The following is a 134,222-nucleotide window of genomic DNA, read 5'->3' as shown; positions in this document are numbered from 1 at the left end:
GAGGGCTGAATTTGCCTACGCCTGCTGTGATCGAAGGGTGCAGTTGTCGCATCCCCGCACCGCCCTCCCCAAGCGGCCTTGCAAGGCTCAGATCTGGGGAGGGTGGTGCGAGAAGGGCACAACTGCCATTCAGCTTGGGGCTGGTGTCGCTCCAGTGGCAGCAAGGGCTGAGTATGAGTGATGGGCTCTGTTTGTTCTCTACCCTGCCCCTGGCATGTGTGCGCACGCGTGTGTGTGCACACACAGCTGGCATGCGTGTGCACACGTGTGGGCACACAGCTGCCCCAGGCACCATGGAAACACACTCCACCACTGGAACTAGTGGTTAGCAAAATCCACTTTTCCCCCAATACCCCAATGCCCTGGTCACTCACCATCCCCTGCTGTACACTGTCTATTCCAGCCACTTGCAATATTTTGGTGGAGCCAGTATTGGGAAACAGACCTAAAGGATGTGGGTAGAAAGCCATTGTCAGACTAGGACTGGGAGAACATGATTCAAATCTCCGCTCAGCCATGAAGGTCACTAACCTACTTCACAGGGTTGTGGTGGTGGTTAAATAAGGAAGGAGAGAGCCATGTTTGCCACCTTGAGCTCCTTACGAGAAAAAAGGTGGGATATAAATGCAATAAATAAAATAAATAAAAACTTTGAAATAATTATAGTCTAAACCAGGAGAACTTAGCTTGTGCAAATAGCACCAGCACCCGAAGCATTAAAATGAACAGGGGAAGAAAAGTGCTTTATTGTTGTGGAAGTGACAAAGAGTTTTGATATTAAAAGCCAGCAGTTCTCAAAAGTTATGTTCAGCATTTAAAATTCTACATGAATTGATTAGCTCCACACTGTACAGTACCTTATAATTTCAAACAAAAGCCTAGGTACTACTCATCCAATTAAAACCTACTCAACTGAAAATCCTATTTATCAGAAACAAATGTTTGTCCTATCTATACCGTCAACAAACTATTCACATGAGCGGCTAGCAATAAACAACAGAAAGCTGCACAATGAATGTCAATTAATGCAATTTGCTTTTCAAATAAACTTGCTCTCTATGTGCACAGCGTAAGTACTGTCCTGTGTAACCATTATATAAAGGTCAATTAACTTCAATTCTAGTTAACGTGCTTATACTAAAATAAACCCAGCAGAGAACCTTTTTTTTTCCATTCTGTGCCGCTTGGTACACAAAGAAGTTGAAAACACTTTTCTCCCAGAATACCCCATGTTTCATGTTATAGATCATTCTGAAACACACACAGTCTTTGGCATCTACTGGGTGCACTTTTCTGTAACTTTAACATAAGATTTCATTATCTGGCACATCATATAACCATGTCAGGAAAGCAGAGGTCCGCAGTCTGTTGGCATACAAAGACTTTAAGACATGCACATTAATCCAAGACAATGCCAACACCTCTCTTGAAGTTGAAATCTTTCCTAAAGATAGCCCCAATGCTTTCAAGATTGTAAATGGGTTTTATCTTTGGCCTCAGAATGTCAGCATTTATAGCAAAAGTCAATCAAGTGCTTCCTTTGCTTAATCAGGAGGAATATTTGCCATGTAATGGGCAGCTTTGGAAGCCCTTGTGTGGAATTATGCAAGCAGCACTAATTGAAAGGCCCATCAGTGGTTTAGAAATAATTGAAGCAAAAGCAATTGGTTGAAGTCAGGAGTATTGGTCTGGGAAGGTACAGAACCCTATCCTCGCCAAAAAAGAAAAGGGAAAAAGGGGAAAAAGGGAAACTGTAAAGGCAGGTAATTTGAAAGAGCATTTGGTCTGACTGCTGTGTCATCATTAGCTTTTCTGCTGAATCTTTGTTTCTTTAGATCAGTAGTTTCGAAATGTTTTTTCCCCTACAGTGAACCACAGAATTTTATTTTATATTGTTCAAGAAACACATGACTTCTTTCAGCATCTGGTGTGCCCTTGCCACGGCCAAAGTAATGGTGACCTGGCAACCCACTTCCAATCTTCCTTTGGTGGGTACAAAATTTATTATCTGGGATAGTATTAGAGCCAGTTCATACAGCCATTTTTTAATTCAGTGAAGTCAACCCAAGTCATCTTTTCCAATACTTGGCACGCTAGCCTACCCTTGAAAATGTAAGACCTCTTCGCTCATTTTCTGAATGAAGGGTCAATGTGGATACAAAGTGGGTCTGTGCGATGTACATTTACCTCCCCACCCCAGAAGTCACAAGGTTCCTCTGGCCCCTCCCAGGTGGAGGAAAAACTTCTGAAGTGAAGTGCCTTTTCTATCAATGTAGCCTCCCTGAACTGTTTGGTACAGTGCATATTTAAACTAAACTATGGAATTCACTGGACGCAGGTGGCGCTGTGGGTTAAACCACAGAGCCTAGGACTTGCCGATCAGAAGGTCGGAGGTTTGAATTCCCGTGACGGGGTGAGCTCCCGTTGCTCGGTCCCAGCTCCTGCCAACCTAGCCGTTCGAAAGCATGTCAAAGTGCAAGTAGATAAATAGGTACCGCTCCGGCGGGAAGGTAAACGGTGTTTCCGTGCGCTGCTCTGGTTCGCCAGAAGCGGCTTAGTCATGCTGGCCACATGACCCGGAAGCTGTACGCCGGCTCCCTTGGCCAGTAAAGCAATGATGAGCGCAGCAACCCCAGAGTCGGCCATGACGGGACCTAATGGTCAGGGGTCCCTTTACCTTTATGGAATTCACTATGACAAGATGCAGTGGCAGCTACCAACTTGGATGGCTCTAAAGGGGGACAGACAACTTGATCAAGAATGGGTCTATTGTTATTTGTGCCTCTGCTGCTACAGCCCCTGTTCCAAAAGTGTATCCTCTGTCAGGAGGAGGCGTAGGAATGTAGAAGAAGGCAGGCTCTGAAAAGCCTTTTGTTTTTTTTTACAAGGGACAATGTCAAAGTTGAAAAGCCTAAAATTAGTGCAGGCAGCTGCACTGGAAGCCACAGGTGCTTCTGTGTGGCTTTCCCTCTCTGCCCACTTCCTCCTCCCTCCTCTCTGCTCTTGGTAAGAAAGAAAGAGAAAAGCAACAATCATTCTGTCCCTCCAGGGTGTCCCTATCATCAGGAGCCTTCTTCATTTCAGTTGATTAAAATACTTAACTAAAAGTTAAAAAAAAAAATGGCTCTTTTACTCCCCCTCTTGCCAGCCAGATGCTTTGACCTTTTGGCTCTATATCTGATGAGAGGCCAAATGGTATTATTTTCTGTTAAACAATAAACCTTACTATTTACCAACTCTTAATTTAGCAGCTTTTATTACAGCTTAATTATATTCTGTAATATGTAGGGTCAGTGACCTCAGCCTTTTTATGACCGCAATAAACCAGAGGGGCCCTCTGCCCAAGAGCTTGCCAGCTGCCTGCTGGTTTCCTGCCTCGAAAGAAACATTTGTGAATTTAAGCTAATTTTTAAGATACAACCTTGATCAAAAAATATAACCCTTGATCAAGAATACAGGCTTTGATCAGATGCCTCATTCCCCCCTTTCAAGCTCAAGGACCTTCATCCCAAGTGTCCTTGATAGCTTGACCTTCGTCATATTCCTGAGGTAAAGCTCTGTATAGGGCCATGATATGAGGTAGAGTTTCATTTGAAATCATCTTGCTAATTGTACTTCTAAAACGTGAGATGATACATGGCACCATACATAAAACCATTACTATTACCGTCAAGAAAAACAAGCAAGACAATAGTATCCCTTTGAGTCCTGCAACATTAGGTAACCAGTTGATGAGCCATCCCATATCCCATCCTTCCCATATTTGTACTGGGACATGTGCTATACTCTCCATCTTTGTAGCCAACACACGGATTGCCTCACCATTATCAGGAATGTTAAAGCAACAGGCATTCCCTGTCAAGTTCAAGACTCCACATAGGCCTCCCTGCCTGGCAAGTACATAATCCATTCCCATTTTCAGCTGCAAAATGGCGGCTCTACTTTCATCCAATTGTTTTGCAATAAGTCTCAAACTCTGGGCTGTTGTATTGGTTACAAGTTCTACTACTGCTTGCAATCGAATTATTCTGTTTAGATTATAAATAGGATCCCGTGCCCCTTGTACGAGCTCATCAGGATTCCAGGAGGCAGGATCATAATAGGCTAAAAAAAAAAATGGGTCTATTGGTCATGATGGATATGTTCTACTTCCACTGTTGGAGAAAGTATTGCTGCAAATCACAAGTGAGAAGAGTGCTTCTGTGATCATGTCCCATTTACAGGTTTCTCATAGGCATCTGGTTGGCCCGTGTGAGAACAAGATGCTGGACTAGATGAGTCTTTGATCTTGCAGGGCTCTTTTTCTGTTATTAAAATGACTAGGGAGTTACATCTTTATATGTGTTAGAAGATCACCAAATGTTTATGGTTAAGTTTTTGTATCTTAAACTTACATAACACATCATGTACCCGAAAGAAGTCCCAAAGTGATTTACAAAACAATAAAATACAGAAATACAATTGAAAATCCATTAAAACTGTGCAATACAAAACTGGTTTACTACAGAGAAAGCCTCTGTAAAAGAATATCCAGATGGGTTGACTTAACTATGTAAAAATAAGCATGAGAGCAAGACTTCAAAATCAGCATGTTTTTACAAACACCTGCAGTGTCTTATATAAACCCTGACACAGAATCCTTTTCAAAGAAATCAGTGAAACTGATTCAGGTCAGTGCTTGGTTTCTTTTGTTTGTTTTAAAAGTATTTTAGTTGCTGATCTAATATTTCTGAAAACAAATATAATTCAATGTGGCAGTTGGCATCTTTTTTTTAATAAATCACATATTCCGGATTACAAGGAGTTAGGAATCCCAAAAGCCTCAATATAATTTTGAAGTACTTCCAAGTGGCCAGCAAAGGACAGATGAGGGCACAGACCTTATGAATTACTACAAATATGTAACTGGAGTTTTAAAAATATTGAGGGTTATTCCAAGACAAATCAGCAAGCTCTGAGGAACTCTGGAGTTAAGGAAAAGTTCAGCTAAATCAATGCACTGCAAGACCTATTCAGACAAATTGGACCAATATAATTTCAGAGTTCAAACCTCGCAGCCTGACATTGCTCTTCATTCTTCTTGACAGGGCAAAGCACTATAGCCCTTCATTTTTATTAATCACTGTGTATTTGTGTTTTAAATACTATTTGCTGTGCCTAACTATTTAAACCGAGGACTATCCCCCCAAAAGCAATGGCTGGGTTGACTGCATTATTTTTAACAATGTGGTCCTTGTTTTATCAAACCACCAATATTCAGACTTTTGTCAGTTTACCTCTCAAGAAATTCAACAGAGGAATGTAATCATAAGTCAGCTGGTCATCTCATCTACTGAAACCTCAAGTGATTTTTCAAAGTCTGTGGGTTTTAAACAATATTGTATCATGGACATTTTGTTTATTTTCTGTAAACCCACACACAGCTTTGTTGCGGTCCACAGACCCAAAATATACATACAACAATAATAAATATCAACAGTTATTAAGGTGTAAAATCGGCCATGCTAGCCAACAGAGGAGCTTTCGCCTGTACATACGAATTTCTGATTTTCACTGCCTCTGAGAGGAATTTTGCTACAGCCAGTGTAATAGTATCGAATTCTAGATTTATTTTTTGATTAAGTGATCTAAACAACTTGCTAAATAAATAAGCAAATAATATGGCTGAACAAGATAGGCAATTATTTTCTAAATTCATCTGTAGTAGAATCATGGAATCATAGAAGTGTAGAGTTGGCATGGAACATAAGGGTCATCTAGTCTACCTCTGGCAATGGAGGTATCTTTTCCCCCCAGCATGAGGTATCAACCCATGACCCTGAGATGAAGAGCCTCATGTTCTACTGACTGTGTCTCTGTCATTCTCCAAGTAAAACCACAATCCTCCAGCTAAATGCGTTTTAATCTAGTGTTGTGTATGTGAAAAGAGCCATACCTATATTAAAACAACCTTGCCTAGGGGTGGGGGAAAGGTTGTTCTCTTCTCGGATCAGCTTTTTCTTATTCAGAACTTTCCAAAACGGTCCATCCAAGATGGTCCTGTCTCAAACAGCAATTGTCTAACCTTAAGCTCTCAGAGCCTGGTCAGCAGGTTTGACAAAAACTTCAAATAGTCCTTTGGCTCCGTCAACCCTCTCCTGTCCCAACCTCATTAGTCTACAACAATATCAAATGTAGACCCAGATGTGTATTTGCATCAACTTCTGCACACAGAGGTGGTCTGCATGCACTGGTAAGCCAAACCATGACTTCGTGCATATGGACAAGCATGGCAGATTCTGGAGAGAAGATTGTGGCTGCTGGATTGGTTTCAGTCCTGCTGCTGTGAGCTAAGCTATGGTTCAGCTTAACATGTTGTCTGAACCCAAGCTCATGGTCTGTCTCCTCCAGACAAACCATGAGCTGTAGAGCCAAGGATGAACCTTGGTTAAAGCTCATGTCAGCTTAAGAGTAACTTTTGCTGAATCAGGGTAACAACGTAAAATGGTTGCAATGGGATTTGCTCAGAACCTTTTCTTGATTTCACAATTACTAGCACTGTATATTTGTATGTGATAGAGATCCTTATGTGTTAGCTATCTTTTCCTACAAAAAGCATTAAATAAGATTTCTTATTAACTGGCAAAAACAGCAGTGAGACAGCTCAGTGGACCACCTGAGAGCCTTTTCAGAGAAGAAAGTATGATTAATAACTCATGTCTTATATTTTGATAAGGCTTCAAGAAATATGCCATCTGAGGCAGCCAGTTTGGATTCAGGCAATACCTCCTACAAAGCATCTTGAACATCATCAGGGTCTTGTGGAACAACATTTTGATTAGCTAAGTGAAAATGAATCACAAGTGTTGGCATACAGTAATGCTACAGTTTTTATTCAAGGAATGATCAATTGGTTGCAGAGTTGATGAAACATTAAAGCAGGAAGATCAATGGAAGACATTATATCCTTATAAGACTCTGAGATCCTCTGCTCAAGGCCTTAAAGGTTCCACCATCCTCATCAGACACGGATCATAATTACAGAGATATGGTAATTGGGGACATTAAATCAAGCACACAAGCGAGATCTGCTGTCACAGCAGGAACTCCTTCACTGAGAGCTGGCAAATATTTTCTCTCTCTCCCACTATTGGCACAGCAGGATCATCAGCCAGCCACTGGCACAGTGGCTGGCCCCATTTTCAATCTGTTGTAGCTACACCCTGTTGAAGTAATTCAGTTAATTGCAGGCATCAATCTTCAGAGAAATCTTTTGCTCTGCTTGTTGTAAGAGATATAAGGAAGACAATGAAACAATGTAGCAGCACACACAAGACTCTGGAAATTGAGCCAGAAGTCCGCACTGGGGAGGAAAAATCTTCCATAATAGTTTAGGCGTTTTAAAAATGCCTTAGAGTTCAATCCTAGGCATGTTGATTGCTTACAAGGGCTTTACCACCAATGCAAAGTTTCTGTGCTGAGGATGAACCTATATAAGCAAGACATCAATTTATGAATATAACAAATGTTCTTTATTTACAGTGCTTTTACATAACATGCAATTCAGTTCCACAAATTCTCTATTATTCTCCCTGTCCCGCAGATTCGTTTAACTTCCTTCCTCATTGCACTTAAGAGCTGCAGCTCAGTGTGTGTCTTCCAAGCAACATAGAAGCAAACAAACAGAAAGCAAGAGCCCTCTGGTTCCAAGCCCTCCTCCAGTTTAAGATTTAAACTCTTAGTGATTAGGCAAAGTGATTAGATGTTCCCAAGTGATGAAAGCCAAGTCAGAGACTGGCTAACAGGAGATTGGCTCTGGGAATATCAATCTGGAACTAAGGTCTCAATTATGTATGCTAAATGAGATAGCAGTTGGAAGATGTTTAACATCTTGAACTGCTTTAGCATCTACATGGAACCACTAAGTGAGGTCAGCTAGAGGTTTGGACTGAGGTGTCACCAGTATGTGGATGACACACAACTCTATGTTCCATCTACTAATCTCAGGGAGGCAGCTGAAATCCTGAGCTAGTGTCTTGAGGCAGTTCTGGGATAAATGAGGGCAAATAGATTAGACTGGAAAAACCTGCTAATCTGGATTGGTTTCTTTCAAGTGGAATTTAAAGGCATTTAGGTATGTTTCTGTCCTTCTGCTCTTCTTTTTAGTGAGGAGAGTTGAGTTGGGTCTGCCCTTTTATATACATTTTATGGATGAGGATTGGCGGTTCTTCTTTTATTCATGCTTTTATTTGGGATTTTAGTCTTTATTTTTGCATTGTGCATTGCTCTGAGCCACTTCTGTGAATAAAGCAACTGGTGATGATAGCTGTTGTTCTTTTCTTTTTTTAAGATAATACAGGTTTGATATATTGTAGATCCTGCTATTTGGTTTTTAAGAATTGTTTTCAACTTAATTGTTTTTAATTGGTGTTCTGTATTATTATTATTATTATTATTATTATTATTAATATTATTTATACCCCGTCCATCTGGCTGAGTTTCCCCAGCCACTCTGGGTGACTGTATGTGTTTTAAGCCACATTGTGAAGGTTCTGTCAAGGTGAACTATAAATATATAAAATAAAATCACTACCACACAATCAGCCTGGTGACAAATAACCTCATATGCACAACCTCATAATACCTAGTAACCCACTGGACATTCCAAGAGCAGATAGAATCAATGGTTAGATGGTTACTTTTTTCTTAAAGTAAGTTGGAATGATCATATCCACTGATAAAGAGAAAGAATAGATAAAATGAATAAGGGCCAACAGTACAATATGACAGTGGTTTTCTTAAAGTAAGTTGGAATGATCATATCCACTGATAAAGAGAAAGAATAGATAAAATGAATAAGGGCCAACAGTACAATATGACAGTGGTTTGCCTTAATAGTAATATCACATGCTAAAAACAAACAAACAAGGGAGGTAATTATTCTGCTGTATTTGGCAATGAGCCTGTACAGCTTGGAATGGACTTTGGCTTTTTGTATTTGACTTGGCACCAGCAGGCCTCATTTGGAGAGCTGCATGCCATGTGGGGCACCACATTTTAGAGGAGAGAGAGAAAAGCTGAAGCGAGTTCAGATGAGAGCAACAGAAATGATGATGGAGTCAGTAAATAACAGCTCTGAAGGAAGCTTAAGGGACTAGAGCCTCATCATTCGAAGGGGAAAGAAGACAGAAGGGAGGCATTATCGTCTTCAAATATGCAAAGTGCTGCTACACCAAAGACATGGGCCAATTATTCTCATTAGTGCACAAGCACTAAGCAAGTTGTAATGGCCTTAAGATGCAACAAGGAAAATGTTTAATTTTATTAGGAGAAAAATTTGAGAACTGTCAGAAACAGGAAGTACTGAAGCCGTTCAGCACCCAACTCTCTTCTACTGGAGATACAGAATGAGAAGGCTGTACAGGTCACACCCAAATATGTAGCTTTGGAACAGAGGGTGACTGTTCAATAAAAATGCTAGAAGTTTGATTTCAACTTCAGTTTCCTTCCATGCTGTGATGGGCTCATCTCAGTTTGGAACAGGGTAGTCTTTCCCACTCTTTTTGGCACAAATCTTCAAAGAGAACCCAGAACTCACAATATCTTATCTGTGAGGCTGGGCCAGGACAATTAAGGACCCTCAAAGCATTATGCCTGACAGTTGCTTGACAGTCCTTTTGTTTCCCTCTTTCAAACCCAGGGTCTAATAAAGCCCTCCAGGCATCTCCATCCAACCCTCAGAATTTTCTACAGGCCACACCCCTCACCAACCCTGCTCTGTTCTTTCCTCAAGCCCTCAGCTGGTGGGGTGAAGTTGCAGCAATAACCTTCTAGCAGTGACATCACTGTCACTTTCTGGAATGGGCAAGGTAAGAGCTGTGCAGGCACACCAGTACAGCTAATACAGCACTCCCATTAGTGCACTGTTGAGTTTCTGTTAATTGGTTCTCATGGGAAACTTACAGATTCTGGCTTCACACAATTAACTCAAGGCAGTGTCAATTTACTCTTGGCAGAAAGCCAAGGTCAGCTTGACCTAGAAACTACTCTGATTGGTTAACGACCAGCACTCAACTCTGTTATCTAGGGATTGCTAGCACAGTTTGGTGTTAGGTGTGTTAGGAGTAGGAGTGCTGTGTATGGTCAAGAGAGAGAGAGAAAGAAAGGATTTATTTTGCTTTGTTTTGTATGCAGAAACTCTGCTGGTTTTATTTTTCCTTTTAATAAATCCTGTAAATAGTTATTCTGAGTCTAGCTGACTAGTCATTTCCACCTCAACTAGCTTCTTCGCTGTGCAGGAAAACTCTGCTACGTTTGGGCTAAAGCCATTAGAGCTATGCCCGACACTTCAAAGTTCCATGAGGTTATGGGTATTGTGCTGCCAGCCTGAGTTGTGGTGGTGTCAGCATCAACGGCGTTGGTTCCAGTAGTTCCAGAAGTTGTTGTTCCTGTTGGTGCAGCAGATGGACACTGGCTGGTTCCTGACTGTGGTGAGCTGGTGACGCAGCGGACACAAGGACAACAGCTGCAGCGTGTGAGTGCTGGGTGCTGTGGTTCCTGTTTTCTCTCTCGGTGGTCGTGAGTAGCTGGTTCCGGGTTCCAGGGACATCGCTCTCAAGATGGCCTCACAACCAGTTCAGATGGCTTTTGAGCGTCTGAATGACTCCAATTACTTGCTGTGGTCGGAACGCATGCAGGCAGTGCTGCAGAGGGATCGTCTCTGGCAAGTGGTGAGTAAGTTTCCTGCGAAGCCTGATGATGAAGATCTTGATAAAGACCAAAGAGCAAGGGCCACAATTGTCTTGGGGCTGGAAGATTCCCAGTTGCCGTATGTGAGGGGAATCAAGACAGCTAGAGGTGTGTGGCAAGCACTTAAAGAACTCCATGTGCGTGAGACAGCGGTTTCCAAGCTGTTCATTCGCAAGGCATTGTACAAGGCAATGTTACAGCCTGGGGTTACAATGCAGGAACACCTACACAGTTTACAGTTAAAGTTTGCTGCGCTACAGGAAAGAGACTGTGCGTTAGACCAGCAGGAGAAGGTGGCTATTATTTTGAGTTCTCTCCCGGAAAGCTGGGATAATTTAGTTTTGTCTCTAGAAGGCATACAGGAGCGTGATTTATCAATCAGTTACGTTACTGGGCGTTTGATTGAAGAATGGCAGAAGAGGCAAGAAAGGTCGTTTGCTGCAGAGGCTTCTACAGGCGGGCGGTTTGGAAGGAGTTCTCATGCCGTGCCAGGGGTGAAGCAAGAGCAGCGTGCCGGTGAGGAGTCTGCGTTTGCTGTTAGGCGTTGTTTTCGATGTGGGTCTTCAGCGCATCTAAAACGACAATGTCCTGAGTTGGTCAAGTCTCAGCTGCCGGTGCAGGAGCAGAGACGAGATCAGCAGCAGCAGCAGCAGCAGCGGAAAAAGAAATTCTTCAAACGAAAACAGTCGGCTCAACTGGTGACCGCCGAGGTCAAGATTGCTGATGAGAAACAAGCTGTCTGGGTGGTCGATTCAGGAGCGTCTCGGCACATCGTAAATTCAGATGAATTGTTTGTTTCCAAGAACTCAGCACAGCGCAGCCAGGTGGCTCTAGCAGACGGAAGTACTTCCGAAGTGATTTCGGGGGGTGCAGTTTTTGTTCCTTGTCTTCGTGAATGCCTGCAAAATGTACTTTGTGTGCCGTCATTAAGGAGCAATCTGATGTCTGTAGATTGTTTGCTAAAAGCTGGGTTTAAAGTGTATTTTGAAGGAGACAGTTGCATTATTAAGAAGGCTGGTGAGATTTTAGGCACTGCTAAGTCAGAGGGAGGCTTGTTTTGGCTTAAAGCAGGATCTCAAGTTGCAGCAGTAGTCAGTAAATCTCAGCCTGCAGTGAATAACAAAGCTATACATGACAACTGTGTGCACTTATTGCATAGGAAAATGGGGCATGCTTGCTGGAAAAGTGTACTAAAAATGTCTGAATTGGCTGATGGGGGTAATTTAAAGAGTTGTAACAAGTACCTTGATTGCAATGTTTGTAAAAAGGTTAAAACCCACAGAGTCTCTTACCCCAGAAGTGACAGAGTTAGTGAGTCACCGCTACAGCTGGTTCACATGGACGTAATTGGTCCATTTGCTGTAAGCAGGGGTGGATCGCGTTTTTCACTAACAATTGTGGATGACGCCACACGTTATTCTTGGGTTTTTCCCATGAAGAATAAGGGTGACGTGTTCACTAAGTTTAAAGGCTGGGTGGCATCTGTGGAAAGATTTCTGTCCATTAAACTCAAAAGGATTCAGACGGACAGAGGTGGCGAATTTATGTCAAATGCTTTTAGAGATTGGTTACAAAAGCGTGGCATTGGGCATAGAAAAACGAACGCTTTTTCCCCAGAGGAGAATGGCGTTGCAGAGCGAAAAAACAGATCTTTACAAGACATGATGTTTGCCATGCTTGATGATGCTGATTTGCCCATGTCTTATTGGGGGGAGAGCATGCTCACCGCGTGTTATCTCCAAAATAGGCTCTTTCATCAAACAATAGGTACAACTCCGTACTTTAAATTGTTTCAGAAAAAACCCAAAATTGACCATTTGCATGTGTTTGGATCAAAAGCCTGGGTGTTAATTCCAAAACAAATGAGAAAGAAGGGAGATCCTAAGACCAAACAGTTAGTGTTTGTGAGTTACCAGGAGCTGGGAAAAGGTTTCCGCTTTGCTGAAGGGACAAATGGCATTGTGATCTCCAGGAATGCCAGTTTTTGTGAACATAGTGGCTGGGAGAGACTACATGCCAATACTGAGGTTTGGTTTGAACCTTCCCAGGAGCTTCATGACTCTGAAGGTAAACATAGAGAATCAGAGTCTGAGGGGGAGGAAAGTTCAGATAAGAGTTCTCAAGAAAGTGGAGTTGCCCAAAGACCAGTTGTTAAGCAACAAAAGAGAGGTCATAGTTCTGAGGAGGAAAGTGGGTCAGAAGAAAAATTTTCTCCCAGAAGATCTAAAAGACAAAACAAAGGAGTGCCTCCAGTGCGTTTTTCTCCAGATACTGCAAATGTATTTAGTGTAATTGCAGAACCCAAGAGTTTTCAGGAGGTGTTAAAGTTACCAAAAGAGGAGGCAGAGCTCTGGAAAGAGGCAATGGAGGAAGAGATGTCCTCTCTGAATGAGCACAAGGTTTTTACACCAGTAGCAGCGCCTGAGGGGGCAAAGACTTAGGCCCGGTTAGGACATATCTAGGGTTGGAAGTGTGCTGGGCCCAAGATGGCAGCTGCCTAATTAGTCAGCAGAACAAAGTTAAACAACTACTGACTACATACAGGATGCAGGATTGCAAAGGGGCTGTGGTGCCTATGGATCCAGGTTTCATAAAAACACTTCATATAGATGAGAGTCCTGAATTTGAACATCCTGATGTATATCATTCTGTAATTGGAAGTTTATTGTATCTAGCACAGTGGTCCAGACCTGATATTAGCTATGCAGTAGGCATATTAAGTAGATTGGTCTCAAAACCCACACTAAATGCCTGGAAAGGGGTAAAACAAGTTCTGAGATACCTCAAACAGACAATTGGCTATATGTTACAATTAAATTCTTCAGAGGATGAAATGTTGAGTTGCTACTGTGATAGTGACTGGGGAAATTTGCCAGATAGAAAATCTGTCACAGGACTGGTCATAATGGTCGGTGGAGCTTTAATCAGCTGGCGGTCACGCAAGCAAGACGTTGTAAGTGTGTCATCAACGGAATCAGAGTACGCCCTCTCAGTTTGGAACAGGGTAGTCTTTCCCACTCTTTTTGGCACAAATCTTCAAAGAGAACCCAGAACTCACAATATCTTATCTGTGAGGCTGGGCCAGGACAATTAAGGACCCTCAAAGCATTATGCCTGACAGTTGCTTGACAGTCCTTTTGTTTCCCTCTTTCAAACCCAGGGTCTAATAAAGCCCTCCAGGCATCTCCATCCAACCCTCAGAATTTTCTACAGGCCACACCCCTCACCAACCCTGCTCTGTTCTTTCCTCAAGCCCTCAGCTGGTGGGGTGAAGTTGCAGCAATAACCTTCTAGCAGTGACATCACTGTCACTTTCTGGAATGGGCAAGGTAAGAGCTGTGCAGGCACACCAGTACAGCTAATACAGCACTCCCATTAGTGCACCCAGTATTCTTTGTGACCTTCCATGGAACCTGATTTACATGCAGCACTCATTTTGCAACCAACAGTTGCCTCAGGTGGTAAAATGTCTTCAGCCAGCCCTAAGCAGAGATGGGATACTTCCAGCATCTGTCACTGGGCCAACCCAACTTAGGACCTATTAAGTTGAAAACAGTCCCCCTATGCCTGACGATCCTTGGTTTTTGTTTCAGACTTTCAGTCAAATGCAGGATGTCAATCAAGCCCTTAGGACTGCTAGATTTATGTACTGTACTAGATTAGCACTGGAATTAATGTGACTTACTAGGTCTCAGCTTGTCTTCTGTATCAGGCCCAGCTGCCTGCTGATGGTGAGGAGTAAGCTGTGCACAGAGGTGGTCTAGGTTGCTAGACTGGGAAGGAGGGCTTGCCCTTGTCAAGCAGTGGCCTCCTAACATAGGGTGCTAAGCTTGCAAGGCAGGGGGAATGGCTCCATGTTGGGTATTGTTGCTGGCAGGATTATGTACCTGTGCCAGACTTTCTGCCTATAAGATTTTTTTTTTAAATGGAGGTCTTGAGAATTTATTCACAGGTGGAAATGCATACACACTGCATAGAGTAAGTGACTTGTCCACAAGGGCGCAAGCAACCTTTTACATATTGGAGTCAATGGTAAATATTCCTTGCTTTGCTGGAAGGTGATTACTCCAAAAAGATAACTGGCATTGACTCTTTCAAAGCACTTTTTACACGAGATGGTAGTAGTTCTAAGATCAACGCATGGGCTCACAAAAGAACCAAGATGCCAGAATTCCTACTTCTCTGAGGTGGGGAGTGTGGAGAGAGAGAGAGACCAGCTTCTCTTTGCAAGCACAAGATTATTAAAGCCAGCTTGGCAGAAAAAGCAAACCCCAAGGAAAGGTGCCAAAGTTGGAGAGAACTGTGACGTTCTTTCGTAGCTATAGCAATAATTTTGCAAACGACTAATAATACAGAGTCAATAATCAGAAAGATGTTCTCTGAAGTGAACACTACTAAATTACTTCAGGGAGGAAATCAATTATCTCCAAGGTAGCTGCAGCTCCCCAGCTCAATATCCAAATTTATGATAGCCACTGCAGCTACAGAATGCTGAAATTCAAAACCTTTCAGCAAGGAAGTCACCACGGTTTCTCGGGAAAACTGACAACTCCCCTGCATTACAGAAATATTTTTGACAACACTCTTTACTATAATATTTTTTTTGTAACCTGCAGCACTATCAACACAAAATTCACATCCAATGGCTAGACCAGCCATTCTCAACCTTTAATCCAGCATAGCCAATGTGGTTCCCCTCCAGCTGTGGTTGGACTGAAACTCCCATCAGCCCCAGCTAGCATACCTATTAGGTACGGATGATGGAAGCTGGTAGTCCCACAAATATCTGGATGACACCATACTAGCTACCCCTGCAGCATATTCACTGAATGCTCCCTCCTTAAAACCATCAGTTAAAAAATTGAGAACAAAGAGCACTCTAGACAAAACAACTCATATATTTGCTATATATTTGACTACACAGTGTATGTAGCAGTGAGAATGGCTACACACACACACACCACCTTTCTTCCATTATGGAGCCCAAGGCAGTGTACATCAGTGTACATGTGGTAGCCAGGCAGTCATTAACCAAGCTCAGACCTGCTTGGTAAGGTGGCAAGACCACAACCTGGGAGTCATCTACCATTTTTATAGAAATGATGCTTAAATAAAGTGACATATATTGGAGTTTATACTGGAAATGCATAAGTGCTTATATATATATATATATATATATATATATATATATATATATATATATAAAGAGTTGCCCATCTCTACTATATTTTATAGACTCTTTCATGTACTAATCTGCTGGATATTGCCTCTTGCTTTCAGGATTACTAAACTATTATTCCAATGAACATTTCACTCCCTGGCTGTCCTCTTTCTTTATAATTGCAGTTAATGTGGAGCGCTTATGTACTATATCAATTTAATATCTGATATGGCCTCTGTCAAGGTATTACATCCTGCACTTACTGGGTGATGGACTCTAGCCTAATAGGGCTTTTCTGTCTCTAACTACCCTGATTCAGTGTCCATTTTGCTATTCAAATGGAACAGTGTCTGCTGAGATGGAAAACTAGAAAGCAATACTTAGATGGAATAATTTAAATTTAACAGCAGTTTAAGAGCATTTGTTTTAAATTGCAATAATAACAGAGGGAAAACACATATGGAAAAGCTGATTCATTTGTGACGAATACATCATCCAGAAAGCCTAATCTTTTGCACAGACAGCATACAAATCAATTGCAATATCTTTGACCATCTTTATGTTGTGGGTGTTTAGACTGGAATGAACCTGCTAGGTATAGCTGTACATGTCACACTGAAAGAGGACTCCATGGCGGTCAAAGAACAGGAATAAACAGTGAGATCCAAAGTGGACTCATCTCAAAAAGAAATAGGGAAAGGAGTTAAGTACACACTGCATGCAAATACATGTGACTGAACCCCAACACCATTTTTAAGAATGAAAAGCCACTTCAGGAGAGTGGAGAAATGGAAGGGGGCAAAGGGGAAATCAACTTGTTCTCCATCTACAGATACTTTGTCCCAAACCACATCCTAAACCACAGCAGAGTGTGGACGGACAGACAGGTACCTGGGCTGTGTCTGCGTTTTCTCCTAATACCACATGAGCTAGTAGCAGTGGAAGGAGAGGGATAATTTTGAACAGGGAAATGTGAGGACAGGAAAGATTTCCATTCATCTACCAGCTACATAGCTCAATCTGATTTGGACTCACCACTTGGTGACTGCTTTTATCTTAAAGAAACAGTGTGTGCTAAATTTAAATGGTTTTTTTTATTAAGTATTTTATTTAAAAAGATAAAAATAATAATGATAGAATAAAATCCATGGATTATGTCAGCATCACGACCCGTTCTAGTGCATACATTGACATAAAAAGCCCAGTCAGCTTGGGTCCCAAATATCTGAAGGAGCACCTCTTCCCATATAGAAATGCCCAACTGCTGACATCTGCATGGGATGTCCTGTTGACAGTTCTGTTGTCCTCTGTTCATGGGGCAGCAGTGCATGAAAGGGCCTTACCTGTGGTGGCTCCTTGGTTGTGAAATGCCCTCTCCTCTGAGGTGCACCTGGCCATATAATTTTATTTTATACATTGCATTGCCAGATCAAGCGCGGGTGGCACTGTGGGTTAAACCACTGAGCCTCTTGGGCTTGCTGGTCAGAAGGTCTGCGGTTTGAATCCCTGTGATGGGGTGAGTGCCCGTTGCTCGGTCCCTGCTCCTGCCCACCTAGCAGTTCGAAAGCATGAAGTACAAATAGATAAATAGGTACCGCTCCAGTGGGAAGGTAAATGGCGTTTCCGTGCGCTGCTCTGGTTCGCCAGAAGCGGCTTAGTCATGCTGGCCACATGACCTGGAAGCTGTACGCCGGCTCCCTCGGCCAGTAAAGCGAGATGAGCGCCGTGACCCCAGTTGGTCACGACTGGACCTAACAGTCAGGGGTCCCTTTACCTTAGCAGTGGAAGATGAGATGAGACTATCCCTGCCATTTAATATTTATGTAGTACGTGGTTTAATTATATTGAGCTGTGTGTAACCCACAAGGCAAAGGGTGAGCTATAAATGAAGTTGACTGCAGTGGGAGAAAGTAGCTGTTGATGAGGGCAGAAAATGTCTGAGGGTGGGAACAGACCCACTGGGAAAATGCAAACGGAGTGTGGTGTCAAGAAACAGGACAAATGTGACTCATTTAGGGAAACTGTATGCTTTGCTGATAAGCTGTAGCTGTTGGATGGCAACAATCAAAATACAGTCATACCTCATGTTACGTCCGCTTCATGTTACGTTTTTTCAGGTTGCATCCCGCAGTGACCCAGAAGTACCAGAAAGGGTTACTTCCGGGTTTTGCCGCTTGCGCATGGACAGGAGCGCTAAATCACGCCACGCACACGCGCAGATATGGCACTTCAGGTTACAGGCTTTTCACGTTGCGAATAGGACTCTGGAACGGATCCTGTTCGCAACCGGAGGTACCACTGTATAGTAGAAATGATAGACTGGCCAAAATTTGGCCAATCACATGTTTGTCCTGGCATTTATTGGGAAGGCAGCTTGAAGAGTAAAAGTCCAGGTGTAAAAGAGCTTCAGAGACAGGAGGACTATAGGACAGGGCAGTAAGGGAGCTTTACATTATAGAACTAGGTTTCCTATCCATGCCTATAGTTAAAGCTTTAGTGTTCCCAATAGTGATGTATGGAAGTGAGAGCTGGACCATAAAGAACGCCGAAGAATTGATGCTTTTGAATTATGGTGCTGGAGGAGACTCTTGAGAGTCCCATGGACTGCAAGAAGATCAAACCGATCCATTCTGAAGGAAATCAGCCCTGAGTGCTCACTGGAAGGACAGATCCTGAAGCTGAGGCTCCAATACTTCGGCCACCTCATGAGAAGAGAAGACTCCCTGGAAAAGACCCTGATGTTGGGAAAGATTGAGGGCACAAGGAGAAGGGGACGACAGAGGACAAGATAGTTGGACAGTGTTCTCGAAGCTACCAGCATGAGTTTGACCAAGCTGTGGGAGGCAGTGGAAGACAGGAGTGTCTGGCGTGCTCTGGTCCATGGGGTCACGAAGAGTTGGACACGACTAAACGACTAAACAACAAATTAGGGAATTGGAATCTGCAGCTGATAAACGCTGTAAAAATTTCAGTAAGTGTAAGTTCCCTTAATGCATAATTATTCAGAGGCATAGCGGAGGATCTCTCTAACACACACAGACATACACTAAATGGCATATACAATAAACCAAGAATTGGTACAGAGAACATAGTAATGGCAAGTTACATAAAGAGCTAAGATGCAACCCAATGGGCCTATAAACTCCAGCCAGGCGGAACAAAGGTAGAGAGCCTTGCTGGATATTTTTATTGTTCTGCGGTTTGTGCAGTAAAGAGTTGCTTCTATTTTTACAGCTAGATCATGTTCAAGAGAGGTGCACAGCCTCTCTGCAAGGAATGCAGGTTTACAGTATCTGCTTTCAACAAACTTTTTCTCCAGGCAAAACAGACACTTGCTACTCACATGACAGCATACGGGGGAGTGATGCTGAGAAAATGAGACAAGTTGTGGGTAACATTTTTGCTTTTCTTGTAAGAATAATCTGACTAATGTCGGAATGATTCCATCAGTATTGTCAGAAATAGCTCTAAGAACCCTCCAGGTATGTTGAAAGTCTTAGCAGAGGCTACAGCTAAAGCAAACTGGATGCCAAATGACTAGAGATTTCTGGAAAGATATAAAGCAATAGCACTAAGGACCTTGACTTATGCTGATGAGTTGGAAGTTTTCACTTTACTAATTACAATGAGGTCTACTGGAGCTGGACTTTCTGCACCTTCACAAATTGTCTTACACAGTGTCTAATAGTTTCTACGTGACCATACCTAGAGAATGATAAAAAATTGATTGGGTTTTTAACAATTCCAACGGGGCATTATCCCTTATTAATCATTATCTCACTATGCATTGATTAACTATATCCTACTGTAAAATAATGATGGATGTTCACATACTAATGACACCTCTCACCTCTGCCTGAAAGTCACAGAGGTTGTGATTGTGAGCCACAGGCAAAGAACTTTTCTGTTGCTTAAACTCTGTACAGCGCCTAGAAGAAACATTAAGCAGCAAACAATAAATAAAATGAAGGCTGAACATAATGAAACATGTTGTCTCTAAACTATGCCAAAGGCACAGCTATTCCTGTATATTATGATGTTTGTTAAGAGTAGCTGCAACTTCTAATAGACAGGATAGTTTGCTGTTCAATAGTAGCTCTGTCCTAGCATTAAAAATAACCAAATTCTATTTCCACCAACATTAGGCACAATATTAACCACCTGAAAGCTTATGAACGCAATCCAGAGATGGTTTCACATGCCTAACTTCTCCCCCCCACCCGGTGTGGTGCTAGTTGCCTACTTTAGAGAACAATGACAATCCCACCCCATTAATGCTCACAGGATTTGAACATAAATATGGCTATTTGTAAGTAACCCACTACGTTTATGCCCATAGCCCTTCTGGCTTTGTACCTGTTTTTTGTTAAGTGGGAATACAGCTACAACAACTCTGGTTCCTTGCCTGGAACCTAGTACAATGGTACCTCGGGTTACATACGCTTCAGGTTACATACGCTTCAGGTTACAGACTCCGCTAACCCAGAAATAGTGCTTCAGGTTAAGAACTTTGCTTCAGGATGAGAACAGAAATCGTGCTCCGGCGGCGCAGCAGCAGCAGGAGGCCCCATTAGCTAAAGTGGTGCTTCAGGTTAAGAACAGTTTCAGGTTAAGTACAGACCTCCGGAACGAATTAAGTACTTAACCTGAGGTACCACTGTATCTGCCAAGAAGAAGATTCAGTATGAACCAACAAGGGAGGGACATTGACTTGTATAGTATTATATTATTATTATTATTATTATTATTATTATTATTATTATTATTATTATTATTATTATACCTCCCTTTATCCATAGATCTCAGGGCGATTCACAACCAGTTCACAGGGCAGTTATTTGGGAAATGAAGTGGTACGTAGTTGTCACATGTCACTAGTGGGTTGGGCAAGAGGTAAAAGTGTATAGAACAATGATCACAACTCTTAACTTTGTATAGCAGTCAAAGTTCCAACCATGCAAAAAGAAGTTTCTACACATCACCATCCACCTCCATCCTCTCAACCAAAGATGCAGTAACAGTTTTTAGGTAAAAGCAGCCAGGTAAAAGCAGTCACAGAGGGCATGGGCACATGGCCTGGGCAGAGTCCCAAGAGAGGGGCCTGGAGGACCATATTTAGTCCCTAGGCCTGAAGTTCCCCACTCAGTTTAAAGAGACATGTGTGCACATAGAGCTATTGCCATGACTGTCAAAAGACTTCTAAGTTGTTGTCTTTTAATGGTATCTTACACTTATATGAGAGAGAGATGCAGGTGGTGCTGTGGGTTAAACCACAGAGCCTAGAGCTTGCCAATCAGAAGGTTGTCGGTTCGAATCCCCACGACGGGGTGAGCTCCCGTTGTTCGGTCCCACCTCCTGCCCACCTAGCAGTTCGAAAGCACACCAGTGCAAGTAGATAAATAGGTACCACTCTGGCAGGAAGGTAAACGGCATTTCCGTGCGCTGCTCTGGTTCGCCAGAAGTGGCTTAGTCATGCTGGCCACATGACCTGGAAGCTGTACGCCGGCTCCCTCAGCCAATAAAGTGAGATGAGCGCCGTAACCCCAGAGTCATCCGTGACTGGACCTAATGGTCAGGGGTCCCTTTATCTTTTACTCTTATATAAGCTGCCTTATACCAGTCAGGCCATTGGTCTACCTAGCACTGGCTCATATGATTTTGCTGTTAAACTGGTAATTCTGTGCTTAAGATCTCTATGAAATTCACAGATAATGAATTTCATCACTAATAAATAGTCCTGCTTCTTATTACAATGGAAACATAAAAAGATTTCTTACACAAAAATCTTCTGATGCAGTAGGCAGGCTGTGGCTGTTGTCTGTGTATCTTCAGATGCTCAAGAAAGATTGCATTCCACTCTGGAAATATCCTAAAATATTCAGCATCTATTAAGTAGGTCAGAGCATCTATCATTTAGAGCTCATCATAAGACACCAATCAACTTCCCATCTCCTTTCTTTTAAGCTGTACATGCCAACACAGCTCAAGGTTAATATTAATACACTATAGAGAGAGCAGGGAAACTGGTCGCTACATATGAGCCTTGAAGCTGCCCACTTTACTTGGGGGGGGGGAGGTCGTTGATGATGGGAAGAGAAACTTAAAGGAAACTAGAGGTGAGCTCTGTAGCTGGTGCCTCTCTTCCTGGACATCATAACAGAAATTCACACCCAGGCAAAAGCACATTGAGGATGGACATCTCTCTACATCCAAAGTACCTACTGTGGGGAAGAGCAGGGAAGGAGGAGGAAGAGAGCAACTGCTGGGTTGCTGGAGGAATAGCTGACCACCACCACTTGTCTCTCCCTTGAGCAGGTTTGGGGAACCTATGGACCTCCAAATTGCTGGACTACAATTCCCATCATTCCTGACAATGATCACACTGGCTAGGAATGATGGGATTTGGGAGTCCACCAACATTTGGAGGACTACAGGTTGCCCATAACTGTCCTTGAAGAACCAGTTGTCACAGTGAAACAGTGCCTATTCCCTGCCTTTGTCTCTCTCATGAGATCTTGACTGCTCTCTGCTTGGGGCCTCTGGCATAACAAGCTGCCACAACCACCTTTCAAATCAGCCATCTGAACCCTGAAGATGCAATTTAGCCTCCCCCCAACTCTTTCTAAACAGTGAAGCAGGAAGAAAAATGAGTTTTGAAAGTGGGTAGGGGGGTCTTCCCTTTAAGTGAAAAGGAGAATATTTAACTCCGTCTCTTCCTTAAGAGCAACCCAACCCACGCCATATTCATGCAACATTCCTGCCAAGTTGAAATACTATTATAACTGTGGTTGCTGAATGCATCAGGATTGTTTAAAAAAAGAAACCTGAAAGCATCCACCATTGCATAAATTGAATTTAGACACAAGATTTGCAACATATGGTTTTGACTGCACTTGTGAAGGACCTACTGTCTTCATGGAATATTCACCCAGAAAATAACCACTGTGGCTAACATGACGTTAACGTCGTGACTGTAAATGTGAAAATGAAAGAATGGATTTCATTGTCAGCTTCCAGAATGATTTCATAGGAAGGTTCAGTGAATTTGTTAGACCTAGAGAATTAAATATAATAGGCAGAAAATGATGAGGCTTCTTTATGATTTATGCATCTGCAAAAATTTGGATAAAGATTACCAAAGGTTAATATGCTCTCTATGAATCTGAAACACTTCAAAACTGTCCTATCAAATCCGCATCTCCAGCAATATTCTGACACCTAGTGGGAAATGAGTATAACTGCTTATACAATACAGCTTTCCTGCCTTATTATACTTTTTTCTCTGTACTTAATGTATGCCCACCAATGTCACACATCCAAAGTGAATTTTAGTCCACAAAATATATGATACAATAAATATGTAAGTCTTTAAGGGGCCACAAAATTCTTTGTTGCTTCTGGTTCCTAAGACAGTCAGAATAATATGCCTTTGTCCATTGTTTGACAGCTGATTTCGTGAGTAAGAAGGGAGAAAAAAATTAATTGGGCTGGGATTACCCTCTCCAAAAAGGTGAGGAAAAAGTTGTGTGGCTGAAAATGCAAGAATGAAAATTACTCCCAGAGAGTAATTTTCATCACAATTTCTCCTATGGAAGGTCCCGGAGGGTGGTTTTGTATCTAAAAATATGTGCTTGTCAATCTGTTTTTGTCGACACAAAGCATTTCATTGACATGTAAAGACTGCTGTGATGTAAAACTCAATTTAATACTTATATTAATACTTATATTATATTAATACTTTAATATATTTCGTGGCAGCCTTAAAAACAGTGATTATTAGAACACCGGGCTAGAATTTGGGAGACCAGGTTGAATCCCCACTCAGTCATGAAACTCACGGCTAAAGAGTGGCACCTTTAGCAGCTTGGATATAAAGTTGGGATACAAATGCAATAAATAAACAAAAACACAGAGCTAGGCTTTTCAACGTGTCTGGGAATACTGGGGCGACCAGGGCTCCAAATCACATGGAAGAAGCTACCTACTCACAGGAACCGGCTGTAGCATTGAGCTGCTTCCAAGCACTTCCACTCTCGCCCTCTACTGGCTCTGCCCACAGCTCTGGAAATGGCATTCCCTGTAAATGCTTCTAAGCATCCTCTGGAAAATCCAAAATGCCTTTAGGCGGGAAGGGAGGGGGACCCCGTGGCATATGGTGGGCTTTGAGTCCTTAACTATTAAAAGGGGACCGGGGGAGTTTACCAAAAGCAAACTAAACAAAAACTTTAACGATAAGCATCAGGAAAACTACGCAGCAGCTAAGACAACAAACTACCATTCCCGACAGGCAAAGCGCAGGAAGGGCTGTCATAACAGACCCTTCTTCCTTCTTCCTTTGTACGTCACCGGAAAGTTCCTCCCACGTCCCATCAGCCCCTTCGCACGGATTGGGTGACGTGTCTTGAGGGGAGGGGTCAGCGCGGCACGTAAGAGTGCGCGCCGACGAGATGCTTGGCTGGCGGGTATTGTAGTTTCTCTGCCTACGGACTGCGCTGGGGCTTTATGATGGGAGGAACTACATTTCCCAGCATGCGCCGCGTCGCGCGAGGTTTTTTTTTCCAAGCTGCGAAGGTACAGTCATCACAGCGGTAAACGGCCCAGGAAGCCGGCGAGTGTCACGCATAACAACAGGCGAGGCGTTATAGGACCGGGCCAGGGCAGCGAGAAGTTTCGAAGATGGCCGGGGAGATGACGGTGCTGGGTGAGTGAGAGGGGCCGGCTGAAAGCGGGTCGGTGGTTGTGTCAGCCTCTGCTCGGCGCCTCGTTAAGATCCCCCCTAAATTCTTGCCTGCCTGTCTGCCTCCCGCTGCTTTTTTGGGGGGGGAACCTCGGCCTAGATCCGCCGCTGAAACCCAGGGCTCTACGCCGGAGTACTCGAAGCTAAAATGATAGCTTTTGAGTACACGCAGGGCATTCGAGGTGTCTGAAGGGAGCCTCCAGTTCCAGAGGCAGCCTACCTGTGCGTTTGAATGCCAGCCGCGAGGAGGGACGTCGCCTTCATGCGCTGCTTATAGGGTGGCTTGAGGCAAAAGAGGACAGAATTCCTCCCCCACTAATTCGCTGTGTAGGAAAGGGAATGGTGCACAACTACTAAAAGTGCAGGAGATCTATGTTCTTCTGTCTCTGGTTACCCGTGTCGGGTTGGACTAGATGACACTCGAGTCCCTCCCAACTCTACAATTCTATGAATCTTGGAGGCATCTGGTGGGACCCTTTGAGTTCAAGACGCTGGACCAGATGAATTTTTGGTCTGACCCAGTAGGACAGTTCTACTGATTTTTATGCTTTTGTATTGGGGTGTACTGGCCCGGACACTGAGGTCCAGTTCCGAGGGCCTTCTGGCGGTTCCCCCGCTGCAAGAAGTGAGGTTACAGGGAACCAGGCAGAGGGCCTTCTTGGTAGTGGCGCCTGCCCTGTGGAACGCCCTCCCACCAGATGTCAAGGCAATAAACAACTATTTTACTTTTAAAAGACAACTGAAGGCGGCCCTGTTTAGGGAAGTTTTTAATGTCTGACGCTGTATTGTTTTTAATATTCGGTTGGAAGGGTGGCTGGGGAAACCCAGCCAGATGGGCAGGGTAAAAATAATAAATTATGATGATGAGGAGGAGGAGGGGTGGAGCTGCTGCCAACCAGAAAAAAAGTGATCACCTCAGGCGTCTGATCTTTGGTATCATGAAAAATTACAAATGGTTTTGCATGTATATAGTATTTTCACTGCCCAGGAGGGAGAGAGGCACTTGTGGGATTTTCTGCTTCCGGTACCAAAATAATTTGACCAGCGTCACTGCTATTCATTTGCTGCTTTGCCTCAGGATGGTCCTGGACTTAGGGGATGAAAGTGTTAAAGCACTTACTTTGCAGACTTCAGTATCTGTAATTTTGCTTCTGGGAAACTGATCAGTGATTGGTAGAGTCACAGGAAGAGGGGTGTTTAGTGAAGCAGTTGAAGAAGGAGAGGATGAAAGTTATTGGTTTTCTCTAGGAGGGTGCCTTTCATTGTCTTTCTAGTTTGGAGTTTGTTACACAGGCAATGTGTTTGCCATCTGCCAATACTGGAAAAAGGCTTGATGGACCTGTTTCAAAGAACTGGCAGTGCCCATGACTCATCAGAAAGATTTTATTTGAGTGGATAGCACAGTGAAAATGCCAACAGTGTGAGGCAGCTGTGAAAAAGACACTATGTGCTAGGATTATTAGAAAAGGAATTAAAAATAAAACTGTCAGTATCAAAATGTTCTGATTCAAATCCATAATGCACCCCTTTTGGAATATTATGTACAGTTCAAAAATGATATAGAGCTAGAGTAGACGCAGCTAAAATGACCATGGAGTGTATTAAAATCTAAATGGTTTGGGATCTTTAGCTTTTTAAAGAAATATAATTTATGAGTGACACAATAGCTGTTCTAAAAATTGTACCTGCTGTGTATGATCTAGTTGAGATTCCTGCATTGCAGGGGGTTGGACTGGTTGACCCTTGGGTCCCTTTCAACTCTATAATTCTATGGAAAAAAATGGATAGTCTTGTTAACTTCTTCTGGGATTAATTTTTCTTTCTTTCCTTTCAGGTTCTGCTATTTTGACACTTTTATTAGCTGGATACCTGGCCCAACAGTATTTACCTATGCCCACACCAAAAGTAATAGGGGTTGACCTTGGCACCACATATTGTTCAGTTGGCGTTTTCCTTCCTGGCACAGGGCAGGTGAAAGTGATTCCTGATGAAAGTGGGCACAACAGCATTCCAAGCATAGTGTCATTCACGGAGGGAGATATTTATGTGGGATATGATGGACTAGAGCTGGCAGATTCAAACCCACAGAACACTGTGTATGACGCCAAGCGATTTATAGGGAAGCTCTTCACACCAAAAGAATTGATAAGCGAGAGCCGCAGATACCCATTTAAGGTGAGCTTAATGTTTTGTTTACCAGCTAACTGCCAATGAGTGTTTGATACCCACACTTCTCACTGCTGTGTAATAAGTTAGAAGACCTGAGATGATTCATTTGTTCTAGGAATAGGTGAAGCTGAGGCCTTGTGGTTAGAAGTGCTTCGTACAAATGAGGAGTATGTTTTTACATTTTGAAAATATATTTTGTGCTGCTGGGAACTGCTTAAATTTACACCACTCTTAAATATTAATTAAATCGTATGCATCATGTGATTTCAGGTAATGTCTAGTTCAGACAAATCCTTTTAAATGAAAAAGAAAGCCTCTATGATGAATTCTGTCATGTTTCTGTGGTTCCTATACATATGGAGTTTTAATTTTGTTTTAGAGTATACTTTATACTTTTTTGCTGTGTGAGCCACCCAAAGAACTGTCATGAGATGGCTATATAAATATAATGAATAAATAAGGAATTTTATTTCTTAACAGCACACTCCTATGTTCACTCAGAATTAAGTGAGTAATTCTGTGTACAGGCGGGTCCACTCACTCATATGTATGTGATAGCAGCTTAAAGATTCTGCTTTTCTCTTGTTTTTCAGATTATTAATAACAAGGGAGCTGCTGAATTTTCCATTGCAACCAATGAGACTTATAATGTAACACCAGAATATATTGGTTCTCAACTCCTTTTGAAATTGAAGAGGATGTCGGAGGACTACCTTGGAATGCCTGTTTCCAGAGCAGTTATTTCAGTGCCAGCAGAGTTTGATGAAAGACAACGAAACTACACTATTAAAGCAGCAAGACTTGCAGGTGATGCATATTTTCCCTTGTATTCTTGCTAAACTCAGTTTATTTTCATAATGCCATACTTGGAGCATATATAATAGTAGGCCAGCACTGACTTGTCTTTGGCTTTGACTTGTGCAGCGTTAGAAATTGTGAATGAAATTTCTCCAGAATGACAAGCAGAGTTAGAAACAAAATTAAGGAAACAAAATCACTTACAAATACACAACCATTTATTGTCTGAAGGAGAGTTAGACACAACTCTACAAGCTTTAATCATTTTATACTTAAATTTCCACTTAGTCATCATATTTGGTTTAGAATCATTATTTTACTAGATGGAATAGGAGGCAAAAATAAAAATATTGATAACATATTTTATCTTTTGAAGGACTGGAAATCTTGCGGGTAATTAATGAACCCACTGCAGCAGCCATGGCATATGGTCTCCACAAAGTTGATGTTTCTAATGTTCTGGTCGTAGACTTGGGTGGAGGAACGTTGGATGTTTCTCTGCTGAACAAGCAAGGAGGGATGTTTCTGACCCGAGCCATGGCAGGTAAAGAAGAATCTTTAATGCTAGGGTTTGAGTCACTAAAATAATTTTACTTGGCAGTTCTAATACGGCAAGCTGTAGGTTGGTTCTACATCTTTCCTCCCTGCTTGTATACCATTGGATACACTCATGCTTATCGCGGGCAGCTGAATATGTAAACTGACTTCATTAAAAAATGCTGTAGTTAAGATTACATTGAAAGATGTAGAAGTCCTGTCCGAGGTGCTACATTTGTGATGGCCTGCCCATGCAGGCAAATTAACACTTGATGTTGTAGTAAACGAGTCATGAATGAATGCCTTGAGTCCTGTACTGGAAGAAAGGTGGGATATAAAGAAAATAAATAAATCTGTAAGACTTCCCTATGAGGAGCTGAACATAGAGAGGTCAGAGAGGCGAGTTATTGGCCTTAATTTTTGTGTGTCCCATTTATTCCTAATATATTTTCTGGACAATGAGCACCAATGATTTTTTTTGTGGAACTTGCTTCCAAATGAACCTATACTTATGACTAGCTTAAGCCAGGTTATGATGCACCAAGCTCAGTACAGCCAACCAGCTGTCTGTGGCAGCCTCTCAAGGGCTCAGTGAAACCACCTGTTTTATGAGATAGCTCATTCAGTGGAGCAAGAGACTCTTAATTTTGGGGTCATGGGTTCATGCAGGGGGTTGGACTAGATGACCCTCATGGTCTCTTCCAACTCCTCAGTTCCATACTTCTAAGTTATACATATCATTGTCTTCAATTGCTGTGAGTTGTCTGTATGTCGGCTTTGTATTTTAGGTAACAACAAACTTGGAGGGCAGGACTTCAATCAGCGGCTGATGCAATACCTATATGATGAGATGCATCATACATATGACTCTCTGCCTTCTAAAAAGGAAGAGATACATAGACTCAGACAGGCTGTAGAAGCTGTCAAATTGAACTTGACAGTTCACAACTCTTCCACAGTCAGAATTTCTCTTACTATGCCACAGCGGAAGCACCAACATGAACCCTTGAAGGAAGAGAACAAGGTATACAGCAAACACGAAAATGTCCCTTCAGAAATCAAAACAGGGATGAATGAGGACCTGGAGGGCAGTCTTTCAGAAACACAGAACGTCCCTTGGAAAAAAGTTCTCTTTGAAACAGAAATTTCCCGGAAACTCTTTGAGACATTAAATGAAGACCTTTTTGAGAAGATTCTTGTCCCCATTAAGCAGGTATTGAAAGAAGGGCATCTACACAAGACTGAAGTAGATGAGATTGTATTAGTTGGAGGCTCCACCCGAATTCCAAGAATACGTAAAGTTATTACAGAATTCTTTGGGAAGGAACCCAACACTTCCGTTGACCCAGATCTAGCTGTGGTAATAGGGGTGGCCATTCAGGCTGGAATTGTGGGGGGATCTTGGCCCCTCCAAGTTAGTGCTGTGGAAATTCCAAACAGGCATTTACGAAAGATAAATTTCATCTAAGCTTCAGTGTTCTTATCCCATTTTATTTTCTTCAGTTCCATAACTAAGCAGGGCTCTATACGTCCTAACCTAAATCCATTAGCATGTTGGACTGTTCAGTGTACATTAGTTCCTTCCCTGTGTCCCTTGTAAGGGATTAGCTATATAAAGAAGAAAATATTGTTAATACTTGAGCTGCAGGAAAACATGAGCTCATTTGTTAAGGAAAGCCAATGATCAGAAACATTGTTTCTGAAGCATGATTTTATTTTATTTTATTAATTTAATAATCAACAGAACCTCAAGACTTCTTTGCTTGAAAATGGAATTAAACCATTCTGAAGTAATGAGGGAGATAGTGTTGGCATTGTTTCCTGGCATTTCCCAGGAATATGTATTGACTGTGAACTGGCCTGGCAGTAGCAGTATTAATGCAGATAGCACAGCTGAAGTTCATCTTAAATGGCATTTAAAAGCACTTTTCTTAATGTTGCATTGAACCTTGAATGTGCTTTAGATAGTAGCACTTTACCAAGAGCTGTTCTGCAGATCCTACCAAAAATTGAATGCATTCCTTAACATTAGCCATGGGGAATCATCACTATTGGATACCTCTTAGTATTTCTAGTATAAGGTAGTAAGAGGCAAACATTATGGTTTCTACTCATGTGCTGAAGGAAGTTTGCAATTGTATGTGTTATCACTGGAAACTCCATGATTGTATGGTATGTTGACTTTGTTCAAGCATAATTCTAAAACTATGGTTTAGTTTAGTGCTATGTGAATGAGGCTCTGGTTTGTGTGATCCCACTTTCCTTGTCCTCAGGCAGTTGTGAGTAGGTTAGAAACTTTCTTCCTTTTTTGGTTAATGCAGTTTAGCTTTACATCCAGAACCTAAACTGTGGCTAGTCTTAACTATGGTTTACTGAAAGAAGCCAGCTTCATAAGCCACTATTTTGAAGCTGGCTTGTTGCAAGAATCCAAAATTAAGACTAGCCTGTTCAAATTTTACTTGAGGGAGTGCTTGCACCTGAGACTTATTCATGTAACACTAAACTATAGTCTAATGTTATGCCCCAAGCGAGGCTAGTGTAAAACTTGTATTTTTCGGTTTTGATCAGTTATTACTACTGAAAAATTCCATAATGCAGATAACTCTACCTTTGCTTTAGTTGTTACAGTTTGTGCAATTCAGAGAACAGTCTTTTTAACCATTCCATAAAAAAAGTTGAAGTAGCAATTTCAGTCTATGCTTTTGTAGAAAGTATTGAAACTAAATATTCCAGGACTCTTGAAAACACTCCATTCTTGTTAATAAGAAAACTGGTATTTTCTGGCTGCTGATGTTAGTCAGCAGCATTGAAGTAAACATCTCATTGTTTACTTATTTTAGATTTAGATTTGCTTCTAAATTTGCAATTAATGACATAGGGATTAATGTGTAATCCTAATGTGTCAAAACGCTCACAGAGTGTTGCAATGTTAATGCAAACAATACTGAGTGTTTTTTGGGGTCTCACCCTCAAATATGTGCAAACCTGAGATACAATGGTCAGAAATTTTCCTAATTATGGTGGTTAAAAATGTGCCATTGTTGAGGAGGTAGTTAACAAACATTATATCTCATTGCCCAGGTTACTACTCTGTGTTTGTCTATATAGGCACTTTGTCAAAGATCGTCATAATCATGTGTGTAGAGCGAAATGTACTGTACAATGTGGCTCAAAGAACATGGCTGAAACCTAGTTCTGAGTGGTTGTTTTTTTTTGTGGTGGTGGAGAAAGGGCACGGAGAATGTTTTCAAGGAGCAGAACCAGTTGTGTAAAGAGCAGGATGCTGTGTGTGAACTGCCCTGTAGTCTTTGTGTAGATACTGAAGATTATATTGCTATTAGTAGGACCACCAACTACTTGATCAGGATTCAAAGAGCTGGACATCTAGTTCTAAGAACCTAAGGATCTTCTGACTCCTAACCCATCCTGCAAAGCAAACTGCTTTTAAAATCTGGATTTTGAAAGATTGTCATAAGTCATAGGTGTTCTGAATTCATGGTTATCAGCTGCTGAAAGAAGCAAATACAAAGAAATCCACTTGTGAGCCTCAGTAGCTCATGGGAACTCGGGCCCATTGTTTCTTACTTCGGATATAAAGAAGCAGACCAGTCTTTACTTTTAAAGAGACTTGAATTCTTTAGGTGTACAGCAACAAATAAATTGAACCAAATAAATTGAGAATGTGAATCAGAGATTGTTGATGGAATTGAAGAAAACGTCAAACTTATTCTCAGGCTGTCATTACAGTATCGGTAGAAAGAATATAGCATTTTATCAGCAGATGGCTGTGTGAGAAATGAACTTCCTCTTGCACAATGGGAATTCTCCTTCCCCCTCTCCCCATATGGCCCTGGCGTACTCCCTCAATCTCCTCTGGGGGGTTGGGGAGGGACAGACCCTTTGTAGCAGATTTTGGGGGAGAGGAAGGTGAAGTCCTGTTATGCGAGAGGAAATCTACTTGCACAATGTTGGAATGCAACCATAAATTGCATTTTTCTTGTAATGAGAGGAATGTACATCTCACATTTTTTTCTAAACTTTCCAACACAAGGCCAACTCCTGTTGCCTTTAAAAATTGGTTGTAGCCCTTCCATATATTAAAGGGGTTACCTTTCTTGCTTAGCTTAGCAAGAAGAGAAAGCTTTGCCTCACAGCTTTCTGTAATCCATTTTTATTGAAGTTTTACGTTGCCAAGTGATGATTTTACATGGCAAGGCAAAGTTACAAGCGAAAACCATACAAGTTTAGGTCAAATATTGGTAAAATTAAACTTCGTGGAAGTCAAACTGTTACAGACTTCCAGACGTTGATAGTTTGGGTATCTCATCGATCAGGATAGCTTCTAGAAGTTTCTAAAGAGCAGAAGGGCAGCCATCTCTGGGGGACCTAGCTCTAAAGAACTGTTTTAAAAGCAGCTTACTCAGGTGCTGTTAAGGCATGCCTCTGTTTATGGCAAATGAAGCAGACTTGATTTTCTTCCCCACCCATACTGATCTGATTATGCTGGAGCCGGCTTACTGGCATCCTTAACTGTGCCCCCTATGAGTTGCTGTGCTGGTGCAGTAGCTTGCAGAACCCAATTAGTTTTAAGGTTTACTTGAAGATTTAGAGTTCTTTTGCAAAGAAGTAAATGTATTTTGGACATTAACTTATTATGGCAAACTTGTAAACCATAACATGGCCCCTATTTTTAGACAAATAATTATAGTAAAATATTTTTCTTACTGAAGCCATTGGCTTTAAAACACACACACACACACTCAAATTGTTCTCACAGGTTTCTATAAAAAAATAGACATATGAGAAAAATAAGACTTGGACAGGCTTATTTCATCAGTTGGAATCCGGATGGGTTAGCTAAGTAACATTTGTATCAGCATCTCTTGCTGGAACTACAGTTCCTTTCGCACTGGCACATAAAACAATTAAGCTGGGTTGCAGGCTACTGTGAAGCGGATTTTCTGTGTGGAAAAAGGATAATTTTGTTTGGAGACTGCATTTACAAAATTGTCTTTTTGTATTATCAAAATAAAAGACCTTTTATACTGTCTGTTGTGCTTATTTTGAGACTGCCCTATTGAATGTAAATGAGGTCATGGCCATTAAACTAGGGTGTTTATAAGATGGAGGGGAATCTCGCTGCCACATAGCAGTTTAATAATGCTACTGCAGAAGTATGTCAAGGCTTGGAAGGATTTCCATAATCAACACATACACACAGTGTTCTGAAATATTAAGAGTATTTGCTCTGCAGCTTGAGGATTTTCTAGAGAGCATCCAGCCCACTTCAGACAATGCCAAACCATGGTTGTTCTGAGGCTGACAGTTTCTCTTCTCCTTGCATTCTCAGAGTGAGAGAAAGAGAGAAGTTTCTATTCACAGTTCAGAACAAATTGCAATTTCCCAGTTTCATTCCTACAGAATGGAAAACTGCAGCTTATTGCAAACGCTGGAACAGAAGCTTCGCATTTCTTAAGGCTAACTGTACCTTGTGGCAGTAACAAACCTTGGTTTATCGTTTAATTGAACTGGGCTATGGAAAATGAAGGGCTTGGTGTCACCGGCTAATGAATTTGCTGGATTTTATGGCGGGGAATGTCCAATTGTGCAGTTCTGTCCTACTTCACTTGCATTTTCTGGGACCTCACAGGTGATATTTTTGTTGGGAGTACTTTGAGTTTAGTAGTAGCGAGTTATCTGGTGATTAGGCAATACTGTCTACCCTGAACCATAATGACAAACTAGAAGGAAGGAAGTGAAACAGGGTATGTGTTTAGGAACTGAAATCAAAATACAGTGGTACCTCGGGTTACATACGCTTCAGGTTACATACGTTTCAGGTTACAGACTCCGCTAACCCAGAAATAGTACCTTGGGTTAAGAACTTTGCTTCAGGATGAGAACAGAAATCGTGCTCCAGCGGCGCAGCAGCAGCAGGAGGCCCCATTAGCTAAAGTGGTGCTTCAGGTTAAGAACAGTTTCAGGTTAAGTATGGACCTCTGGAACGAATTAAGTACTTAACCCGAGGTACCACTGTATTGCTTCATTTCAGATTTTTATGCCATGCTTTTTCAAAATTGTAACAAGCCCCCGCCCCCCCATACTTGGTGATGATCAGGACTGTGTTCGCAGGCCTGCCTTCCCTTTCCCCAGTCAGATGTCCAGACTGCAACTCATCGGTCCCAGCCAATAGCCAAGGTTGATGGGAGTTGCAGTCCGAAATTGACAAATAGCACCGGGTTAGCAAAGGCTGCTCCAGAGCCAGAGGGGCTAAACTGATTCTCATCATGCTCCTTGTAATTAATAAGCTGCTACAAGTTTGCTAACTTCGATAATGTATACAGACACATACACCTTGTATTAAAAACATTTAATATTGGCAACACAGTTCATTTTTAATTTTCTTTTTAAAAATTCCCTATAAAATGAAGTAATTTTTGCTATAATTCTTGTAGAAGAATTCAGGAAAATAATAATCACTGTTCATATTAAAGATTGGGTGTCTGCCTCCTGTGGTATTCCAGCTTCTGATACCATTTCATAAAATATGCCTTTCTGTTGTAGCAACCTGGCTGGAGTATCAAATTCAGCAATCCTTCCAGAGTTCAGAACAAGCACCCTGAAAGAGCAAAACAATGTAATGGGGAAACCTTTAATCTAGGAAGAGTTAGAGCTGATCAACTTGCAAAATAAAATTTACATTAAGCAGTTCATTTGTTAATTAAAGATTTCGGGGATGAAGGTTGACTAAGGCAGGAGAGGGGAACCTGCGGTTCTCCAGCTGTTGCCGGACAGGAGTTGGAGTCTCAACTTCTGGAAGGCAAAAGGTTCCTGACCTCCACAAGGAACAGCTCAGTATAAGAGCACAAGCTCTGCTTGTTGAAGATTGAAGGTTAAATTTCTATTTAAACAGAAGATAGCAAGTGATGTGAAAGACAAAAGAACCCTGAGTCAACCGTACTGAGGTAGATGAATAAATCTGACATGATATAAAGTAGCTTCCTATCTTCCTATTTAAGAACTTTCTTTAAAAAAAATGCTGACCAATTCCTGAATGTAATTACCTTTTCATCAAACAAATTTGATTCTACAAATCTGTGGCTCCAAACACACTTTGCCATTGAGCTTTGTGTGTATTACAGTGGGCAAATTCTACTGAATCCAGTAGTGCTACCTACCTAACATTCAATAGGTAGATGGCAGTTCTTTTTTATGAGGAGACAGTCCACGGAAACTGAGGCGGGATGGAGATTTTGTTTGCACCAGGCCCAAGCAGAAACAGTTTATCCCTTTACTTTCAGGAGCTGCTTAGAGGGGTGGGAAAACCACATGCCACTTATAGCAACATACCTATCAGAATCCAGTATGGAATGCAGCCTGTGGGCAATGGTTAGTACTGTGCAGTTGTGGAATTCTGACCGGATTGTGGATTGCACTTGATTGTCTGTTTCCATGTCAACAGAGGCTGTTGCTTCATCCAAGATTAATACTTTCGTCTTTCGTAGCAAAGCACGAGCCAGGCAAACAAGCTGTCTCTGCCCCATGCTGACAAAAACAGAAATAGTTTTAGTATGTGCTCTCGAATGGCGCTAGGCCTCAATTTCTGATTGGGCAGCTGGTGGCTGCTGCACCATCTTGTGAATAGGCATGCAGGTTTTATGTTTGTGTGTACACAAAAAAGGATGACTACAAAAGGATCGCAGATGTGAACAGTGCTAGGAATATGGATATCCCATTAGAAAACCACTGCTAGTCTGAGAAGCAAATATAGGGATATGTGGACAGACTCTGTCTAGGGCAAGAACAACTCCCCACCCTGCAAATCTCTGGATAGGTCTAAGGTGAACAGACATCCAAGTAGAGAATGGTAATGTTTCTTCATCCTTTGTCCCTTACTTTGGCCTGCCAAGTAACACTATCTGTGGGTAGCTTCATCAGTAGAAAACCACTTTGGAATACTAGTACTCCTCTGCTAGTGGAGATCATTATTCTTCAGGTTACTTAGCTCACCCCTTAACATAGTTTAAGACATACCTCAGGTTTTCACCACCCTCGGAGATCTCATGGAGAAGTTTCTTTGGGAGTGACTGTACAAAGTTCTTCAAGTCACACAATTCCAGTGCATCCCACAGTTCAAGATCAGAGTATCTTCCAAGTGGATCCAAGTTTGACCGCAGTGTCCCTGAGAATAAGACCGGGTCCTATGGAATAATGTCTAGACAGTATTTCCATGTAGTATAATATTAGCGAGTTTAGGTTTCAGATTGATATTACTTTGGGGTGGGGTCAGGAAGGGCTGCTGTTCCTCCGCCTCCCCTCCCCATCATCAAGCTATTAAATCCTGACTGGTTTTAGATATATTTGTAAAGAAGCAATAGATTGACATCAACCTCCTTGAGTGCAAACAGAATAAATGGCAAATTTATTTGTAAAGCTAGCTGAATCTGAAGACCAGGAGGGACAGACCATGGGCTGCTATTCCCTTGTGGCAAATGGACGGCACACTACCTTTCAGAGCACAATAAACTTGGCCAAAGCCAAAGGCTGTTGTCATGCCAGTTATCTTAGAGTAAGCTTTCATCAGAAGGGCAGTTGGAAAAAAGGCAAGAGATCAGTAGGCAATGAGAAGCCCATGCAATAGGAAGTGAGAAAGGGGTGGAAAGAACTTTGAAATATGCCACTAACTAGGCATAAATTCTTGAATCCCTGGGCAGGCATTCCTGATACATGTTTCATATGTTATCCCCTATTTTCCCCTCTCCTACAATAGTCAGTAAAGGACTGGTTTCTTCCAAGACAGCAGGTGGTTAACTGCAATGCAAAATCAACGAGTGGACCTAATGGATTACAGTATTTTTTGACAAGTTCATTAAAACTATTGCAAAAAGAATAATGGCAGAATTCAAAAGACTAAAGCTTATAAAAGAATTGTATGTGTGGATATTATACAGACACATACGAACACACGCACACAATGCTAACCTGTGGAATAATGTTCAGGTTGCCACGTAGGTCATGCAAACCAATAGTTGATATGTCAATGCCATCAATGATTATTTTGCCTCCAGCTCTTTCTATTATCCTAAACAAACTATTTGTGAGAGTCGATTTGCCAGCTCCTGTTCTTCCTATTATTCCAACCTGTAACAAAATATATGTGCATTTTAAAATGGTAGCAGTTTCACTATGTTACTTAACACATGCAAAGAAAACAGTATAGTTCCATATAAAAAAAAGCAAAACAGTCTTGAAAAATAAAAGCCTTCAACAAGAAATCTCTACTAGCAAAGGTTAGTGGCCAACATTAGTAGATAACTGATTGTTTTTTCTGGTTCACACATCAACCACAGTGCTTGTGCCATGCAGGAATATCCATAGAGCTCAACAGAGTGCACCCACCCACACAAATATAGATTGGGTCCTGAGATCACTAACAAAAACCTAAATGCCTTCTTTTTTACACAAACCTTTTCTGAATGATTTTTAAAATTGATTGTCCACTGATTACCTTCTGCTGCTACTGCTACTTTAATTGTCATTGGTTTTGGTACACATTTTATGCTTATTTTTTTGTTTTCTTCATACCACTCTGATATTTTATTATGCGAGCAGTTTATACATCTTTCAAAATAAAGTAATAAAGAACGGAGCATGTTTCCAACTGGTCAAGGACACTGGCTGACAATCCAGTCCAGAAGAAAGTTTGCTCCAAACCAAGGCCCTATGCATGTTCTGGTGTGTACTTGGGGCTGTGATGCCTGAAAAATGCTACATTTCCAAACTGAAGGGACAGCCTGATAGCACAATTGAATACAGACATGTTACAGCCCTCTATTGATGTTAGATGGGCAGCATTTTAAGAGGGAGAAGTGATCCAACTCACTTTTGTCCACAGGGGCACTCAGTTTCAAAAACAGCAGCCACAAATTACACAACAAACTTTGAAAACATATATTTAAATAGATATATTTTTAAAAGGGAAACAGGTGTGACAGAGTACTTAATTTTGGCACGTTACCTTCTCTTCTTTGCAGCTTAGAAAAGTTACATCCTGCAGAGCCAAGTCCAGATCTGGCCTGTACCGAGCTTGGAAATTTACAAACTGTATTATTCCTTCCTTGGGCCATCCCACAGGTGGACGATTGGATAATATCCAGGGGGCCTAAAATGGATAAACAAACTTTGAAGCCAATAAAACAAGCCACAAATTAGTGAGCATCAAAACGTGTACTTAAAAGTATTTCACAATACAGTCATACCTCGGGTTAAATATGCTTCAGGTTGAGCATTTTCAGGTTACGCTCCACGGCAACCCGAAAGTAACGGAACGCGTTACTTCCGGGTTTCGCCGCTCGTGCGTGCGCAGACACTCAAAATGACGTGGCGAGCGTGTGCAGACGCTCAAAATGACATGGCGAGCGTGCGCAGAAGCGGTGAATTGCGACCTGCGCAGACGTGCAGTCACGGGTTGCGTTTTACTCAGGATGCGAATAGGGCTCCAGAATGGATCCCGTTCACATCCAGAGGTACCGCTGTATATAAAATTAGCACCTCCACCACTGCAGATGATGATGTCACAAGCTGAAGCTGCCTGCCCAGGCTTCTATCCAAGAAAGCACTAAGCTACTTTTCCCATTAGCACAAGGATTTGTGCTTGCACAATGGAACTTTGCCCCATCTCCTCCCCTGTGCACCCCCTAAATCTGTTCTGTGTTCCCCCCCACCCCCAAGCAAATTTGGAGTGGGCAAGGGGAAAGGAGAGGGGAGAAAATTCTGTTGCACAAGCACAAATCCTCGTGCTGCAAAAGTTTAGAGAATCTCTGGCCCATGGCTACCTGCCCATCAGCTGAAATAACTGATACCATCAGATACATGGGAACTTCTTGGAAAACCCACTGCATGCTGATCCTTTCAACCTTTGAAAAGCACCATCATATTCCAGAATAAAGGGTCTTCTTGCTTTTGCTTTTCCCTAATTTTTGTCCCCTTCATCACTGTGTGGCAAAGCAGTCCCTGCCAGAGTTAATGTAACTGGCTCTCACAGAGACTGCTCCATTGAGCAGCAATGAGGTAAAAAGCAAAGGGTTCCCTGCTCAGTTCCTGCTCCTCTTTGCTTACACAGGAGAGCAGAGACTAACTGAAAGCAGGTCTCTTTGCAGCAGTTTATCCTACCCTTTTAAAGGATGTTCCAGCAGCAATTACAACCTAAACTTTGAAAGGTTTGAGCCTGCCAGTTCTCTGCCAACTAATTTTTTTTAAAAAATCTTCATTACTTAATTTCAAGCTGCATACTTATCGTCATTTCACAAAAGATGTTTACCTCTTTGTCTGTCTTTTCATATTCACAAACCCTTTCAATGGCGACTGCATTGGTTTCAATTTCACATGCTTTTCGGACCCAAAAATTCAAACTTTGAGTTATCTGAAATAAATAAATACTTGTTTATAGAACTTGTTGCAGTGGGTTTAACCTGTTAAAATCTGTGTGGTTCTAGACAGTCACTGCATAGAAAAAATATAAAGGAGAGGATAGCTTTATCCTGTTTTAAGAAATACTTAAAACCAATGTTATGCTGCTAGGCATACTGAATGGCTTAGATCTAAAGGCATCTTGTGTGAGCAGAAAGACACTTCTTAATTTTCCTGTCCCACTGCAGCCCCTCCATGCCGTTCCAGAGGGTCCCTTGAGATAGGAAAGGGGAATATAAACTGAATGAGCTAGGAGACCTGATTTGCAAATTGGAGAGCCACTTGCCCCTATCTGGAGCCAACCCAATGTGTTGGCAGCACTTTGAGACTTCTTAGAACTGCTGGATTACCGCAGAGTTTGGCTTACTGTAACATCAGTGATTCCACTTCTACCAAATTTGCAATCCATTTTCCAAGTACTGCAACTGCATTAAAAAAAATGCTTACTTACTTACATTCAGTGCATATGTTATTGATAATCCTACTGTGGCAGAGTCCACCTTGCTCCCAGCGAACACTGCAAGCAATGCAGCAAGGAAGACCATCAAGTTTCCCAGAAATTCAAGTCTGACAGCCAGCCACCTGTCATAAGTGCATGCCAAGATTAATTAGGATTCAATTACACAGTTATCAAATTGGTTAGAAATATCTGCATTTTCAGTCCTATCAATTAAAATAAGAATATAGCTTGGTGCTTTGGGGAAGGGCCGTGGCTCAGTGGTAGTGCACCTGCCTAGCATGTGCTCAAGGTCCCAGCTTCAATCCCTGGTCCTTGCCCCCCCTCCCCCCCGGTAGGGCTGGAAGAGACACCCCCCCCCCCGGTGCCTGAAATCCTGTCAGTGCAGCCAGTGCAGGTAACTTACAACTTACAGACATTTAACTTGTGTGCATTCAGCTTTGTGCGCTTGGAAAGTAAAAGGGGGCAAAAGTGGGGCGGGCGTCCAGGGAAAAAGCTACTTCTGGAAAAAGAACTTTGGCAGTCCCACCCGCTATTGAACCCAATGTGTTTTGACTATACTCAATTTTGGATTTACACACTATCCCCAGAACATAACCCCCACATAAGTTGAGAGTTGCTTTAAATGAACTAGATGGACTCTGTATAAGGAATCTTCCTATGTTCCTAATCTGTGTATAAATCCTTTCCCATGATATCCTAGGATCATTAATACAGTACCTGTTTGAGATCACGTTGTTGTAGAAGCAAACCATGTTCTCATTGACGACATCTTTGTTCTGATTAAGAAATCTTTCCTGATGTCCAAATGCTCTGATTGTGGATACACCTACAAGCGTTTCACTGAAGTGTGAAATTATTGGTGTTTGCGTAGCTCCAGATAACCGTCGGATTTGTCTGGAACTAGCAATATAGTATCGCTAATGAAAACAGACAAAGGGAGGGACAGGTAAGAAGTGTGTATAGGGCACCAGGGCATTGTTTTGATTTGATTCAATTGTATTGTTTTATATGGTATTGTAAGCCTCTCTGTGGCCTACTGGCAAAGGGCAGCATACAAAACTCTTAAATATATAAATTGCCTTAGACCAGAAAATGTCCTACGTACCCTACATCTTAGAATAAATATAGGCCTCGGATAGCAGAACAGCAACTTTCCCCTGAATTGTGCAATGCAAGTCAACTGCTCAAGAGGAATGCATTCCTCTTCCCTTTCAGTTAGATAATATAATTAAAATAAAATAAATGGGAGTAAAACAAGGATATGTTTTATTATTATTTTTCTGAATGCTCAGCCTGGCACTTATTCAACTTACTTGCACAGTGAAATATAAGTATCCAAGTGGAATAACCCCCAGTATGAACAGGGGTGATGTATACACAATCACAAGGATCGTTCCAACCACATCTAGTGTACAGTTCAACCAAGTCCGTAGATAATAATGGAAACGTATATCAACTATAAACATATCCTAGGATAATTGGAAAGAGGGGGGAAAGAACAGACATTTTTTTTTAAAAAAAATCCTTCTTATATATTTGAAAACACTTGATTGTTTCTCTACTACCATGTTCATAGAACTGCATTTGTAGGTGTTGCCCCTAGGCCTTTAAGAAACAGAAGCAGTAGTGAAGTCTACAGGGTCAAAGTGTTATGATATGAGTACTACGCAGCTGCACATAAGCTCAATGTTTACATCACATGATGGGTCTAAGCGTGGGACAGGAAGTTCCAACCTGTTCTTAGGGTTGTGTTCTCAGTGTAACATGAAACCTTCCTGTTGTTTGTGTCCAGGAGGAGTGAGTCAGTTGCTCGGAGGATTCTGAGAGAAAAGTCATGCTTTTGTACAGTGTACAGTTCGGGAATAAAAGTAGGATCAAATAGACTACTTTTCAGACTGTTTTCTTTCTCCTGCTGCTGTGCAAGGGGGAGAGGAGTGTGCAACTTTCAGGAGGGAGGTGTCGCTTATCAAAGACCTTCCTGGTCTGTCCGGATGCCAGCCAGGGTAGGTCACCGGCAACAGGCCCCAAGTGACTGGGAAGAGGAGCCAGCCTTTCCCGAGGGGGCCAGTTTCCAACACAAAGCCCAACATTTAAGTAAACCATGACAGTGCACTCATCCCTCACTTGCCTTCCAGGAATAGACTTTATTCACACAATTTTCCTAGAAGCAATTAACATGGAAATGAGCACAAAACTGCCATTAGATCCTGCTAGATTTCCAGAAGCAGCTTTTACATGAAACTGAAATATAATGCGGAAAATAACAGTGAAACGTCAGCAAAACAGACCAGCCATGTGAATGCAGCCTAGATCTCTTTTCAATCTGATTAAATACACCTAATCAGACTCTTTCTAACTTCCAAATAAATGCGCAAATTATTTTAGTGCTACACTGCTATACATAGTTGTGCTTTTGTTGCTATGTTCTTAATTTTTTATAATCAAATATATTCAAGGTCACACTGCAGTTGATACTTGCCCGGGTAGGTCTCATAAAAAATAAGAAATAGGAAATAGCTGTAAAAGCTGGAATAAGTTGACAGGGGTAGCACAGTGTGAGAGGTGTTGATTTTGTTGCATTGCCTGAACCTTGGCAAGAATTCTCTTGCACGTGAAGCCATTTTACTGTTTCATTTAAAGAAAAAGAGATATAGAAAGGTAATGACAGAGGTAATGATAGGCTGCTACGAGAATCTTTCAAACAGGTACTGATTTTAACTGATTGTTTTATTTAAATTGTTGTAAGCTGGCCTGAGCAATGCAAACTGATTAAAAGGGTGGGGCATATGTTTACTAAAGAAATGGGATATAAAAAACTTTCCAGAATGCCCTTCTTCTGAGTAAGGACTGACATTTCTAGATGAAAAAACTCAGATGATCTATCCCTGTGTATGCATCCTTCCAACTGGAAATTGTCATCACTGTCAACATGGACCAGTGGAAAATGGACCAGTGGCTTCTTGCAGTGATGACAGTATGAGATGCATTCACACGGGGGGGGGGGCAGGAAAGGGTGAGTAACCTTCCCATGACCCAAGGATGAGAGGCAGGTTCTGACCACCCTCCCAAAGGTGAAACACAAAACAGGCAGAGAGTATTTGCTCCTTACCTTTGTGAACCTGTTGATGATTTGACCTACGGGGTTAGTTTCAAAATACTGGAGTGGAAGGTGGAGCACACTGTCTAGCAACTGATGATGCAAAGACCGAGATGCAGAGAGAGATCCTCTAGTGAGCACATATGCACCACAGCAAACCAGAAGACCTTGGATGAACAGTATTAAAGGCAACATTAAGAATTTCATCTAACTTAGTTTCAAAGAGTTCACCACAGCAGCTTCTCCATTCAAGATAGCTTTGTGTGAACCTTAATCCATCCTCTCTGCTGGTCTCCCAAGTATGGAGAGAGATGATGAAGTAAAGAGTTTAACTCAGTGGGCCCTTCAAACTTCCAGGAAACCCCAAGCAGCGACTCAACGCTGCTGGGAAGCCTGAGGTACCAGAGCATGCAAAATCACAGTAAGCAGTTCCCTGCCCTTGCTCAGATTGTATTATGCATGCAACAAAGAGGTTCCCCTGAACTGTTTGTTTCCTACAAAGCATGCCTTTGGCATACCACCTCCACAGATCTCCCTAGCATGTGTTAAGTGGCATCACACTAAAGCAGTGTTTGTAATCTTGATGAACAATTAAATGCCTCCTTTGCCATCTGCAGATGAGCAGAAAGAAGGGGCCAACCTTGGAGAATGACTGCAAGAACTGACCCCGGATTACATGAATCTTAGTGTAGGAATGCCAAGGAAGCTAAACTTGGAAAAGCAAAGAAAATAGTCAGATGCCTCATATGTGTAGGCTTACCCTGTAGGAATCCCAAGAGCCCATAGATACTAAGTTTGTAGTTTCTTAATTGTTTCCATTCTGTGTAGTCTTTGATTTCTTTTGCTTCTGTTGTCCATGTGCTGAGCCACAGATTTTGCCCTATGGCTACAACATTTTGGCCTATGTAAGCTGCTACGGTTAGCCACACCCATGACCAGCCAAATGCTTGTAGGTACTTCAAAACAATTGACATTCTCATCTAAATATAAAAGATGTTCATGAGAGTTATTACAATATGCAGACAGGATAGTCTTGGTAAATTATGTAGGTAGAATAAGTGATTTATACTTCTTCAAAACCAATATAAAATTATAAAACTCAATTTCGCATAATGATTCTTCAAAAATACATTCTCCCCTTCAAGCAACTGATTTCACATTTGCGTCTACAATTTATTTTAACTGCTTGTTGCATTTTAGAAACATGTAAATAACATTAAAAAAAATACTTACAGAACCAGTGGCAACTTTTTCTTTCTTCATTAAGAATGCATTCCTTTGATCAAAAGAAGAATTGCAATAAAAGCTGTTTTACATTAAAATAAAAAACAAAACATAGAACCCATCTAAAAACAAGTTGTGAGTGTTAAAACCTTCAGGTCCTCTACAGAATAGGCAGAAACTGTGCCTTCTCTGATGGACAGGAGTACAGGTGTACCCCAGCCTCAGACCACTTACATCAAGGGAGGGTTGAAGAAGACAAACCCACAGTTGTGTGTAAGTGCACAATAAGGAATTGGAGCACAAACAAAGCAGATTGCCACTTGCATTTCCTTCACCAATTCCTCCTTCCTGTTCCATCTCCCCATATCACATTCCACACCATTAGGGGTGGGGGAGAGGTGGGTGGGTTCCATGAGAAAAGCTTTTCCATTGGCACAGTGTGCTCCAGTGGGAAATAGGCAAAGAGCCCAATTCCACTCACCGGCATTAGGATCTTGCCCTGTGTTTCTATAATATGCCCACAAGAGGGCTGCACCACAAATCTAAATGAAAAGCAAATGATCCAAGGGGATGGAGGACGCACTATTGCATTGTTTTTAGTACTTTGTTGTTTGCTGCCTTTGGAAGGAAGGGAAAGACAGAAATTTAGCAAACACTCACTCATGGCACTGCACTCTTTGGATGCCTCCACTCTAGGAGTGAAAGCTATTAAGAGTGGTTTTCATATAGTACTGAACTGAAAACTCCATTTTAGAACTCCCCCATCCCCAAGACTGGGGCTGCAGAAAAGGAGAAAGACATCTGGGTATTTGCAGGGCGGATGGTTAGTTACAGCTACACTATTCTGGTCTCTGCTTCAAAATGATTCTGTCAAGCCGGCTACCTACTCTGCAAGAATCCTCCAATTTCATAACTACCACATATCCCATTATCTTGGTTTGAGTAAGGCTAGAGTTTCTTTGTGTATGCCTTCAGCTCTGGGGTCACCAGCCACCACTGGATCCACAAGATCCAAATGACAGCCAATGTATATATAAGGGAGATCTGCTGGTCCCTCTCTGAATGCATTTGCAGCTCTACTTTTCTCCCTTTTGAGCTATCATGTATACTTTATTTCATAAAATTCATATACCACTTGCACTGTAAAAACAACAACTTCAAAGCAGCTTACAAAAGATAAAACAGTAAAATAAAGAAAAAATTACAACCCTACTTTAAACAAACAAAAGTTTAAAATTACCTCATGGAAAGTGGCTCTAGCAGCTATTTCTGAGTACTCACCTGTCTTTTTCCCCCAGCTGTCTTTTCTTTGGTACAATGTGGTCTCTTGTTTTGATTTTACCTTAAGAATAAGGTTAAACAGGATTTATAATAAATAATAATAATTACCTACTGAAATACCTACAATATATTGGGCTGAATCCAGAGACACCAGAAATTCTGGCAATGGTGCTGTGAGCTGAACAGCACCATGAGCTGTTGAGCAAGATCTAGCAGAAGGCACTTTGTGCAACATCAAACAACAGCTTATGCAATGACTTGTACAAACAGCAGCACATCTCTGGATTCTCCTCTCTGCTCATGCAAGGAGCTTATGCGAAGTCATAAAAAGAGCCCTTGTGTTTTTGTGCAAACACAACGTTTTTGGATTCAACACAATAAAGTGTAGTCAAATGAACATTCATCAGGATAGAAACAGATCATTTAACTGCTGATACAAAACATATACAGATGGTGTGAACTTAATTTCTATGTTCATTCATTAGTTGGTCACTGATCCCCACCCTCCCACTGCTCCAACAAAATGACTGCAGTCATCCATTCTATTGGGCACAAAAGAAGTATTTTCTGATACTGATATTCCAGCATCTAAAGTATTTCAGCATCTAAAGTATTCCAGCATCTAAAGTATTCCAGCATCTAAAGTATTTTCTAGCTGATATTCCAGCATCTAAAGCTAGCTGAATTTAAGCAAAAGGATTAATTTGACTGTTAGAAATTACTTGTTTATACAAGTGATTATCTGTTCACTTTTTTCTTTCCTTTTCCATCAAAAGGCCCATCAGAGCCAACAACCTCTGACAAGATCAGGGTTGGGCCCACCTCTCCTTCACCGCATGGGAGGGACTCACAAAGAATAGCTGGACTGTTATTTCTAGAGAGTGAATCCCACAGACAAATGCAGTCAGTTGTGAATGATCTAGGCTAGTCAGAAAGAAGTTCTGGCTAAAATAAACTGGATTATCTTGTTTTTCCATGCATCAGATTTTAGCAGATCTTGAAATCTTAAAGGTTCAAGAAGCCCAAAGTGGCAGAAGATGGAATTATTAAACACACACACACACACATGGGGCAGCAAGATCACACTTGAGTACCATCCCACTGCACTTTACATGCTATTTGCTGTAATATCTAAATGGTGAGTTTCATGACTGGGTATGGTGTCATGGGTAAAGTACTGGACTTAGAATGAAGAGATCTGGGTTCAAATTCCCACAACTCACTCATGAAGGAATCTGGTGTCCCTGGCCTAGGCACTCCCATTCAGTTTAACCTACTTTATATGTTTATAGCCAACCCACAGAGAGACACTATATTCTGCCTGATCTCCTTGGGAGGAGGAGGAGAGACAAATAGTAATTGATTCCTACATGCACATATATAGCAGATAAGGTGTCATCGCTACTGTTCAAAACTAGGGAAGTCCTACATGTCATGGTGGCAATAAGCCAAATCTATGGAAACCAGGGTTATAACAGGTTTGTCTGAAGGGAGGCGGGCACAATACACATGCATTGGCTTTTATCATTTTGAGCACAGGGTTCAAATGTCACAAAACAAAAGAACGCAAGTTGGCTTGTACAAATCTGTTTTGTTGCCTACTTGACACTGTGGGCACCTCTTCATCTTCCTTTCCTCCACCGAAGGTTTGAATAAGCTCAGCAAAGTTTGCTCTTCGAGAGAGTAGGTCTTTGTAACTTCCCATTTCAGTAATTCTACCATCTTTCATCATGACAACTATATCGGTCTGAGAGAGGATTGCAAGGTTGTGTGTCACTAAAATACGAGTCTTGGGAGAAAGAAAACACAACCATGTTTATATTTTACACTGTTAAATAGGAGAAACATGTTAAAAGTTTTAATTCCAAAGACTGAAAAGAAGCATCATTGCCTACCTTGTTTTTCAATAAGCCTGAGGGCCCAATCACCTTCTCAAAAAGATGCTTCCCAACATGGACATCTACTGCAGATAAGGGATCATCTAATAAATAGAGATCAGCACTGCTGTAGACAGCTCTAGCTAGGCTGACTCTCTGTTTCTGGCCCCCACTTATATTCACTCCCTAGGAAAAAATAAGGCCAATACTATTCAAAACTTTTTTAAAAAACAATAATGTACTTCCCGCCCCATAATCCTTAATATAACATTAATATTGATAATATTAAAAAAGAAATACTCTTATCAGTAGAGTACAAAAACAAGATTATAAAGTAGTTAGGAAATGACCTGTGCTTTGGCCAAGTTTCACTCTTTTACCTGCTGGTGTGTTTTATATTGGGTGGAGAACATGGGGCCCTCCAGATGCTGTTGAGCCACAACTTCCATTAACCCAGCCAGCATGGCCAATGGCGAGGGAAGATGAGTTGTAGTCCAACAGATCCCCTGCATAGTATTTACACTGCAGTCCCAAAGGATCTCTGTCAATAGAGGTGTTCTTGTAAACATATAGAACTCCTGCAGGAAGACCTTTTACAGAGTTCTGTAAACGTTAAGCGACAGTTCTTCATGTAAGAACTGCACAGAGACATGTCTGTCAATGTGAAACTTGAACATCTTGCTACATGCCAGTCACTCCACATGGAGTAATATTGTCACTAAGCCAGTGCAAAGTCTATTTTCTGTGTTATGTTATGTACACGGTATTACCCCAAACACTCTTAGTCTGCTTTTCCGATTTTATGAAGGGCGCAGTTTCATCTCAGCAATGAACTATCACCACAACCAAAAGAGTACAATTTGAAAACGGCTCAGACAGAGCCCTAATGAAACCCAACTGTCTTTCTTAGTACTTTTAAATTTAATCCCTACCCTGAATAAACTTTCCACGCACATGGGCATTTTCACTTACCCTTTCTCCAATTTCTGTTTGATCCCCAGCTGGTAATTGCTCCAAGTCTGGCAACAAAGCACAGGCTTCCAAAACCTTTTCATAGTAGAGCTTGTTCAGTTCCAGGCCAAAAAGAATATTTTCCCGTAAAGTGGTATTCTGAATCCAGGCTTGCTGGGACACATAAGCAACTGAACCCTGAAAGAAAGAAGAAAACACACTGAAGTGTGTAATGCTCTGAGAAGGGCTGAACTCTATGAATGAATATTCATCTTCATGCAGACACTACAATTCTGGCTCTCTTCAGGCCACACTACTAGAATAAGCCTACAATAGGACTGGCTCAAACCATTATCAGTGTAGAGAAACAATGAATTCTTGAGAGTTCAAGAAGAGCCACAGGATTTGTTTTCTTTTTTAAAAAACACCCTGTTAAAAGGTAATATGAAAAAAATACTGCAATTTTTCAAAGACTCAAATACACAGAAAAAAATACACTTTCAAACAATAAACATTTTCAAAATGAAAATAATCTGAAGCCAAAACAGTCTCATTTTACTTTTCTCTGAGCAGTTCCTCCTGTTTTTTCCATTTCTCCCAAAACTGCAGAAAGGAGAGATGATTTTCCAGCTCCTACTTGACCCACAACAGCCACCAGTGAACCTTCTGGGATCTCTAGATTCAATCTAGAAATATTTAAGGATAGAAGTAGAATTTATTTAATGGTTGTTCTGAAGAATAAGACTCCTCACTCAACAGCAAGCTATATCCTGCCCTCCTTGTACTTTTGGGTCACCTGGATTGCATAGCTTCCTGGAGGGTCCTAGTGCTGTCTCTGCTCCAGGGCATTCCACAGGCTTTATATACATCATAGCTAGAAGCCACCATCCATTTCTCTCAAATTACACTCTCAGCCATCAACATTTTACCATTCCCATCCTCATCTAGTTAAAGTTTGTTTCGTATGGGCCCTTTTATTAGCTCATGTGTGAAACGTGGGGCAGGGGGATATCCATGGAGAGCGGGTACCCACATCTTCAAATGCTTTTGGCACATCTACAGAGTGCACAAATTCATTTTGTAGCAGCAAGTCTCTAGTGAACCTGGCAAATGTTTTACTGTTTACCGGTGGACCCAAGTTAATGTTTTAACATGCCATCCATACAGATTGTGGCAGTTTATTTTGTTGTGGATGTACAACAGACACACACCTATTATATATACACACACATAGCTACTGTTGGTGATGTGGGAAAACTTAAGGGTGAGGGATCATGGCTGTACATCAATTATTAAAAGGGTTATCACATAGATGATGGAGTAAATTTGTTGGGACTCAAATGAATAGGTTTGAATTACAAGAAAAAGAATTTCAAGTAAATATTTAAGAACCTCCTGACAGTATGAGCTGTTTGATAGTGGAGCAGACTGCCTCAAATGGTGGTGAACTCTTCTCCTTCAATAGAGGTATTTAATCAGAGGTTAGTAGTGAGTTGTCTGAATCAACTGGGGTTTGGATTAGATGACCTTATATAGGAACTGAGCTTTCACCTTGTTTAATAACCAGCAGACTCCAAATTAAGGCACAGCTCTGGTGGCTGGATATCCTGTTTGTGCAACACATGATGATTTGCTTTAGGCAGAAGAGGATGCCAGGACCATTCTCATAGCTGCTGTCAGATGTAGTGCATATGAAAAATCCAGAGCTGCCTGTACTAATGTTGTCTGCAAATCTGATCTTCCAACTATTTGCCCTTTCAGAGATTCCTTCCCTTCCCAATAAGGTTTTTCCCCTCAGTTCCCCCTCACTATAGGATGTATGAGTTCTCCTTTTCATTTGATCACTCAACCCCAGAATTCAGGACATTGACCTTAGCACATGATTACAGATTTTTGCATTGGACTGTAAATATAGTTTGTTGCTTACTTATTTAAGGTTGGAGCTCCAATCTTCTCCCAGCGGAAAGAGGCGTTAACAAATCTAAATGCATGATCTTGAAGTTCAGAAACAAAACAACTCAAGTTAACAGACACAGACTCTTCAGCCCAAGTTCTCAAGCATCAGTCATATACTGGAAACAGATGAAAAGCTTACCCCCACTGTAATCTGTGTGGATGTTTTGAGGGTTGAGGTCTTCAGAAGACAGAAAATCATCTAAACGAACTATAGAAACCTTTGTCTGTAAAAACAGGTGCATGCTTAGTCAATTTAGATTTTACAAAATGATTTCGAGGATGTTACAAACCCATGCAGAGATTTTTTGCTATTTCCAAAAGCAAAGTAACGCGGAACTGCTTACAGTTAGCCTGAGGCTGAAAACACACTGTTTCTTTGCAAAAGTGTCCCATATGCTTTTCTTTAACCACGTGGGGAGCTAGTTCTCTTTAGGGTCTAGTAAACAAAATAGAGCACACTCTACTTCCTTACAATAAGACAGCAATCCTATAGTGCCTTCTGGGTGGACTAGATGGGGCTGAGAGGAGTTCTAGCCCAAAGCGCCTAGAGAACACCAAACTAAGGAAGGCTGCATTAAGTATTCATCTGTTTTCGCTCTGATTTTGATTTAGTAATTCATTGCTGAAGGTAGCTTGCAGCATTGCGGGCAATGAAAGGTAAAGCATCATGATCACAGAAGGTACCCCATTTGCAACATCCTTTATACATCACCTTTGGGCTCTCAAAGTGACTTACAACAGTTAAATGATAAAAAGAGCATTAAAACAAGGCAATAAAACAAATTCAGAAACAGGTAGGAATCAAAAGATGTCAAAACGTTAGAAAGCCTTTACTGCTCAGATAAAAAGCATTACTGAAGGGGGCCAGCGTAATTTGGGTTGCCATATTTTGAAGAGCAAAAAAGAGGACACATTTGCCAAATTCTATTTTTAAGTATGGATTGCAATGATGGCTCTACCCATGAAAAAGAGGGCATGTCCTGGAAAAGGAGTACATATGGCAACCCTATGAGTCAGGGTGTCACACTCGTTATCACCGGACTCTCATGCTTAAGCCCTAATAATAAATAAATAAATAAATAAATAAATAAATAAATAAATAAATAAATAAATAAAAATTTATTATTTATACCCCACCCATCTGGCTGGGTTTCCCCAGCCACTCTAGGCGGCTTCCAGCAAAACACTAAAATACAATAACCTATTAAACATTAATAGCTTCCATAAACAGGGCTGCCTTCAGATGTCTTCTAAAAGTTTGGTAGTTATTTTTCTCTTTGACATCTGGTGGGAGGGCGTTCCACAGGGCGGGTGCCACTACCGAGAAGGCCCTCTGCCTGGTTCCCTGTAACTTGGCTTCTCACAGCGAGGGAACTGCCAGAAGGCCCTCAGAGCTGGACCTCAGTGTCCGGGTTGAACGATGGGGGAGGAGACGCTCCTTCAGGTATACTGGACCGAGCCTTACAAGATAGTTGGCTGGTAATGGCGTTTTCAGGAAATTGAGATCTTAAAGCCAAAATTATTCTAATAGTGGAAGACATTTGTTTTAAACTCAAACCTACCCCAAACTATTTATAAAGTATGTTTGTACAATGTTTAGAGCAAAAAGAGCAACAAGCGGGGGAGGGGGCATTCTTGACCCTTCCGTTTGTGATTCAATTTTTAGGCAATCTGTACCTCTGCCCCGCCCTTGATGCTTATTTCCTATGGCAACTGAACTGAGGGCAGATGTATAGGGAGAATAGCAACAGGGAAGTAAGTGGTGGATGCCATATGAGTTTGGCTTTCCACACTCATACATCATATTTTCTCTAAAATCCAGGGTTGTTCCCTTCCTGCTCTATATGCAATTGTTAAAACAAACAGGTCTGGCCCCAACTTTCAAGATGTGCTAAGAGATTCATCAAACTCCCTCCCCCCCCCCACACAACTAGATAAACTTTGAAAAGGGAATAGTATGTGTTTTAAAGTATGCACATCACTTTAGCAAAGTCCCTTATAATTTTATCTAGCAGCATGAACCAATACATTTTAAATGTTAACTAAAAGAAGAAAAATGTGCACATTATTAAATGTTATTTAAGTACCACAAATATCCTTTCTAACATATGCTCAAACAGTATATTTACCTGAGCTATTCCAGAAATCGCTGTAGGCAAATCGAACAAAGGCAGTCGTAAAATATTAAACAAAGAGATAGAAGTAAACACTTTAGCAGCGGTTAAAACATTTTCTTCATCCAACAGAAAATAGACTCCAAATGTAGTCAAAGAGACCTTTAAGAGAAAGAAGTAATGGGGTTCCCCCCCCATAGGTTAAGAGCTCAATTTTCAGTAGTACTGACTGAACAGTGCTTTAGTTTATTGCTAATAAACAACTCAATTCAACATATGTTTCCTTGGCAGAAACCACTAAGTGCCGTTTCACTGAGTTTAGCTTACTTCCAACTAAAAGTTGAAGACCTTCATATTCATAGAGAAAGCAAGCATATAAGTAATGCACACTTTGGACTATTTGCTATGCAGATAGTATCGATTTGTCCTACAGCTAAAGCCAAAACAGCATTAGGCTGCAATGCTAAAATGGAACTTATACATTCAAAATGAACTGCAAAGTTATAGCAGCATAAATGCACTACAAGTCTTACCTAACAACTAGCATTATATTCCAAACTAAGCTTAACTAGACCCTTTGGGTTGGATCCTAAATTGTTCTTCCATTCATATATTTCCCAGACTTTCCTTAAAAAATTATTTTGCTTCCACCATGTTTTCTTCAGAATTTCCCCAAACTCTTTACTTTCTTGTTACATCAAATTAAAATCTGAGCACAAAAACAAAACCCTACTTTGTAATCAGGAAATTGATTTTAAAGAAATGGCTCCATTTGTTGCCCAATGCAGAAAGATTACTTCACACACTGGTGGTTTTTGAACCAGCATGTGATAAAACTTGGATATGTACCACACATTCTTAATGGTGGCAAAATGGTTCTTTATCAACAGGGTTGTCTTGCCCCCAACAAGATGTATGATATATGATTACCCAACTGTATAAATGAGTGCTATTTCATTAAAAACACACCAGGAAAGGGATACAAGTCAACGTCAACATGGAGAATGTTGTCAAGTAACCAGAGGATTTCAAAACATCGATTTCACGTTCCCGAATGTCCACAATCTTTTTCTGATATGATGGCTCCCATGCATATAGCTTGAGAATCTAAACAGAGATGTACATTTTGAAACAGTGGCACCAGTTAGTAATATTGTGAAATACAAATTTATGCTCAAACGTGTGTTATTATAGTACATTTAAAGTGCAAAACATGCACACACACCCCTCATATTGATGTGAAAAGTAGGCTGTGTAGCAGTTCCTCATAAAACCCATGCAGAGGCAACGTTTCCATTCTATATCGGAGGATGCCATCACAGTTTGACATTTACCTCAAACAGAGACTCTTTCCTAAGAGACACAAAGTGATCAGGTAGTCCATTCTTTTTCAGGCAGGGACATTCTACTGTATATGGTGAATGGAAGGACCTCTGCTTGATGCAATTAGTTTTTTCTCTAGTGCCATCAGTGTGCCATGACACTTTATGGCATACAAGAGGACAAGTTGCTGCCCTGAGGCACTTTCAATCTAAGATGTAACACAAGAGAAAAAGCAGAGGAAAGGAAGGGGAAGGGAGGCAGGTCTAAAGAGGGCTAAACAGGTAATATGTGGCTGTTTCAGTTGCATGCACTTAGGCTTAGTTTTATCAATTAGGGCATTGAAATTTCCTGGCTGTGATGCAGCACACTATATGGGAGAAGCTTGCCCAGTCCAGACTCTGAATAAATGATATGACAGTCATCTTGAAAGAAATATATTGCACTCTTCCTGAAAAATTTCACATTTTTGATAGTGAAAAAAGGAATGAATCATAATAACAATAATTGTTCAGAAATGGCAAAGTGCATAATCTATTATCAAATTTGCTCAAAATAATCTACATGTGGTTATGAATTGAGACATATATATTGTCCTCCATAATCAGAGTAAACAAGTATACAGATTCATTATCTGTCTTACCTTTATTCCATGCAATATTTCACTTAGGAGTTTAATTTGCTGATCCTTACTGTTCATTTGACTTTTCTGAAAAACAATAAAGTTTATTAAGAAAGGTTATAGGATTAAAGGTTCCTTTTTTTATTTTGCATAGCACATATATGTTTCATATCCCACAACTGATACAGCCATTGAGAATGCAAATCAGTAATGTTTCAGGCAGAATAACTGTGGTATTTACTTACACTGGTAGATGACTGACTTTTTTGTTTATTTTTTTTTAAAAAATAAGCATTATAAAGACAGAAGATTTGATAAATCTCATTTAGCAATTGGGACATTGGACCTGTGTGACAGACACCCTCACTTAAGATGGGTGCTGGGTAATGTGCTAGATGTGTCATTAGATAAATCTTTCCCTTTATTCCCATAGTAGAGGTCTTCAATTAAGTGTTTGTGGTAGGGTTTATGTTTAACAGCAGGAAGTTATTATAATTAGATGAAGGGGAACTCAGAGGATCCAAGTAAGGATAAGGCATCTTTGGAGCAAAACTAGAACTTTATGTGTTTGCACTCCAAGATAGCTTAGTTGCTGCTTTTGAAAGGCACTGTACTTTGTTTCAAACAGACACTCCTTACTGAGATATTTAAGATCTTTCTCAACTTCACACTTCAAAGCTGTCACTAGACAGATAAATTATTTCTAGGATGACTACTGTCTTACGCTACACATAAAACACCCCAACCTCTCTTAGAAACCCAACCTTTCCTCAGGTAGCTTCACACTTAGCTTCGACATGTAATGTGCCAGACCTGTTGCCTTTGGGAGACCTCCTGCTCACTGTCAAGTGCCATCATGCCCTGAAGTCAATGCTGCTCTTGGGTGGGCATGAGGGGGCAACAATGGGATCAAGGGCTGGGAAAGCCTGAGTGTTTCTACTTACTTACCTAACTCAGAATGCAACCCATTCAAATTAAAATGATCATCTCCCTATAATGCAACAACTTTCTACGGTACATCCAACTGAAATTTCTTACCTGCAGCTGCTTGACTTTGGCAGCAAAAAAAGCATTGGCTGGTAACACCAGAAGCAGCACACTAACACCCGCTAGCACCGAGGGGCCCAGTTCTTGCCAAAGGAAGGTAATGGCCAGGAGGATCTGAAAGGGGGCTGACCATAGGAGGTTGAGGTTGACTGCCAGTTCCGTGAGTTGCTGGATATCTGATGTCATCAAGTTGACAGTTTCCCCAGTTGTATACTTCTTTCTTGAAGAGCTAGATAAATTTAAAGCCTGCAGCCAAGGAAAGACAGATGGTATAATTAATATTCTGGAAACACATTTTGTAATAGTCCTACCATTGTGATACAAAACCATAAAAGATGGCCACTTTAAATTATCTGGATGGATTTATGGGAATGCTTTTAAAACTTAAGTATGCCTCCATCAATCCAGCCCAGCAGAACTTTGCATTCACTATTAAAATGAATGATGAAACTTACATACAAGGAAGTTCCATGTGCACATTGGAACAAGACTAGAACCTTTGAAATATTTGCTAGAATTTCTTGTTTCCACTAGCAGATCAGGGGTGACAAAACTTTTTTGACCAGGGGGCAGATCTTTATCTCCCCTCAGCTCCCATGGGCCAGCTCTGACAGGTGGATGGAACCACCCATTTCTCAATCACTTGACATCATAATGATGACAGATGATTGACATATGCATAGTCCCACCCACTTGCCAAAGCTGACCCATAGGAGCGAAGGGAGCTAGCGACAAAGCAGAACATCAGCTAATGTGTGGGAAGTTCAAGCTTACTTTCTACAGGGTATGGGTGTATCAGTCGCTTCCCTTTGGGAAGTGGCCAGCACACCCAAACCAACCTGGATGGAATTCCCCATGCATCAACGGATGGGTCAGCACTCAGTTTTGTTTTCTGCAGGGATCAACTTCATCTGGGGAAATAGTGTGTGCAGATGAACCAAACAGGACTGAACCCCCAACCAATGGTTAACATCACCTGATTGACAAGTGGACATGGTTTTAGAATAACAGCCTAGAAGGCCAAACTGGAAGCTCTGGCAGGTCAAGACTGCCCCATGTGCCAAAGGTTCCCCACCTCTGATTTATATTATCCACTTTGCAAGAATTTACTTTATGTCAGTATCTGAACTTTCAATAAATCAGTGGAACAGCTCAAAAAGCCTGTTCACCTTCCAGTCCTCATTGTCTCCTACCCACTCCCAAAAGCTGAAAATACCAGATTGAACACCTTTTGAAAATGTGTGGACTTGGGTTTTTAACCAGAGCATCTGCCACTCAGTTCTGAAAGAACTCATGGAGGAGACATAAGGAAAGGAAATTCCTCACCTTCTGTTCCCCGAGGCAGATCTAAGTGCCCCCTTGGAAAGGTCTGTCCTGAGGACCCTGGAACCTGAACGGAAGACCCCAAATGCAGGGCAGGGGGAATTGGGAAGGCAGCTTGAACAAGCTAGATTCACTTGTGCAGGCTGCCTCTATCCAATTTCCCCCTGATAACAGCCTACTACTACGGCCCCCTGTGAAATGTGGAAGGGGCAGTGGGGATTTCCCTTCTGCAGGCATCATTGCCCCCGCCCCCAATATGGACAGACAGGAGAGATTACCTTTTTGTATACAAGGCCAGTGACGGCAGTTCGAATTTTCCCAACAGTAAGCAAGTTAAGGCGCTGGTAGGCCTGTTGGATTAGTGTCTGCATAACAACCACAAGCAGAAGAGCCACTGCATACCCATAGCCATTCCAGAGTGGAGCAGAGGAATGCTCACACAACAGAATCATTTCCCTGCAATGCAAAACAGCGAAGTTTATTTTATTTTATTCTTAAAGCAAATTATGACCCTATTCCTATTCATATAACACAGTGAATAAGCTTCCAACTTTCATTAGATCCACCTAGTTGAAAAACCAGGAACACCTGGGTGATGTTTATCTTGTTCCTAGAATGTGGAGGACACTGAACAAAGATGCCAATTTTCACCCAGGTCCTGACCAGCTGGATGTCATGCCTAGGTGGGCTTCACTGTGCCAGGCCATCCCCTGTGACTGGGAGCAGATGAAGGCAATGGGTAAGCTGGCTGAAGGGTGGCCACCATCCTCTCAGCCAATATCCTCTCAGCTCCTGGGACACAATCCATATGATCTGCAGCATCCCACCCTGAACACAGAACCCCTTCAAAGGCTGCATCCTAAGTGTAGGAAATGCTATGTGCTCCAAGAATGCTTAGCATATACAGCGGATGAGTGTGGCCTTTGCATATGGAGGCAGAGGGAACCATCATGTTGAAAGCATAGAAATATGCCTCTCACTGCAACTATCTGGCAGCAGATTCCAGAAACTACTTGGCCTCTGATGCATTTGCACAGGTTGCCCAGTCTCCATATGTCACTGACAGGGGCAGGATAATTCCTAAACTGAGCAGCACTAATAGCAGAGTTAACTGTGATAAGAGGACTGCAAAGTTTAATTAACTGAAAGCCTTTAATTGATAAATAGGTGTCAACAATGAACTGGGCAGCATATTTTTTTTAATACATGTCCTTTTAAAAATTGAAAATGGCAGCCACCATCCTAAAAAAGGTATTCCTCCTTTAACTGCAGAAGGAAGCAGATTTTCTTAAGCTGATGGCAGTTGCACTACATGTAGTAATCTAAAAAATGAATTATTATTTATGTGCCAGAAATATTGTTATCCATATGCAAATTTAACCAAGTTCCATAATCAATGACAATTTTTTTAAAAATCAGGTTGCAACTGTAGTAGTAGTAGGGCATATGGCTCTTACCTGTACTTCTGCTTTCACAAGGAAAGACACCTGATGTCACCAACCCTCCCTATCTACTGATCTGCTCTTGATTACCGAAGGATGCTCTGGAACATTATCAGATATGATAGAGAAAGATGCAGTAGGCGAGGGAAATAAGTGAGAGCCAGGTGCTCCACCTTGCATAAACAGAAGAACCTCATTGCTAGCACAAACTAACCACTGGATACAGCCCACAGATAACCGTAAGCGGCTAACAATTAACCCACAAACGTTATCTGACAGACATATGCATGTGATGGCAGCGGTACCCAAAGTGATAACATCAGGTTAATCCAATGTCTTAAACGCAGACTACATATCTCTGACTTCAACAAACTATGCAAATTCTGCCTGCATTTCATTCAAGTTGAAAATTTATCAACATGCAAGAAGCACAATTGGTAAACCATCTCCTTCAAGCCAAATAATACTTGAGATTTTAAAAAGCATATTATTTAAAAGTAAACAAAGCGGTATGACAAATGTATGTAATTAAACAGCTGGAGGAGGTCAGATTTTACTGTCAATGGTCCAGATTTTCCAGGCTAATTACTAGGAAGAGTAGTCCTCCTTCAAGCTATTAGCTGGTTTCCAGCTAATTAATATTACATATAATTTGTATTAATTTATCTCTCAACATACAGATACATTTGTGAGATTTTTGCAAGAAAATTCAACCAAGCAACAGGAAGATCTGGAAAAGCCCAAGGCACCTGGATCTGCCAGCTTGATATTAAGGCATATTTGCAAACTTACTTCATAATCTGTGGGCTCAGGAAAGCTAAAAAATCAGTTGCAACTTTCAGAATAGCCACCTTGATCAATAAAAATTTAAATGTTTGCCATAGAGGTGAAAGGAGAGATGGCTTTTGGGAAATTGGCTTTTTTGTCACATCTTCATAAGCAGGAGCCTGTGGATTAAACAGATATGAGATCTGAAAATATGGAAATGCTGTTTGCCTACAACAAAAGAAAACCCTTCTAAAACAAATAAATGTACAGTAACATTTTAAAAGTGGCTCCACATACATGTTTGCTGCGACACAATTTGTATGTGTGGTGGCGAGCATCAAGCTTCCAAAGGAACATCAATGTTCACTCCTAGCAACACGCTTAAATTGGTTGTTACCAGATTTCCAGTAGTTGCCTAGAGCAACATGGATAAACTCTAAGAGGCATCATTCTGCTTCAGATGGTCAGTTCTCACTGTACATGGAGGGTATAAATTGTGTGATTCACCTAAGGGATTACTCATCTAAGGCATTAAATCATGTATCTATTGAGGAGATCAGGTGTTCATTCCAGGGAAACATTTTGAGCAAGCATCACAGAGGTATTGCAATCTAAAGAGACAGACTGGGTGGAGAAAACAGGTGAAAGGAGAAGCAACAGCAGCAGCTTATGCATGTGTCACACAGGAGTTCTTTAAGAGATGAAAAGTCATTCCAGTTCTTCAAGGCCAGGTTATAAATCTTGCCTCTGGAAGCCCATGGCTTCTTTCAGGGACATCTTTTTTATTGTCATCAGAATTACCTTTACATCCTTGGATTTTTTAAATACTTCTTTTCTCCAATGCTTTTCAAACTCTGGACACACAATGTAGGATGAAACACTTTCAATGAGCTCAGACAAGTCTTCCCTTTCCAATGGTTTCTTATAGCCTAAAGTTATAAATCTGTTAAAAGACAAGTTAATCACAAAACAGTTCAAAGATAAGTAACAACCAACAAGATAGTAAAACATAAAGGAGTGAAAAGAGAATTGAGAAACTGCTTATTTCTATAGTTAAAATCTAGTTCCCTGTTCCATGCAACATCTCCTATAAAACATTGTCAAATCAACAAAGTGACCGCAGGGGAAATGTTCCATGTGATTTGCTTCCATAATAATAAAAGGAAATAGTGTTGGTTACTCACTCCCCTGTGAGTCCTGTGAACACTTATGAAACCTCCATGGCATGCTTTAGAAGTATGCAGGAAAATAGGAACAGGGGTCAAATTTGCTCACACAATCCAAAAAAAGTCAGAGGTTCTACACTATGGGTAATTACAACTGCATTTTACATTTCAGCTTATGAAAATAAAGCCAAAGGAGCGTTCAAACGTGAGGGAAGCACAGCACGCAAGACAGAAGTTACTGTCTTATCATGGTTTACTATGAACCAACAGTGTGCTGCTTTACACAGCCCCAATTGCTCCCCCTTTGCTACTTTCCTGGCACAAGCAGAAGAAATAAGACCATAATTTGTTGCTGGCTGATGAATCCTGGCTTGTTTGGGAGCAACTAACCAGGATCCCTGGTTGGTTTATCACGAGGAGCCAACCTAGATTGCAGCTCCACGATTGGTTTCTCCCGCAGATGCCAAGGGAGAGGCAAAATGGGAGAGTTCAGGCTACATGTAGCAGCATGCTGCTCATTCACTGTAAACCACAATATTGTGACAAGAAAATGACCATTCTGACAACAGCAGGGAGACAGGTGACAAGATGGCTCCAGAACAGAACACATCAAGAAGCGCGGCCTGAGGAAAATTCCTCAGAGGCAACATCCTTAAAGAATATGTCAAAGGTTCAATACTGTAGACAACATTACTATGCGTCTCCCAACAGAGAAAATTGCCAGTATCAGGAAGAACAGGAAGTTTGAAAGAGGCAGAGCTGGGGGAAAGCAGCACTGCGGCCTATATAAAGAAGTATCTTAAACAGGAGTGACAGCCTGCTGATCATGAAATCATTGTCTGGTCAGCTGATGGCCATCCCAAGTCTTGTACAATGGCCTGCAGTCCTGTGCATGCATATACATGTACGAGACACAAGCACACGCAGCTACACAGAGAGTTGCAGCTTATATTAATATCTCATTTGCAGCCAATATCATTTATGTGCTTAACCGTTCTTTTCAATCTAGACTTTTTCAAAACAAGTCCATGATTTAAAAGATGTAAAGAGTGCAAAACCACCATGGGTAATTAACATAATACTTAATGATGACTGACTCATCTAGCAACATTAGATGTTTCAACTTCTCCAAGAGGAGTTCAAAAAAAACATTTAAAAAAAAATCTTAGTATGAGTTCTGTTGACTTTGGAAAGTGAGTATGCAAGAAGCCTGTGCACAACAGCACTCTGCACACCTGTTGTTCCTTGCAACTTAGGTATTCAGAGGCATAAGGCCTCTGTGAAAGGGTGATAAGTCAATGTGGGACATGTTTCTCCAGTTTATTATTACCAAAGCTCCAGACCTACATGGAAGCATGTATTTGTTCTGAGGTGTGTGTGGCTTCAAACAAATAAATGAACCTTTAATAATTTATAAGGCAAGGCTTTAAAAGCTTTCCTATCTTTCCAGTTTCTGGTTAAGCACAAGGATCTCTATGGTAAATTTAAAACAACATATATAACGTTTGTACCTGCTATACCAGGAATATGTTATCTTGCTTAAAAAGGAAGCACTTTCTTCAGGACTGCATTTCTGTAAAAAAGCAAACAAGAAAAAACTAGGCTAAAGCCTTCTCTCTGTGTCTAGCCTATATATAAAAAAGTGAAATTCAGAAGAAGTCTACAACTTTGCTATCAGATTTATATGAAATAAGAATTACACACACCATTCTAATCTGCATATTATTATTTCTGTAATGTCATCAAACTGTGGGGCACTCCACGGAAGATACATTTCTAGATCTTTTATTTTTCGTATGCATGCCAAAACACATACATATAGACATACTTAAACAATAGGGACTGAAGGAACTATGACTGAATCAAGTACTGTATTGTAGTTCCAACCAAAATCACAATGGCTGGTTCTATAAAGAGGTTTAGGGCAGGCCAAAGTTAAAGGGCTTAAGGGAAATCCAGTCTGTCTACGACATACATATTTTTTGCCAAAAAATGGGTGAAACTTGTTCTCAATTCTTCCTTTTTTTCCAAACTCTCTGCTTCTGTTTCTATTTGGAAACCTGCCTCCTTTGCACATTCTTTCCTTAAATCTCAGCTTCTCAGAGCCCCATTACTTCAATCAGAAGAGTTAGTAACAGTTTGAGATGTGTGTACGGATGTGTGTGATTTTGATCAGGACAATGGAATGGGGCAAAAGGATTAATTAAGCATCCCCAGCAGCAGAAGCAGCACCTTGACCCCAATTCAGTTCCAACCCTTCCTCCTTTCGGGTGGCTTTCCAGATAGGAAATCTGATCACAACTAATCTGCTTCACTTCTATTTCAGCCCTTTGTGTCAAGAGTCAAAGTGACTAACAACTCATTTAAAGGCATTCAGAGTGTGTTATCCTTTCCATCCAGTACTCTCACCGCCCAGATAGCAAACATGAGAGAACAGGAGGTCTTCCAGATCTGAGGGTGTGTGCAACTTCCAGGTACAGTGGTACCTCAGGTTAAGAACTTACTTCGTTCTGGAGGTGCGTTCTTAAGCTGAAACTGTTCTTAACCCGAGGTACCACTTTAGCTAATGGGGCCTCCCGCCGCCGCACGATTTCTGTTCCCATCCTGAAGCAAAATTCTTAACTCAAGGTACTATTTCTGGGTTAGTGGAGTCTGTAACCTGAAGCATCTGTAACCCGAGGTACCACTGTACTTATGAGACCACTTCCAAAATTAGAAGTTATCTGTTGATAAACTCTTCTGGGTCTTTATGCTTACAAGCTGTCAGCAGAAAAGAAAAACTTTCAGAATGCAAAGGGCTCACCCGATCAAGCTAGGAAACCCCTTGAGACCTTGATTCATACAGGTGTAAGCTTCTGCTTCCAGGCCCAGCCAGTGCAGATAGGAGCCGCTCATTTTCTTCGGCTGCCTTTGCCCCCCCCCCTTTAAGATTTGCCCAGATGCAGCCTGTATCCTAACCTGTCCCCTCGAGCCTCTTAGCATTTTAACCAGAGCACCCTAGGGGTCCTTCCCAGCGCCTATCTGAACACAAAGCATACTCAGCATGACTAGCTTTAGGACACAGGATGTCTTTCTGGAGAAAAACCACATCCACCCTTTTTTTATTATTATTCTCGGGGTCTCTTAGGATTTCCCAGCCCAAGCTTCCGCGTACGTGTGTGTTGGAGCGGGGAGAGTGCTTTTGGAGGCTAAAGGACAATGATTTCCTGAAACAGCCACACCGCCTGGAATCACCTAGTCGGATTTTACGCGTGCGCGCTCCCCCCGAACACCATGCAAAACCCATCTATGGGCGAGTCGCCTTGCAATTACCTTTTGGTTGAAGGGCCGGAGGCGCTCGTAGGAGCCCCGCTTGTTGGCCCACGAGTCCCCCGGCATATCCCCGGCTGATCCCGCAGGCTCAGCGCCCGTCGTCCCTAGCGCAGCTTCAGCAACAGATGTTTTCCGCGTAGCAGCAGCAGCCCCCCCGGACGACGACTGCATCTACAGGCTCGGCTCCTCCGATCGGAAGCGAAAGGAACCAATCCAACCGCCGGCGGCAAATCGGGGGCGGAGCTCCCGGAGACAGCGTTGAATAGAAAGGTGAATGGGGAGATGCGCGATTTATCGCCAAAGCAAAAGTCCTGACGTCCACGCCCGCGCGCGTCAGAAGTGATTGCTTCTGATGGCGGGGGAACAGTACACGCCTTTTCCCTTGCTTCCAAGGCATTAGGACACAGCCGTGAAGTGAAGAGCGAGAGACGGCGATCAGAGATAAAGAAACCTGTGGCACTCCGGATGTTGCTGGATGATGAGAGTTCGAGTTCACCAAACACCAGGAGGTCCACGGGTTCTTCGCCCCGGACTAGACTAAGATCTGCTTTTGCCACCTGGGGTTATTCATCCCCCCAGCGCTTTCAGAGTTTAGTAATTATTTGTGATTTACCCAGGACTCAGAAATTATACTACCTTGCTTAAGACTGGACTGATTTTCCTAAAGAGTATCCGCTCTTTTAATATGGAAATCATATAGAATCATCATAGGAGCCTATGCATGCCGGAACACCTTTCCCTGTTTCCCACAGAACTGGACATGTTAGAACCTATGCTTCCAAAAGATAGCCAGCAAGCTTCTGGATCCTTCCCTTCAGGCTAGCTTACTGCAATAAGTAAGTTCATCTAGCTTTTCTTTTTCATAGCTTCCCAGGCAGATGGCAAGAAACCAGCACAACCTGTTTATGAATACGTGGTTGCACGTCACCAACATTGGTCAGTGGAATAGTCCCTCCCAATGCAAAGAGCAAGGAGGAAGATGAGATTTTAATTCTGATTGTGGGAGGGTTAAACTCCCCCTACACCCACCACAGTTCCAATCCTGCTTGGCCTTAATGGTACTTATCACCATTTAAAAAACTGAATATGTGCATATTAAATGCAGCAACATTTTTAACGTTTCTATGAATTGGTGTGTAGGAACTTCAGAATTCTTCCTATCAAGAATATTATTGATGACTAGAAATGCACTGATCAGCCAGGAGGCAGGTAAGGATTGTTTCCCCGCCTCCCCTCACAAGTAATACTTAACATGCACATGGGGATAAAGTGGGAGGGGTTGCTCTCCCAAAGTTGTAGTGTTTCTGACCATCGTCTGTAATGAAGCTCTGTGGAATATATGTATATGGCACTTGGAAGGTCAGGACTTCCAATATACAGTATGTCATTTCTACAAGAAAAGGCATTTCCTTGTAACAGTGCAATTGAATACAACCTGTGATGTGATTCACAGAAAGCTGCATGTACTGTACACAACTTGATTTCTACACATAACTGCATGGAACCAGCAGATGTATGAACTGACGTCATAGAAAAACACTGTATGCAATGTGATAGAAGTATGAATATAAATGGGTGACTGACTCCAGATTGTAACTGAAATATTTAAAATAACTGAGAATAACTGAGTTTCTGTCAGTAATAGAAAAGTAACCAATTGTTCTCTCTTGTCAGTTTTACAGGAATAAGACATATCTGCATAGGTCATGAAATAGAAATATCTTGCCAAGTATCAAAAGCAGGTTTTAGCAATAAGCTTTATTGTTTACCTGCATCACATTGTGACATCGTATGAATATTCAAGCCTTTCAACATTTGCATGTGGGAAAGAACTTAACCAATAATGTGTGCCTATATATACTCTGCAATCCAGAATTGCAAGGCTAGTCCCTTGAATTCACAAACAACTTTGCAAGCAAGGCATATCTTAAGAGAAAATTTACTTCATTCTCATGTCTCCTTCAATAGCAGCCAGTAATATTCTTACAGTATTTGTGTCCCTTGTATATATGGATTTGGCATTCTTTTCATAAATATATTTACTCAGAATGAAATCCTTCTGGTTCCAATACAGTTCTTGGATTTCCAAGTGAGACTGCAATCATATTGCACTTATTTGGGAGTAAATCCCACAGAATTTACTCCCAATTTACTTAGATCCTCAAGCTGAATCAAACTGCAGCCTTAAAACCAACTCAAACATGCAGAAATAACAAGTGATATGACCCTTTTGAACCAGTAAGTGAGCAGTTACATATATGCATGTTTCTCCACATTAATAACAAACAAACAACTTCCACAAGGAAAGCTAGCATAGCTGAGAGAAGTGCTTAATTTAAGCCTAAGCCTAACATGTTAGATTTCCATGTACACAAGTATTTTGTTTCATTTACATGTTTGAATGGCCCACTCTCCACCATGATGTGGGAAAGCTGAAAAGGGTAACTCCACATGCTATTTATGCATTTCCAGTTGGCTGAACTCCTGCAGCCATGTAAGGAATCACGAGGACCAAAAACTATATGAACAGTTTTGAATAACTGCAAGCTAGGCTAAAGACAGCCACTCTTTACTGTGGACAAAGTTACTAGATGAGATTAAAATGCTTTGTATATTCTTTTCTGTGAAGGAGTAAGGTGATTTTAAAAAAATCCAAAAAATGCTATTTCTCCCTTTTAATCAGAGTGTAACTTCTATAATACTTTACCTTAAACCTTTATAAATAATCTTATATACCACAATAGCCATGTCATATTTCTTAGTAGGGTGGAAATAGGCACTATGTAGTCAACCCCATTGTACACATATTTATGTTCTTATAGTTTTGTTGACTTTCTTTTTGTTTTTTTCCTATCATTTCCCACACTACTATCACTGTCACTAGTTTCCTGAGACCTTTTCCTTTTAGATGAACCTTCCTTAACCTGATACTGTGTGTGGTTCTTTGGCTCTGGGTACACACATTCAAAAGATGTTTGTCCTGGATTCAGATAGGCTGGAACAGGAAAACTTGGAAACGACGGTGGTGATGCCATCTGATAGCAAGGAAATTGCTGTCCCATTGGATTATAAGGGGTATATTGGTGTGCTAAGAAACACGTCATCTAGAAAATAGAAGGTAAATTAATATTTTAAAGTTTGGAAGAACATTGCTTCATTAGTTCTAGAGAATGAAAGGTACTGGACATGTTTCTGTCAGTATGCAAGCTTTGATTTACACTAGTCCTTTATTAGGTAGCCTGTAAAAATCAAGTAATTCTTACACACACACACACACACACACGTTGGTTATAGATATGAAGTTTGGCATGACTGTGGTCTGCTCCTAAAACCATTTCCAGTTGAAGCACGACACACTAATGTATAAGGTTTTTAAAGGGGGTCTAAACATGAAATAGACACAAAAATTATGTGAGGCAGACACGCCAATGTAAGCAATGAAAGAATGCCTCCATCCCATTTATATCATTGATGTTCACAACTATAGGCTGATAGATTGTTGGAATTTGTCACAGTGCTGTCCTAGCCTAGAATGCTTCATATTTGAAGTGCTGAGGACATAAATGTGTGGGGGGTGTTTTGTTTGTTTGTTTTGAAGAAAGGCAAATTTTGCTGTAGCTCTGCATGACCTGCAAAGTGATTACAAACTCATTGGCCTGGATCTACCAGACATGGCTAGGCAATACTAAAGACAGCCTAGCACAATGAGTTTTGTTGCAGAGTCCAGTCAATTTCTGTTTCTGGAAGGATGTTGGCACAGCTGGCACAGAGGGGCAGATTGCCAGCTATAATCTTGGCTTCACTAAGCGGCTGCTCAGGTATGGGTGCAGGTTCATAACTAAAGCCATAGCATGGAAAAGGGGGAAAGAGTTTCCACAAGTTGTGTGTTTGGCAGTTCCCCCTTCCATTACACATCCTATGAAGTGTCTCTATTGTTGTGATAGATTTGTGATCATTATTTCAATCTTACCATGTTCTGAAAGGCAGAATAATCCTGTGGTGGGCTATTATTCACCTGAAAAGGACTTAGAGGTAATGGAGTACCACCATAGGGCTCTAAATTCCTATAAAAAGAACAAGTAGGGGGATATGGTGAGTGAATGCTAATAGATTTACTCATTTTTCAATACATACATATATAGATGTGATTTGGGGCTCTTTACAACACAGTCATTTGCATGTTCAGCAGGATTTACTCCCAGATAAATTTGTACAGATTTGAAGTCTAGCAGAGCAACCCAGCCCTGCCCATCTCTGCCAGTCTCCACTGTCAGGGAGGAGTGGTCAGATGCACCTGCCCAAATGACTACTGCTACAATGGGGGCAGGGCCAGCACAGAATTTGCTGGGTCCTGTGTGGACCCCACTGCCATAAATGGGATATGGACCTCTTCACTGTGACAGCCGGGGAACATTTTGTCTTGCCCATACCCTCCCACTCTTTCTTGCCCCTCCCAGCTTAAATTTTGTGGCTGAACATTATACATAATTTAGGAACTAATTCAGAATGCAAATGTGATTGGATTATTGCTTTAGGGAGCTAAAATTGATATGGCACTAGAAGGGGGTGGGAAACGGAACATTTTGGAAGGTTAGTCTATACTTTCAGTGCACATATACCGCATAATATTGGGTATCAGAACAGAGTTTGTGTCTAAACTAAACTCCATGATATTTTTATACTGGAAAAAAGCCATTACCTGTGTGTTGATGACTGTATATCATGTTCCACATTCTGGCAATGATTGATTAACTCTACACAGTGGGAACTCCCTATGAATGGAATAATAATAATTTAAAAAATGATTAAAATTGGTCTAGTCAAGAGAGTTGATTTCATTTTTTTTCTGAACGCTTAACATACTTTACAATATAGAAAAGAAGTCCAATATAGAAACAAAATTCAGCAATCATACTACTATAATTAGTTTATTGTAAACACCTATTCAAGTTAAAGCCAAGTGCATAACCTATCCAATACAATTTCCACCCATCTCCAAAAAACCAGTCAATGCTGCCAAACTTCTCCTGGAGTCTTCCATTCACAAAGTCGAATCTACTTTTATGCAAACTTTATAAATAGAAAATGATTTCATTTAGGGGCACATTATTCAGCAGTTAATATGGGAAACATTTTTATCATAGCAAGCCCCAATGGTAAGTTCTTTATTGGTCTCCAAGAATCGGGGTAATATTCAGGCTATACTCAAGAGCAGACCCACTGAATACAGTGGTACCTCGGGTTAAGAATTCATTCTGGAGGTCTGTTCTTAACCTGAAACTGTTCTTAAACTGAGGTACCACTTTAGCTAATGGGGCCTCCCGCTGCTGCTACTGCACCACCACCGCACAATTTCTGTTCTTATCCTGAAGCAAAGTTCTTAACCCAAGGTACTAATTCTGGGTTAGCAGAGTCTGTAACCTGAAGCGTCTGTAACCTGAAGCGTCTGTAACCCGAGGTACCACTGTACCTGTCTGTTGCTTCCAGTGGTTCTCTGATTATGACTGAGACTGCAAACCCAATTCCACTTACTGGGGAATAAGCCCCATTGAATTTGATGCGACTTATTTTTAGTCATGGACTAAATTAGGACTGCAGCTTTAGTTGGATCCCCATGAATTAATAATAATAATAATAATAATAATAATAATAATAATAATAATAATAATAATTTATTTTCTATACCCTGCCCATCTGGCTAGGTTTCCCCAGTGCCACTCTGGGAAGCTCCCAACAGATTAAAAACAGAATAAAACATCAAATATTAAAAACGTCCCTGAACAATTAAAAAAATGGGTTCTAGACTAGTTTTTTTTCTCAAATGGCAGTCTTTAATAGCATATGGCAGACTGCTATTGAAATGACTGAAAGGTTCAAAAACAGTTAATGATTTATCATGTTGGCCAAATACATTCAAAGAACAAATATTACAAGTTTTCCCAGGCTAAAGCACAAGGTCCTTGTGTGAAACCAAGACGTTATATGGATCCTGGCCAAGGTAAGTTTCTGAATAACTGTGATTTATTGATATATTTCAACTTGCAAGTGGTCATGAAGATTCACTAGAGATTAGCAGTGATAAAAAAGGATTTGCAGATTATAACATAACAGGCTGACAACTCTTCAAGGAAAAACTAGATTACTAATTTATAATATTGGTAGCCACTACATATTTCAAGTTTTCTATTGAAAAAAATGGAAGAATTACACCATAGTTTTGATAGAAAGATTACAGAACAATACTGCATCCAACCTGCTACATGGGCATTCTAGAGGGAGGGGGGAGTTTTGTATGAAGACATTTTGAAAGTCTGAACTAAAGGAATTTGAAAAAGACCAGCAGTTTCAAGTGTACACATTACAATGTTGCACTCTGCTAGGAGGGTAACAAAGTACAGACTGTAAAATAATAATATAAGAGTGTATATATTATATAAGATATAATATAAGATTGTAAGATTCGGCTCTCATTTATTATTGATTCCCAAAAGAGTATATCTATTACCTGATCACATTTTTACTGTGATATCAGGATTTTTTTTCTACCTTCTTGCGAAAGTGGGATGTCTTAAAGGGTAAAAATGCAATATCCCAATTAGTTTGAGAATTTTTATACTCTCAGAATTGTTTTTTTTAAATGCATTAAATATGGATCCACTAACATAGTAGCAATTACTTTTCACGTCAGGATTGTGCATTATATGCCCAGGTTTTGTAAAAAAAAATTTTTGGCAGGTAGCTAAACCTACCAAACCGATATTGCACTTTAATTGGTCTTCCGTATAAACGAATCCCATTCAGCAAAGCTATGGCATAAGGCACTGACTCTGTGTGTTTAAAGCAGACAAATCCAAAAGTCTTGGGTTTTCCATCTTTGTCCTTGCATATGGTCACTTTGGTTACCGGTCCAGCCTGCAAGAAACTTAAGCATTACTTTCTCATAAATCCCAGGAAGGAAATAGCTGTTTGTTTGCTGATTCTAAGGCTTGCTGGACCAGAAGGGGAAAAAAGGTATATAATATTGGGTACCAGCTATTTCAGCATTGCAACAAACACATGCCATTATGCTGTAATTTTACTTTAATATACAAATATTTTCATGACATATTCAAAGTCTGCATATCTCACATTTTATTCATACATTTTATTCTATTTAGCTTATCAATCCAATTTACATGGACTGTGGCACCTAGCAAAGCACTTAAGGATTTTTGGGGGATAATGTAGGCAGTCCAAAATATAATAAATTGTTGTTGTTATTTCTTACCCACCTTTCACCATAAGGTCTCTGAGCCCTACAGCAATTTTAAAATACAATATTAACACTGTTGTAAACCTGTTACCAGGGATGCGGGTGGCACTGTGGTCTAAACCACTGAGCCTAGGGCTTGCCGATTGGAAGGTCAGCGGTTCGAATCCTCGCAATGGGGTGAGCTTCCATTGCTCGGTCCCAGCGCCTGCCAACCTAGCAGTTCGAAAGCACGTCAAAGTGCAAGTAGAAGCGGATTAGTCATGCTGGCCACATGACCCAGAAGCTGTCTGTGGACAAACGCTGGCTCCCTTGGCCAGTAAAGCGAGATGAGCACTGCAACCCCAGAGTCGTCAGCGAGCGGACTTTTAATAGTCAGGGGTCCCTTTACCTTTTCCTTTAAACCTGTTACAGTCAAGAGAATAAGGTGGGTCCTCTATATATAAATCTCAGGTGTGAAAGACCAGGGTCAAGAGGTGTGTCTTCAGCATAATTACGGTACATAATGAAGGTGCCTTTCCTTTGGGGGGGGGGAGATTCCCACAGCATAGGGACTGTCACAGGGACTGCCCTGTTTAAGGCTGCCATTCCGTGAACTTCTGAGGCTGGTGAAAATACCAAGAGGGCTCCCTCTGCTGATCTTAATACCCAAGAAGACCTGTAGAGAAAGAAGCAGTCTTTCAAATATTTGGGGATTAAATCATTCAGGGATTTAAACACTAATGTGAGCACAATGAACCGGGCCCAGAAATGAACTGGAAACCAGTACATGTGGTTTAGAGCAGGAGTTACATGAACTCTACACATCTGGCTGTTCATTTTGGAGCAATTGAAATTTGATTGCTGTACACGAGTTATACGGTACAAACAACAAGGAAGTGTAAAACTGTAGAAGGATCTACAGGTAAATATAAGAGCTATCCAAGAAGAGATTGAACCAATTGTTGGTTAATAGACTGTATGTATCTTGATCTTCTTTTTCTGTGCTAGATTAGCAAGGGAAATAAGATGAAGAAATTCTGACACTCTTCAAATGAGCAGAAGCTCTTGTCAGGCAGAGATGAGTCTACAGCCCAAAGAGCAGAATGATTAATCGGGCGCGGGGGGTTGTGTGTAATCCTGTTCACATTTACGCCTCAGGCTTTATACGAAATCCAGCAGAATGCCCATTTGAGAACAGGTTTCCCACAAGCATCTGGTTGGCCACTGTGAGAACAAGATGTTTGACTCGATCGGCCATTGGTCTGATACAGCAGACTGTTCTTATGTTCATACTATAAACAGACATTGTTCTTTCTTTTAACTGCTGTGTATACTGGTGAATTATGATTGAGGGATAGGTATATATTAAAAACTAGTAAAAATGAAATTATATGGATCTTCAGCATCTCTTCATTATAACAGATTCAGGCAGTAATTTGTGAAAACAGAGATTTTGCTGAATTAATCAATAAAACCCACTTCTGTCTTGATGAAAAAACTGAAAGGGGACATGTGATAAGAATGTGATAACTCACAGAAAACAAGCTAGATGTCTTTGTATTTTGCCAGTATTCAATAGTGTCAAATATCAGTTGCTGCTCAACATAATGGCTCTATACATTTTCCAATGTTTTAAAAGTAAACATCACATCTGACAGAGTCATAACTGAAGCCTTCAGCTTTTCCAAGGAGAATCAATGTTTGTTTTATCCCACCGCCCCGCCCCAGAAAAGACAAGTTTCCCTGAAGCAACATTGTTCCAGTCTGGTGTTCAAGGTTGCCTACTGCAGATGATGGAGTTCTTCAAGAAGAGGAAGCAGCAAATCAAGTATTCTGGTGCTTGTTCTTTTTAACATGTAGCTCTCCCTGTTCATAAATAAATAAAAATACCTGCTCAAACAAGCTACAGGCACAGCCAGATTTTTAAAGCTTTAAAACATCTAATTTACCATTATTTCTGTTTTACCAGCTCTAAGGTACAAAGAATGGGTGAATCATATGCATGTAACAAAGTTGTCAGAAAGCTATTAGGTGCCAATTTAGTGAAGGTGGAAACAAGCAGAACCTTCCCGTCATTGATTATTTGTGCTATGCTACTGGAGAGGAAAGCATTTCTGCTTTATAAAATATAAGTATCCATGTAGAAGCAAGAAAACCAAAATTGGAAGGATATGAAGCACAGAAAACGAAGGAAAAGTCTTCCAGCAATATTACTATAGAAAGAGGGGATAAGTCCAAACAAGATGCTAGCAGTTAGCCTGACGAAGAAACATAAGGAAACCACGAACCTTCCCCCATTTATTTTGTGTTTATTGTTAAGGGTGTGGTAAGCTATTATCAGTTGCTTGGCATGCCAAAACACAACAAGAACCATGATTAAATTGTGGTTAAAACTGGAAAGCAATGATTGATAGCAAGTATGTATGAATTATCTGACACCTGGGAAACAAAGAAAGAGGCCCTTTCCACCTAAGACTGCAACCATTCTCTGGGAAGTTCCCAACATTTAATATGTTTATCAATCACATTTCCTTCCTTTACTTCCATTCCCATTGCTTTCAGTGGTTGTCTGAGAATTTTTGAGAAGATGGGGAGAACATAGAATAATAGAATCTTAGAGTTGGAAGGGATCCCAAGGGTCATCTAGTTCAACCCTCACAGGGCTTGCAGGCCACAGTGAAATAAATGTAGCATTTCACCTAATTTTATGTCTGTGCCTCAAAAAGCGTCACTTTTTAAATTTTTGCCTGGTGTAAAAAGGTGGTTAACACCACAGTACTAACATGGAGGAAAAGGTGGCAACCCCTTTGGGTTTTAAGAATATGGTCATAGTTTTCATTTTGTATTGCCTTTATTTTCAATCACCTTGAGAACTGACCAGCCACCCTGAATGTCAAGCTTCCTGAATATTTTCAAGGGGGAAAAAATCATAAATAAAGCCCTGTTTTAGGCATACCTAGCTTCTGATGACTATTTTATCTTTCCATTTTGTTTTGTTTAAGGCACCTCTTGGTACATTTCACACATCCTCGATGGAATGGAAAAGGACTGAAGCCTTGCTTCATACTGCGAATTTAAGACTCCTGACAAAAATCTTCCACCTGCTGCTCCTTGTAAGCATTCCTTCCCTGCTGCCGACGGCTCGCCAGCCCCGCCCACTTCCAGATCGCCCTGCCCACCTGCCAAGGTGGCCCCGCCCCGCCGTCCCTTGCACCTGCAGGAAAAGCTCGTAGAGAATCTCCTCTTGCACGCGGCTCTCCAAGTTCCCCACAAAAAGCGTCCGGTCCGGCTCGTCTGCCTTCCCTGGGCTTGTCATGACAGCGGCCAGCAGCCCAGCTGTGCGCGAGAGACGCAGGGAAGAGCCGGTCAAAGCGGCAGCTCCATCTGCACGCTGGAATAGCAGATGGGAATTGGGTGGGGCAGGTGGGGGAGAAGGGGCGGGGCTGCCGCGGAGCCGAAGCTAAGCGAGAGAGGCCGTAAAGCAGCGGACGCGCGCGACAGGCAAAAGAGGGGCCGAGGGTGAGCGCGCTTTACGGTACACCGAACCCTTGTTAAGCAGACGGGGGTGAAGGAGCCGCCACCCTCCCTGCCGGGTATCCTAGCAACTGACTGACGGGGCTGTGGAAAGGGCCGTGCTTCCCCTGCTGCAAGGAGACCGCCCCTCCCTCTCCGCCGTCGGAATTGGCAAAGTCACCCCTGCGCTCTTTTCCTCCTGCGGCGATTGCGTGGTCCAGAGGAGTGCAGTGATACACAGACACACATACACACAGTGTGATTCACAGCACCTTTCCTTAGTATTTCTGTTGAAAAGCGTGTCTTATGTGCATTAACGTTGTGGCACTACAAACTGGCACTACACAACTCGAATTAATCCCGAGGGTTCTTTTTAACTCGGTGCTTTTATTTTATTTTTGCAAACACATTCTCTCAACTTTTTACGGTTTTGTTTCAGCGCCCCGAGGTGCCCCTCCCTCCGACGTTGTGAACTGCAACTCCCATCCTCCTTGACTATTGGCCATGCTCGCTCGGAATGATGGGAGTTGTAGTCCAAAACATCTGGAGGGCGTCATAGTACTGCCCAGGATGCTCTCTCGTCACCATGCTTGGTTTCTCTAAACGCCTCGCTCTTCTTTTCCCCGCCCTCCTAACTCGTCACCTATCTGCAGTCTAATTTCTCTTACCTTCTGTTACCCTTCCTTATGGGGAAAAGATCCCGAGAAAGTGAGGGAGGCTGCTGAACAAGCCTGCTCCTCTTACAGCTGGGCTGTCCCTCCCACCAGCTGTCCTGCGGTCACAATCCTTATGATCCGCTATATGTTATTACTTGGTGTATAATGTGTTGGTACGTGCGTTTAATGTTCATTATTTTTTTCTGGGCATGCAACTATTATTAAACATATTTCAGTAATAGAGACATGGGTGGTGGGTTTGAACGAATTGTAGGCTTCCTAAACTTTGTCTGCCATCCTGTGGCATATCTTGATATTGCACTAGGATCGCCGTAAGGTGGAGTTCTAAGATTAATTGAGTACAGTATCAGCAAAGCTGTTTTTAGCTGCGTGTAAATAATTTAAGATAAAATATATTCGCATTTAAATCGGTTTAGCGCAAATTGCTTTTAGAAAATTAACTGATTTTTTTCAGAAGAAATAAAACGCATTGTCACAATGACTTTCAGCTAAAAATGACCTCCTTGTCATCTTTTTAATTTTGATCTTTATAAAGTTCTAGATGACCCCCCCCAACCATCCCAGGAACTGCAGTTTGTTAAGGGTTCTGAAAGCTATTAGGAGACCACTATTCCCCCCACAGAGCTACAATTCTCATAGTGCTTTAACAATCCCAGGGAACTGTAGGAATTGTAGCTAGGGGGGGGGTGTCCTCCTAACAACTCTCAACATCCTTAACAAACTATAGTTCCGAGGGATCTTTAGGGGAAGCCATGGCTGTTTAAAGTGGCATGATGATGCTTTCAATGTATGGCACAGCGAGGACTTGGTCACAAATTTGGCAAATTTAGGCTGTGCAAACTGATTTGAACCTCTTGGACAGGAAACCTGCATCCTCAAAAGACTGGACTTCTTCCAGTGAGGAAGATGGTGGGAAAATGTACTGGAAAGCATGGGAGAACTGTTGCTTAACACAGACCGCCGAGACCACATAACACCCGAGCACAATTCACAGTGTTGGTGCTGACCTTTAAAGCCCTAAACAGCCTCGGTCCAGTATACCTGAAGGAGTATCTCCATCCCCATCGTTCTACCTGGACACTGAGGTTCAGCGCCGAGGACCTTCTGGCAGTTCCCTCAGAGGGCCTTCTTGGTAGTGGCGCCCGCCCTGTGGAACGCCCTCCCACCAGATGTCAAAGAGAAAAATAACTACCAGACTTTTAGAAGACATCTGAAGGCAGCCCTGCTTAGGGAAGCTTTTAATGTTTGATACATTACAGTATTTTAATATTTTGTTGAAAGCTGCCCAGAGTGGCTGGGGAAGCCCAGTCAGATGGGCGGGGTATAAATAAATTATTATTATTCTTATTATTATTATTAGTCTAATCTCCCCACAAACAAATCAGGGTAAATACACATTAAATCGCCAGTGCTGTCTAAACTTTCTACAAACAGGTTAGGATGAACACTCTTGAAGCAGGTCACCTGGAAGTAATCCCTTCTACATCCCACTGAACCTGCAATGTTGCCTCTTGCATTCTACATCAAGTATCTACTATCAGGATACAGAGTCCTGTAAAACAAGGTTCCAAGAAGTCCAAGAGAGTTTAAAAGGAACAGAAACTGCCTACATAAGTTAGTTGGAAAGGAGGAGTCACCAGATTGCAAAAGGATAAAGGCTGGGTTTCACTCTGTCAGGTACTTCCTTCTGCACACCACACCCATTTTATCAGCGACTCTTAATTGAATACTGAAGCAAACGGCAGCATGTTAAAAGGAGAAAGCAACACCCTCCTGAAATGTGGTGGTTACACGCTGCTTTTCAAAGATCACCAGTGTTGGGATTATGTGTCTTCACCTGTTTCGTGGCTTGGTGTGTGAGAGCAGGTAAGATAACCAATTACAAGTTCCTCATGTATTTTTGCTATAAGGAAACGAAGCATACATTTCAGACTTTCAGACGGTATTGTGTGAGTCATGATTCTCAGTGCCTGTCAGATTAACGTGACTCCTTCACAAACAGTACAAAGGTTATTCCTTCGTTGTAAAACAAATAAAGGTGCCTTTGACCTCTGGACAAAAAAATGCAGCTAGATTGACCTTGTGTGGCGAAAGAGAGCAGGAAAAAATAATAATCCCTTGCTGCTGAGATATAATAGTGTAGCTCTACCGCTGAATATATTGTATAGTATAGAGGACTGGCTCAGTGATAGAGTATGTGTGTTGCATGCAAATGTTTCCAGAATCAATCCCTGGCACCTACAGTTAAAAGGCTAGAAAGCTGTGGTCAGAAATGCAATGCATGCAATGGGACTTACTCTCAACAAACTCTTCTCTCATATGAACCTGCCCAGGCCCTGAGACCTTCAGGGGAAGCCCTTCTCTCGGTCCTGCCACTCTCGCAGGCATGCTTGGTGGGGACTGGAGAGGGCCTTCTCAGTGGTTGCTCCCTGATTTGGAACTCCCTTTCCAGAGAAGTTAGACTGGCTGCCTTCCACTGGCAGGTGAAGACCTTTTTATTCAAACAGGCCCTTAGGAACTGACTGTTTTGAAGGAAAGAATTAATGCTGTGATGTTTTTATCATTGTTGCTTTTGTATTTTTAATACATTTTAAAATATTGTTTTATTTTGATTAGCATTTAATTGCTTTTTAATGATTATCTTAATATACTTTTAGCTTTTTCTATTTTAACTGTGTGTTTTTTATCTGCCTTGAGTCTGGGAAAAAGGCTGGAAACAAACAAACTAACCTAGAACAGAAGCCTAACCATGTCATTATTTTAAAACGTTATTTACTTCTCATATTCAGACATATCATAAATTATATCTGTACAAAGATATGGGTGTCTCAGACAAACAAAATGACAGAAGATCAATGTGAGGTTTTGCATTGATGTTGACTGACACTGTGGAACAGTTTATGTTTGCTGTGTTACATTTAACATATTCAAGTTGTATGTGTCCAATGCATTTCTGTATTGTTGTGGTTACATTGTAGGTATTTTCAGCCTGCAGGCATTATCTTTGACACAACAGGAACATTTTATGACAGAAATGTATTAAAGGCAACCATTCTAACCGTAAAAATGCACACATTATATTAAAAGGACTAACACAGGTTAGGGACGGTGGAATTTTCATTCTTTGTGATAGAGCTTGTTTGAATGACAGTAATTTGAATGCATTTTTAGGTACAAAAGATGAAGAAGATGTAAGCTTGTCATAATGGTAAAACTCATTGAAACATTTGCAAAATATGGCCTGTTTAATCAGATGCAGTGTTGTATTAAACAGAGCAGACTTGGACCAGCCAGCCCAGGTTCAAATCCTTTCTCATGTGAGCTATGATGTTTGCTGGGTGACCTTGGGTAAATTCCTGATTCTGATGCAGCAATAAACCACTAGCACATTTGCAAAGCTAAGCAGGGTCCAGTATGGTTTCAAATTGGATGGGAGACCACGTGCTGAGATGCCTGTATTGCAGGGGGGTTAGACTAAAACAGGATAGTAATGAAGTAAGCTTCCTTGTATACTTTGTAGGTCGGTGAGGTAAATTGTGGTTTTAAAAAGAATTGTCTTAACTGATCAAGTGTTTTATTTCTCACTTATTTTATCTTTCAGATACAGAACAAGAATGCCCTAAATTTACTGATCTTAACATAGGCAATGCTGTGATTGGTACAGATGTAAAAGTGCAACTGCTTTTGCACACAAGGAGAAACCAAAACTGTGCAGAGATTCTCAGTGAAAACAATCTAACAGCTTCTACACATCTAAATCTGACCAAGCAAACTATTATTATTATTCATGGTTACAGACTTACAGGTTCCCCACCAGTATGGATTGATGAAATTAAAGAGCTTCTGCTTAAAAAGGAAGACAGCAATGTCATAATGGTAGATTGGAATCGGGGTGCCACGACTGTGTATTATCCTAGTGCTGTTAAAAATGCCAAGACAGTAGTAGGAATTTTGAACAATCTTATTGACCAAATGCTGGTAAGGAAGCCATGGCACAACAGCCTTCTTACCTCTGTCTAATCCAGTATACTGTCTTATAAGGGTGACAGGACCTTGGTTAGTTCTTGGTAAATGTACCTAGTATAAGGGTGTAATGAGATGTATGACCTTTCACTGTTTGCTTTGCCGTTCACATTATACTTTTGTGTGTATGGAAAATATTTTTGTGCAGAAAAATGTGTGAACTAACACTGCAATAATTGCACAGTTGTATATGTGCCACAGACCCATGGCCAATCATACTTGCCCAGGATTTGTAAACACAGTAAATAAAAAAATGTCTGTGCATGATCTGCATAGCTTTCACACTTTTTTATAACATGAAAATGTGTGAAGTAGCCCTTAGAGCTGAGGCACATCAGCCACAGCAAACTAGCAGTGGCTGCTTTCATGTTTGATGATGCAGTGGCTCTGAACTCCTGCTGAAGCATGCTGCTGAACTTCCTGCCGTGTGCAATACTGAACTGTCTTGTACTCTCCCACATTTTGATGGGTCTACAATGGCAAGAAATAATCAAACCTGGACAGGCTGTAGCTCATTGGAAGAGCTTGACATACATAGGACCTCAGGTTCAATCTTTAGCATGTCCAGCTAGGGCAAGGAAAGACTTCTGCCAAAAATCCCAGAAAGCTACTGCTTGTTAAAGGAAATTGTAAACAGTACAGAGCTAATTCCCCAGGAAAAGGGATTGATTGTTAAATCACTCTGAAAATTGTAGCTCTGTTTCCTAACAACTCTCAGCCTCCTTAACAAGCTACAGTTCCCATAATGAATTGGTGGAAGCCATGGCTGTTTAAAGTGGTATCAAAGTGCTTTAAATATATGATGTGAATGTGGTCATAGTCTCCTTGTTTCCCTTGCTTTACTGCACTGAAGAAAATGGTTGCTCATGCTATGTAGAAATAACCAGAAATATAGTCAATGTGGGTATATATTGCATAGTAATAAATATATGGCATTTTTTGTATCTTTAAAGAGGCAACAAAGGCATTAGTTTTCTGCTACAAAGAACTTCCTTTTGAAGTTGCTAAAAAAATGTTTCATGTCTCATCTTCTCTTGAAAAGCCTTTGGACTTCCAAAGCTGGAACATGGCTATTTAAGAAGGAAGAATAAAAGCTGGTTTGCCCTCTGTGGTTCACATTCCTATAACCTTCTATCCATACATATTTACTGACAGGCAAATGGAGCGTCTCTTGACTCTGTATATATGATTGGAGTAAGCCTTGGGGCTCATATAGCTGGATTTGTTGGGAAGGCATACAATGGCAAAATTCGCAGAATTACAGGTAAGTGTTAAAAACTGGACATTCTGGTGTTTTATTCTCTATTCTCATTCTTGTTTCCCTATGCTGAATGTTTCAATTTGTCATAGAAAGCAAAGTCAAGCTGGCTTAGTCACCCAACATAAGGTACAGTGCCTGGGGTGGGTTTAAGTGAGTTGGTCATAGTCATGCACATAGTTGAAATTTGTCCACCTTCTAAAAGATACAGTTTAAACCAGGGGCAGCCAACATGGTGCCCTTCATATGTTTTGCAGTGCAATTCCAACCAGGTCCAGCCAGCATGGCCAATGGTCAGGGATGTTGTGGACATGTAATCTACAACATCTGGCTCTTGTGGTGTTCTGCATTATTTTATAAAAGTATAATGTATGCTTGTGTTTATAAATGTTTTGTGAAAGCTGCTTGGAGATCTTTGGCTAACAAACAACTAAACAGTCAGATGATGATGATGATGATGATGATGATTAATGTACCAAGTTGGCAACTTCTGACTTAAACAATGAAAAGGCAGCTTCTGGTGACACCAGTGGAGGTCAGCTGTTGTTTAAAGAAATCTCAGTCAACACTGACCTTCAGCAAACACATCATGAATGCAACGATGTTCAGGGATATGAAATAAGAGTTTACCACTTTAATCCCAAATACTTGGGTCAGAATTTACAAAGTGTTAAGTATTCTTTAGTTACCTTGAATTCAGCTGTTGTGACTCTTCAGTGAAAGTGATTGCTGCAATCAGTGGATTTACATTCTCTCTGATAATCCTGACCTGCATCCTTCTTTCCTTTGGGAGGAGAAAGGGCGAATTGGAGAGAAAGCTCATTTGTTTAAATAGTGGGTGTGTTTTATATTACTTTTGTGCTGATGAAGCTTAACAGTTGGGAAGAAGCTTGTGACTATATACTTGTGTGTTTTATCCTGCTGTGGTCTGCTTCCACTCAAATACTATTTACAGATTCGTATGTACATACGTGTGTGTGTGCAATTCCTATTATAATAAGCTAAATTTTTCATTTCTCATACCAGGTCTTGACCCAGCAGGGCCATCATTTACAGGAAAGCTGCCCAGTGAAAGATTGGATCACACTGATGCTCAATTTGTTGATGTTATTCATACTGATATTGATGGTAATTATACCATTTTGGATTTCCATTATTGTAATGGAGAATGATTCCCCGCACCCCTAATCTGGTTTGCTGGGAGAAAAATAACTATTTCAAGTGTTCAGAAAGGCTTATACATAACCAAAAAACAAAAACAGTTTTTTATTCTTTTGAAGCAACACTACTGGCTGGTCTTGAATACACACTAGTTCAAACTCAATTCATTCAGGCAGAATTACTTGCACTGTTCATTTGTTCCTGGCCAGTGCAATTAACCAATTTCTGTAAGTATCCCCAGTGGGTTTTGGTGGAAAAAAACCAACTGCTTTGAACTCACAGGAAGTCGTGCCTCTTCTTAAATAAAGGAAAAAAATGTAATGTTTATCTTGCTAGATTGTTCAGATAAAAACTCTCAAGAATGGCTGATAGTTCCAAGCGTGTCTCTGCATAGGAATACAGTCTAAAAAATTGTATGAAACACAGCATTTTAAAAGCCTGGGAAATAAAAAGGGCTTCACCTGGTGCTGAATAGGAATCAGACTCACTGCCAAGTTTGGCTCCGTGAGGAGAGCCTTCCGTGCTTTATGTTTGGTTCCCTGAACAATCTTAGAATTTATCAGGGCTGGCCCAATAATGGCATCTGGCAGGTCATTATGTTTGCCTGAGGAAAGGGCCATCTGCTATTCCAGGGAAAACATGACCAGCCTTGGCCAATTTATAACCCACCTACTCACCCCATGCAGGATGTTCTAGCCAAAGCATCGGTCACATAGTTGTCACACACTTGTCACTTAGTTATGTGTCACTGGAGCCTGGGAAGGGTCTTGGTTCCAGTTTTTCTGAGCCTGTAGGACCAGCCCTCCTCAACCTCAACTTCTGTGCATCCATTAGTTACATTTCCATAATATAATCTCATTGGTTGTTGTTATCTTTGTAAATATGAATAATAGTTCTTTTGACGTTTTGAACATTCTGACAAATGCATGAGAAAAGTGTTATCATTTATTGTGAAATGACATCTGTATTTTTCATCACTATATGTTTTATTTTCTTAGCTTTGGGCTACAGGGAGCCTTTGGGAAACATCGATTTCTACCCAAATGGAGGAACAGATCAACCTGGATGCCCAAAAACAATATTCAGTGGTAAATACAGATAAATTAATTCTAATAGATAAAAACATCAGGAAGGGTTATGCTCTGGAGTCAACTGGGTTTTCACAAATCAACTCGCAAATATATTAGCATCAAATAAATATTTCCTGGCAGACTGTTGGAATGGTCCTCCTGACTGATATTCTTTACATGCACCCTTTATGGTGTCATTCTCCCTTTTGAAGCGAAAAGACTGCACCAATTTTAATATATAGGTTTCACCTTGAGGTGGGACTGCTGCTTCTAATTAAGGTTTTCTCCTATGGAAGGAAAAGAAACTTTACAGTCTTTTCTATGCATTGTACTTTATGTACTGTGTAATACTAGAAAATGAAATTGGTTGGGTTTTGAAGCTGAGTTAAAGCATGTGATTTCTGTGGTGCAATGGACCAGTGTGTCTGGCTGTTAACCAGAAAGTTGGTGGTTTGAGCCCACCCAGGGATGGCTCTGGGCAGGATTCCTGCATTGCTGGGGTTTGACCTAGATGGCCCTTGGGGTCCCTTCCAATTCTACAATTCTGTGATTCTACAAATGATTTTGCTTAAATTTATTTCAAAGCTTTCATGGGTTATCCTGTTCTAAATAAATTTGTAGCATAACTGCCTCTCCAAGTTAACTACTGTTGCAAGGGTTACTGAGATATTGGATGTGAAGTGCTTTGAACACTCAGGGTTGTTCCGTTCATTGTGTGTGTGGAATGCTTGGGTGAAGAGCATTCCACTCACACAATGACAGTTCCCATTCCTTTGCTCCCATTTCAGCATACCTCCCCCCCAATTTGTTACAGAGAATCTCCCCAAGGCCCTGCAGCAGATTATGAGGGTGCCCAGGGGGCTGCAGAGGAGTGGAGGACGAAGTTCCATTGCACAAGCAGATGCCTTTCTCAAGCAGGGAAGGATCTGATACAACCTCAGAAATGTCATATTACCATATGAACACCATATGTTTACAATATTGTGCATTGCTAAAATTATATTCCAGAATGCCAGTGTGGCTGAAGTACGCTCAGTCACAATGAGTCTAGTTACAAGAGAGCAGCAGTCAGTTCTAACTGATGAAATACCTGCACTTATTCAGGGAATCAGAAGTTTCCTTAACATCTGCCAGGGCTTCAGCAAAGACATGATAAGAAAGCCTGCACAAGGCAATACAGATGGAATAGCTGCTTACAGCTGAAAGCATGAGAGTGGGATGTCATGTTCACAACATTATTGCATGTTCTTTTACAAGTGCAGATATCTGCTATGAAAACTGTCCATAACTGAAGGGGAGAAAGAATAGAGAGGGACGGCACCAGACTAGGAATCTCCAGAGGAAGAGTCTTCCAGTGATGGCAGTCCCAAGGAGGAGCCATCAGCCCGTATGAAGCCATGGGCACCATAGCTCACATCACCCCTGAACCACCAAAAGGAACCTCTGCCACCAGACTCCAATGACTGGTCCACACATACCTCTGAGGAGAGCCTTGAGGAGATGTCCTTACAGCCTGAAGCCACAGGACCTAGATGTCCTGGATCCCCAGCCTACCTGGCAACAATTCCCTCTAGCATATACAGTATGTCAAATCCAAAGTTCAGCTGTCAGGAAACATGGTCCAGGGGGCAATCCACATAAGCAAAGTCCATCAGTCCAGAAACACAATCCAGAGTCAAACCCAAAGCACAGTCCTGTAGAAGTCCTGCAGCACCCAAAGCAAGCTCCATCAACATAGACAGTTGAGCAGACACAGTCAGCTTTGCTTCCCTTTTATCCCTTGCATGTTAGTTGCAGCATCTGGGCTTGTCAGGACATGTGACCCTCACCTGTTCGGAGGCTACTCCAGCTGAGGAATCACACACCTCCTCTCAGAGCTAATGAGCCCACACCTGGGCCATGGGCCCTGGCCTGCCTTGGCCTCCAAAAGCATACCTCCCACTTCTCCCTGTGCCCCAAAACCTGCCTTGTTTGTGAAGACAGCAGCTTCTCTGGCTCTGATGAGCTAGTTGAGTCTCTAGTTATTGGATATGCAGCCCAAGGAATCCTCCACTTTCTTCAGAACACTGCTGAGGCAACTGGTATGTTAATCTATAAAAGGAAACTTATCGGTTGAACTTAAAATGTTGTTGCTTAATAATATTAGTATTGCTTTTATAAAACTAACATTGCATTGCTCCATTGTTTCTTTTGTAACACTTTCTCTACTTTAAGGCACCCAGTATTTAAAATGTGATCATCAGAGATCTGTTTTCTTGTACATGGCATCCTTGAAACAGAATTGTAATGTAACTGGATACCCTTGTGACTCGTACGTAAATTATAGGAATGGAAAATGCGTGCACTGTGAAGCTTTTCAGCCACTCCCATGTCCAGTTTTGGGTAAGAGCTATTAATTATCCTGCAAGTGGAAACAGCATGCTATGGATAATTTCCTGGTTGTGCAATAATGAAGATACTGGCTGTGCACAGATAATTAAACATTAGCTTAATAGACCAGTTATATGCATGTATTTCATACACCTGCACAGCACCCCTTTGCTTCTGCTTTGCTTCTGGTGCAAACCAAGGAATCAAACCAGGAAGTAACTGTACTTCCTGTTACACATGAACCAGGAATTACTGTTGATGTCTTCCAAATAGGTTCTAAGTTACCTTCTGAATCTGACTTGTTTTGGGGATGTTCTTGTTCTTATGGTTTGCACAAGACAAAAGAAAAGCAGTTAAGCCAACTAATCCAACTGAACTGAGGGCAATTGTGGCTACTCTCTGAGTATCTCTTCTTCACCACACCATCGTCTGCATGGGGCCACAAGCTTAGTAAATCAGTAAAGTAAGATGACTAATAGTGACATAAGACAGAAAGGAATGCACATATATATTATATTATAGCTGGAGTGACAAAGGAGCCAAAGTGTAATCCATTTTCCTGTGCATAAACTGACTGACTGTAATAGAACTCAGCGTGCATTACTTGAGTCTAAGTTCTTATGAGCTGATGCTAGTTTTGATTTCCCAGAACATTATATAACAAAAACCAATCTTCATGATTTTTATCTTTCCTTTGTTTGTTAATTTTCTGCTGAACACATTCCAATTTAAATTTCAGGTTATTATGCTGATAAGTGGAAGGACCATTTAATTGAAAAGAACCCTCCTGTGACAAGAGCTTACTTTGATACTTCAGACAAAGACCCATTCTGCAGTAAGTGATTAACCATTCTCTGTACCCTTTCGCCAGTTTTCATTATCTAATAACATTATGAACAAACCGCTTTTTGCTGTACAGATAGCATGGCACACTCTTGATTAAACTTCATTCTCTGTTGCTGTATTGTTTATGCTCAGAAGATCTATGTGTAGGAAGGCGAAAATGCTGAAAACAGGAAATTATCTGGGCACCTGGTAAAAGATGACAAATGAGCTGGAAATGAGATTCAGCTGGATTTGCATTGGATAATCAGGAAAAAATATTAATTTAAGAATTACAAAGAAAGAGAAGCAAGTTAGCTAGGTGCTTGCTCCAATGCATTGCATCATGATTTGTATGTCAATGTGATTTTCAGATGCTCACATTTCTGTGGGTTTGAAAATTTGAGAATTTGATGTGTGTCAGCCAATCCTTGCATGCTACATGGAGTCTGAAATGGGGATTAGGGGGATTACAGTATCATCACCACAGTTTTACTTGTACATATAACCAGTGCTATTTTTCTAGAATAAGAGGCGCCAAAGCTCACCACAAACTTCTCCCTTGTTCACTTAGAATGGCAAAGGCACCCATTTACAATAAACTATAATGCATCGTAAGCATAAAACACCACCACATCATGAGCTGAATACTAGCATTTTAAAACCATCTAACTTAGTATTAGGGACGCGGGTGGTGCTGTGGGTTAAACCACAGAACCTAGGACTTGCCGATCAGAAGGTCAGCGGTTCGAAACCCCGCGACGGGGTGAGCTTCCGTTGCTCGGTCCCTGCTCCTGCCAACCTAGCAGTTCGAAAGCACGTCAAAGTGCAAGCAGATAAATAGGTACAAGTCTGGCGGGAAGGTAAACGGCATTTCCATGCGCTGCTCTGGTTCACCAGAAGCAGCTTAGTCATGTTGGCCACATGACCCGGAAGCTGTACGCCGGCTCCCTCGGCCAATAAAGTAAGATGAGCGCCGCAATCCCAGAGTCAGTCACGACTGGACCTAATGGTCAGGGGTCCCTTTACCTTTACCTAACTTCGTATTAAGTACCTTTGATAGTATTAAAATCTCAGATATTAGACCTAAATTCTGTAATACAATATTACAACAATACAATGCTTCAAACATTTAGTTTTGCTTTCTTAGTTAGCATGGACCTATTGTTATCTTTTTTCTCTCTTGGCAAAATTGACTGGTGTCTACACAACAAAAGGATTTTAATGACACTTAATAGTCTGAATTATTTCACCAAGCAGAATCTGAGGGAGGGACAGTTTGGAGATGGGGAGATAGGTACAGAACAGATGCTTTTGAACTCTGGCTGAACTAAATGCAGCCTGGGGGTTGTAGATATTCATGTTGCTCTCTGGGAATTGAAGGCAAGATCAGTGGTTTGGATGCCTGCCACCGGACACTATTTGCTTCTACTATGCTATGTTTGCAGTGTATGTTCCCTTTACAAATACAGTGGTACATTGGGTTACATACGCTTCAGGTTACAGACTCCGCTAACCCAGAAATAGTACCTCGGGTTAAGAACTTTGCTTCAGGATGAGAACAGAAATTGTGCTCCAGCGGCACAGCGGCAGCAGGAGACCCCATTAGCTAAAGTGGTGCTTCAGGTTAAGAACAGTTTCAGGTTAAGAACGAACCTCCGGAACGAATTAAGTACTTAACCCGAGTTACCACTGTATGCAAAGAGATCACAAGTCTCAAGAGTGCTCTCAAACTGAAATCCCTGGCCATAGCACCACTTGGGGAAGGGTAGCCGAGGTTATTTTTTGCTGAGCACAATATTTTATTGCATTAATTTACCTTTCTTTCATCCTCTCCCTTTAGTGTATCATTACTCTGTGGATATTATTACCTGGAACAGAAATAGTAGGAGAGGTTTCATAAACATCAAAGTAACAGATGATGCTGGAAATACAACAGAATCCAAAATTAATAGGTGGGTCTTATTTTAGTCGATCTTTTCTTTATAGAAGTCACTTCAGCCATAAGTATACCTAAGTCCCGTTGAGATAAGTGATACTTATTTCCCAGTAAATTGCATTTGGAATGAAGTGGCAGTTTGAAGATAAATATACAGAAACACTGCAAAATACAAATAGTTGTGTCTGTTTTGTCTTTTAATCAGTGTGATGTAATGGCAAAGGTGCTGGCCTAAAGGAAAATAAGCATGTCTCATCAGTGTTGATGAGTTTGCAACCTGGCTTTGTTCCAATAAATATGGCAGGTTCAAAGCTAGGAAATAATACCAGGCATATAAGGAACACCAAGAACATAACTGGTGTTTTTCTCTTATTGATTATGTGTGGATGAGAAAGCATGCGTAGTTGAGAATGAATATACAGGATGCTTGACATTTCCCCCATCTGCTGATGCCCCTCTATTTTAAATGTCTTTCTTCACCACCACTCAGGCCAGGCTCAGAAAAGTAGCTATTTTTGCTGCCTGCCTAGGATTGCAAAAACAAGCAAGGATTATCAACTGGCAGACACGGGTGGCAGGCTGTGTTTGGTTTGCAGAGCCACAAGTTGTAAAGACGGAGAATAGGTGTTGAACTAATAATGTGTCCTGATATCTCCTTAGCGGAGCAGCTGCATTTCACCAATATAGACAAGCCCATTTGCTTGCTGGATTTGACATGGATTTCGACAATGTATCCAAAATAGCCTTGACATTTTCTACAAGGAATGCAATAGGCCCCAAGTACAAGCTTAGGGTCCTCCAAATGAGATTAAAATCTCTTTCAGATCCCCAAAGGTAAGCATATAGTTTTTCTTGCAACCTAACAAAACCTGCATTGATTGCCTTATTTGGAAGCCTCTGTGTGGACATCTTTTTATGTATAATCCTTAGCATGACTATTAATAATGCCAACCTTATAAGCAGAGGACCATAGCAGTTTGTATGAGATCTAACTTTGATTTCAGCTGCAGAATTCTTCCTTTTATAATGCTCTTTAGCACATAGTTCTTACGAGGATCAGGAGATGACCTGATGGAGAAATTTTATACCAATGGGCCAGGGAACAAGTTATTGGGAGCATGTTGCACAATGGGAATAGGAGAACATGACTTTAACCTGATTGGACCTGGCGCAGAAATTTCAAAAAAGATAGCTGAGCAGCCCATCAAGGTCTTCTGCTCAATAACAGCAGGGACCATAGGGTGCTGTAGAACAATGGCAGGGAACCTACAGTCATCCAGATGTTATTGGACTCCAAATCCCATTAGCCCCAGCCAGGATGACCTATGGTCAGGGATGATGGGAGTTGTAGTTCAGCAGCACCCTGAGAGCCACAGGGTTCTTAAGCCCTGCAGTAGAGGGTGGTTAGGTAGTATGAGAATAGTATTGAAATGAATAGCCCCCATGCCACCAGAGTAGTATGTGCACCCCCATCTCTGAGTAGATGTCGAATTCAAGCCCAAAAGCCAGCGAAGTTCAGAGGAATTGGCCACCCTCCAGGTGCCCGGCTTGAATCCTTGTTGACCTCCTGTCTGCGACTCCCGGCAAGATCAAGGCGAGGTCTTACTCGGCAATTCTTCCCAACGTGAAGAAGAACACACCACTCCTCCCCCCCTCCCATTGCCAGGGAGGGGAAAGAGACAGACAGAAATATATTTACATGCTTTTATTCCTGTCTTTCCAGCAGTACAGAGAAATCATGTCTGTACCCTCTCATCACCAACTGCAGAGAGAGAACAACTCCACCCATGTACTTCCAGTACAGGGTCATGTGACACTCTGAGCTAACATCCGGTGCTCAGTACACTGTTCCTTGTTCCCACGGTACAGTCCCATAACATCAACATCCTGTTTTCCATTCCAGTCACCTGGAGCTCGCTTCTGCATTGCTCCTTTTTCGTAACACAGTCATCCAGATGTTATTGGACTCCAAATCCCATTAGCCCCAGCCAGGATGACCTATGGTCAGGGATGACGGGAGTTGTAGTTCAGCAGCACCCTGAGAGCCACAGGATTCTTAAGCCCTGCAGTAGAGGGTGGTTAGGTAGTATGAGAATAGTATTGAAATGAATAGCCCCCATGCCACCAGAGTAGTATGTGCACCCCCATCTCTGAGTAGTGAGGGACTCTAGAGGTTCCAGCACTCACCTGGGGTTCCGCTTCCTTGGAATGAAGGTTAGTGGATATCTGGTTTTATTTGCACATATATTTGAGTGGAACACAGGATGGAAGGACTCATTCAGCACAGCAAGGAAGTCAAGTCCTTCTCTCCAGTTTCCAGCCAAACTTGCACACTAACTCTGCTATTGCTCTCCTACTTACAAAATGATGTCGCTGGAACCAAGTGGGGGTCTAGGGAAAGATGCCTACTCTCTCCTGAAGAACATCACCTCTCAGTTGTCTTCATAGCAACATGGCCTGTTCTTTTAGATTCTAGTCAGGGTGCTTAGCTGGCCCTAGCTGGGGTCATTAGCTTACAAAGAGTCTGGTTTGACCAGTTCAGCAGGTCCCCAGTCTACTGCAACCCCCATCTCACAAATACTGCATAACAGTTTTGTTTGAGACCTACGGGCAACATCCAAACCAACCACAAATCCTTTTACAGTATGGCAGGATAAATAATACAAAAAGGGAAGATTGTACATATTTGTTAATGCTGTCTTGGGCTAGGGTTTTGTTCTAATCCTCACAGCCAGGCTCAGGTCATGGTAGGAGGAGCTGTGACTGCTCGGAAAATAATTTCCTTAGCCAATTACCTTTGCATTCTGCGCAGCATTTTGTATACTCCACTAGACTTTCTTTACTTGCTTCAGACATGAATTCGTTGGCCATGATCCAGCAGAGAATTAGACATACCTAAATTCCATTCATTTCAGTGACACTTAAGTGTGCATTGGATTGTGACCACTAAGGTTTTAGTTCTGTATATGCTTCATATGGACAGCAGGCGAACATATTTATATACTTATTTAACTTATTTAAGCATATATTATGTGCTTTGTATTGTGTGTGTGTTTTGTTGTTGTTGCTCATATACAATTATGCAAGTCTGGCTGGAATGACAATTGAATTATTACATTGCACAAAGTTCCTTATTACACAATCATAAGCTGTAATTGCATAATTGCGTCTTGCAGTTGGGTAAAATATGTGAAACTGATGTGAACACACACATATGGCTTCTGTAGTTATTCATCATTACTGTAATTGCATAAACACTCAGAGATATGTTAAAAACAACAGTACTTAACCAAGCTCTAAATGTTAATTAAATTAGAACAAAAATAGATAAGGAATTGCACAGGCATGAAAGAATAATGCTCCAAAAATTATATTAATTTGTGATCTGCCAACAGTATCAAGTACAAAGCGGAAAGGCACTGGAGGAAGAGCTAACACAACCTCCCTCTCTCACCACAATGTACTTGGAAAAAAAGCCTTGAGGAAAGGGCTGTCAGGTCACATGACTCCCTTTTGTGTGTGCTTTGTGGAAGAGGTGTTTCCCCAAGAACACTTCGCTATGCAAATATTGGTGGGAAATGTTTGAGCTGACTATCAACACCTCAAAAAATAGTAGTGTGGATCAGCTCTCCAATTGTACAGTGCAGGTGTAGCATTATGAAAAAAATTGATATATAAAACGACTCCTCCCTGTACATCCTTGTCATCTTGATTTGGCCCATTTGTGGTGTATTTAGGAGAACGTTCCCAGGTGATCTTAAAAATCATGGTAGAACCCGGGGGGTGGGGGTGGATACATGGAATTTCACTGCCATTGTGCATGCTGGCTGACCTTCCAGTGACCACTCAGAAGCTCAGTTTGAATACATGGGGGGATCATTTGAGACTTTAAACCAACAGGTATCCCTGAGAACTGACACCTTTAATTAGAAGAATAAAAGAAGGCTCAGATAAAAAATTTCGAAGCCCAGATGGCTTCTAAGTAGTTTGCAGGATTAAGATGCTCCTAATACCACATACATATGTAAAAGTGCTTTAAATAGGCAAGTGAGCATGCACTATATAATCTTCTAGCAGGTCTGTGTGTGGCTTAGTATGGAAAGGGGAAGCAGAAGGGGAATAGATAGGAGCTGCATCCTATTAGTAGAGGATTTGAAGGTGGCAATTTTGCAAATAGGGGGCCTGTGGTGCAAAAGGTGGACAACTGCTAAATATAGGAAAGCAGTCTGAGGGAAGGCTGCAATTAAGAAAGAGGCTGAAATCTGTAGTGCAGTTCAAAATGGAGTACAGTGGTACCAAGTGTGAGACTGAACAAAGAGGAAGACCTGAAGATGGCAAAAAATAAAATAAAATTCAGAGGTCTAACACAGTGCCTAGTTATGTGTCATCCCCAAATATATGGAATAGGGAGTTTTCTCGCCTTTCTGAGCCTGGAATGAAGACATCTTCCAATTTAGTTATGGTATAGTAGTTGTATGGGTGAAGAGCAGTGCATTTTTCAAAAGCATCTTCAAAACAAAACAAAACAGATTAGGTAGTCTTTCTATTGATAATATATTACCTCACTTTTCTCTCTACAGGATTCAGCTATGCAGGTATGATTTTGTTCTGCTGGAAAATATTGAAATGACCTTCAGACCTATTCCATGCCATTGATACTGAAGTGTGAAACAATAGCATCTTTCAAACCTGCCTGCGTGCATAAAGCACAGACAGCACCGAGAAGTGGCATAGAGCTAAACTTGCTCCCTTCAAGAAGGTTGAACTTTCAAAGATTATGGCTCAGATTAAGGATCAGCGAACTGCTACAAGAAAATCAAATAATTTTGATGCATAAAGATGTGTATGCTACCAGCAATCAATTTCTAATTAACAAGAGGAAAATCAATACTGTGAATCATATTCTGTGTAGACTTAGACTACTGTCTTGCACACAATGCTGCTGATGTCCCATTGAAATTATAATTTCATCCCTATGTGCTTAGCAAAGCACATGAAAACATTGGGTTGTATCCAGCTAAGTTCTGCTCAGAGTGGATCCACTGAAATTATTGCACCTTTCCATGAATTTCAGTGGGTCTTTTCTGAGTATGGCTAACATTGAATGGATTCCCCCTTTTCCCCACAATAAATTTCAACGTCGGTAGAGGATGAGACTTTTAATTTCAGGGTTGTGGGTCCATGTCTCACGTTGAGCAAAAGATTCCTGCATTGCAAGGGGTTGGACTATATGCCCCTTGTGGTCACTTCCAGCTCTACAATTCTATGATTCTGTGACTGTATGTTAGACAAATGTAATGGCTTTTAAGGACAAATGTGGTAGTGCCAGAAATCAGGAAGATAAGATCGCTGAGATTATTCTTTGGGTCTGTGCATTATTGGAAAAGGCCTTGTTGGTGGAAAGGACCACATTGTGCACATTGGAGCCCACAGCCTCACAAAAGCCAGCTAAACTGAGACTATAAAACGGATCAAGTTGCTACTTTGGGATATTAGAAATTATTAGAACCAGACAAAAAAGCAAAAGTTTAGCCCCTTTCAGGTGTTTGAAACCCATAGATGCGGAATGCATAAAGGTGCTATGTGGAATGCATGAGCTAATCCTCTCCCCTAGGTGCCAGTACACATGCTAGCCATAGACTCTGGCTGTTCACCCAGCTGGAGGATATGTCTACTGTTCAAGGATAGGAAACCTTTTCCAGCCTGAGGGCCACAGGCAAGAGGAGGGTGCAGTGCAAGGCCAGTAAAAAGTGTGGTCTGGGAAGAGGGAATGTGTCCTGCAGGGAGTCCTAATGGCCAGGGAGAGAGAGGCCTGAAGTTCCCATCCCCTAGACCAGCCTGTATCTTCCAGTTAGCCCACCATGTCTGCAGTTCCTAAACAGGCATCTAACAGGGACTCATATATTCTTCAGCATGTGAACATTATGATTTTAATGTACATTTAATAAAGATTTGTTTATTTCAAGCGGTGTGCAAGTTGCTACTTAAAATGTGATTAATGGAGCACACTTGAAGTACATTTTTTCAGGAATGTGGAATTTTGGGAGTTGTAGTTTGTTTAAGGTGTTGAAAGTTGTTAAGAGACTCATGTCCGTCCATCCCACACTCACTCCCTGAGCTACCATTCCTAGAGTGGTTTAATAATGAATTCCTCTTCACGGGGAACTCTGGAAATCATAGCTCTGTAAGGGGAATAGAGGCATCCCAAACAACTGTCAGCACCCTAAACAAATCACAGTTTGGGGGAAGCCATAACTGTTTAAAGTGGTAGAAAAATGCTTTAAAGATATGGTATTGATATGACCATTAAACATATGGTGTTGATGTGACCAGAGCTTCTGTAATGGTTGGTGGGTATGATCAGGAGGAGGGCAATGATATGAGCAATAAATTTGAATGTTGGGCTGTGACTTACATATGCTCACTTTAGTCTTGTGGCATCTTAATGCTACTTAGCTATGATAATGTGGGAAGTGTGCTTATATATTAGCGTGTTGCTGTGGCAACAGGCTTCCTATGGGCAACCTTTTGTTGCTGTTGCAATATTGTATGCAGCCCTCATCTACAGAACATGGTGTGGGTTTTGAACGATGAAGATTTGACTTTCTTATCTCTTCAGAGGCAGGTAGAATCACAATGCATAGCCCAGGAGCAGAGCCAAATGGAAGTGTGGCCAGTACTCGGAATTTGTCCCATCTTTGCTGAAATTCCAGACCACAAAGCTTAGGAGCAAAAACCTCAACCCTATCTGTAGCACAACTGGAATTTGGCAGCAGCCCTAAATTCTTAATTGATTTTTTTAAAAATGAAGTTTAGTTCCATTTTAGCCATAATGGAAGGTGTTTGCTCATCTGAAGACAGCATATCCCAGGAGTAAATGTAGAATCTGTAGCTAGTTTGTTGCAGCAATAACAAAGAGACCTCATTAGCACTTATTTGCAGAAAAATACTTAAACCTGTTCTGCTTCCATATGCTAAAGGGCTTGGGAAGATTGTGGCAGTGATTTATATTTAACATTTTACAAGGGAAGTGGAAAGGGACATATATGACAATATTATTGCAAGTAAATTTATTATGCCAAAATCTGCCCCCTCACCCGCGCTATAGTCTTAGACAAATCTATGTTTTGTTACAGCGAAAAGAGAACAAAAAGTTTCACAAGAGTTATGAATGAAGCTCATTCTTTGGTTGATGAGCGTTAACTGGCATTGAAAGGGAATTAAGCATAACATGAAATATATTAGGATAATTATGCTCCTACACTCTTCATTTCAAGGAGTGATGCATAGTAAACTGTCTGGCATGATTGTATCACACCAGGTCATAGCTCATTTTGCTGCACACAGCACATGAACCAGAATTTATTTCCCAAAGAGTCACACTGTCTGTGTTCATAAAAAGGCTTTAGGGGTAAAACAAAACAAAAAACACAATACCCTATGCTTAACATCAACAGTTAGTATGATCAGGCACCTTAATAGGTGGATCACTATCAAATAGACTCTGGCTGCTGCTTTATTTTCACCACTCTCACTAATAGAGATCTACCTTCTGGATTCAATCCTCAGTATATACAGTGGTACCTCGGGTTACATACGCTTCAGGTTACATACGCTTCAGGTTACAGACTCCGCTAACCCAGAAATAGTGCTTCAGGTTAGGAACTTTGCTTCAGGATGAGAACAGAAATCGTGCTCCGGCAGTGTGGCGGCAGCAGGAGACCCCATTAGCTAAAGTGGTGCTTCAGGTTAAGAACAGTTTCAGGTTAAGTACGGACCTCTGGAACGAATTAAGTACTTAACCTGAAGTACCACTGTATAGGGGATGTGAGCCAGGGAGCAGGGAGCTGGTGCCTTTCAGGATTGTCACTGCCCTTTTAACCCTTTAGAAAGATTCCTGTGTAAGCTTCACAGTCATGGGAGAAGTCTTACCTGATACGAGGAGAGGTCTCCTCTCCTCTTATGTGTCAGACAGCACCATTCAAAACAGCCACAGAGCTGTTTAAAATATAACATTGGAAATTGTGCTCGAACATGACTTTCCTTATGAGCATTCTCTAAAGCAGGCAAAGGCAAACTCGGCCCTCCAGATGTTTTGGGACTACAACTCCCATCATCCCTAGCTAACAGGATCAGTGGTCATGGATGATGGGAACTGTAAGCTCAAAACATCTGGAGGGCAGAGTTTGCCTATGCCTGCTCTAAAGCAATACTTGTAAAATTTAATGTGTTCTTTAAAAAAACACTTGATGTCTGAGTGGTTTGATCTATTCTGTCTTTGGTTACAAGTTGGAGCAGTGGCCTCCTCACTTCTTTGAGACATGATTGCAGCTTTTTAATATACTTTAAAAATAGAATTTGGTATTTAAGGAGATGGTTAACTGGAGCTAAACAGCAGGGGGTGATCACTACTTCCGTGCTGTATTCATGAGCTCCCAGACGCTTCTGGATGGCCACCATTGGAAACAGAAGGAATAATGATCAAAATGAACATGGAAGGAGGGAGGGGACATAATAAAGGTCCACAAAATTATGCAGGGTGTGGCAAAATTCGATAGAAGATCTTCTTCATCTCTCATAATACTAGTACCAGTATCTAATGAAGCTGAATGATGGAAGATTCGGCAAAAGCAAGAGGGAGTTCTACATTCACTGTTGAAGGAAGGATACCTTTGTATAGCAGTTGCTAGAAATCACAAGTAGAGACAGTGCTGTCACCCTCAGATCCTACCTCTGGGTTTCCCATTCACATCTAGTTGACCACTGTGAGAACAAGTTTATATCAAGTGACATCCAACTGCATCTGTCTGCAAGGGAAATAAACTTCCACTCACACAAAAGGAATTCTTTCCCTCAGAGGCGTAGCAAGGTCAGGTGGTACCCGGTTCAGAATATTTTGTCACCCCCCCCATCAACGGCTCAGGGTAGGCTTGGGAGTCGTGGGTGGATGGCATGCCAAATGTCACCCCCCTCAATGATGACACCAGGGGCAGTCCGCCCCCTACCCCCCTTCCTATGCCTCTCCTTTCCCTGAAACCCTGTTGACCTCCACTTCAGCAGGACTCCTCTTCTTCTTAGGAAGTATTTCTTCACACAGTGAAGTGATTCACCACCACAAGATGTGGCAATGGCCACCAGATTAAATGGTTTTGAAAGGGGACAGGTCCGTGGAGGATAAGGCTATCGAAGCTACTTGTCATAATGGTCATATTATACCTCTGAATACCAGGTGCTATTGTGTGTAGGATTTGCAGGGTGTTTAGATGGCCAGTGAGAGCAGAATGCTGGGCTAGAGAGGCCTGTGGTCTGATCCAAAGCGGCTTATATGGCATTGGTCTTTTAATCCAGGGAAGGATATTCTTGGGAACAAAACATACATGTGTTTTCTTCTCTGTATTTGGTACCAAACGACTCAGAGAACAGTTAAAAGAAGGCAATAAGAAAGTTCTCACAATGCACAGGGGAGGGAAGGTCCCTGCCCCCAAATATACCCATTTATTTTAGAATGTTTTATTCCATACAAAATCATATGGATAATAAAACATGGACTCCAAAGTACAAATTATACAATGAAAGAGAATGATTCCTTTTTAACAAATTAAAGCTCTTCTGTCAGAAGAGGGCAGCCTTTTCACATATATTGTAAACAAAACAAAACAGAAAACATCCCCTTAAATTATTCCCTTCATTCAGATTCAATATGCCACAAACAATTGTGGAAAGGAGATGATTAGAAACATTAAACCCAATCTACCTGATTGTTAACAGATTGCATTCTTGTTAATTCTTTCTGTTCTCAGCAGAAGACATGATTATAACTATTCGGCAAGGTGAGTGTGTCTTTTTGCTTTGTTCATGTCATAACAGACTTCTTCCTCCCTAAAGCTAAACTTAAGAGACAAAGCCATTTTCAGAATCAGAAGTATAAATAAATAAAAGCTGACATGTCGTGAAGGAATGATCTTATTGCAGCGAAGGCTTGGTGTGGCAAAGCAGATGAGCCTAGTCACACAGCCAAAAGTAGGAGATCAAAGAAGCATCACCACCATACTTTACAGGAATATGTACATAAGGGTGAGTGTGTGTGAAAGAGAGACGATTTAGTTATTTAATTTACTTTTTATTATCTTATTTATTACATTTATATTCCATCTTTATAAGTTCAAAATAGTTTGCATGGCCCCTCCCATTTTAGCTTCACAACAGCTCTCTGAGGTAGATTCAGGTAGGTAGCCGTGTTGATCTGACACAGTAGAAATATATATACCGTATTTTTTGCTCTATAAGACTCACTTTTTCCCTCCTAAAAAGGAAGGGGAAATGTGTGTGCGTCCTATGGAGTGAATGCAGGCTGCGCAGCTATCCCAGAAGCCAGAACAGCAAGGCGGATCGCTGCTTTCACTGCGCAGCGATCCCTCTTGTTGTTCTGGCATCTGAAATTCAGAATATTTTTTTTCTTGTTTTCCTCTTCCAAAACCTAGGTGCATCTTATGGTCTGGTGCGTCTTATAGAGCGAAAAATACGGTATATATAAATGTCCAGTAGCACCTTAGAGACTGTAATGGTTCTAGGGGTTGCTCGTGCGTAAATCGACGCCACACCTGGCTAGGTTACCTGGGTGAACCCTTTCTGTCTGGACAGCCTCTCACCCATGGCTGTCTCAATCGCTGGCAGAATCCGTCAGTGGGTGTTTCTTGAACTTCTTCCAGCAAAGAAGCTCTTTGACGCCTAGTCGCCGCCTACTCTGCCTGCGCGGAAGCCTTCTGCGCAGGGAGGGTGTGGGCAGCGGAGGACCCGTGCTCTCCCCGCTGGTCTCCGGCGAGGAGTCATGGAGCCACCTCGCCGATTCCCCCATCTGCCCCCGTTGTCCAATGGTGCTACGTTGAATTCCTTCCCCAGAAGATGGGCTGCTTCTCTCCCTCCCGGGACGCTCTCCGGAACCCCTCTGGAGCCCTCCCTCTCCCTCGGGCTCTGATGGCAGTTCCCTGACATCCACCCCCTCCCCAGGACCCCCTCCACCCCGGCGTGATTTTCCGATTCAACCTCACCCGACGATGCGGGGAATCCCCTGAAGGAGCTGTCACCATCCTCTGAGGATTCAAAACCAGCTTCCCACACGCTCCAATCTCTTCCCGCGGGGTGGACCTCCCAGTCTGACGCTCTCCGGAACCCCTCTGAAGCCCTCCCTCTCCCTCGGGCTCCGATGGCAGTTCCCTGACAGAGACCAACTAAGTTTGTTCTTGGTATGAGCTTCCGTGTGCATGCACACTTCTTCAGATACACTGAAACAGAAGTCACCAGACCTTTATATATAGTGAGAGGGTGGGGAGGGGTATTACTCAGAAGGGTGGTGGGAATGGGTATGCTATCAAATGCCAACAGTGCCCTTCAGCTCTCTATATTGGACAAACAGACCAAACCCTACACCAAAGGATAAATGGACAAAAATCTGACATCAGGAATCACAAGACAGAGAAACCAGTAGGAGAACACTTCAGTCTCCCAGGACATTCTATACAAGATCTCAAAGTAGCTGTCATATTACAAAAGAATTTCAGAAATAGACTGGAAAGAGAAGTTGCTGAATTACAACTTATTACCAAACTTAAAACCATGGAGAGACCTGGTCTGAATACAGACATTGGATTCTTATCTCATTATACATGATAAAGCTATTTTTGGTCATCTCATCCCTTGCTTCTTCCTGTAAGGCCAATTGCAGTCGTTAACAGTCGTCAACAGGTTTACCATACCTATCAGCCAATCACCCATTCCCACCACCCTTCTGAGTAATACTCCTCCCCACCCTCTCCCTATATATAAAGGTCTGGTGACTTCTGTTTCAGTGTATCTGAAGAAGTGTGCATGCACACGAAAGCTCATACCAAGAACAAACTTAGTTGGTCTCTGAGGTAGGTTAGGCTGAGTATTTGTGTGTGTCCACATGTCTATTTATTCATCAGTTTATTGCCTATTTGCTTGCTTCAGCATAGAGTTATATAGCATGTCACCCAGTTATATCCATCTATGAAAGGAACAGACTCCGCTCACCCAAAAGGAGTTATTGAAGCCCTCATCACCTCCTAAGACTGCTTCAAAGGCCTCCCCTCTGGATCAGACTTGGGAGGTGAGACAAGGGCTGTGGCAGGAAGGGAAAGGGGAAAGGGGGGAAAGGGAAGGAAGTTCTCATAGTACAAGCAGAGGTCCATTTCCCCGACACTGGATATCACCCATAGTATTTCATATTAAACAAAAACATTTTTAAATAATTTTGCACCATAATTTGGGATCCATAACTCAGGTATTGGCCTCCATACTTAAAACCACACCCACCCTTAGGCCCTAGTGGTTTCTATAGCAACTAATATACTTCACAGAGAAAACAGCAAACTAAAATTAGAATGAAAGGGAAATGTACCGTATGTTTTAGGAATTTCTCTTCCACTTGTTTTGAAAATGTCTCAGCAGCATATGTATAAGGTTTAACCAGTAAGGAGACAGTTAAAACCCATCTGTCAGCACAGAATGTTCAGAAACTACCTCTGTGCTAGCTGAACATCCTTAAGGTGAGAAGAAAAAAAACATTGCTGTGGTTTAGGAAAGGTCATGATCCATCAAAGGTGCATATATAGCAGTGCAGGAAATAGAAACTGCCCTGTTCCCACCAGCAGGGAGTTCTGTGTCCTTACCATACCCTGATTTTTAAGCATGAGTCAGTCCTAAATGGCTGGATTCTCAAGAGCATGTCCATGCTGAATGCTGTGTCCATTTACAATGGCTACATTTAGTGCTTTGCCATTGGCAATCAAAGAAGGTTGATTTACCTTGACATTTGAGAGTTTGTCCTTGCAAAAGTGGCTCAGCTGAAAGCCCATGCCCTTCTATATTGTAATTTTTATAGGGATATAAGAGCCCGATTTATCTCCACAGTATATTCTTTACACTTAGGGAATTGAGGTGAACTTTATGTTCCATTTTAACAGCAGGCACCAATCCTTAGACTAAGAAAATAATAGCCAATTTCCTTGGTATAGTCAAGACTAGGAGATACTTGTTAAAGGGAGGATGAGTTCTGAGTCAAAATTGTAGGTTACTTTAAAGAAGTTTTGATCATGCATTTTGTTATCCTCTTGAGAACCCAGGCACTGTGAAGCCATGGGTAGGGAAGCAAGCTTCAAATAAAGACAAGGAGTCCAGTGTTGAATTTAATTCGGCCACAACTTTTTTGATTACAGAAGAATAGGTTTGACATAAACATTGGGCATATATCCATTGATCAATCAGCCTGCCTGCTAGTTGATATGCTGTCAGCTGATAGCTGGGGTTGACCAATGCTGAATTCTTCCTTCCCATAACTGTATGTAAAAAAAGATATTCATCACCATGATATCCTATTTGTTCTTCGGGAGTTTTTTTATGACCAAGAACCAAGCAACTTTAAATATTTGCATTACCAAAACAGTCTGATTCTTTCTCTGGCTTTTAAATATAACCTGAAAGCATTGTGACAGGATTCATTGGTAAACTGGATCCTGTAATTTCTCTAATAATCTGACACAGCCCCGCACATATTGTTAAATTCGAATACAATTCCACAATATATGAGCAAAATTCCCTTCAGCCTTGTTACATTTCCAGCATATTACTGAGGTTGATGGGAACATTTTTAACACTTGCAACCTAATAGCAATGGTTCTTGCACACTGTGTATCATGTGCTATTCTGGTAATCCCATATCTAGCAACAGGCAGAAGGACTGGCTTTAAAGGATTTGGTCCCCCAAAATCTGGTATCTGGAGCTGACCCTACACACGTTCTGGCTGGATAACAAGAGGATGTTTCCAAAGGGTGTAGAGATTGTGAATGTTCAGATAATTAGCCCATCTCCTAAAAGAAGACTGTTAATAGTTTAGTGTTGATAAGTGTTGTGATAAGAGATTAGATACCTACACTCATGCTGGTATTCAAGTTGCAGTGTGGCAATCAACAAGTCTGGCTTCTGGAGATTCAGAGAGAGATTATGCTGACACCAAATACCAATCCGAAACCAATGAAGGGGAAAAATCCATAATCACTTACCAGCATAGACGACAATGCTAATGAAACTTTGAAAACTCAATCCATCTTTTAAATAAAAGTAAATACAAAGCTCTATCCGTAACCCTCCTAATTATATCTAAGGCCATAAACATTACTTGCAATTTCTGTTTCACAAAAGATTTTCAAAAAGAGGCAGTGCTTTTCAGCATACAAATTATGACAGAAAAGGACAGGAGATTGAAGACAAAGACACTTGGAGTGATTCTCTCTAGATGAAGGCACAATTCATGCTATACCCACCATGCTAATGCATTACACTTTGGCATTTCTAAAATATAGCTGTGAAGAATTCTGTGAATCCACTAATTAATATGACTTTTTTCGTTAGACATTTCATTAACCCACATATTCAGGTTTGCATGTCAATTTTTTAACCTCACAATGTTGGCTCTTAATGCTATAATTCATGGATTTCCCACAGCAGTAAGACAACAATAGCTTCTATACATATATAAAAGAAATATGCATAATGTATACTAAAGACATTATCTAAAGGGTTTGTCCTTGGCTCGTGTGTACTGTGCACTGAGATATAACTGTCTTCACAAAATTATCACCAATAATTTAAACAGGGAATGTTTATTTGTCAGTGGGGCGGTAGAAGGTCCCTCAAACTCTACTGGTTACTGGATAATATGCAACAGTTGGGCAAGAGTTTCTGACCAACAAAAAGTCTCTTCCCCCCTAACTTAGGCTATTATATTCTCTGCTCTGCAATAACTCAGATGTAGATTTGTGCTTGAATATACACGTCATGCTTGTGTAGGATGCAGTAGGTAAATGGCTTCATCATCTGAGCCACCATTTTGTATCTAGCACCAGTCAAAGGACCTTGGAGTTCAAGTAAAAATCAGAGTAGATTCCACAGCCCTGTAGTCTCCTCGCACCTGGCTTAAAGAGCAACAAAGGGCTGATTGAAAGCCCCTTTCCTGGCAGACTCATGCTGCTCCTTAAACTGCAGAGAAGGGTGTTTGGGAATGGGCTTTCAAACAGCTCTGCAGTGCTGGGACGAGAGGCAGTTTCTGTTGAATAGAAACCGCTTCCACCTCCTTGAGGAAGGCATGCTGTTACCACCCATCAGCCTTGCTCCGACAAAGGAACAGTTGAACGCTACTTGAAACTCTGAAATGTTCCTTTGAAGCCCTGCAGCACACCTGATGTCATGTATTATGCCAGATGTATGGCAGGTGGGTGTGGCTTCCAAAAATGGCCTTGCAGTACAAATGGGAATGCCAGGTAAGCCAAGTTTGGTCCACAGGCCAGAGGTTTCTGACCCCTATCTTAAACAGTTGTGTTGCACACCACATGTGGCCTTGGTAAAAAGCTGGTTCATGTGAAGTACAGTATAACTAAGTGGTATGCAAATAAGGCTCAGCAGATGTCCATCTGTAACCACACTCTCCTTTAGTTCAATCCAATGCTTCTACAGACAAGTTGTATAGCCTAGATCTAGTAATTTTAGATAAATAAATGATCAACAGTCCTTTGACTTTCTGCAAGACACCTCAGCACACCGAATTTTAAGAAGCTGAATTTAATATGACTATCCAGTGACAATATTCTTGATGTTCACGTGTTGTTTTTTAAAAGTTTGTGGTATGGTGATAGATTGTTGCCAGAGGGATTGAGCTTGCATATATTCATCTGCTTGCACACCTTCCCTTCCCCATGCAGAACATTGAAGGTGTACTGGAACACAGGCACATCATTGCTTATGATATAACCCTTCAGTGTGCACTCTGAGAAAGGGTACATCTCATAAGAAATTGTCACTTTGCCTACACCACTATTTTCTTGTGAAGAAAGGGATGAAAAAGTGCTATATTGTGACACAGCCTGTATTGTGATACAGGCTGTGCACGTTTCCTCAGAAACAACTGTGAAATCAATACAGTGTGCTATCAAATAACAGCACACACCTATCCCTGTCTACTCAGAAGTCAGTTCCACTGAATCTTAGCTTAATGGGACTTACTCACAGGTAAGTTAGTATAGAGTTGCAGCATTAGTGTGCTTTGACTGTAAGTCAGTGTGGCATAGTGGTTAAAGTGTAAGACAAGGATCTGGGAGACCAGGGTTCAATTATCCCCTCAGCCATGAAGCTCTCTGGCTGGCCATGAGTCAGTCATGGTCTCTCAGCCTAACCTACCTCTTGTAGGTTAGGCTGAGTTCTTGAGGGGATAAAATGGGGAGAACCGTGTACACCACCTTGAGCTGCATGGAGGAAAATGGGATAGAAATGCAATTAAAAAAAAAAAAGTACTTCCACATTGAATTTCTTTACGGCCAAACCATCCTTCTAGTTTTTCAATTTGGCATAAATAAACATTGAGCCCTGTAGCTATGCACATCAGTATAAATTCATGAAATGTTCAGAATGTAAATGTTTCAGCATTTCTTTAGCATTTCACCTTCTAGTGTTCATTCTGCTATTCCCTCTGTAATTGTTATGACTTAATTGGTGTTTGTTCTATACTTTCCTACTAATTTATATGCTTGCATAATTGCCAAGTTTATATTTCCAATGTCTGCTATGTGTCTGTTCTACAGCTCTTCATTAATTTTTGCAATATGCTTTAACCGAATAATCACTCTGGAGACTGTCCTTAAGATTACTGATGGATTCTTTTAGTTTTTTAAAAATGGCATAAAAACATACTTTTCCAAACACATTTTCGACTTGGAATAAAAATGGCATAATATTAAGGCTGCAATCCTAAACATATTCACCGAAGAGTAAATCTTACTGAATTCAATGGAACATACTTTTAGGTAAACACAGGGATGGCCAAATCTATCAATTTCAGTTTCCCTCAGTTTTTAACTTTCCCAGTCACAAGTTCAGTTCTTCACATTTCTGCATTAGTTTCTGTTTTTTAAAAATTCCTCATGAAAATTCATCAGTAATTTCTCACAATATGCATGTCTGTATGCAATTAGGCCCCAAATACACATTTTAATGCAAAGCAATTTCCACTAATTTCTAATGTTATTTTCACAAATATATGAAATTTATGCACAGTTTACGCTAGTATTTGCATTTTTGAGCCAACTACTTGGATGGAGAACTGCATTGCAAAAATCAACAGAGTATCAGTTTCGAAGGGTGGTTGTGTAATCTGTGTATTATTTTGGAAAGTGCAAACTAGGGGGGTTTGACTTTAAATGTGAACGAATTGAATTTCTCTTCATCCCTATGTAGACATTCACTGGTGAGTGGCAGGGAAGAACTGAGCAAATTGGAGATCTTTGCGTTGTCACAGATATCCACTTGGTTCCAATGATGTTTCAGTTCTTTGACCTGTAACAGCTCCTGCAGCACCTGCCCTATTTCTTGGCTTTCTTAACTTCACATTATTTCACCTGTTCATTTCCTGGGGCTTGTACTGATTGTGCATCACTGGGATATCTATTTAGCCCTGTTCATGTATACTTGGAAGCTTACCCAAACCAGCTCTACCCTGATCTTATACAGAGGTGGAAGGTATGAAAAGTGATTCTTTGAATATTGAGTTAGAGACCTCCCCATTGCTGGAAACCCTGAAATATCAGAATTCCTGACTGTAGATTTGAAGGGTGTTCTGTTGAATGCACAAAAAAATCCCCTTTCAGACTAACCCTTCGGGAGTCGAAGAGATCAGAGATGCTTATGTTGAGGGGTGGTGGCATAGTTCCATGTCCTTCCACACTTTTGTCTTCTATTCTGTTCAAAATCTGTAGCCTGGAGTGGCCAGTTTATATATTTTCATGGTAGAGCTAACAGTGATCGAGACCAGTCCTGTTATCTGGCTATATTAGTCAATGAAACCTCCCAAGAATGGAAAGTTCAAGTGTGCTGCAGTAAGGTATGTCCTTTCCAGTGGTGGGCAACTGGCTGCAATCCTCCACTCACCTGCTTGGGAGTAAGTCCCATAGGACTTAATGAGGCTTACTTATGAGTAGACATGTATGAGAGTTCCCTGACTAGCAATCAGCTACAGTTAAAAGAAGCCTTAATAGAAAACCAATCAGTACAGCAGTCACCCATGTTTATCTTCCAGATTTCTCAAGGTAAAACAGTAATTTTAATCACTTGCTCATGGTGCATTGAAATTTCTTTTTTTTAAAAAAAAGCTTGGTTTTTTACTTCTACTCTTTGAAGTGAATTGTTATTAAATTTGGTTATTAAAAGTTGGTGCCTTATAAAAAGTGAAAGATTTACAAAATATCAAACAAGAGCCAGGAGTCTAATCATTATAATCATTTCCCCCTTGCACTCAAGTGTTAAAATTGCCAGGGCAAGTGATTGCAGACACTTCCATTAAGAATTCATAAGGAGTCCTTTTTAATAAACATGGCTGAATTAAATAGGCAATATCAAATAAATCGTAAATTACATCTGATTTGGTTAGTTTCTTTAGTCTTTCTAGGCCAGGTAAAAAAAAATTAATAGAAAAATCAAAAGAATGTTTATATCAAAGAACAGAGGGAGACAGAAAATCAGAAGCATAGGTCTCAATTGAAGAACAAAGAAACCCAGCTGCTTGAGATTATAAGGGGTTACTCCTAAATTCCTATGACAGGTGGAACACTGCTATTTTTTAAAAAAAATACAGGAGCATGCTAAGCTAGCCGGAAATCTAAATCATATTTAATCATTTTCTGTCTATTAGTTCCATAAAAATATAAGGTAAGGGCCATGTGGCTTTATTAATTAATTATTATTATTATTATTGGTCCGTATAGTTAAAGCTATGGTTTTCCCAGTAGTGATGTATAGAAGTGAGAGCTGGACCATATAGAAGGCTGATCGCCGAAGAATTGATGCTTTTGAATTATGGTGCTGGAGGAGACTCTTGAGAGTCCCATGGACTGCAAGAAGATCAAACCGATCCATTCTGAAGGAAATCAGCCCTGAGTGCTCACTGGAAGGACAGATCCTGAAGCTGAGGCTCCAATACTTTGGCCACCTCATGAGAAGAGAAGACTCCCTGGAAAAGACCCTGATGTTGGGAAAGATGGAGGGCACAAGGAGAAGGGGATGACAGAGGACGAGATGGTTGGACAGTGTTCTCGAAGCTACAAACATGAGTTTGACCAAACTGGGAGGCAGTGGAAGACAGAAGTGCCTGTCGTGTTCTGGTCCATGGGGTCACGAAGAGTTGGACACGACTAAACGACTAAACAACAACAACATTAGTATTATATCTATACCCCAATTTTCCTCCAAGGAATTCAAGGTGGCACGCATGATTTCCCCCTTACAATTTTAACCTCACAACAACCCTGTGAAGTAGGTTAGGCTGAAAGAGGGTAATTGGCTGAAGGTCACCCAGTGAGTCATGCCTGAGTGGGGATTTGAACTCTGGTCTGCCAGGTCCTAGTCCAATCTTATATTCACTACACTGGCTCTCAAACACATGATTTAATGTTGCAGTGCATGCATTTTTAAAAATGCAGATAGAAGCTGGGGTAGGGGGCAGATCAGCATTAAGGCAGCAGTGGGTAGAGAAGGGGAATTTAACCCTTTACCCCACCACAGTCTTGCTGAAGGTCTCTCCCCTCATGGTCTTGATGAAAATTATTCTCCCTCCAACTGCTATTTGCATCAGGAATGAAGATCTCATTGGCAAACATTAGTTAAATTCTTCCTTGACACTTGCAATAGTCCAGGTCTTGATCAGTGTCTCTAGCTATGTTAACTGCAGTTTTAAAAATACAATGGTACCTCAGGTTACATACGCTTCAGGTTACAGACACCGCTAACGCAGAAATAGTACCTCGGGTTAAGAACTTTGCTTCAGGATGAGAACAGAAATCATGCTCTGGCGGTGCGGCGGTAGCGGGAAGCCCCATTAGCTAAAGTGGTGCTTCAGGTTAAGAACAGTTTCAGGTTAAGAACGGACCTCCGGAACGAATTAAGTACTTAACCCGAGGTACCACTGCATACATGTGATATTAAGTCATATATTTAATGACACATTGACTCTTACATACATTCCAAAGAAGACATAAGCAGGAGATCATTTCACACAACTTGGGCAACCACTAAGGATGTCACATATTAGAAGCAGGACAATCTAACTTTCTGGGTGGAAAGAACCTAAATAGTAAATTTGGTCCATATTGGGGGAGATACTCTTTAAGATACATTGGTCCCAGGTCATAAAGTGAGGTTAAATGTAAGAACCATCATTTTAAATTGGAAGCTTAGTGGTATGCAGTGTACAAGCAGAAGAGAAACATCATCACTGCATGGCTAATCTGGTCCTATTTACACAACTACAGTATTCAGATTAAAAATAAATCTGACTCTAATGTTAATAGGTTCAGTTTTTCCTGAAACAAAAGGTCATTCAAGACCCAAGTTGAACAAGAATCAAGCAGTGCAATTCTTCACAGAAATAAGTTCCAGCAAGTCTAATGGGCTGACCCCCAGGTAAATTGGGAGATGGCAATCCTATGGACTTAATTTTGAGTAAACATGCATAGGGTTGTAAACAGGGTGGTCTCTTCCTGAAGGTTCTGTGAAGGGCTCTGCTATCCCCTTTCATTTAAGTGGAAAAGGCAAATGGTTACATCCAAAGATAACTGAGCATAATCTGCTTGCGCAGTGGGGTTCTCTTGGCTCCTCCCTCCAATCTATCTCTCTGCCGCTGCCCCCAAAGATGCTCCCATGGGTTGAAGAACTCTCTGGAATGGTGACAAAAAAGGGCAGAAATGGCTGCAGCAAGGTAGGGAATGGGGACAATCCAGCTGTGAGACTGGAAGGTTCACCCATGAGGAAGTTTCTTTAACTCCTGCAACTTTTCCACGAAACTACTGAAAGTGGAATTGAACAATTACTACTGTTGTTCTGTACATAGCACTATAAACTTCAGTTAATGCGTCGTAACCATAAATTATAAGAAATGCTTAGCTGTTAACATAATGAATCAACACAGTGTTGCCAAGGGTAGTTTATCACAAGGTTTAACTGCAAGTAGCACCCCTGCCTTTGAGCTCTGACAAAGATTTAAATATTGGAAAACAAACAATCAATTCTGCTGCAGTGTGATTTATTTATTTATTTTTGCAGGAAACATTAGCACTTGAACTGCTTTTAATTAAAGATGTGTATTTTCTTCTTTGGTCCTTTCTTTGTTGATTCAAAGCATCACAGTCCTTTTCTTCAGAAGCTGATCTGGCAAAATGTGAAAATTATAGAGATTGTATGAGGGTGATAGGGTGTTCCTACTTGCACAGGATGCATATAAAATGTTTGCTTGTTTGTTTAAAAGATTTCTATGCCACTCTGCATTGTGGATATCAATTCCATATACGTTTAATCAATAAATACTTAAAATTTCAACATAACATAAATATAAATAACATACAATACAGGCAGATGTTAAAATCAGAAAAATGCAAAAAGCTGCAGGAAAAATAGAAGATATGATGGGAAACTATATCTGCTTTTAAAAACCAATGTAATTGGGTGTGGGAAGTTAATAGGTGGCCAATCCAGATACTAGTTTCATAGAATTGTAGAGTTGGAAGGGACCCTGAGGATCATCTATTCTAGTCTAACTCACTGCTATGCAGGAATATGCAGCTCTCCCATACAGGAATTGAACCTGCAACCTTGGCATTATCAGCACCTTCTTCTTCTTTGGCGATCACTTGTAGCAGAGTAAGATTGTCTTCCATAAACACTGTTTTAACAACGAGTCCGTAAGTGACTGTGGAGGCCAGTTCTGGATCCACACATCCTTCCACAGTGGGGACATTGGTTTCCGGGCGGGAGTTGATCACGGTGTGGATTTGCCAAACCTGCCTTCCTCTTAGCACATTTCTCCCTTGCGTCTTGAATTATCAGCACCACACACTAACCAACTGAGCTATCCAAGCTCACTGCAATGCATAGAAGACTGAGATCTATGGAACCACCCCCCACTTGTTGTTGTTGTTTAGTCGTTTAGTCGTGTCCGACTCTTCGTGACCCCATGGACCAGAGCACGCCAGGCACCTCTGTCCTCCACTACCTCCCGCAGTTTGGTCAGACTCATGTTTGTGGCTTCGAGAACACTATCCAACCATCTCATCCTCTGTCGCCCCCTTCTCCTTGTGCCCTCCATCTTTCCCAGCATCAGTGTCTTCTCCAGCGAGACTTCTCTTCTCATGAGGTGGCCAAAGTACTGGAGCCTCAGCTTCACGATCTGTCCTTCCAGTGAGCACTCAGGGCTGATTTCATTAAGAATGGATGCGTTTGATCTTCTTGCAGTCCATGGGACTCTCAAGAGTCTTCTCCAGCACCATAATTCAAAAGCATCAATTCTTCGGCGATCAGCCTTCTTTATGGTCCAGCTCTCACTTCCATACATCACTACTGGGAAAACCATGGCTTTAACTATACGGACCTTTGTTGGCAAAGTGACGTCTCTGCTTTTTAAGATGCTGTCTAGGTTTGTCATTGCTTTTCTCCCAAGAAGCAGGCGTCTTTTAATTTCGTGGCTGCTGTCACCATCTGCAGTGATCATGGAGCCCAAGAAAGTAAAATCTCTCACTGCCTCCATTTCTTCCCCTTCTATTTGCCAGGAGGTGATGGGACCAGTGGCCATGATCTTCGTTTTTTTGATGTTGAGCCTCAGACCATATTTTGCGCTCTCCTCTTTCACCCTCATTAAAAGGTTCTTTAATTCCTCCTCACTTTCTGCCATCAAGGTTGTGTCATCTGCATATCTGAGGTTGTTGATATTTCTTCCGGCAATCTTAATTCCAGCTTGGGATTCATCCAGCCCAGCCTTTCGCATGATGTATTCTGCGTATAAATTAAATAAGCAGGGAGACAAAATACAGCCTTGTCGTACGCCTTTCCCAATTTTGAACCAATCAGTTGTTCCATATCCAGTTCTAACTGTAGCTTCTTGTCCCACATAGAGATTTCTCAGGAGACAGATGAGGTGATCAGGCACTCCCATTTCTTTAAGAACTTGCCATAGTTTGCTGTGGTCGACACAGTCAAAGGCTTTTGCATAGTCATTTCGTACAAAGATTACCATAATAAAGGACAAAAGTGGTAAGGACCTAACAGAAGCAGAAGACATCAAGAAGAGGTGGCAAGAATACACAGAGGAATTATACCAGAAAGATATGGATGTCTCGTACACCCCAGGTAGTGTGGTTGCTGACCTTGAGCCAGACATCCTGGAAAGTGAAGTCAAATGGGCCTTAGAAAGCACTGCAAATAACAAGGCCAGTGGAAGTGATGGTATTCCAGCTGAACTATTTAAAATTTTAAAAGATGATGCTGTTAAGGTGCTACACTCAATATGCCAGCAAATTTGGAAAACTCAGCAGTGGCCAGAAGATTGGAGAAGATCAGTCTACATCCCAATCCCAAAGAAGGGCAGTGCCAAAGAATGCTCCAACTACCGCACAATTGCACTCATTTCACACGCTAGCAAGGTTATGCTTAAAATTCTACAAGGAAGGCTCAAACAGTATGTGGACCGAGAACTCCCAGAAGTGCAAGCTGGATTTAGAAGAGGCAGAGGAACCAGAGACCAAATTGCAAACATGCGCTGGATTATGGAGAAAGCTAGAGAGTTCCAGAAAGACATCTACTTCTGCTTCATTGACCCCCCACTTATCAGGGTGCAATCATAGGTTTACAACTGTTCTTGGCAGCTTCAGGTTCTTTTCATTCACACCACCTGATAAGAAGGCTACATTTGCTTATACAAAATGTCCCTGTGGCAACCCTGATTCATATCCTCAAGCACCTCAAAGCTAAGACACTGCTATATAGCCTATTCCTGTTGTGGTAAAAACAGCCTGCAGATACCAGGTAACATCAAAGCAGGCTAACCCTGTGGAAGTATTTAGCGGCAAATGGAAAGCTGCTGCTAACGAATCATCAGCTGCTGATAGTAAATAGGAAGGTAGCTAAGGAACAAAACAGTAAGTGACAAGGTGGTACAGTGTCTTACGGCTATAACAGCTGCAATTTTAAAGATACCTATTGGCAATCTTCCCACTCAAATATTGCAATGCTCCAGTTGTGTACACTGGGGTTGATCAGACTGGCCATCGTGAGGGGAAGTTCTCCAGTCAAACTTGACACATTTCTACTAGACGAAGCAAATTCAAACTTGCCAGTTTCCAAATTAAAACTAGGCAAAATCTTGCACTTTAATGAGCGGAAGGTCTTCAGAGTTTCAGCAATATAATATTAAAACTTTCACACAATTGCACAATGCCCAACTCATTTACAGCAACTCTTTGAAGTGTAAATTGTATGTTTTCCCCTAAACAATTAGAGCAAAGAACGGGAAACAATAATTCACACTACAGGCAAAAATAGAAAGACGACCACTATTTGTCACAAGAAAAAAGGGTTTTTAATTTGCATGTTTCACCCACGTGGCGAGGTGTAAATGAATTATATTTTTTATCCAGATGGGTATGTAAATTTCCCTGGAGCTTTGTTACAGCACAACTACTGTACAAGTACAGTATAAGCAAAAAAGCAGCTTGTTTCAAGGTCATTTTCCATGTTGTGAATTTACTAAGATTTATTTTAGTTTGTCACATCTTCCTGTTTCAAAGCTTACTGAACTCAGTGTGGCAATAATTCCAATAGCTTCAACAGCTTTGGAACAAACTGATATACTTCAGTGTTTCAGTGTTCTTACCACAGAATTTAATACAATTATTGACTGGTTGGGAGACAATTTCTAAAAGACAGCAGTGGTGGGGTTAAAACTTGCTGAATAGTGAAGCCCTTTAACCTGGGAAATACTATAATTTTAATTGTGTGGGAACTAAAGGTAGGCCTTTTTATTTTCTTTCTTACTGGCAATAGGATATTTTGTGGAATGCTCTCCCCAGAGAGGCTCGCCTGGCAGCATCGTTACAGATATTTAGACACCAGGCAAAAACATCCCTCTTTACCCAGGCCTATGGCTATTAAGTAATCTGTGGCCTGTGAGGGGGGGGGGAGAGGACTGTTATTACAGTGGTACCTCGGGTTACATATGTATCAGGTTACATACGCTTCGGGTTACAGACTCTGCTTACTCAGAAATAGTACCTCGGGTTAAGAACTTTGCTTCAGGATGAGAACAGAAATCATGCGGCAGCAGTGCGGCAGCAGTGGGAGGCCCCATTAGCTAAAGTGGTGCTTCAGGTTAAGAACAGTTTCAGGTTAAGAACAGACCTCCGGAACGAATTAAGTTCTTAACCCGAGGTACCACTGTATTACGATTATTTTACAATTCGGCTGTCTGTCAGTATACCTTTTATTATGCTTTTATTTTGTTTTCATCACTGATGTTTAGTAATGTGTTTCTAATGTTGTACACTGACCTGAGATCTTTTGATGAAGGGCAGTATATAAATTGAAATAATAATAATAACAATAATAATTCCAGCAGAAGAAAACAAATAAGGTCAATGCACAGTTGAACTGCAGACCCACCTTATAGCTATTTAAAAGCCTCAAATTTCAAAAGGCAATTGCATACCAAAAATTGCATGCATACAATTGCAAAATGCACGGACTACTTTTTATATATTTGCAAGGAACAAAAATTCACTTAAAATATTTCCCAACACCCTTGTCTTTTATCACTTAGCACAGCTTTTTCTTTTCTTTTCTTTTTTTGCAGAGGAAGGATCTGCAACTGCACATGTCCCATTGAACAGCTGATGGTTGGAAGGGCCCCCAGAAGGCCAGATGAAACCTGGCTCTAGTTCACGTCCAGTGTGGGAGTTTACCACTCCTGATTTAGCAGAAAAACCTCATATTTCAATTTTCCTGCTATCTGTACCATCTGAAAAGTGAATGTTTTCCTTAAAAAAAACCAATTGTCATCACTATCCTATTCTGCCTTCCTTCCACCCTGAACAATAACCTCTTTCTCTTCTCAAATTCCTGAAATAGCTTTGGAAGAAAACAAAGCATTCAGGTGGGAGTTAAGCTTCCCAGGGCATGATCCATTCTATGGTCTAGCACTTCCATGACAGATGACAAGGATATACTGTGCCCAGGATGTAAATAATATCTTCTCTCTCTTGGGTATCATCCATGAGAGCCAGCTGCCAACCATTCTTCTTTCAGGTAATCAGCTCAGACATGCCATGTCACACCAAAGGTAGCAGAAAATTGCAAACATAGCATGCACCACATGGAGAAACTGTGCCATTAGTCCATCCATCATGGAACACCACACTCACTGACGTCTGTCGTCAGTTCCATCACATACAATTCTGTGCACTGGATTATAGTTCTCTTAAGCAAATTTATGTTTCATTCCACACATTAATCACAGGAAGCTGCCTTATACAAGTAATTCACCTGTTGTGATCCACTCTGATAGGCAGCAGCTCTCCAGGGTCTCCGGCAGAAGTCTTTTCATCATCTGCTACCAGATACTTGAAAAAGAAGAAGTGAAGATGCCAAGAACTGAACGTTGGACCTTCTGCACTAAAAGCATGCACTCTCTCTCTCACTGAGCTCCAGTCCCTCCTTAGTCATGAAACAGTAAGGACAGAAAGTGTGGCTTTATTATAAAAATAGGTTGGGACCATGGACATAGCAAGGATTTATTCTAGGGGGAGCAGGCTTTATGTTGTGGGGGAAAGAACCAAGTTATCTGTGATGTAATTGGTCAGTTAGTTAAGTATTTTCATTTATTTACTTGATTGGGGGGACTACGCCCATAGTTGGGACCACTCCAGATGTCTTTTTTATTGCACATTCGTGATTATTTGTGCTCATTATGCTATTGGGATGATCATGCTGTTTGCACCAGCAAAGATAAGAACAGAATAATGTAAGGGAGACCTGCTGGATCAGGCTGATGGCCCATCTAGTCCAGCATCCTGGACCAATCAGATGCAAAGCAGGACTGAAACACAAGAGCATTTCCCGTTCTTGTGGTTTCCAGCAACGGGTATTCAGAAGCATTTCTGTGTCTGACCACAAAGGCAGAGCATCTCCATCATGGCTACTAGCCATAGATAGCCATGTCCTCCATGAATTTGTCTAATTCTCTTTTAAAGCCATTGAAGTTGATGACCATCATTGTGCGAGCAAGTTCCATAGTTTAACTATGCACTGCATGAAGTTTTGGGCTGGTCACACTGCTTAGCTTCCAATCAGTGCATATCTGCCCACTGAAATCCTATAAACTTTTAAACCACAAATGTTCCGGTTTATTTTTGCCCTTCTTTGTTGTGCTATAGCCACTCTGGAAAACAAGGACGTGGAAGCACTACAGAACAAACTAAAACTGAGATTTGATCCAAGACCTTCCAACGGATGAGTCAAGTGCTTAACCACTATGTTATACCAGTCATTAGTGAATTATAATGAGATTTCCTCTTTGTTCAACTTATACATGTGACTGTTGGATAGGATAATATAGTGGTGTGTTTTTCATACACAGTATTGTTGCTGGTTGCATATTTCTTTCATACACAAGGCCATCCAATCTCATTAGACCCCAGATTTCTTTTTTACATGAGAAATAAAATTAACGTATGCATCAAATGTCAAAACTACACTGCAGACTTTTTGTTTAGCTCGGAGTCACGTGGGTCTGTCTAATCTAATTGCAGCACTTCAGAGATGCACAAGGGTCAAGGATGAAGAAGTAGAATGAGGGAACAGCAGCAGAAAGAAAAGTGCCCATTAACTAATTGCAACAGAGAAGTGTCCGTTTTATGGTCAAGAAGAAAGTGACCTTAATTGTGATGTGAAGGATACAGCAAAGAAGCTTGAGAGAATGACTGCTTTCCTGACTGAGACTGGTCTGTACTTCCTTGGTTACTCTGTGGTGATCACATACCCTCTAACATTTCATGGATAAATATAGGGACATTTCTTTACACAGGTGCGTGGGGCTAGGTGTAAAAGTTGTCAGTCAGGTACACAGCCTGGTAGAGGACATTGAGAGGTTAAATACAATCTGCCTAAATGCACAAGTAGCAAATTGTATTTTTATTTATTTATTTAAAACTAGGTGCCTTGTAGTTGCAATGCTTGGGAATTTTAAGCAACCAAAACAATCAGTGCAGTTTTGAAATCTGTGATGAAAATCTAAACATAGACCAAAAATTGATGTCATGAATCATCATGCAAAATTTGGTTAAAATTAGCACAGTTTTGAAAGGTTTAGTCTGTTATCCTGTTTCAAAATGTCACACCTGCACTTTGATCTCAGGAAATATCATGCAAAATTTGGACATCTCTTGAGAGGTATCCAAATGCATAGCAAGCAAGCAAACAAACAAACAATTGTCAAAACTATATAGTAGTTTTTACTAGACTGCTTAACATTTAAAATACATAGCACCCACCCATCAGCTCCCACTACACATTTTATTTGCAGCATATATTCAAGAAATGCATGAATAAATCTCATTATATAGGTCACAGCCTCGCAATACATTTAAAACACTATGATACCACTTTAAACAGTCATGGGCTTCCCAAAAGAATTATGGGAATTGTGATTTGTTAAGGGTCCTGAGAACTGTCAGGAGACACCTATTCTCCCAGTTACAGTTCCCAGCATGGTTTAACAATCAATCCCTCTTCACAGGGAATTGTAGCTCTGTGAAAGGAATAGGAGTTTCCTAACAAATTTCAGCACCCTTAACAAACCACAGTTCTCAGAATTCTTTGGGGAAAGCCATGACTGTTTAAAAAGGAATCAAAGTGCTTTAAGCATATGGTGTGAATATGGTCATAGTGTCATTCCTGGAGCACGACTATGGGGAATTTGCTTCACCTGAAAGACGAAAGAAAGGAACCAGTAAATGCAGGTTGTGCTTTCAAAAGTTTGCTGCCCCCATCTTTTATTTCCACACTTTCTGAGGACTCACAAAATGAATAGCGCTTGCTGATCACATTTGACTGTGAGTGTAGTGGCTCTGATAGTTTTTGACAACTGAATGCTTTGGGATTCCTAAGTGAATCTTGTCAGTCTCCAAATTTCAAGTTTTCGTGTCAACAGTAATATTTGAGGGGAAAAGAAACTAGATCTTGGGAAGAAAGATGTATGAATCAGTATGACCCAGTCTCTAAAGCTCAACTCATCCACACCGCCCAAGTTTATTTAAGTCAAATTTTTATTTAATAGGTTCTGTAAAATGTGGTTGGCTTGATTTTTTATTAATTCTGATTGGAATGTCAGAAAGGAAGCATGTTTATCTCTTTGTTTTCACATATAGTTACTGAGATACTTATCAAGCTATGAAGAAGAAAGAGCAAAGCACAGTGGCAGCCTTTGAGAGGTGGTTCTTTGTTGTCATGGCAATGTTCCTAATTCTGACAGCAAGAGAGACACCCAGCCCAACAGAATCTTGGGAGCAGCCTGAAAATACGGTCCCCCCAACTCCATTAAAAACTGCCATGTGATTGGCTAATGTGACTTGAAGGATCACCTTATCCTATATTTGTCCACTCAACCATTTCACTCTGCAGAACTGGCCCTATTACTGGTGCCATGCTTTACTCATTCCATACTAGTAAGAAATTATTCTTTTAGTGTGGCAGCACTTAAGACTTTGGAACTCCCTGCCTATTGACACCAGGCAAGCAACTTTGCTATATTCTTTATTTTTGTTTAAAACATTTTTGTCTAGGCAAGCTTATGCAGGCACATAGACATGTTTTAATCTTTCTAGTTTGCCACTGACTTTAATTTCTTTAAAATGTTTTAATTACTTGTTTTAACTGTTTTTATTGATAATTTTAATATTCCTTGCAAACTGCTTAGAGGTTTTGTTACAATCAAGTGGAATATATATTTTGTTAAATAAAGTATTTAAGTGTGTATGGGTTTTTTGTGTGTGAAAGATATATAAAACCTAATATTCTCTTTTACATATTTTAGTTATGTTTGGTTTAAGTGTATTTTTAATTTGTCAAATTGTATTTAAAAAATTTGATATTAGCTTCCTTGAAGACTGAATTATTGAAAATAACTCTAGAAATAAATACAACAATGTAGTAAGTCTTAGGGTACTGAAAATATGAACAGGTTTTTTTAATTATAAGCATATTTTAAAATTTTAACCTTCTAAAGATATTTTTTAAAAAAACATTGGTTTTATGCATCTGTCTTTATAAAACATTTCTTGCCTCTATATCAGCTTTATGCTGCTTTTCTGAAATGGTTGGGGATTGTTTTTAAAATTGTTGTTTACATAGTGATTTATTATTTTATGTATGTCCTCTTGTGAGCATCATGCCCTAAAAGGCAACCTATAAATATTTATATAAACAAACAAAATAAAAGTAGTTTCATCTGGATCCAAAAAACTGTCCATCCAAAAACTGCTTGGAAGGGCGTTCCCCTTATGCCTTTCATGACACACAGTATATTCTACTAATTTCTCCTCTAACTGGACGGTGTATTCAGACTGATGCATTAAGAAAGTATGACTTACAGATGGCTAACCATCTGTAATTAAGTGCCAGCTGGTTGACTGACATGGATGATCAATTAAGGGAATGAGGTGACACCTGCTTTGTACAAAAGGAAAACATCTCAGTGGCAGTGAATGGGGATTTGCTTGGGGAATGAAAGTGGAAGTTGGTCAGACCTGCCCTCAAAGAAAGCCTGGCTGAATTGACAACATACACCCTTCTGTTAGGCTCACATAACCAGTACTCAGTGGCCACATCATATATCCCCTCCACCTGTTCACTATGCCTCCCTTTCTATTTTGATCCACTTCCCAACAATGGCCGCTTACCATCTCTCCCCGGTGAGCGATGGTTGAGGCCCAATGTGGTGCTTCCCTCACTGCTTTAACCATTTCCTTTTCAGCTAAGGGGGCTTTGCTGTGGTCTATTGATGGTCGCCATATTTGGTGCCAGGAAGGAATTTTCCCTGCACTGCAGGTTTCACCTTCCCCATAGCAATAGTCACAACTTTGGCAGTTTAGGCCTTGGACGGAATCCTACAGTCTTTCATTCAACTGGGGTGTGGTGAAGTGGTGACTTGCCCACCCCCTGTTCTCTGCGGCGGCGATAACAGGGTACCCCATTAGAGGGGTCTGGAGGGAAGTCTCTGTCCAAAGTGCCAGTTGCGGAGGGCTAGCGGGCCATAGAGCTTCCCTCAGTATTTGGGGGACATCTGCATAAACCTGCTTTTTTCAGTGGGGCCCACCCCTGAATTGACCCTGTCATGCTTCAATTCCCCAGCATGTGGATGAGAGGGATATACGCCCAAGGCCTATGCCAAGGCTTCCTATATAGTTGTGGCCATTTTAAATCCCAGATGCTTGTCCATTTATTTACCCCCTTTACAGTCAGGTGCACTGGGTGAGGGACTCTGTGGCTGGGCATGCAATGTTCTTACTAGTGAAGTGCTTCCCGTAGAATCCAAACTAAAGACCACATCCTGGCTTTTTTGCAGTTACTCAGATTGCGTCTACTCACAACAGAGCTTACATTTAGGTAGGCACAGTAAGGAATGGAGTGATACTCATTTTGATGTTTCTAAGACTTTACACAGCTGCTCACTGCATTCCTCCTTTTTACTTCATCTAGTCCTCGATTCACTACTTGGCATCTCTACAGCTCTCCTTTGAACCCTCTCCCATCTTGAAATGAGCTTTAAGGAGCAAACCATTTTTTCCTATCTGACAGTCTACTTTCAGTTAGCACTGAAATGCCATTTATTCTTTTTGTTACAGAATCATGTTGTTGCATAGTTAGGAACGAACAACAGAGGGTGACAAGGGTAAGTGCAGGGAAATGACTTAAATGTATATGCCTACGTGCAAGGAAATCTGGTAGGGATTTTATGCATCCAAGAACCTATCATGGTATTTCAGACATTCAGAAGAAGCTTAACCATGTACACTCAGAAGTAAGTCCTATTGAATTAAATGGGGCTTACTCTTGGGTAAGTGGGGTTAGAATTACAGTCTAGATTCTGCTTCCAGTCTGTCTGAGAAAATATAGAGTTTCATCTTTTGCAAGTGAGCTGATGAGTTCCCCCGTCTTCCCTGTATTTTTGTTTTTTCTTCGTCAAATTAAAAAACTATTTTTTAAAAAACAGATAGGTGACCCCTTAAGATTCCAAAATAAAACTAGACTTGTATGAATTGATTTGTCATGTTCTATATTAGTTTAAGATGTTCTTAATATGCATCATACCCATGCAGACTGCACCAGAGTTGTTCTGATGCATACACAAGAAGTATGGTCATCTTAATTCAAATTCTGTTGTTGAAAGAGGGTCTATTTTGTCAAAAATCTTTTAACTTTGCTCAGCTAGCAAAGCTGCTGCTACCAGGACAACTCTCAAACATCAAGGCTTCTCTCATTCTATCAAAGTCATCAGTGTGTTCTTGAATGGAGCATTCCTTGATAGTAATTGGATAGTTGCCTTGGTACTGTTTGCCATGCATAAACTATTACACAGTTTGAAATATGCATTCATTGCTTCCTGTGGTACCTTGTTCAAAGCATCCTATTGATTTCTTCTGTTTCATCTGTCAGTCACATACAAACCATTCTGGTGCCTGAGATTCTCTGCAGTCTATTCCCTAAAGTTCCACCTGACATTGATTTTTTACTTTTGTGAGTGATTTTCTAGAATTAGACTTTCTCTAACAATGTCTGTAATAGGGAAAGGAAAGTGGAAGAAATCACTTGAGGCTTTACAAAGGATATGACCTGCAACTTTATAGTTCTCTTTCAGCTTTAAGGGAAAAAATATAGAGATGCTAATCACTTTCTAGTATATCTAATAAGAGAATAAAAGAGGCTTTTTGAAAATTCATATTGAATTTCTTTTTTATCTTTGTCTTGAAATATGTTTGTAAAAGCAATTGAAAATGTGATCTTACATATTTTTTCTTCTATTTAGTTAGTGGTTCTTCCCTTCCCTTGCAATTCACTGAATATCTCTTACAATGCTGAATTCATTTCCTTGTTATGTAACTAGGAGGCCGATAGACTGAATTAAAATGCTGCATTTAAATTCTGTATACAGTAGTCAGTCTCTCAGATAACAGTGAATCTCTCTGGGTTCCTTGTCAATTATAATGTTGCCTGGTTTTCATGATTCACAAAGCAACTGCAATACTTAAGAAATGGAAGCATCATATATTGGAATGGCATCTAAGTGAAGAAACGAAATACAACATTAGATATTTCCAAAGTTACGCAGTATGCTAGGGGGCTGCTCATCCTCTAGCCTTGGTTGCAGACGCTGCTTGTGACTGCTTAATAACTCTACACGTGTTACCTTATAATTTGAAAATTGATGATCTTCTGAGAAAGAAAGTTGTCTTATCCACAAAAAAGCTTAGTAATTGTAAAACAGAACCAAACAAATATCTCTCACTCTCAGGTGAGTTGCCATGCCAGCAAATAGGTGTTCAGGAAGGAGTGTAAGGACTGCTGTACTATCACTATGCCACTCACAGTGCGTGGGTTGGTGTATTGTAATAGCAAGAGCTGTTATTGCAAGGTGCAGCATTGTGAGCTATTGTATGCTCAGAGCTATTGCCCTGCATGGCATTAGCCACAAAAAGAAATGTTAAAGACAGGGCAACACACTCACACAGTATCCTAACAACAATCTAGCCGCTACAAAATCAGCTATGAGGGAGAACAAATGAAGACTTAACAAGATGAGCATACTTTTCATGCACCCAGGTGAATTATTTGTGGGATAACCAGCCTCATATAACCAACATGCTTAAGTCTACTTAATGGATGAAGGGGTTAATATCATAGAGTAAGCTATTCTGCTGGGCTTAGCTATATCTAGTTCCTCTCACCTTGGGAGGAACTAGCCTTTATTCCCCTCCAGTCTACCTGATGAACTCAGCACAAGCCATTTTTGTGTCCCTATAACTTAGGGTCTTTCACCACTTTAGAACTAAACTAAGTTTTACTGCTTGTGCAACCTTTCTGACCGATGTATGGAAAAGCACATGAACCTGACCTTTGGAGAGTTTGTAAGTAAACCATTTTTAACTTACAAAATGTGTGGTCTTTTCCTATGCTGGGGGAAGATTGGAATATTTTGGAACTCACTTAGAAAAACCATATTTTAAAGATCTATCAACTTTATATTTCCATGTGTTATTTTGCTACATATCTTCAGGGGTTCTCTCACCAAAGAGTACTTGCCCCAAACATGGATTTTGGCATCTAGGAATTTTCCTTTTATACCCAGTGCCTTTTTTCTAGGGGGACGCATACCTCTAAACATTTTGTGAATCTAAGTTTGGCCTCATTGAGGGGCAATATTTCAAGATGAGTAGGAAAAAAGAGACTACCCCTAAACATTTTTTTAAGAAAAATGTACTTATACCTATTTTTTGTCTTTTGCTCCAGCATTATGTTCAGCCTGTTCTAAACGCTGCTATAAAGCAACAAATGGAAATCTTAAGGAGTACTCTAGATTGTTCCTCTGTAAACATAGCTTGCAATGTATGGCTTGCGTGTTAAGATCCCCAGGAGCTTCCCAATAAATAAAGACACAATTGACACAGAATTTAGTTTTAGGTTATTGGCATAATTTTGGCCACAACTTTATTGATTACAGATAGTGAGTGGTTTGTTTAGGCATTGGTTCCCGACTAGCTGCCCCTGACCTCAGCAGGGCAGCACTGATGACTGGGCCACATCATATCGTCAGTACAGGTAAACGTCGTGGGGGAGTAATGGTCCAGGATCAGACTCAAGCTCAGCCCAAATGCTCCCAGGGACTCTTGCGTGGCCTTACCCCCCCAAAGGGGTTGACAAAAGCATGTGAATCCCTGGATTCCTTTAACGGAATACCTTTGCACATTGGAGGGGACAGGTGCTAACCCCCCCCCCTCCAGACCACCTTGAACCAATGCCTAACCACCAAACCTTACAAAGTTGTGACGATTACCTACGCGGCAGGCGAAACCCAAGTTGCACCAGCCAATCAGCCAAATGGGAAAATTCCTACAGCGCCCCTGCCCCAACAGCAGATGACCCATGATGGCATAGCAAGGTCATAGAAAGACCCTAAATATAGGGAGGATAGGTGGGTGATCCGATGCACACGGCACTAAGAGGAAGCTCGATGCAACGTGCAGGTCCCTTGGTTAATACACAAAATTCCCCTTGGTTAATACACAAAATTCCCCATTGGCCAGATCTGCCTAGCAACTGAGGGACCACCAATTGGGTTGTTGTGGCTATCCAATCGCTCCCACCCACACAAGCAGTGAGGTCAGTTCTGATGATCTCACCACAACACATGCCCTTTGTGAGGAGGACTCAATTTCCAAGTTTGGCTCCAAATGCAAGGCCAACTCGGATTGGCTCCACTCAGGAGCTCCCAATCAGGGCTCCTAAGCGCAGTTGATCCCTGCTACAAACAAGGTTTGAATTTGGCACCGAATCTGATTTTTAATTCATGCTGGTCTGCAAAAGGAAATGCTTTACCTGATGTCAGGTAATGATGCCCACCTAATAAAGTTGTTTGCAGGCTTGTATTTGCAGTCTGATCCAACATTGTCACCAGAGACTTAAGAAGCCTCCAAAACGTTACCTGGATTGGTTATGATTATTCATCATACTCTGTTAACTTCCCATTTTGGCTATTGTATTGCACTGAACATGAGGCTGCTTTTAAAAATGTCCCAGGAAGGTACCTTGGTTGTTGAACGCCTTGGTACTCATCCGTTTTGGCTCCCAAACACCACAAACTCAGAAGTGAGTGTTCTGGTTTGCAAACATTATTTGGAAGCCAAATGTCTGACACAGCTTCCGATTGGGTGCAGGAAGCTCCTGCAACCAGTCGGAAGCCGCGCCTTGGTTGTCGAAATGGTAGTCCATTTCTAAGCTCAATTTAAAGTTTTACCTTTGAAAGCCCTAAATGGATTGGGAGCAGGCTACCTGAAAACCTGCCTTTTCCAATATGTGCTTTCTTAAGATTCTCTGCTCCCGCTGCCCCACTGAATCTATGCTTAATTTTGTGGACATGATGAGTTATATTTTCTAGTAAGGCTTTCATTTCTTTTTAATAGTTCTACTTTATTATTTCAATTCTTGTTTACTTCTCAAACTTTATATCAGGGGGTGGCATACAAATGTCATAAATAAAGAAACGATTTCAAGCTTATCTGTCACAGACCCCTTATGTTTAATATTTTTTTCTAATAGCTTGGCACAAATGTGCAGGCTCTAAACATTGCATCAAGTGGAAAAAGTATAATAGCACTTCTGTTTGAAACAAAGTAGGCTTTAATATTGAATTTGATCTTGTCTCAAAACACAATATGCTTTAAAATGGGTGCTGATATAAGACTCTTGTTTTTTTATGAAGTGATGCTGCTGTTTCTGGCATCTGGGCTGTGTTGTGTACATGATGGCATTTTATATGACTCATAGTGTAATTCTATGTTTACCTACACAGAAGGAAATCCAATTGAGTTTAATGGGACTAAACCCAAGACAAGCTAATATCAGCATGGCTTTGCAAAAAGGCTGCTGATGCTAATGTAGAAATAGAGTTACTTTTCCAGATAAGTCATGGTGAATCATATATCTGTATCTATTGCATGTTGCTTTTCTTGACACTGAGGGTTCAAAAGTGAATGGATGCTACTCAGGGGCATAGCTAGCTGCTCCAGCACCCGGAGCGGCAGGGGCGGGGCAAGCTGCCCACATCTGCCCAAAGCTGCCTGGTGGGCGCAAGCCCCACGCTGCCATTTTGGGCAGAGTGGGGGCCTGAGCCACCGTGTCACTCCTAGGAGAGACGTGTGGCTCGGGCGCACTGCAGGCCAGGCCCCGTAGTAAGTGCCGCCCCCCACGGTGTGCCATTTTGTCACCCCCTCAAGGATGACACCCAGGGCGGCCCGCACCCCCCTTCCTACGCCCATGATGCTACTGAATTTCAAACTTTGAATGGTATCACGTCTGAGGAAAGCTTGGAGACTTGGGCTCACTGATCTGAAAACTTTTAAATGTTTTTCAACACTTTGAATTAAAAAGAAATTAGATGGCTTTTAAATTGTTTTGAAGTGTTTTTTTTAAAAAAATATTTTTTTATTTTCATGGAACCATGCAATTGTGGAGTTGGAAGGAACTCCCAGGGCCATCTAGTTCAACCCCCTGCAATGTAGGAATCTCAACTAAAGCATGATTTTAAAATCATATTGGTTTAACTTTGCTGTTTGCCACCCTGGGCTTCTTGGAGAGGAAGGGTGGAATATAAATTTAATAAATAAGATAAACAGGATAACTTAAATATTTTAAAATGGTTCCTAATCTGAGCTATATGGGGGCTGGCTATGGCTGCTGGGTAGTGTTCAAGCTCTGTACATGCTTGTGATGCCTTTGTTGTCACTCAGCCAAGCTAAAACATGCCTGGGGGCATGTGAGCCAAGCTCAAATGACGTCCTGCATATTAACCAACGCCATCTAGCAGCTTACAGATTGAATTCAAATACAGTTATTTTAAAAAGCCTATCTTTTTACATTTGCGTCACTCATGCATTTGTGATATAATTTCCACCATAACTCCATTGGAGAAAACTTTGTCTGATAATAATCAAAGTTGATATAAAATCAATTTCAGATTAGTCTCATTATGGACCTGTTATGACGGATCAGATTCCACCCATCTAAGTGTTTAACATTCTAAGCCACTGGGGTTTTACAATGTTGCTTTTCACCTAAAAGCATGATTACATTATCAATTACGTAACAACACTGCTGTGTGCTAGTATACTTGGCACATGCAATGTTCTCAATTCAATTTGCCAAACTGTACATTCTTATAACTTTTTTTAGTAAGCACATTTTAAAAAATCCATACACACATCACTAAAAGAAGAAAAAAATAGCATATTGATACACTCTCAGACCAGTCTTAAGTTTGCGTAAGGTTTCCTTGGGGCTCAGTTGCACTGGTTTATGCCTTGCCGGCTACATAGCGATGAATGCAAGTTACATAAGGATCATGGCAATTCCTACTTGCCTACATGAGAGAAAGTACAATGTTGGGTTCATTGTGGCTGCACAGACTTACATGGAAAACTGTTGCACAGAACTCCTGAATATAGGAAAGGAAACTAAAGCAAATGGAAACACATATGTAATGGGAACTGTGCTTGCTAGCAGGAAAACGATTTGGACTTGTGATTTTGTAACTTGGAAATAAGCCCAGTTCAACTCATCTGGTCACAGATTCCCTATTCCTGAGGTATAGGATTGTAGCCTGGATGAATATATCCTGCATGTAAGATAACCCTTTGACAATAATAGGTGTTTGTATATAAGCAGAGCATTGAATGGGAGAGGGTAGGGGAAAATTTATTGGATGGACAATGCTGTACAATGTAGTAGCCAGCTACCAAATGGCTTCTCCATTTTCTGAGAGTCATACAGAAAGACAAATGTGAAAGCTAACGGAAGGTGGAGGCAGTTACTTTTGAAGGGAGTAGTTTTCCAGATGCAGGATTGACATTCCTTGACCAAATCACCAGTTCATTTTCTTGCTGTAAGTAGAAATGATAGCACTGTGTTTCGATGTACAGAGCACATGGTACATTCCGAGAGCTAGTGTAGCAAAGTGTTTCAGCTATGAACTACTGGCATGTCTCTGGTTCAAATTTCTCTTCAGCCATGAACTTACTAGGCGGACTCAGGAAAACCATTATATTGTGCCTCAATCCCTCATCAGTAAAATGGGAATAATGCTGATCTACATTACACAGTTTTGCTAAGAGTTACTGAGATCACATTCATGGCACTTTAAACAATATAAAATGTTTTGTAAGTGCTAATACATTCTACATTTAATTACTAGGTGTGAATACTGAGCTTGGGCAAACATGTTCACGTTTTGAATCTCTCAGGGATAAAAGGCTTCACCCTGAAATTTCCACACAATGTAAAATATTGGCACAGCTCTGTGCCCAAACCCAACAATAATCTGGTCTTCTCTATGAAATGAGATATACCTCCCCCCCCCCACAACCTGGAGCAGTTGTAGCATGGCTGAGCTTCCTGAGATCATGTATCTCAAAGTCACTGAGAACATTCAGTATAACTAAGTTTATGGCTTTAGCCTCCAGCACAGTAGCTATCTTTTTTCTTTTTTTTAATCTCTCCTTTTCCATGCTTCATATCTCAGACCATCTGTACACCTAAGTGACCTCTCAGTACAAAGCCATGACAGACTGCATTTCAGGAACCATACTGAATTGATATGGGACAAAAATGATAAAGTGAAAGAAGAAAATCTCAGTCATTTTGTATGTAGAATTGACACATAATTTGTGAACAGCTAATAGAAAAGAGCCCTACTGTAAACTAATGGGTACGATTTACATAAAGGCATTCTTAGGAATCCTGATTATGCACGACCTTAATCCTTTTGGTGTCAAGCATAGCGGCAAAGTGAAAGCACAGTGAAAGGGATGGAGCTTAGCTCAGTGGTTAGAGCACATGTAGCCCATGCAAAAGGTCCTAGGTTCCTGGCATGTGATGACCAAGATTTTCTTTGTAAATCGTTTTGACTTTTTTATTTATATATACACAATAAAGCAGTGTATAAATTGTCTGAAATAAGAATAAAATAAACTCTAGCCGGGCTGCGAAAGACATCTGTCTAAATCCTTGGAGAGCTGCTACTGCTCTGTGTAGTTAATACTGGGCTAGATGTACCAATGGTCTGACTCAGTATAGGACAGATTCCTGGGAGCCTTTTGACCTCGGACACTTCAAGGGCTTGCTTGTTAAATCTGTCTAAAAATTTAGCAAGCACCGGTTAAATATGTTTTGTATGAACTGAATTATAATTTGAAACATTTATCTATATATCACTGATTTATTATCACGCTGCATGACAAGTTCATTTTATGGTAGCCTGGTCCCTATCGTTACCAAAATTCTATTTTTTTTATGTATCTGTAGAATTAAAGCAAAGCAAAAAAAAAATGAAGAAAGGAATTTGGCTCCAGCTAACCTGCCAATTCAGTTGCTGTTGCTTTTTTTTAGTAGAGAGTTCAGGTGTAATGTTGTATCTTAGAAATAAGGACTAGTGTAGCACAGATGGCCTGGTACTGACTTGGCTACAGATTCCATGAAGGCTTCGGCAACTTGAACTAGATTCTCTAGACTTAGATTCCCATTGTAGCAACCAAGATACGCTGTAACATAATAGCATGAGTATGAGCTGGGCCGTAGCAAAGCACTCTTATCTTTTGGCTTTCCATTGGTGATAATAATCCTAGCCTACCTAACAGGATTACTGAGTTAATGTATATGAAACACTTTGTACCCCCAAAATGTGCTGTATTAATGCCATACATATTGTACACCAACTCTCTGAAGAAATGCTGTGGCAGGAACAGCCTCATCCATCCTTCAGGCTCTGCTACACTTATGTTCTCTACTTCGGCTCTGATCTTGGTCAAGGCCAAGGCCAAATCAGCCAGAATTGCCACAGACAATATCCCATTAAGACAGGAATAAGGGGATTCAATCTGCCGTCACGTCAACCATCTGAAGGAAAAAGCTTTGTGGCAGGTAGTTTGTCACCTGCTCTGCACCAGTACTGGTAAAAGGGGAAATTCTACCAGATGCTTCTGAATTACAATTCCCATCAGTCTCAGCAAGCATAGCCAATAGCCAGGGAAGACGTGAGTGTAGTTCAGCAACATCAGGCGGGCCAAAGGTTCCCCACGTCTGTTCTACCATATGCAATACTTCCATTGTATGCTGTATAGGGCACTTCCTAAGACTGGAGACAGAGGTGCTCAGCAGCAAATGAAGTCACAAAATAGAGGGGGGGGGACAACTGGCAGTGAATAAGTACATTGAGTTGCTGGTTACAGCAAATATAAAATAACTTCTACAAGCAGAAGGAAAATCAATATAGACACTAGAGATCTGCAGCCAAAGATTTGGCTTGTAACTTCAAATCAATAGGTGAAATTAAACCTATAATATCTGTTTAGTCTACCTTCCCCCTTGGTTTCCTGACCCACAGCTCCCCCCTTTCTCTTATCTTTCATGTATTTAGAGTATCTCCTGTCCATAATCTTACAAAAAACACAAAGATCCCCCTTCCTTATCCTTACATCCTGAGATACCCCATATACACAATATATCATTCTTATATTCTCTCTACAAATTGTTCTGGAAAACTACCATTCAATGGATTCATATAATTACACTACAAGGGTTAGGATGGCTTCAATAAGTATTCATTGAAAGGCTTTAAAAATCTACTTTTTTATTGCTCTTTAACAACCCTGATCTTCAGTACTGCAAAGTAATTAAACTGTGCAAAGAAGTTGCTAACCTTTATTAACAACCTTGAAAGTGTATCCTGAGGTTGCCCCACCAAACATACCTTTTGCTTTCCTATAGTATGATGAATCAGTTAAATTCAATATATTTAACTTTGTAATTTTTTGAATTAGTTTTAAAACATACAGCACAAATCTACAACTTCCTCCAACACCCATACAATGGGTCACCAGTATTAAGGTCAGAAATATATTTTCCTTCCCCACCCATCTACAATAATTCAAGGCAACATGTAAGCCAAGTCCAAGAGAATCCGATGGTGCACTAATTTGTCCATGCAGGTGGTCAATAATACAATTCAGATATACGAATCATGAAGACCAGATTTGTAAGGATGTAGCTGGCAGAGTGTTTTTCAGTTCTATGTCATTTATTGTATATATACAATAAATTCTCACCATACGGCTTAAAATTTTTGTGGTTTCTTTGGTTCCTTAGTATCCTCATCTCATGTGTTATCTTTTCCACTAAGACTATTTGCCAGACATTTTTACACCAAAGTGTGATACTTAAACCCTGAAACTCCTTCCATTTTTAGCAATAGGTAGCCTTGCCACCACTATCAAAAACCGTAATAATTAAGTCCTTAATTATAATATTCTCATTTGGCCCTTCAAATGTAGATAACAGGAATAGGATGTGATACATTCCCCTTTGTCTGCAGCAACAAAATGTGCACCCAGGGTTCATTTGTGATACCTAGGCAGGCATCCTATATCATCTATGCAGAACTTTAATTGTATCTCCCTTCATATAGGCAGGTATTGTTTTAACTGATTCATCACACCATAGGGATTTCCATTTTTGTTCCTATCTCTCACAGTCCAGATCAGTTTCCCATATACCTTTAAGTCCCTGCCAACATCCCAGACAGTTCTTTATAAACTCTTGATACCATTTCCTTATATTCTGTAAAAGGCAGTAAGTGCATTCTTTCCAACCATGTTATTGTTATCTCAGCTTGTCTTAACTTATGTATCTCATCTCTAGTAAAAGGCAAAAGATTTATACAATCTGAAGAGAAACCAGAGTATCAATCTATTTGATTCAGTGAGCATATTCATGACATCACAGCAGCTCAACCAATCTATTTAGAAGTTGAAGCTGGTTTTAACTTGGGGCATGCACTCTACCCATGAAAATGTATATTTTTAAAAGGAGATAAAAAAATCTGCTTAGACAACTGGTGGAGTAGCAGTAGTAATGTAGCCAGCACAGGACAGGAGACTTGCAGAGCTAGTCTGAGCTCACAGATGAATGGGAATGTTTCAGAAGAGAGGAAAGGGAAAATGGCACTTAAAAAAATTCCATCATTTGTAACCTTTCCCAGCTCTGTAAAGGTTCAGGGCTGACTGCCAGCTATATAGTAGGGAGGGAGGTTTCTGAAATGGAAGTGTCCTTTTTAAACACACACACACACACACACACACACACACACACACACACACCCTGCTCTAGCAACGGAGGGGAATTTGTGATCCTCCATATGTTGTTCAACTCTCATCAGCCTCAGTCAGCATGGCTAATGTTCAGGAATGGTGGGAGTTGTAATTCCACAACTCTGCTCTAGAGAATATGGAAGAAAGCTTTTTAATATAACGGCATATATATCTCCCAGCCCTAAATCATCCTTCCAAGATACTGTAAAATATAAGGGTAGGCCAATCCCCACCTACCAACACCTTCAATTTGCTGTGGCATAGTTGTCTTCAGTATTTGATAGATTATAGAAGGTCACTGAGAATAACTCTTTGTTTGGATTTTTTAAAATGTCTTTTAATTTCAAATTAATTTATTTCTGCATACCTAGGGAATTTCTTGAATATGCAGAAACCCTTCTTTTTGGGTGTTCCATTTCGGTACCAAGCTGATAAATCATCTATCATTCAATCTGATGTTAGAGGGAATAAGTAGGATCCCACTATAAAATGTTGCAGTATATCTTGGTGGGTGTGTATTACCTGAATCTGGGCTAAGAAGGCTTGTAGGCTCAGGTATGAAAAGATAGTATTCCCTCTGTGAAAGTATAGCATCTAAGGGCCTTATTGATCTTTGAAGGTTCTAGTCTCCTCAGAAGAGCTGCACTTTATTTATGATCCTTAATTGTATTGTCAACAAGTGCACTTACAGCAGAGCTTGTTCAGTTTTGAATTATCTTGCTTTTTGCCCTTTTTGTTTTTGTGACACATCTTAACTCTTCCATAGCTAATGCATAAGATCAAGACTCTTCATTTCTGAATCATTTCCATGCATTTACCAATCAAAATTTACCTTAGCAATTATCCAAGAAATCTGGTTTGGTGAGCCCTAGGTTCAAGTGATCAGTCTGATTGTGCCTTATATTGAGAGGCAGGCTGATGTAGTGGTGAGAGTGCTTAATTAAGGCCAGATAATCTTGGGTTCAAATCTCTAGTAAAGGTAAAGGAACCCCTGGATGTTAAGTCCAGTCAAAGGCGACTATGGGGTTGCAGCGCTCATCTCGCTTTCAGGCCGAGGGAGCCAGCGTTTGTCCACAGACAGCTTTCCAGGTCATGTGGCCAACATGGCTAAACTGCTTCTGGCACAATGGAACACTGTGATGGAAGCCAGAGTGTATGGAAACACCATTTACCTTCCCGCCACAGCGGTACCTATTTATCTAAATGGAAATGGGAAACCATGTATGTTGACATGAGAGCCCTTCACAAACAGCAGGAGAAAATGCAATGAACACAATAAAATATTATTATTATTATTATTATTATTAACAATAATTTATTATTTATACCCCCGCCCATCTGGCTGGGTTTCCCCAGCCACTCTGGGCAGCTTCCAACAAAATATTAAAATACAGTATGTCAAACATTAAAAGCTTCCCTAAACAGGACTGCCTTCAGATGTCTTCTAAAAGTCTTTAAAATAAGTGTGTGTGTGTGTGTGTGTGTGTGTGTGTGTGTGTGTTGGAAAGAATTCCGTATTTCCTCAGACTTCACAAAAGCAGATGAGTGCACAATTACTGCCTCTACTTGGAAATCATAGAATCATAGAGTTGAAAAGGATGTTAAGGGTCATCTAGTCCAACCCCCTGCAATGCAGGAATAACAGCTAAAGAATCCCTGGCAGATGGCCATCTAACCTCTTTAAAAACCTCCAATGAAAGAGACTCCACCACCTTCTGAGACAGTCTGTTCCACTGTCGAACAGCTCTTGCCACCATAAAGTTCTTCCTATTGTTTAGTCCATTTTCCCCCCTTGTCATTTGAATTCATTGGTACTTTGGCTCATATTTTGACATTTGAAGTTCAGATTGCATCATGCATTTTATACCTACTCTAATGAGAAATGCTTTCATATTTTAACGTATCACCATGTGACCATATTTTTAGGGCTGTAATGTTTTGTTTCTTGTGGTTCAGAAGGTTTAGAACACTTTTTCCTATTAGTATATTGCTGCTGTCTATGGTACTGAAATATTTTTGGACTTCTCATGCTCAATTTAAAAAATAAACAAATCTCCGGTGGTTAATATGATTTGCCGGTGTATGCTAAAGGATATCCCCAAAGAATATTCCTTGCATTTTTAGAAGCTTATGTGCCTGGAAGAGGCCAGCTTCCCAGCTATTAGGTATTCATATATAATTAATATAAACCACTGAATTAAAATGAACTGCTATTTTAAGTAGATTTGAATATCAATAAGCTCCTCCTTCAGCTGCCCAGGATGGTGGCGCTCTGTGACAATAAACTTCCCCATATAAACTTCAAGCTGAAATAAATTACCACTAATTTCCTCCTATTATTTCCCAATATGTCCCAGCTAATTAGCTGTTTAAGTCTCTTAATGTGAAGTATGGGCAAGGCCAATTGCGCAACTACTTGAAACATTCCAATTAAACTTTCCCACACAAATGATCTTGTTTTTATTAAAGCTCTTTGCATAGTTCCCCCACAATAGATTATTAGGACTTTGAAATTATGATTGCTTTCTTTGTATTCTTCAAAGTGCAGCAGTGCAATAGCTCTGTTTGAAAACCACGATTGCACAGTTTTGGACAAACGATGAGTGACCATTTTGTTCCATCAACCATATCCCGTATCCCTATGATGTCCTGACATGGCATAGCAAATCAAGTTGACTCCAAGCTAAATTGTTCCAAGCTGAACCATTTCTTAGAAACGTTAGATCTCTTAAGAGGCATTTATATATCCAGGACATAATTTGAATCAGAGCTCACTATGGCTCAGTCTTAACCTTCCTGTTCTTATTTTCAAAGCTAGAGAAATGTGCTGAATGCTATTTCTGAAGCATTAAAATATATGGTCAGATAGAGAGGTCTTCTGTGCAGCTGCAGTGCCTTACCTTCAGCACAGAGTAACCACAATCAGCCTCTACATATCCTTTTGACACCGTTCCACAAGAGTGTAGTTCCACAAGAGTGATATCACTGAGCTCATATCAATTGCCTTTAGGATAGATCTCCCTGTGGTGCAATTCCGTGTTGGAGAGTTCACATTTCAGCAATGCTGATGAGTCTGGCCCTGATTCTTAGGATCTACTGTGAACTTGTGTGGTTGCACCACAGGGGAAAGGGACTCCTGAAACAAGCCCAATTAGGAGAAGTGAAGGAACAGCAAAAACGATGACCAGAAGACCAGAGCCGGATTAAGACCTTTAGAGGCCCTAAGCACTTAAAAGATTTTGGTGCCCCCATATACAACCAATTCAAAATATAAACAACAATAAACCATAAAAAATGAAATAAAACCTATAATAAGATGGAAAATAATGTTTGTTTTTGTATACTTCCACTTTATTTATATTTTATTTCCCCCCCTGGAGTGCCCCCTCCCCTTGATGTCCTAAGCACGTGCTTATTTTGCTTAATGGTTAATCCAATCTTGCAGAAGACCAAGGTAGGATTGCATTCAGGTGGCACAGAATCTTTTCATCACTTTTCAGCTGTTTTCAGTCTATTGCTATTTTAACTTTTTTAAAGTTTTAAATTCTTGTTAACTTTTCTTACTGGTAATTTTAATGTTTTTTGGGGGGGGTTGTACACCGCCTTGAGGGTCGTTGCCGTTTCTACAATAAGCCGCGTACATATTTTATGAAATAAAGAAACATAATGCTGTCGCTCAAAGCCCTGAAAAATATGGGGGTGGGGAAGGGCAGCGGGAAATATTTGGGGAACATCCATTACACCTCTCTCCTCCTT

General features: G+C 41.1%; 4 protein-coding genes across 7 annotated transcripts; 2 read left to right on the top strand and 2 right to left on the bottom strand.

Annotated features, from left to right (window-relative positions):
• The first annotated feature begins 24,452 nt into the window (after positions 1-24,452).
• On the top strand, positions 24,453-33,178 carry HSPA13 (heat shock protein family A (Hsp70) member 13). Its single transcript, XM_053386497.1, has 5 exons — positions 24,453-24,590; positions 26,461-26,801; positions 27,389-27,602; positions 27,970-28,137; positions 28,919-33,178. The coding sequence occupies exons 1-5, from the start codon at positions 24,566-24,568 to the stop codon at positions 29,596-29,598; spliced, it is 1,428 nt and encodes a 475-aa protein (XP_053242472.1). The 5' UTR covers positions 24,453-24,565; the 3' UTR covers positions 29,599-33,178.
• A 1,307-nt stretch (positions 33,179-34,485) lies between these two features.
• On the bottom strand, positions 34,486-63,797 carry LOC128412920 (multidrug resistance-associated protein 1-like). Of its 4 annotated transcripts, XM_053386495.1 has the most exons (28): positions 63,560-63,794; positions 61,759-61,820; positions 59,883-60,024; positions 59,106-59,260; positions 57,150-57,327; positions 55,540-55,794; positions 54,523-54,588; positions 53,529-53,666; positions 52,575-52,721; positions 50,585-50,669; positions 50,417-50,483; positions 49,049-49,175; positions 48,511-48,687; positions 47,557-47,724; positions 47,264-47,450; positions 45,662-45,722; positions 44,390-44,432; positions 43,917-44,136; positions 43,169-43,323; positions 41,373-41,528; positions 40,777-40,976; positions 40,055-40,181; positions 39,451-39,552; positions 38,149-38,292; positions 37,113-37,271; positions 36,165-36,331; positions 35,481-35,675; positions 34,486-34,749 (listed from the first exon to the last, which is right to left on the bottom strand). In XM_053386495.1, the coding sequence occupies exons 1-28, from the start codon at positions 63,728-63,730 to the stop codon at positions 34,614-34,616; spliced, it is 3,990 nt and encodes a 1,329-aa protein (XP_053242470.1). In that variant the 5' UTR covers positions 63,731-63,794; the 3' UTR covers positions 34,486-34,613. The 4 variants fall into 4 exon arrangements, 2 of the variants coding, with proteins under 2 accessions (XP_053242470.1, XP_053242471.1); XR_008330189.1 differs by lacking the exon at positions 34,486-34,749 and having other exon boundaries at positions 35,571-35,675; positions 36,165-36,345; positions 63,560-63,797; XR_008330190.1 differs by lacking the exon at positions 34,486-34,749 and having other exon boundaries at positions 35,571-35,675; positions 36,165-36,312; positions 63,560-63,797.
• A 1,501-nt stretch (positions 63,798-65,298) lies between these two features.
• On the bottom strand, positions 65,299-74,370 carry RBM11 (RNA binding motif protein 11). The gene is made up of 5 exons (XM_053386494.1): positions 74,005-74,370; positions 70,309-70,471; positions 68,259-68,331; positions 67,530-67,623; positions 65,299-66,663 (listed from the first exon to the last, which is right to left on the bottom strand). Exons 1-5 carry the CDS (start codon positions 74,104-74,106, stop codon positions 66,376-66,378), a joined length of 720 nt encoding a protein of 239 aa, XP_053242469.1. The 5' UTR covers positions 74,107-74,370; the 3' UTR covers positions 65,299-66,375.
• A 2,030-nt stretch (positions 74,371-76,400) lies between these two features.
• LIPI (lipase I) lies at positions 76,401-93,032 on the top strand. Its single transcript, XM_053386493.1, has 10 exons — positions 76,401-76,846; positions 78,582-78,958; positions 80,159-80,267; positions 81,288-81,389; positions 82,421-82,510; positions 84,707-84,874; positions 85,602-85,697; positions 87,528-87,639; positions 88,284-88,457; positions 92,204-93,032. The coding sequence occupies exons 1-10, from the start codon at positions 76,759-76,761 to the stop codon at positions 92,277-92,279; spliced, it is 1,392 nt and encodes a 463-aa protein (XP_053242468.1). The 5' UTR covers positions 76,401-76,758; the 3' UTR covers positions 92,280-93,032.
• Positions 93,033-134,222: the final 41,190 nt, after the last annotated feature.

The sequence above is a fragment of the Podarcis raffonei genome, chromosome 4 (assembly GCF_027172205.1).
Source record: "Podarcis raffonei isolate rPodRaf1 chromosome 4, rPodRaf1.pri, whole genome shotgun sequence".
In the NCBI taxonomy this organism is placed as follows: Eukaryota; Metazoa; Chordata; class Lepidosauria; order Squamata; family Lacertidae; genus Podarcis; species Podarcis raffonei.
The sequence above is the reverse complement of the archived record's forward strand: the minus strand, read 5'-3'. Positions and strand labels throughout refer to the sequence as shown.

Bases quoted from the DNA above. Each gene is read 5' to 3' on its own strand.
- LIPI (XM_053386493.1), top strand. From the start codon at position 76,759: ATGTGGTGGTTACACGCTGCTTTTCAAAGATCACCAGTGTTGGGATTA. The intron at 78,959-80,158 runs GTAAGGAAGCCA...ATTTACTGACAG, and splicing joins ATCTTATTGACCAAATGCTG to GCAAATGGAGCGTCTCTTGA. The intron at 81,390-82,420 runs GTAATTATACCA...TTATTTTCTTAG, and splicing joins TATTCATACTGATATTGATG to CTTTGGGCTACAGGGAGCCT.
- HSPA13 (XM_053386497.1), top strand. From the start codon at position 24,566: ATGGCCGGGGAGATGACGGTGCTGG. The intron at 24,591-26,460 runs GTGAGTGAGAGG...CTTTCCTTTCAG, and splicing joins CGGGGAGATGACGGTGCTGG to GTTCTGCTATTTTGACACTT. The intron at 28,138-28,918 runs GTAAAGAAGAAT...TTTGTATTTTAG, and splicing joins TCTGACCCGAGCCATGGCAG to GTAACAACAAACTTGGAGGG.
- RBM11 (XM_053386494.1), bottom strand. From the start codon at position 74,106: ATGACAAGCCCAGGGAAGGCAGACGAGCCGGACCGGACGCTTTTTGTG. The intron at 68,332-70,308 runs GTAGGTTTAGCT...TTCCATTCATAG, and splicing joins TAAAGTGCAATATCGGTTTG to GGAGTTCCCACTGTGTAGAG. The intron at 67,624-68,258 runs GTAATGGCTTTT...TTCTTTTTATAG, and splicing joins ATACAGTCATCAACACACAG to GAATTTAGAGCCCTATGGTG.
- LOC128412920 (XM_053386495.1), bottom strand. From the start codon at position 63,730: ATGCAGTCGTCGTCCGGGGGGGCTGCTGCTGCTACGCGGAAAACATCT. The intron at 54,589-55,539 runs GTAAGAAATTTC...ATTGTTTTTCAG, and splicing joins CCAAAGTCAAGCAGCTGCAG to AAAAGTCAAATGAACAGTAA. The intron at 50,484-50,584 runs GTAAGCTTTTCA...CTGAACTTCAAG, and splicing joins CCACACAGATTACAGTGGGG to ATCATGCATTTAGATTTGTT.